This window comes from Limanda limanda, chromosome 1, assembly GCF_963576545.1.
Source record: "Limanda limanda chromosome 1, fLimLim1.1, whole genome shotgun sequence".
In the NCBI taxonomy this organism is placed as follows: domain Eukaryota; kingdom Metazoa; phylum Chordata; class Actinopteri; order Pleuronectiformes; family Pleuronectidae; genus Limanda; species Limanda limanda.
The window spans coordinates 13,410,583-13,526,360 of record NC_083636.1 but is presented as its reverse complement, the minus strand read 5'-3'; the positions used below and the strand labels follow the sequence as shown (position 1 = coordinate 13,526,360).

Sequence of the window (115,778 nt, the reverse complement as noted above, 5' to 3'; positions counted from 1 at the left end):
GGTTGTAAATCAAGCTGTCAGAGCAGCAGCCAGCCGGGTGAACGAGGGCGTCCGTGGGTCCCTCGCTGTGTGGGCTGGCTGGCTGGCAGGGACAATAAGCCATACTGTTTGACCTGCTGGATCTGTCCCACTGCCAGGTTCACGGACATTCAAACGGGCTCTCTCCCCTCCCCTGACTTCACAGCCCAGGCTGAAAATTCAATCCGAGCACTCTGCCCCACAAATCAGAGACTTGCCGCATTTTGAAACCTTATATTTCTGGACACAGATCCACGTCTGTGTCGAAAAGAGTTAAACATTTGACAGGCAAGAACGAAATAGCGGAATGGGTTAGGTGTTTGGTTCTTGTTTGTGCTGCCAGGGGGGGTCTTCTTTCAAACTATGACACCAACTTTGTGATAGGTCCTGATTTGGTCCTCAGATTGACTCTCATCTCTTCATCGTGATCATGCTTTTAACATGGAGCTCTATTACATTACACTGTGTTCAGACATTAAAAATGGGTACGGACCTTTTCTGGAATTCGCCTTCCACATATGAAGAATGCAGCAGGAGATTGTCCGGGTCACACTTGTTCACAACAGCAGGAACATTTCTGAAACATTCAGCCGAGGGGTGGCACTTGGACAGATCAAGCACAGGGCAGGACAAGTGTTATAAATTCCGATGTGAAAAGCACAGGGAGCAGACAGGCATCACCAAATGTTCTCGATTCTCATTCAGTTTCAGAATCTCCTTTCATTTCAGGCAACCATCTATATTGATGCTCTTACAGAATATGGTGAATTTGGTGAACATGACTCTTTAGCCTCTTCCTACTCCTCTTTAGGAAGCACAAAAAAATTGCTGTACTGTAAAAACACATATATTTTTATCAGCCACCAACAATAGTGGGTGGGGGAGTGAAGGGGTTAACATCAGTAGCTTGTTGTTGAAGATAAACCTCTGTCATTCTCTTTCAGAGAAAGCAGCAGGCGAGCGTCTGACACTCGCTCAATTGCACACTGATAAATGACCCATTGAGTCTGCGAGTAGAAAGGAAGCTGCTCTGGATTATTGAAATACTGGACATAGCTACACAGGTTCATGTGTCAGGCAGCGCTTGGAATAACACACGGTGCAGTAAATAACACCTTCACACATCCTGACCAAGTGTCAAGTTTGGAGTTTCAGCACGGACGCCACTGTGTGGGGTGCAAGCCTGCATCCACGCCACCAAGAGGAGCGTTCACCCACCACCTTCATAACCTTCATAAATCAGATGAAACGGACCATATAAAAACCCTTGTGTATAATCTATAAAGAAGAGGTGAACCCACAGGACCTTTATGGCATATAATTAATGTTGTATTTTGATGGGTGTCTCATTGGCACAGTCCCTGATGAGTTTACAGTCACTTTATTATACTGAATGGTATTTTTAACACAGAATCTGATGAGAGCACATATCTTTTGGACTAGTAGACCATATATTCTCGTCAGGGGTGGATCCAGAGGCAGGGCCATGGGGGGGGGGGGGGGCACTGGCCCCAGATAGAATCTTAATGGCCCCTGAAGTGCCCCTGCCCTGTCAGTAGTCACTTACAATACAAACTAAAGTAGGACAATTTGTTAATAATTCTTATATTTCCAATGCACTTAAACAAGGAGCTATTTTCAACTCAATTAAAGTAAAACATCGCTGATACGATGGAAATGTTCATCACAACCACAAAAATCATGTTGGCAATTATAAGATCATTCAACTTTCACTCTACTAACACTATGAAATGCTGTACACATACATAGAAAAAATAAACTAGACTGCAACACGTTAAAAAGGGCTTGTTCGCAATGGTTAATGGGATATTTAGTTCCTTCACTCATAAAATAAGTTTGTACACAGTTTTGTAACTTAGTCTTTTTTTGGTCGGCCTCATTCCATGGTTAGAGCTCCTTAATTAGGATTTTATGAAACGTCAATGGAGAAAAAATTATGGGACACTTACTTCTGGAACCAGAGACGTTCTTAAAGTGGGCGGCGACTGTTGCGCTCTGTAAAACTAACAGCAAATGACTTAAATGTGCACCTTACTGAATCAGGAATTGGACATGGATGTCGGATTCGGCCCTAAATTGTGGGCCCCTTTATGACCCCTGATTTAGAAAGATCCTAGATCAGCCACTGCTTTTTAGTCATGGCCCCATAAAACTCATGGGGTGGATGTATATAAAATTCACTGTAGTGAGCAGAGGGGGAGGCCTGTGTGTGTGTGTGTGTGTGTGTGTGTGTGTGTGTGTGTGTGTGTGTGTGTGTGTGTGTGTGTGTGTGTGTGTGTGTGTGTGCGCGTGTGCGTGTGTGTGTGTGTGTGTGTGTTTGTGTGTGTGTAGGGGAGGGAGGGAGTGAGGGGGGGCGACTTTGAGTTTCAGCCAATAGGCGCACAGCAGCGCTAATGTCATTTCTACGACGCTTTAACTTGGTGCCAGAGCTGCGCAGCGCTCAGCCCTGGTGTGAGTCTCTTCGCTGCGTGTGCGTGTGTGTGTCCGCGATCATGCACTGAAACCCCTCCTGTCCATCCAGTGAGGTGCGTGTTGTGTTTGCTGGATGTCTCTTCCTCCACCATCGCTACAGTCGTGATTACATTTTGGACAAACGGAATTATTCGAGTGTCCGACTCCTGGATCAAGTTGTGTCCTCTGAGAGGTGAGTGCTCCGGGTTTGGCACAGGAGGTGCTCCTCTTGTTTTCTGTAGAAATGTTCCAACCTTGCGCTTCAACTCCATGAAGCTGTTCGTGCGTTATACATTTGTGATTTAGAAAAAGAAAAACTTTGTGTAGAGAGGCTTGTTTGCCTGAATCCTTTTTGGAATATGCCTGCGTCAGAAAAGGGAAATAGTCTCTCCTCGAGTTTAAGAGCAGACACAGAGAAACAAGAAGGCGAGAGGTGGTTGAGACTCGATGACACGTTTTCCCTGAAGGAGAAGAGTGAAAAAAAGCGAATCTGTGGCTGCGTCCGGGGGGAATGTGTGTGCGCGCTCTTGTGCGTAAAGACGCACTTAATGGGGGGTTGCATTTTGGTCTCCAGATGTGTGGACTCAGCTGTTGCTTGTCACTCAGTGGTCCCCCCCCTCTTTCTCTCTCTCTCTCTCTCTCTCTCTCTCTCTTTGACGAGCTCCTCAGAATCATATCAGCGTTGACAGACCACAGCCCCAGATCCACAGAAAACATTACAGAGCGAAGCCACATCCCTTCAGCCGCACAGAACTAAAGCGTTTTCTCATATTCCAATCACACTGAAGATTTTATTCCACATCTAAAAACAGGTGCAACTTTTTGTTCTTCAGTTGCATGCTTTGTATTGGCCTCTTTGTGCACAAGTAGTTTGTAAATGTGTTTTTAAAAAAAGCCCAAGAAGAATGTTAGAGCACTGATCATGAGCCCTGTACATAATGACGTGTTTTACAGTGGGATCTGTACTGGAGCCAGTGGTGGCACCTAGTGGTTGGGGAGGTTGGTGGAGATGCTGCAGCCTTTGGGATCTTGTTGTGTTGTGGTTGTTTCTTCTTTTTGTGTGTAAATACTCAAAAGCTTCCTAGGTGAGAGTTATAACAAAATTACAAATCTTTAGCTTTGTTAACACATTTTATTCAATCTAAACTTAGCTCAAACTAAACATGTCTGGATGTATTAAAGGACCCGGTGCCAGCAATCAGAGACTGCCGGGCAGTTTTTGCTGATCCAGGATCAGTGCAGCCAAGGATCAGGTGACATGAGGTGTGTCCCCCCTCTGTGGGAGGCCAGACTGCTGGGGGTATACATGCTGCAATGCTAAGCCTTTGTTAATGAGTACGTATCTGTGTGTGTGTGTGTGTGTGTGTGTGTGTGTGTGTGTGTGTGTGTGTGTGTGTGTGTGTGTGTGTGTGTGTGTGTGTGTGTGTGTGTGTGTGTGTGTGTGTGTGTGTGTGTGTGTGGTACAGAGTGGAAGTGCTTATGTTACTTTGCGTACACACATGTGTGTTCTTTAGTGCATCTGCATTACCGACTCTGCTTGTGGTCATGCATTTGTGTGTGTGTGTGTGTGTGTGTGTGATAGGTGTTTGGGCTCAGGAGTTAAGCTGCTGTTAATTGGTCAGCCATTTGGACCACATGGGAGAATCAAGTCAGGCAGTAGCTGAGGTGATCGGTATGTTTGACGTCAACAGTAACACGTGTGCAAAAGTATTAAATTAAAGAAATAGTTCAACGTGGACTTTTATATAGAAGAAGATTCATGCCACTCTTGTGTCTTGCTTATTGTATATACCCCAGACATTTTCCCAAAATATTCCTTGAGGGCTGTATGTGAGAACGCAAATGTCCGACAAGCAGGTGCAGTGTAAAAATTAAGCAGACAGCCCTGCCAACATGACTGATAGCCAATTTTGTCCAAATTTGATTTCCACAGCAGAATTCATACATCATGTCCCGCATCCTGCATGTTCAGATTTTCCGGGGTTTACTGGCAGAACAAATGCGAACCAGGCTGTAAAGTTGATGACGCTGATCTTGAAGAGTCGTCCTTTCAGGTTTCTGGACTGGACATGTAGCGTCACAGAATTATGAGTCTGGCTTTGGTAGAAGAAGAGGATGATGGATCATTACTTTCCGCTTCATATCTTTCTTTCTTTCTTTCTTTGTTTATGGTTTATTTCTTAACCGACAGACACATTTCTCGCTATCTTTCGATTGCACTTCTTCGTGCTTTCTCATGTGCAGCCCAGATTCTCGTCCTCCAGCGGGGGTTTGAGTGCCAGAGAGGAAATCCAGCCCAGAGATTGTTTTGCTATTGTTGGACTCTCTCTTGGAAAACCTTTTTTCTGCTTCAGCGACCAACGGTGCTCTAGATTTAGAGCCTCTGGCCTCGCCACAAACACCTCATATGATCACTGCAGTGAATGTGTTGTTGAAAACTCAATCCAAAAAGGAGATTAACAGGATTTAAAATTGCACGAAGACTAATTTTGCAATTTTTTAGTGGGAAGCTTAAATCTGGTTTGGAAAATGTAATGGCGCTGTCCCTCTCAATAAGTAATACACAGCAGGGGCGTCTCTAGGGAAGGGGCCAGGGGGCACTGGCCCTAGCTGAAATCTGATTAACTCCTGAAGTGCCCCAGCCCTCTCTTTAATCTTTGAAGAAAAATGTCACTTACTAACAATTTGTTCGTAATTTTTGACGTTTAGATCTGTGGCTTTGAATCAAAGCTATAGAGGAATGTATTAATGTGAACCTCACTGAATCAAGAAGTGCGCATGGAAGTGGACATTTAATTGGGCCCTTTGTAAACTATGGCCCCTTTATGGCCCTTCATACAGAAAAATCCAAGACCTGCCACTGATTTACAGTGTTTTAGAGCATTTTCACAAATTTACAGTCCATAAAATCATAACCAGAAACTAATGGTGTATACATGTGGGATTGTTTGCTGCTGGCTGAGTCTGGATCAGTGGGGGTCCTTCAGTATTTGCAGATATCTTGTGTTTGAGTTGGAGCAAAGATTTGGCAGCAGAATAAATAAATTGAACTAATAAGAAACATAAACATTAATGTGACATTTGTGTGTGTGTGTGTGTGTAAAAACAGAGAGCGTGAGGCCTCCATCCAAGTCAACACTGTTATGTCTGTACGTCTCAGACCAGCCTGTGCACACACAGGCAAGTTTGTGCTGTCAAACTGGAATAAATCGAGTGTGGGGTTGCGCGAGTGGTTCCAAACCATAGGAACACACCCTCACACACACACACACATACTCACATTTGCTTGCCAAGCAGCCATCCCCTTTAGTTGTGTGTGTGTGTGTGTGTGTGTGTGTGTGTGTGTGTGTGTGTGTGTGAGGGGCCAAACAGTGAAGTCGCTGAACAGAAGAATCAGTGCACAATGAAAAACAGAACATTTCTTGGAAGAACAGAAATATAATAATTACAGTTTTGGACTGGAACCACCCGGTTCTACAGGCTATCAGGTGCATCATCCAAATCCCGAGTTTGTATAGTTTTGATAAAAACACTAGGTATATACAAAAATATAGGAGCAAACCTTTGTTCCCCCCCCCCCCCCCTTCAGTAAATCAGAATAAGTCAAACGTGCACACACACACATATACAGAAACTGTACACAATCAAATTGTGAAGTAATAAAATATAAAAAATCAAAAACAACGTTACAGACAAAATAAAAATAAACTTTAATTATATAGCACCTTTATGAACAGAGTAATGAATCAAGACGTTAATTAAAAATGAAAATAACCATTAGCTGCAGCCCTGCAGTGAAATAGTTTGGGCTTTTTCAATATGTGTCAAGGTGAAGTGAGTTTTTTGGTCATGCTATTTATTTCTGAAAGAAATATTGCTTTATAAATGGTGAAAGAGAAGCTTATATTGCTTATAAATGTGTGTCGGCTCACAGTAACCACAAACCATGGCTGTGCCGAGGGGGTGAAGGGTGCAGTGTGTGAATGTGTGTGTGTGTGTTGAGGGAACGGGGGGGCAGACCCTTGATGTGCGAACGCTAATCGTGATCCTTGAGCTCATTGAGTGGTTTCAGAGCGAAGCCTGCGGGCCGCACTGGCTCCACAAGCCTGGTATTATGGTCAGCTTGTGGGGAGGAAAAGTAATACAGGGCTTAGGCAGACTATCAGACACTGAGTAATGGACTCTGGGAGGGAGCTGCACTCCTGTTTCTGTGTCAAAACTTGCCGCTGAAATCAAGTCGCCCGCAGCACTCTGCTCGGCGATGCAAAGAGCGAGGTGTTGTTGAAAGTTCCCGACTCGTGCCTGCAAGTGAGAGTCAATTTGGCACCAACTTAATTACCCATACACACAGCTCTATTTGATGATGAATAAAGCCACACACATACACACACACATCTGCCCAGACACTGCCAGTCGCCAGCCACGGCAGCTATGGAGACATTAAAGGCGACGATTATTAGATGATAATAATTAAAAGGCTTTAAAGCTCAAGGAAAAGGTAAACAGTATAGATAGAAGCACGGCAGTCTCGTATAGGAAGACAGGAACAACCACATAATTACTCCCAGTCAAATGACCACCCTCAGGCGCAACACAAATGATAGCCTTCAGTTTTGTTTTTGATTGGGTAAAACATAAAAGGTCTCCATAACAGATTTGGGGTTTTTCTCGGGTTCGACATCACTCAGATTATTGCTGGAGTGATGTGAAAACCTCCGACGTCCACTTCTCGGGAATGTGTTTCACAGTTTAGCTGCTTTCAGATGTGCACTGAAGTCTGGAGGTTTTCCAGAATTTTTCCAGAGGGGTGGTATCTGAGGAAGTGAATGTCCGGATCAGCTGCTATGGGCATTTTATGGAACCTTTCCTCCCAAGTAAAATGTCCAGAAAATGTCAGAGTGAGAAAACAGCAGGAAGTTTTTGCGAGCGAGGTGGCTGGTATCTGTGTGCTGCAAACAAAAACGCAATTTCCTGCATGTTCCTGACATTTTCCAGATCTGAAAATGTATTTTACTGTTTGGTGGGTTCATGTTGTCTCTCCAACCCTTTTCTAAACCGACCAGAGAACATTAAAATGCAACCTCTGCCTCTGTTGATAGTGAAAAACTGACATTTTTATGGCATGCAATCGTGAGTGTGATCAAAACACAGCCTCCTTCCATGAAAGCAGTTTAACTTGCAGCTGTTTGTATCATATAAACATTTTTAAAAATGTCCCTTTTAAAATGTAAGCAACGTTTACTCATTTTGACAGAAAGCAGTTATCGAGCCATCACGGGGGGAAAATGTAACTTCATTTAAAGAGCGATAAAAATGCAATTGTTCATAAATAGTCCGAAGTGAATGTATATAGGGGGAACTTCTTTATGTGCGAGTCTGGGATCAGGATTTTTTATGCATGCCTCAGGAAAACATGACTTGGCTTCAGTCCTCCCGTCTTAAATTGGTCTCATGTGGTCTCATGTGTTGGACATTGTGTTCCGGGAGGCTGAGACCAACTCCTGAGCCCAACGTCTCAACTCTAATCAGAGACAGTCTTCTCCTTTTGCCTTCCTTTCCCTCCTTAGCCCGACTTTATCCCTTTTGGAAACTGAGATCCTGCTATGATGCCGTGAAGAAGACCTCTCGTTATTTCGGCTTTGCTTGTTCACACTGGAGTAAAGCTGGAATAATGCTGCTGATGTTAGATAGTGCGCCGGCTTTCTGGAATCAGAGGCGCGAAGTGTAACGCAACACGGTCGGCTTCTGATCTGCCATGCCAAGCTCTCTCTTTTACACCGACGTTGATTTGGGTCTGCCTCTACCTCCGCTGCCGGCATAGAGCTAGAACAATGCAACATCCATTCAGTGGTTGTACTTTTTGTACAGAGCGGCAAGGCAGAATAAAGGCCCAACATTACAGCCTTGAACAGGTTGTATAAAGGGTCTTCTTTTGCCGTTTCACCTCACATGGCACAGGATGTTTTCATAAATCTGTCTTTTCCATTGACTAATCACTGTCAGTCTGCTTATTAAAACAGAAGCAGATGAGACAGAGATTATTTTTTTTAGCTTTGTGAAAATATAGGTTGCACGATTTGAAAAGGAATATCTACACTGAAACGTATATTTAAACTTTCCCCCAAAACCTTGGCTGCTGGGTGGTCGTCTGTCTCTGCAGAGGTCTCTGAGGGACATGCCCTATCTGTCACTGTATCTGCGTGTTGTCCCAGAGGAACACCAGGCTCTTAATCCATCCAGGGGGGGAAATGGCTCCAGCCAATCTGATGCCAAACCGGAGTCAGGAAATTGCCTGTTATGATAAACACTGTATAAGTGAGGGTGGGGGGAATTACAGGATTCTCACCAAATTCGCTAAAAGTTGCACATTCACTCGTTCCTGAGAACTCACACGAGTCGTGTTCTCGGTACAAATTTGTCATTGAAGTTGCAATAATCACTATTTTTAGAGTAACAGTAGATGAAATTACTAATATCGTTCCAGCCGACTCAATCAGTGGTTATTATGTTCAAACCAGACGTTCGTGGACGGTAAACGTCTCCTCAAAGGGAAACCTGCACTTTCTTACAAGAGGTACACCATCTTTTAATAATCTTTTCCTCCTTAAACAAGCTTCCGACTTGTGGCGAGTAATCAAGCGGCGGCGTATCCCTCAGCAGGGACGACTTCATCTCCCTGAGAGGGAGGATGTAACAGATACGCACCACAGTGATTAGCTGATGAAAGCTCGGGGCTTCCCGGCTGCTCTTTGCAAAACCAATACAAACAGTGATTTGACTGTTGTATGGGTTTCAGGCCTGTGAGATTCATCCATTCCGTTTTTTTTCCCTGCCTGTGAAAGTGAGCTTAAATTGCCACTTGCATTAATGAGCTAGTAAATAAATGTCTTTTGTGTTTACTCTAATGACCTCGAAAGCCAGACAGTAAACCGGGGGGGCTTAAGCGTTCATTATCTCTAACCAGCCACCCGTGAAATCCAACATGTGCGGGGGTATGTTTGTGTGTTTTCATCGAATCACACATGTTTTTGTTTATTCAATACTGCATACATCTTTTTAGGAGTGTGTGAATGGGAGTGCGCTCCCATCAGAGAAGAGAAACTCTCAGGAATCCCCCTCAGGGATGCTCAGACATCTGGTTGTGGACGGGCTGCTTATATCAGCGAGTAATACGTCCAGTTAAGCCCCTCGAGAGCCGCCGCCATGCACATCATTACAACCCTCCTCCGGCTTCGCCTGGAACTTCACTGAAACCCTATCGTTTGGTACAGATGGGTATAAATATACCGTATATCCTTTTTTATACTACTTCCTCCCCGGGTCCGTCTCCCATCTGTTGCAGATTAGTGTCCAGTGTGTGTTTAGAGAGCTGAGCTTGTCGCCGAGCAGGACTGATAGTAAACCCAGAAGGTTTAGTCAGCACTGTCAGGTAGGTCTGAATTAACAGAGAGGCCAACTGAGGATACGGCTGAAAACAAAGGCGAGGGGACGGGAGACGGGAGACGGACAGCAGAGAGGGTGAGGCGGGCCCCTCGGGCAGCCCAGCAAACCAAACGGTTCGTCTGTTTACCCGTGAACCTCAGGCCCGCTACTCGAGGGTCAGTGTGGAATGCCAACAGCGGCTGCCCGGCCAAATTCAACCACAGGTCTGTGGGAGAGGAGGAGGACAAACACCCCGCAAACATGGCCACTTTCCCTGTGATAGGGGAGTTTATTTAAGTGCAGAACTCAAAGCGGCTTTCATATAACACATAGCCTCGATATCTGGCGCCCTCGTGGCATCCAAACCCGCCACCAGAATGCTTCTGCGGCCGTGCTGAGCTCAGCTGATATCACTCAGCTGTTTTCTTATCTGTCTTTACTCGAAATCTCTCTCAATCGCTGGCTCAGTTTCCCAATTGAAGCTAAACAAAAAAAAAAGCGCATTTGGAATGTGCTGTGGAGCTAAAGGATATATGGTTTCACACACGCACACACACACACACACCCTCCTATGACACTGTGCAGCCTTGAGAACTGTGATGGCCAATTGAGGCCAAGCCGCAGCCCGAGTGTGACAAGTGCTCGAGGCTGCAATCTTGGTCCGATGCTCTGTTCCCAGCTCTTGTTGTGTTTTCAGCGCTAAATTATGGGAAAGTGATGGAAAGTAAGGGTGCTGGTTGTGTAATACACACCATGTGTGTGTTTTTGTGTGAGTGCGCTTGTCTTGTCAGTTCCGCTTGACTGATGTGCCATCCCTCCAGGATCCTGTCATTAAGCCTCTGTGTACACAACCCCAATCCGTGGCCTACATTTATCTCCTATACAAAATTCATGAGGGGATTCACTCACACAAACACACACACACTCACACAATTTCCCAAGAATATTGTGATGCAACCTGCCTGCTCATCTTGCCTCATTATGTTGTCATATTTAGCTTTTTTTTTTCAATTTGCTTGTATGCTAAAATGTAGTTAGACTGGCACAGCCCTTCTGTTTTTCTTGGCCTGAGAAATGTGGCACACTGTAAATCAGCGACATTGACACATCGATTATCAGCCTGTTTATTTGGAATGGGAGCCGCCTCAGTGCCAACCTTTCATTTCCTGTTAACAAGAACAAGAGAAACTGGTTTCTCATATTTTATGTTGTCATTTGGGAACACGCATGCCCTCACAATTACAGCATGAGTTACTTTTTCATTAACAAGCATCTATGACATTTTACTTTTCGTCTATTTCACTTTATTGGCTTCACAGCAGTGCGCCAGTCGTAACCCTGATGAATATATTACCATTCAAGTGAAGCTGAAACTGCAGTGATGCATACATTTTCCTCAACAAGAACGAGACGGTCTGGTTCTTGATATTTTTCCTGTTTCACTCTTTCTCTTCTGTCGAGGATCATCTATAAGCACACACTGTGAGACAAGGTGATCACAGCAGGCCGGGTTCTTATTACGAGGCTTCAAACAAACACACACACACACACACACACAAAAACACACAGAGCTTTCACAGCGGTGGTTACAGTGACCTCTGGCTTTTATTAAAGAAGGAATGCATCACTTAACAATATCAAATTAATGTTGGATGGGATGCACAAGACTTTCTCTCTCTCTCTTTCTCTCTCACAAACACACACACACACACACACACACACACACACACACACACACACACACACACACACACACACACACACACACTAATGGCAAAGGGGTCCTATTGTTCCCTAATAGCTATTATAGTTTTACAGCAGTGTTTCTCACTTATATTCCAGTTCCTTGGTGAAGTGATTAGAGTTTGAGAATCCCTGCCGCTCCAAAGCACTGTGACACTGCTGAGAGTTGAGACGAATGTCAGTTCACTCATCATTGAAAGCAAAGACACTGGAGGCTCACCTATGTTGCCTGCGTATGCATGACTAAAAATAAAAATCATGAATAATTATGCACATCCGTGGTCTGTATGTGCTGGACAGAAGATCTCAAACACAGCAGGAAGAACAGTGTGCACAGTGAATGCCGCCCACAAGGTGTTGTGCTGTTTATTAACGCCACATTCCGGAGAAAGCCTGGTCTGAGGGAGAAAGTGAGACTTGACATGTCATCTGTTACAGTATAAATAATATATATAACTAGAATTGGCACTCAGACGAGCGAATAATTCAACCAAGGCCCATCCGTCCAGTTAAATTCAACCAAGCAGCATGAAATTGCATTTTAAATCAAGATCTGTGAATTATTCAATATGAAATCGGTCGAAAAACACTTTCACTCGATCTCCCTCTTTGTCCAGCGCTGCATCAACATTTTATAGTTTCTTTCTTGACCAACTTCCCATTTTGCCACCAAGTTTTATGGAAATGTATTTAGTGGTTCTTGCAAAACCTTGTTTCAAATAGACAAGAGTGAAAATATGAAATCTTCTTGGGGGAGGTAATAAATTAATCTCACCATAGGAGCAGTGCATGTTCTAACAAAACAAATAATCATACATGGCTTGAGAGTAGCTGTGTAGGCACTCAATAGTTTAATTAAACAGTTTGTATACAAGCAGACTTTGTCTTGGCAAAGCTTTGTAGCCTACGGGAACATTGAGGCCTTGTATGAAGTCAGATTCAGGTAATGACATGTAGTAAGCAGTTAAAGCACAGTCGACTGCCAGATCGTGAAAAGTAATGATGATAATAATAAGGAACTTAACTTCTAGGAAGTAGGAGGGAAGGATCTTCGATGTTTTTGACAACCCCATTTAGCCCTGAAACAGCATAATTCCTCAACAGACTCTAATCAGCCTGTGAGCGGTGAAGGGATTTATATCAAATCCACCTGAATGTCAGAATAATTGGCGACATGTGCAGGGATACAGTCAGGTAAAGAAGCGTAAATTAAGATTGACATATACATATGTACAGTTTAACAGTAGCTGCAGTGAAGCAGCTATTAACCTGAAAGAGAATGAGTAGAACATGAAAGTCTAGCTTTGATCTTCTGATCGAGCACAAACACCAACGACAAATACAAGCTCCATGTGTAAAAGGGCTACACTTCTCTCAAGAAAGAAAATAATAATGTGAAGAAAATTGTAGTTCAAACATTTATTCAAAACTGTAATTACCCTTTTTGAATTAAAAAAGCCCATCAGACCATGTGACTCGATCTAGCAGAGGGCACTCCCTGTCACCTTCACCAAACGCAGGACACAAATTGCAAATCTTGTCAAATTCTTTCTTTTTGAAAAATTGACAGTCCAATCTAGCAGATGTTGAGATATATACCTTTTGACCTTCTGGTGGCACTTGGTGAATAGGCGGCCCAAAGTCTGGACCAAAGTTATGGACCGGCTAGCTAGATTGCTCTCCTCAAAAGTCGTCATTAAATATTCACTTCCCACTCTTTATGTTACTTGAAAATGGTGGAAGTAGAGTACTGCACAAGAAGCTTCTCAAGCCAACCACTACTTAAACTCCAATCCCCAGGTACCTGACAATTTCCTGAATTTTATAGCGCTTTTATTGCCGGTCCTATTGTCCCAGAGGTGTGCAGGTAACACCCGGCGGTGGTTAACAAATCTCAGCCGAGGGTTTTATGACCAGAAACCTAAATCACACTCCACTTGGGAGTGTCAGGGACTATTAACAGTGAGCTGGTGAGGCCACAGAACGGGACCTCCACCGATCTGATATGCGGCAGCCAGTCGAACTGGTGGGCCTTGTTGGCGATGGCCAAAGATCCATTTCCTGCTGTGAATAGCTGCTGAGAGGCGTCTGTCTGTGTGAATGGGGCTGAATGGTGGAATCATAATGGATGTGAATTGAGACGCGGATCTAAGGACTTTTTGTTAAGCAACTGTGTCTGACATGGTTTGTCTGGCCTGTGTCAGTGGAACTTAGCTGATTGAAGACAAGTCATGACATGTATTTATCAAGGCTACTTAGCATAGAGGGTGTAGATACACTAACAACAAACCAGTTCCTATGACAAAAGGCCATGCAGAGAACTAAATTATAAAATATCTGCTGTAAAGTCTTCATTAGTTTCACTTCAAGAGTTTGAAATTTTGCATGGATGATTTATGAGCTCATCAGCTTTGGTTCCACAGTTTTACTGGTGATACAGAACTTTTTTCAGGATTATCCATTGAGTAGAAAGATGTCTTGCTTTTAAAGTATCACTGTCAACCAGTGTCTGACCCGGTTCCCTGAAACCTTCTTGATGGAAGAATTGTTGGGGTATGCATCCAACAACTTCAGTGACTTCCAAATGCAACTTGTCATTAGGTTTATGTGGACAACCAAGTGCAACACTGTGAAAGCTTAGTGTGCACTGATACCCCCATTTGCATAATTCGTGGCCTTTGAGTGGCTTTTTAGAAAAGTTAGGATAGGATAGTTATTTCCACAATATTCTATATCATTAGTTTGCACTTAGTGTTACTTCTACTTCTGTTTGAGTTTGACTTTTTAAGACAAACTGCCCGTTCAACAAGTTTGGACATGTCAGTGTCCTTGTTGATTTCCGTTTCAAACAACCAAAAAGATGTCTCCCCCTGATATTTGCATTCTAAGGGATCAGTCCCTTCTTGCCTCCTGGGGATGATACAGAGTCATGTCGGGTGTGAATGACTTTAAGAAATTAAAATAAAGCACATCCCTGGTGGATAAGAGCAGGTTTCCTCAGCACAATAAAGGTGAAGAAAAGGCCAACATAACAGTTGAGTTCTGTTCCAAGGAGAAGTGAGGAATTGTGCCGAGTGTGTATGTGTGTGTGTGTGTGTGTGTGTGTGTGTGTGTGTGACTGTGTATGCAGTATATAGTCTTTGGTATAGTACTAGATCTTGGCTGAAAATTAGTCCAAAGCTTTTTGCCTCCATTGAAAGAAAAGTCATGATCTAAAGGTTTCAGTCTAATTAACATTGGACTAGCATTTCTAGCTGTGAAATGAAACTGCGCATTTGTTCTATGAGCGCATCATGTGTTTGTATTTGTAAGGACGAGGGGATTAAAGGTCACTGCATAAACCTGCCATTAGTTAGTTCCTGCTCTTCAGCCTCAGACATTTGAATGAGACCAGAATATCATTCATTCAGAACATCTCTGATAGCTTGTCAGGGGTCTGATATATCACGTTTTTGCCGCATTTTCGCCACGATCCATTAAAGCCGATGCTTTTATTGTGAAATGAGGAAGCTGCAGGGTAATCACATCACAGCGTGATGTCATACAGAAATCAATATGATTGTTTTTTTCTGTGGCAGAAAGGTCAGGCATCATTATGTTCTTTTGCTTTAATTGATACTAACTGACACCTAATAACAAAACCCCAAAAGAATTTGCTCCGTGCGCACCCGCTCCCCTTTATTTCTGAGAGGAAGCAGAAGAGACAGCAAGGTCAGCCATTCTCTTGTGTTTTCCAACGAGCTGCGGGTCTTTGGCCACAGGCCCGGTCTGAAGGGCTGGTATCTGCCTATTGTCTGGGGGTAAAGCCACTCATCCTCGGACATGTCCCCTATTCACACAAGAGCATTCCTCACCCTCTCATTGTTATTTGAATTAAGTTCTTGTCTGTCGCTTGAAACCCGTCCTCCTAAAATAGGATCTCCAGAGCTTTTGAAATGTATATCGAGATAAATATCTCAGGAAACTCAATGCATGTCTTTCGGAGGGGTGAAACGCAAAGTGGCTTTTGCAGAGCAGCGCCAAGACCCCTGGAAAACTTGAGTGCTTTTCTGAAAGGTTTACCCGCCGACTGGACTGCCAATCTCGTCTCTCTCAATTTCAAATATGCGTCGGCTTGCCAGGAAAGGAAGGCCGCTTTGGCAGAGCACATAAGACTATCTCATCTATCTGCACACAGGGAATCTTTCACTCCATCTCACTCCTCTTCTCCATGCTAGTTAGCGGACTGAGTCGTGTCTCATTCGTAACAGGTAATTTGGCGTGTGACAAGCAGGACCCGTTGCCCCTCGCTGCAAGTCACTTTGTGGGGTTGTCAGGGGAGAGGGCGTCTTTGTCTGCCGGACAATTGAGCAAACTCATTTGTCATTTTAGACCCTTTTAAATGAAGCCGTTGCTGCTTTTCAGCCTTTCATAGTGACGGATGATGCACAACTTCTCCAAATCAATCACATCGAACTTCCTCTGAAATACCCAGTGGATTTGTTGTTTTCATGTCCATCTACTTTTTTTTATTAGTATAGTTTTATTTGCAAAACATTAACATTTTGTAATAAAAATTCAGGTGTCAGCTTTTTCCACATAGGGGATATGTGGGGGATAATTTTCAGTTTTGCTGCATTTTCGTGAGTTTTCTGAAGTGAAGTGCTCACAATAAACGCATGACAATGACCTGCACCACCCCCCCCCCTTCGGCTCATTCAGATCTCCCAAAATAGGAAGGGGTGGGGGGTGAGGTTTGGGGTGGGAGGGTTGTATGTCGGAATCAGTGAGAAAACATGTCTCCTGCGTGAGAAATTTCCTGAGATGGATGAGGTTGACTCAGGAAGAAGCACGGTCAATATTTAACCAGTAAGACACCCAGCGAGACACAAGAAGTTCAGTTTTACAAAGATAAATCATTAGCTGCTTTTAAATGATCTAATGCTTCCAACGCTGTGGATCCATTTTCGGAAGTTTTAATATTTCGGAAAAAACAAAGAGTTAAATCAGTATTTTTGTTGGATCACATGACAGAGGAAAGATCTTCAACCCCATACAATTCCTTAGCTCAGCTTTATAGAGCTTTATCGCTTCACAGCACGCAACTCTTTACAAAGAAAAAGGCCCCATAGAGCTAAAGTGTGCCACATGAAGTTAGTAACAATCCGATTAAGAAGCAGAGACAAAGAGACACTGGTGTGACACATTATGGACCAGGTTTAGATATGAGTTTCAAAATAAAACAGGAAATGAGGCAAGAAACATACAGAATAAAAAGATAACTTGACTAAAGTGAATTGAACTTGAATCTTTTTACATTTTGCACTTTACCAGAGGACTGGCATGAAAAGTTCTCATTCAGCCACCTGAATATTTTCAGGGAAATTACTGACTTCAGTGCATATTTGAAAGCAGCTATATCCATATCAGGATGGACAGACCTCCGGTTTTCAATTTGTTTTGTTGTTGAGATAATTGTGCTGCTGGGCTAAAAACATTTACATTATCCGGTACATGATCTAATTTGCAGCCGAGTACAAATTAATTTCGACCTCAGCTCAATTAGATGAGCTGCATGAGACCGGATGACCCCAGGATCCATTTAACGACAGAGAGAATGTGTTGGCGTGTGCTGTCTCTCGTTATATAAATAGAAAGACCGGAATAAAACTGCCTCTTTCTTTTTAACGCTGCCTAAAAAAAAAGGTGCAATGCCAACTCTACTTTTCTTTTTTTCTGCTGCAGGTAGAAAGCAAAGTGAATTGAATGTGGCGTGATAAAAACAGTGGTCTGGCTTCCAGTACAAAAAAAATCTGGAGGAAACGAAAGAATAACAAAGAGAAAAGAGCGTGAGAGACGAGTGGACATGTAATATGGCTTTCAGGGGTCTTGCAGCCAAGTTTGGGGGCGGAGGGTGGTGCTGGTAGAGGGGCTAGGTGTCACTCTGGTGGAGGAAGGGGGGTGAGATAGAGAGAGGAGGGGTGTGTGTGTGTGTGTGTGCCTGAAGTGCAGGGTGATTTTCTCTTGAGGGGGAGGAATGAGGGAGGGGCCGACAGCTTGGCTGCCCCGAGAGCTGCACACTGATCCACTCACTCTCCCACACACTCACAGGGATCAGAGACACTGCAGATAGAGACGTCACCTCGCTGCCCTCCCTCCTTGCTCTTTGGTCCCTCAAAGTTTTGGACGGCTAAATTAGTTGTTTAGGGAGGACACCCCCCACCCCCATCTTCACCACAGCTGACTTTCAGAAAGCCTGAGACATTAGTGGGGTGAGGGACACGTCCAGACTGAGCAGGACCTGGATCTGATTAGAGCTTGGACCGGCTGAGCTTGATGCTGCAGACATGTAAGCTCTGCGGGACCAGGACATTTTCGGAAGTGGATGAGAGCTTTATGTAGAGGTGGAAACAGAGATGCTGTACCTTGAGGTAAGAGGGACACGGATGTGAATACTTCTTGAAACCCAGAAAGGTTTTTGTTGAATGAGAAGCACGTTTGTGGCTCGACTATGGAAAATACTTGTGTGAGCTGTTCTTGAAATGAATTTGGAAGATTTTCTTGGTTGAATTTGTTGAGAAAGAGCTGAAGAGGCTTGAGCTTGGCTGAGAGTTGATCCTGTATTTGTGTATTGCTTTATTAGTGCAACATGCATCTTGTGATTTTGTGCATGGACAACAGTGAGGGGACTGTGTGTGTATGTGTGTGTGTGTGTGTGTGCAGGTGGTCCCATGCCAGCTGTGTTAAATCCCCCCGTGCAGCCCCTGACACCCATTTGGCCTTAAAATAACACTCCAGCAGTCAAGGAGCAATGACCTCGGCCTTTGAACTCCACAATTTAAAGGGTTTTCTAAAGTAAATCCCACAAAGTTGAAGAAAAATATACTTTTTAACCATTATTAGTTCCAATAAGCTCTCAGTATCTCCATATCTGTCAACATCTGGTAACTAAAGCTGTAATGCACCAGTTTTAATAAATATCTGCCTATAGAGAGAATATGATACACTTTGGCACAGTCAGTAAATTAGGAAGTATTCATTTAGTTTGCCTGAGGTTGTATTCATTTGAAAATAATATGTGCTGGACTAATCCCTCGGTGACTGAGAGCCGCTTAGAAAGTGTCAGTAAAGCAGGAAAGGACACACACGGTTGAATGTCTGTTTCCCCCAAAAAAGGTTTCTCTTTTTAACCCCTCCGGCCTCAACCTGTCACATCCCCGTCGTGTATGAAGTCTGGAGCAGGAATGGGTGGACATTTTGTTTTTGTTTTTCCACAAAGAACGCCTTTGTGTTATTGCCAGGAGGTGACATGGTGAAATGTGAGTTGCTGCGTGTGTTGGCTCAGGAATCTGTAGTCACCGTTTCCCCATTACTTGTTGGATGAGAGGCCGAAGATGTGAGGGAAGGGCGGACGGAAGGTGGCGGACAGAAATCCTCAAATGCACGACGCCAAACTGATTAGATTAGTCATTTAATCGATTAGCTGAGTGATGGTTTGGAGTATTTTTAGCTTCTCTAAAGGGAGGATTTGCTGCTTTTATTTTCTCACGCTCAGATGTAACCTGGATATCTTTGTGGTTTTGGAATGTTGCTTGGACAAAACAAGTCTTCAGAACATTTCTGACATTTCTAATTTGTTGATTGCTTGTGTAAATAATTGCCAGATTAATTAATAATGGAAAATAAGAATCTGTCTGAGTTATAACTCAGACAGAAAGTTCTGGCCATCTTGTCAAATGTGATGTGGGTAATTATATTCATGCTTTTGATGAAGCTGTGTGGCCCAATGCTTCAGACATCACATGTTGGAACCCTGGCACCAGCCCACGTTTGATTAACATATGTCATGCGTAAATTTAGCCGTAAAGCAAACCTGCAGCCATGTTGGCTAAAACATCAAAGGAAACATTAATGGCTGCCTACTCCTAAATGCCAAGCTCCGCAAAAAAATGTCTTATGATCAAACACTTTTATGTTATGAAAAAGAAAAGAGAAGTACAGCGGTAGATGGCGGTAATGCAACTTGACGCTGGTAGCCACCCGCCAATAAACAGAACGAAGAAAAGGAAAACAATAATATAGAGAAATCTATTAATTTCACCACTTACTGGTCTCGACTAGGTTAGTTGAGATAAAGCAGAGCAGGTAGAGAAAAGCCTCTGAGTGATAACATTATCTGTCCCACCATAAAACCTGATAGATTAGTCACGGAAGAACAAAGCAGCAGTCAAATACCCTTTTGTCCCATGATAAGAGCTTTGGTGTTTGAATCTTACAGATTAGAAATGCTGTTATAAGTCAGTGTTGTGAAGCCCTGGGCTCCTTTCAACTGTATGCTAATCCGAATGCTAATATTTCCCCCTTACTTGTTACTGCGGTTTGACTATGTGGTGAGGTGTCGGAACCCCGGAGGGCGAGCTGTGCAGACAGGAGTTGACATTTCTGAGAAGATGGGGTTTCACTCCCGCAGCGTTTGGGTTGCAATTTCAGTTGCGGCTGACCTTTGACCCCCCCCTTCCAGCAAGAAAACCACGACTTCAGGGTTTAGATACATCGTCAGTTTTTTTTTCAGAAAGGAAAAAGAATGACGAGCACAAAGTACAGTAAACTATGGCGCCGATTTATGACTATTTCTATATGTGTCAAAGTACTGATGAAGACATACCATGGACTTTTGTTTTTCATTGAGAGCTTATTTTATCTGATAACGACTGTTCAAAAATGAATAAAGGGAAGGTGGGGTCAGAAAAAAAAAAAAGGATTCTTACAGGCGAAGGATGCATTATGGGTCTTGACAGAACCTATCAAATTTTGGTGCGGTGCCGGATCAGTGGGAGGATCCTGGAATTCTTCCCCCCACTTTTTTACGCATTGCGAAATAAGGTGATTTCTCAGAGAATAACTCATGCATCATGACGGACAAAAACTTTAAAACCCTTTAAACCGATTATTAATAACCTTGGGAGGGTCTTGGTATTTAATAAAAAAGTTAAGCATATATGTCAGCCCCACTCCCCACTTCTGTCATTCTCGCATAGACCCCAAGTAACTGATTATCACCTAGAACAGGCAACATGTTATAAATACATTTAACTGACAGCTCTCGAGTCAAAGACATAATGATGAGTCAATGGACGTAATAAAGACCCTAATGTCCCTGATAGTTCTGCTTTTCAAGCCTACATGGTTTGCAATGACCCGTGTGGGAGGTTTCTGTCTGTTTTCACCCAAACATGTTCCATTCTGGTGCCAATTTACACGTCAAAAGACCCAGAGGCAAAACCCAAGTGGCTTTTTCAACGCCTTGAGACCAAAGCGCCGTTATCAGGCCAAGGGGGCTCAGAAGAACATGGCCACCGAGATAAGAGGGCTACTGCTGTAGGCGGAAGAGAAGCTCCGCAACGAGACGAGTTAATCCCTGTTCATGTAACAGTTCAAGTCTTATCAGCTTGTAAAAGTTTGAAGATTTTGACTTTCTGCATGTTGCCTCGATGTCACACACCCTGCTTTGTGGCTCAGTGGATCAGACCAACTGATATTTCTGCTGCATCCTGTTGAGTCAAACCAAGATTTTTAAAAGAACTGCCTAAATACACTAGATTTCATATGACCCAATTGTAGAAATGCAGACCTTTCAAGCGTCATCGTCTTATGTCATTCACAAAACGCGACATCAGTGCATTCAAGTCTGCCATAGCCCGGTGGTCCCCTGCATTAAGTATATCCTGCTGGAAAAAGCCTTGTATGATTTTCCAGTATATATATCATTCGAGTTTGTGTGACATCCCCTTTGAAGATGGACAAACATTGTTCTTGGGCTCTTTATCAAGTATGATAATGGATAAACAAAGAAAGTAAAACACAGAGCCATACATGGGATGGAAAATCATATTAGTTATTCTTGAATGTGACACAGTAGGCTAGGATTGTGAAAGGACTGGAGAGGTGGGACGAGTTTTTTTCATGATCCTTCAACCTCCAAGTCATTGCTGGGACAAAAACTATTATCTTGTTGAGAAATACAGGGATTAAAGTAAATGCAGAGGAATTTTCAGTAAGTGCAAGTTACCTAAGTAAGTAACCTCGAGCTTTGGGCACAATTATGAAAAGGAATCAAGCAAACAGAGGAGGAGGAGAAGAAGTTGGGCTCTGTAACCGTCTTTCCTAAATCCCCTTTCTTTTATATTTACAGTGCTCGAGTGTGATGAATCTGGAGCGCAGTGAGAGAGGGGAGCGTCCTCCTCCTCCTCGAGGCCTGGACATGGAGGCCCGTGCTGGTGGAAAGATGGGGAAGATATCTGTGGGCTTCAAGAGGAGCTCCACCTCCGACGACGACTCCGGGTGTGCACTGGAGGAGTATGCCTGGGTGCCACCGGGACTCCGCCCTGAGCAGGTCAGGACCTTGATGTGTTACACTTAAACTTTTCTGTATAGATAGAAATTATACCCTTCATCTCTCACATAATGAGGGTACACACCAGTATGCTACTAGCATGGGATTTTAAGTATGCAGACATTCTGTTGTTTAAGTAATTTTAGCAGTAGTGCTGAAGCTGGCTATGTTTTTTAAAGACATTCAAAGATGAACATGTTCAGCTGATCTTCGTTCGGACATAGAATTATCACTAAGCTGTAATACAAGCAGTCTAATTCAGGCCATTTTGTTAAATGTGGTGTAGGTAGTTATACTCATACTTTAGATGAGGCTGTGTGTGGCCTCGAACATCACATCTTTTCAGTTCAAACATCAAAAGGAAACACGAGAGACAGCTTCCCCCAATTCACCACATTTTAAAAGATTTGGTACACATGACAACAAATTCAATTTTATCCAAGTTTCTGTTTCCCGCTGTCAGGGGGAATCAGCCTTGGCAAATATTGACACTTCCAGTCTCGTGCCTGTCTCTTGTGTATGCAGAGATTTCACATTCAGGCGCCTCTGACTGAATGGAGATTGATATGTTTGGCCCAAAGTGTCACATGAGGACAGACTCTCCTCTCCTCTTTGGACTTTCCCCCTCCTCTGGCTTTTCTGACAACACTGTTGCAGACAACATGTCTCACTTAAGCCCCTTTTCCACCTGTCAAAAAAACCCACTTACACCTGCCAATATCTGGCTTTTGTCTGTAAACGGGGTCAAATGAGTCTACAGTACACACAGGTTTTTGAAATGCACCTTTTCCAGCATTTTACTTTTAAATGATCTAAATCATTGTCACAGGGCACCGAGGTGCTTTCCTCTGTGGTGTTTCAGGGTTAAAAAACCTGCGTATACTTGCTAATTTGGGTTTCTTGGGTCTAACTTAACATACGATATTACAAAATCAAATTCTACAGTTATATTAAAGAGAGTTGGGACAAATATTTCCCCATCGTCTGTAGCATGAGAAACGTCCTCTTGAGCATTCATTTCACATTATTATGGAAACTACTGATTTCACTGTCTGCTGGAGTTCATTCCTACTTTCTTCCGTCTGCAGGTCCAAATGTATTTTTCCTGTCTGCCGGAGGACAGGGTGCCGTACGTCAACAGCCCCGGAGAGAAGCACAGGATTCGACAGCTCCTCTACCAGCTGCCGCCGCACGACAATGAGGTAGAGATAATGAGGGCGAGGCGGTGACAGGGTGTCGGGAGACAGGGTTTGGTGGATAAAAAAAAAAACTATGTGAAAAAACTCTTTATTCAGGATTCCTTAGGTGGTTTGTTTCTTTCAAATTGCTCTGGTATTAAACCAAAATGTTCCCGTAGTCATAATAAATATTGCACACTATACTTAAAGTTGTTAGTGCATTAAATAAATGAGTTTTGGGATCAGCGTCGCATCATAATGGGAAGAATTTAACTTTAACGGTAATTAGCCCCAACTAAACTAAAGCCAGCAGCTGAGTAAAGCCTGGTCAATCTCCACCGCCTTTTCTAGTAAAACTAAAACAATGGCCGCATTCTCTCAACCGCTTGACAAAAAACTGAAAGAAAACCCTCCTATGACAGTAAGGCACATGCCTGCCTCTTCTGTATTATGGCTTTATGGTGTGTAAACCAGCACTGCTCCTTTCACATCTGTGTTAATAGAGTTTACATTAGGAGATACGGCGGAGGGGTTATCACCAGAGAAGAGGGTCAGTGGGAGGGGCTTCTGTCTGACGGAGGTGGTCTCAGAAAACACACAATGGACACACAGAGACACAAACACACACAATGTTTTTATGATGTTTGTCGGCAGGCCTGGTGGTTGAGGAAACAGTGCCGCAGGATTCCTTGCATAACAGTGGTTAGCAGGGATAATGTGTGTGTGTCTGTGTCTGTGTCATCGTTTACTGTTGTTTAGAGAACAACCAAGCTGGTTGCGAGGACAGTGTTGCCCTTAAACCCGAGGCTGTCATCACCCAACACAGATGAAGGGGTTGTGCCATCCGTTCCGACGCAGCCTCAAGCAAAATTAGCTTTAATGAACACCCTTCTTCAGCCATACATGCGTGATACACAAAGACGAAAAGCAAAAACCATCAGCAGTAATGGCTGCATGTTTTTAAGTCCCATATTGACCTCTTTCTTTTCTTTTTGTCAACCCTTTTCTTTGACCAGGTGCGTTATTGCCATACTCTGACAGAGGAGGAGAAAAGGGAACTCCACATGTTCAGTGCCCAGAGGAAGAGGGAGGCACTGGGGAGAGGAACACCCAAGATCCTGCCTCGAGCTCTGCAACACACCCGCTGTGAACATGTAAGTCCCACACATGGATCTCTGGGAGCGCACGTACACACAGACACACACACACGCACACACACAAACCCCACTTGCGTCATGTAGCTCTCATATAGCCATAAAGTAAGCAACCGGTGGGTCTGAAGTTATTTATATCACGAAGCGGCTTACACCCACCGCCCAATCCCAACGCGAGGAAGCCCGGGGCGCAACCCTGATTGGCTAATGCAATGGTTTTAATCACGGACATAAACGTCCTCATTAGGGCGAGAGAGGAAGCGGGGGAAATTGGGGAGGCTCATGCTCAAGCCGTGTAGAGAAGCCAGTTCCTCTTGAGGAATTCGGCCAATTTCCTTCCGCCAATTAATAGCACAGCGTGACGGAGAGTGAAAAAAAATAAATGCACAGGTTAATAAGTTATTCTTGCGTAGCGTTCTGAAATCCTGGCTTTTTCCAAACCAGTCACAGTATGTGGCAGATAAATCCTCATCTGCTGGTATGACTGCAGGCAGCTCAGCCCAGTACGTGCAGCTGGAAAGGAGTTGGGAGGTTTCTGTGGGCAGGGGACATTTTTTGGAGATGCATGTTATTTGTTTCTGGGATTTTTTACATCTTTGTACACCTGGCCTCCATTTTGACATCCTGCTTTAAGTCATAGCAGTTTACGAAACACAGAATCGGAAAAAATTCAAAAATTTCCTATCTTTCATTTGGTGATAGTGTTTCAAACAAAGCATGCAGTGCCATTCAAACTCCCCTTGATCTTTCTTTTGTTTGACAAACTTTCGACGCAACAAAATTAAATATTAGTGTTATGTGGGTTCCGGTAAATTCAACCGCGGCCAATGAGAAAACCACGTCCTCCGCCAGGAATCCAGCAAGAGCAGCGGCTTAGCCACGACGACACCACACACACACACACACAAACACACACTCAGAAACATGTTCATACACTCGTGCAAACATTGTGCACATGCTCAGGTCGTCTAAAAGATACATCACGGACACAAGGCCGTACGCACATATTTACATACATTCACACTCACTTTGTTAGGCTCCAGTTTCCTGCTGCTGTAAATCCCCGGGACATGCAACACCCCCCACGTCCAAGGCCCCACTCTGTGCATCCTGGTAATAATGCTTAACAGCTGGGCATTCTATAGCTCCCATAGCTGCACAGGGTTATATAAAGACTCATGATTGCACGTTCAGATGCGTTTTGTTTGGATAGTCTCTGTGGAGTCATACGATCTTAGGACTCAAGTCCAAGGCCAGTGTATTCTGCCTTGGATTATTCTTAGTGACCACAAATGTCACTTCCTCAGCAACATCCAATGAATAACTGACTTTCACACCGAAGTGAAACAGCCCCTGTTTGGAGACCATTTGTAACATAGTTATGCTCGTTGCCTTAAAAAGTAAAAATGTCTTTGTGTCTTTGTTATGAACTGTTGCTGTGTTTCATCACTGTGGGGATACTAATGTGTTAAGAATGGATCATGTTCCTCTGCAGCTTACAGTATGACCACCTGTTGTTTGGCCTTCATTGTTTTAGCACCACTGCAGATATATTCTGAATACTTATCGCCATAATCTCTCTTTTGTTTATGTTGCATTCCTCATGAGTCACCGGCATCAACTGTGTCGCCTCTATTTTAAAAAGTCACTCCCATCGGCGTTTGTCTCAAGGTAGCGTAAATTATCTGCTGACACTCAAGGTAACCCGAACCCTAACCCAGCTTTATAAAAAATGACATACGTAAGGAGATACACTTTGTGATGAACGTGCTCTGCCAATCTGGAATGTGGAATCCCCAATGTTCATTTTAGGCCACTGTATCTTGTGCTACAACATGCCTGAAGCATTAAACTCATGGATCATCTGTTGTTTGTGTTGGAATCGTAGTGCAGCGGAGGCATCAACGGAGGGGAGATGGCCATCTTTGCCTCCAGAGCAGGGCCGAGCCCCTGCTGGCACCCAGCGTGCTTTGTCTGTGCCACGTGTCAAGAGCTGCTGGTGGATCTGATCTATTTCTACCAAAATGGCAAGGCTCTCTGTGGAAGACACCACGCTGAACTTCTCAAACCAAGATGTTCTTCTTGTGATGAGGTGAGTGGCAATAATTGAAGCAGTACCGACGATCCTTTTGTGTTTTTACATTGAACCATGGCAATGACAAAGAGCTCAACATACCTAACAGCAGAGTGTGTGTTTCCCCTCAGATCATCTTCTCAGACGAGTGCACTGAAGCGGAGGGCCGTCACTGGCATATGAAGCACTTTGCCTGTTTCGAGTGCGAGATCATGCTCGGTGGGCAGCGCTACATCATGAAAGATGGCCGGCCCTACTGCTGTGGCTGCTTCGAGTCCCTGTATGCAGAGTACTGCGAGGCCTGTGGTGAAAACATTGGTAAGTTATATTTGTGAAGGTCAAGAAAGATCTATGCTAGCTATTGCCACTGCTATTATGCTCATCTCTTCATGTAATGACCCTTTAGGTGTCGATCACGCCCAGATGACCTACGAAGGTGTACATTGGCATGCCACCGACCAGTGCTTCTGTTGCGCACAGTGCAAAACATCCTTGCTTGGCTGTCCCTTCCTTCCAAAGCAAGGTCGCATCTATTGCTCAAAGGGATGTAGCCAGGGAGAAGATATTCATACCTCTGACTCATCAGATTCTGCCTTCCAGTCAGCCCGCTCACGTGAATCACGACGCAGCGTCCGCATGGGGAAGAGCAGCAGACCTGCCGAGCAGTGGAGGCAGTCGCAGCTGTTTAATCCCCCTCCGGCCATCCCCACGTTTGAGTATAAGATTGTGAATGGTGATGGTGACGGACATGCTGCGGGCGACGTTGATATCATGGGACGGAAGCTGGCCCATCTCAGCCTCGAGGAGAGGTTCTGGAGGGAGCGGGAGGAGCAGGATGCTTGTGGCGAGGAGGACCCAGAGGAGTGGGCGCAGCATGAGGACTACATGACTCAACTGCTGCTCAAGTTTGGGGACCGGGGGATGTTACACCAACTTCAGCAGCCACCCGTGAAATCCCCCACCCCCAGCTGCGACAGAATTGGGCACATAAGTGTCTCTGATCCCTGGCTAAAGCCTGATTCCACATCGATGGGGGTTGCCGCCTCCTCTCCCACCCCTGCCAGTCCCACCCAGAGCCAGACTTCCAGTCAATCCCGAGCCAACAGCCTTAGTCCTGGGCTGATAAGCAAGAAACACCTTCCTGAAATGTACTGGGCCCAGTCCCAGGACGGGTTGGGAGACTCTGCCTATGGGAGTCATCCGGGTCCTGCCAGTGCTAGAAAGATCCAAGAGTTGGAATTAGATCACGACCAATCCGGCCCAGGAAGACAGGCCTGCTGGCCAGACACCAGGCAGTGGTATGATGACTCCCTTGAGTGCATCGCTGACGAGCTGAGGAAGGTTGAGCAGGGGGTCGGAGACTCCATGGACTCCCTGGCACTCTCAAACATCACTGGTAAGGAGGCTACTGTTTGATGGATTCAGTCATATTGTACTTTCATTTTATTCTAAACATGATTTTAAAATGTGCTGTAAAATGTGCATGATTTTAAAAAGTAGTGTTTTTTTTTAAGGTGCATCAGTGGACGCCGATGGCAGGGAGAGACCGATACTCTACACTCTTGCTATGCAGGATCCCTCGATGGTAGATGACTGTGAAAAGATGAGCAACATGGGAACATTTAACTCATCTCATCATCACCATAGTAACAACTCATTGAACCTTATCCTGGACAAGGGAGACAATGAGGAAGTAGCATTGGCCTGGGGGGGTGCACCAGGAGGACATCATGCACTGTCCCCACATTCTGAAGGTCTCCCTGCCTCCTTTGTCCATGCCCCAGCTCTGAGGAGAAGCAAGTCCCAATCCAGGCCTCCTCAGATGGTTAAGTTCACAGAAGACACTGTGGACAATGGATATAACGATGGGTTTGATGTCAGTATTAGAAAGCATCCCATGAGTGAGAAGCCACAGCGGAGGGTGTACTGCCCAGAGGAGATGGGCCGAGAGAGAAGCCAATCTACAAGCCACCACGGGCGCACCAGGCAGCACCACCACCGGCCAGGCCGACACCATAGGAGCCGCAAAGCCCGCTCGGACAACGCCCTTCACATGGTTCCCTTGGACAAAGCCCAGAGGCCGTACGAGCCCCAGCAGCAGGGTCTGCTAAACCCCCCACGTGGTGCTATGATCTTACCGCACCCCTCACACAGGCTGCCCCTGGCCTACTCCCAAACTAGATCTGACTTTATGCTTCAGGGTGCGACACAAGGAGACCCACGGGTTGAACATTTAATGGGTCTCCACAGAGATGAGGAAGACTGGTGCTCTACTTGCTCTTCTTCGTCTTCAGACTCCGAGGAGGAGGGCTTTTTCCTGGGTCAGCCAATCCCTCAGCCTCGAGCAGTTGGGCGTTACTACGCTGAGGACTTCCCGACGAGGGTAACAGCGCTCTCTTCCCAGATTCATGGTTCACAGACTGGTCGCAGGAAGAGCCACCGCTCTAAAAATTGCATCATCTCTTAACAGTTCAGTTCATCACATTGTGACCTGCACTGTACTACAACGTAACAATATCAGACACTCTGATGGTTTACACAGGTCAAGGTTTTAGAAATGCCACCTCAAACAACACATGAGCACAAACTGTATATGTTCCGACATAAGGACATGTCAAGAGACATATCACTTTAGGTCAAAAATCTACTGAGAGAAGACATTTTTAATTGTAACTGTTGAGCAAATAAAAGACCAAATATGTGCAACATACCGTTAGATTTTGTTTGTGTGTGTATTTGCGATTTTGGCCTCGATACTGGGCTTATTTAAATTGTAGCACTAATTAGATGCATGGACTTTTGAAAGCCTTTCTCTAACTGACGGCAACTGTGGCAGAGTGGAGACATTTTTCTTTTATTTCAGTAATTGCCATTAAGTTGTTTTAAAACGTTCACGTATGTTTTGCAGCGATATCTTTGTGTGCATTAAAATGGCAACACTGTTGTACACAGAGGTTGATAAAAGTAGAAAATAGAGACTAACCAAATAATAATTTAATGCATAACAATACAAAATGATGTATATACTAAGTTAATATTTTAATACTGGTATTTTTATATCCGTGTTTCAAGAATTGTTTCTTTTGAAGTGAATGATATATAAAACAATAGCAGTTGTTACGGTAAACGAAGAGACCTCGATAATATTTTAGGAGAAACAACAAAGAAGGTGCCGCATCATGAGCTGTGTTCTTAACAGTAAAGTGCCATGTTACTCGGTAACAATGTCTATTTTAAACATATATTCCAAGATGCTCACTGTTGGTGTATAAAATATAAAGAGAATGGCAGTTACACCCGCATTGTTTCATACTCAGACCAAGTGTTCACTACCCTCGCTCAGACATAACCACCTGAATGATTTGTGCTGTAAAGATGCTTGTAATAAATATTTTTTGCTCCAAAGATTCAAATATACGTTTTGACTTTCTTTCTCAAATTTCATATACTGTTTGCCCCCTTTTGCCAAGGTGTTTTTAATGTGGAATAGCTTATGGGATTCTGTGGTGGATCATTTTAAAATCATGGATAAAAAGGTTTTTCTACACTCAATATTTCACAGCATTAATTAAGTATTAATTTGTTAACATACTTAACTTGTGGAAGCATAAAATCATTAAAGAACATGCATTTGAATTTACGCACGTCAGATGTTTACTGTAACGGAGACATGCAATGAACGTAAACTACTGCCCTAAATATTTAAACATTTGAAATTTGTTTTAATAGATGACAAACAAAACTGAAATCGTGTTTACTACAACCTTCAGAGACGTTTGTGCAAAGCTGTGTCTCAAGTAATCAAAATAATAACAATGAAACACAATGAAATGAACCTGACCAGGCTTTTTCACCAGTAAGAAATTTATACAATAACGTTCAACATTGTTGTTGTAAATTGTAGCAGCACCGAGTCAAATATCACATTGTAGAAAGTCACATGACTGAAAATACTCAATTCAAAATCTAGTCTGGTTTTACTTTCTGAAACAACAGGCCAAAAACACGGCAAAGAAAGGTTAAAGAATGAGAACCATTTTAACCATTTTCACTGGGATATGACAGAAGTGGCTTTTAAATAGACAACATTTTTTATTTTTGAACATTTGACATAAAAACAACTCAAGAACATTTCATAATCAACATCTTTTAACAGAGGAATTGAATGTAGAAAACCAAAAAAGCTCTGTTCACAACTAACACTGATCGTCCCCCAGGTGCATCACTGCATCGTCTCCATAATGACTTGTTCTTCATGTTGCTGTGCTGTCAAGTAGCTTCAGTCCAGCATCCACAGTTTATGTGAAGATATCCATCAATTCCAAGAGTCATTCCTATGTTTAGTCTCAATTAACGACATGTCAGTAAGAGGAGCTGTGATTCACTGCCGTCTTTGAGAGTTTATGGCCAGACGTGGACGGCGTGGTCGAGTCGCAGACCGAGGGCTCCGGCTGCCGCACGGCCTCGTCCAGCTCACCGATGAAGTGTTTGAGGTCCTCGAGGCAGCGCTCCCGGATCTCCCCGAGGTTCTCCCTGAGGGGAACCTGCAGCTGCTTCTCCAGGTTGGGGTCTTTGGCCACCAGCATCTTCACGACGATGCCGAACGTCTCGCAGTCCTGCCGGTACACCTGGACATGGACAAACAGTGTGAAGACCTGATCTCAGACACATTTACAACCATTTGCATGTAGCTCGAGTTCTACAAAGTGTCGACAGGCAGAGGGTTATGAGGGGATGAGGAGCTGCTTCCTTCCTGTTCCACCTGTCACCTTGGTGTAAACCCTCCAGAGCCTGAGCCGGTCACTCCGGTGTTAACACGCATCGTGTAGCGTCAAACGATAAACACCCATCCTCTCAAGTTTAATGAGGCCCTTCATATAGGAGAGGGCAGCTCAAGGTGCCATAAAAGCCACTTGAGTGGAGGCTCGGAGGCATATAATAGGTGTTTGAGGGACAATGAGGAAGAGGTGCTGGAGTCTTGTTAGGGAGCTGGGATTTCACACCCAGCCTCAAATATCACATAAAAACAATGGAGGCAGCCTGCTGCTTCCTCACAGAGTGGTTCGATTTGTCAAACTTCAAAACAGACTTGTTTGAAACTTGTGTTCCTTCACGTGAGCTCACAATGAAATAGACTTTTCAACTGATGGTAATACTTCTGCATCACATTCTGTGGATAAATCCCAGACCCAAGAAATGTAAATAAATCCTGCACCTTAATCCTGCTGAATAAAGTAGTAGTCATAACAAAGAAATTCCAAAGCACCACTTTATGGGAGATTATAAGGAATAAAGAACCCTCAACAATCTTATTGAAAAAATACTTAGTATGAAGAACTACCAAAAATCCATGACACAAGAATTAGACAACTAATTGGACACTGCGGTTTTCTGTAGGAATAAAAATATAAACTTCAGAGAGTCATACCTCCGTTTCTCCAAGGGACACTACTGCTTTTATCTCCATCACACCATTTCATGACACACATGTTTTTCCCTCTTGTCATTCTGTCCAAACTTCCATCTCTTAATCACCTGTCTTCTCTGACCCAGTGAAAGTGACTGAATTGACCAACGCTGCAGCTTGTTACATCGAGTTTCAGAGCCGCAGGCAGACGCACAAGGGCACTTCCAATGACAGGGGCTGTGCACGGATGTGTGCGTTTGTGAATGAGCCCGTGCGCTTGTGTGTGTAAAATTAGGCCAGGCAAGGGTGGGTTTCAGCCATTCACTGGATGCCAACAGTGGCTTCTGTGCTGCAGGGCGTTCTAACTCGCTGGCTTATTTATAGACTCCCACAATGTTCCTAGATTGGAGAGCGTGCTCGGAGCTGAGGGGAGATCTCAAATAAAGATCTGGTGGCCAACAGAGTTAATGTACGAGTGACAACAGTTGGCAGCTTTCCAAAATCGGATTAAACAGATACACCAAGGTTGTTTTCAGACATGAACTCCGTGGAGACTGTCCAGGTCAGACGCGCCAACAGGAAAATGTACCGAGCATTCAGGTGGGCGGTGGGTACTTGGTAGAGCAGCAGGAGGCAGGACGTGAGATGAGAAGTTGGCAGGAAGAGTTACAGAAAATATCCGGACATTTGCATTCTTGGATTCAGTCCCTCAAGAAATTTTCAGGAAAATGTGTTGAATTCAGTGCAAAAGAAGGAATTTCCTCCTGACGATGACTATTGGGTACTTCTGATAGCCAATCACTCCTTCTCATCAATTAAAGTCCCGTGGTCTAATTCAACAGTAGACAACACTACATCTATCTATTCATTAGCTCTTCTGAGGAAGTATCCATCAAGCATGCTTACAAAAACCTCTATGGATGCTGGGAAAAGCTTATCCCAATAACAATATGCTGATATGATACATCCTGTATTCGAAACACACTTCCTGAAATCCCTCCCTTGTTGTCCAATAGGGAAGGAAGGGACCGGTTCTTGACTTATGGGGTGGGGTCACTTAAGACGTTTCTAAAAATGTATTGTACTTCAAACTCAATTTATTCTATAGCCGGAAAAAACTGCATGTCCCAGGTGGGAGAATGGGAGTGAGCGAGTGAGGCTGCCTGGTTTCAGAATTGAGCGAAAGGGACAAATTAATGATTCCAGATTCACCATCCTCACTCATGAACCCTCACTGAGGCTGGAACTGTCTGACTCGTTTATGTTGCAGCCAAATATATGCAGATTCCTCACAAATGAAATAAAACTCCCTTTATATGAAAACTGAGGTTACGAGAAGTAAAATCTAATACCCTTTATTGCCTCTCATGCCCTGTCACTCAATATAACCGGTTGGTCGCAGCAGCAGCAGCCAAAGTTAACTTTGAAAGAAGTTGAATTTCTGTGGAGTGATTTCAGATTTGGATCTGAGACTTCTTGGAAAAGCTACTGGACAGGAGTGTGTTTGTGGTCGTGTGTGCGGATGAGATTGCGAGATCCAGATCGGGTGCACAGCCAAACATCTGGCCGACACTTTTCAAGTGGCTGAACCGCGAGCGCCTGCTGCCACGGAGACGCTGCGGTGACTTGGCAGAGCACGTGTGAAAGTGCGTGTTAAAAAGTGTGTTAAGAGTGATTAGCCGCATGTTCTGGGGCATGATGGGAGAATTAATAACAGCCACCAGACAAGTGCTCGTAAATTTTTTCGAGGGTCTATTTTGTGAGGCAACTTTGGCAGGTGACCAAGCACGATGTGAAGGAAAGTTCATCAGGTTTTGATTAAAGAGAGGAAATGTTTTGCTAACATTTTCCTGCAGATTTGTAGAGAGAATAAGCAAATAATTTTGATCTGATTACTTCTTTTCATGGGCCGGTTGTGTTCTCACTCACAGTCGTGACAACATTCCACTTACTTTCAATCCAATCACACCAAATTGTACACACTAATAGATTTCAGTTCACTAAATATGCTAGATTGTTCCCCCATCCAAAAGCACAGGCTATTCCCTGGGCAATTGGTGAAAATGTGAAAAATGTGATGTTAAAGTCAAAAAGAAGAACCTGGATCGGTGCCATAATTTAATGGGCTCTTTCTTGGCCCATGTCCCAACCTTCCATCAAGTTTTGTGGATATCCATTCTGTCGTTTTTGTGTAATCTCGCTGACAAGAAAGCTGCCGCTGTCGAAAACCTAACCTCTTCTGGTGGAGGTAGCAATCCAGGCTTGTCATGACAGCGTGAGGACAGCCAAGTCACACGCAACGGAGGAAACGCCGCTTTACTGAATCTCATAAAAGCCAAAGAGACGAACAAGAGGAGGAGGGAAAAACGCTGGAATAGTGCGTAGAAAATGATAGTCATCTAAGAATCTGAAATCCTGGAATGAAAACATGAAACTTCATATCCCTGTGAAAATGGAACATGCTGTTCCGACCACTTTAGGTCTTTCCAGAATTCAAGATTATACCGGAGGGGGGGGTGATGACAGCATTCAAACATTTCCTAATACCTGAGCATGTGAAATAAAGCTCATGCACCGCAGTTTAAATGTTACACGGTTTCGTCTTGTGCGAGGAGCGAGAGGAGTCACAGATGGTGGAGAAATAGACAGGCAGTAAAATGGGCCAGAGGCTGCAGCGTCAGCAGCAGTGTTAGAACAGCCTGTGGGCCCCCTGGTGCAGCTTGGCGTGAGAGCAGAGTGTGTACCCCAGGGCAGAGCTGGCTCAGGTTTAATGGTCCCAGTAAAGCGGTGGTGGCGCTCACTGGTGCAGGAATTGCCTTCATTAGATAACTGAGCAGAGCTGTAACCTGGAGCCTTGGGTGGTTTAGCTCTGTTAAATGCTTTACCCCCCAATTCAGTGTACGTGCAAACCTATATACCCGGACTAGACTGTACTTGTGTTCCTGGTTTCATTTATGTGTTCATGTATGTGTGTCCTCTCCAGATCACTGTGTGCAGGTCGGTGTGTGTGTGTGTGTATGTATTTGTAAAGAACCTGGACTTCACACATAAACACATGCGGGGGCTTCTCTTTACAGACACATCCACAACAGCAACAAATCCTGACGTATTAACTCTGCTGCGGATATCATGTGATTTTATTGACTCTCAGACACCGGCGTCAGCGCTTATCACCACAAACTCTCAACATCTTCGTCCGTGTCTTCTACACATATGGTGCCGCTTTTTCACCAGGAGATATTTGATTTATTTTGTTTTTTTTAATTTCTCCCTCTGTCGCGCATTAGAAGCGTCATCATTAACCCCCCCCCGACTGGTGGACAGAGAAGTTAATTTCCTGTAATAGGTGACTGTTCCAGTTCGGGCCTGTCCAGTAAAATAACCCATGTGTGAGTCAGAGAACCCAAGGTCACCATATGTATCGGATTATAAACTGGAGGTTGAGCGTGTCTCCTGCATGCACTATTGACATTTATTAAAAAGTCTTACAAATTACTAAGTTGTAATGGCAGGATTATAAAAACAGTAAATTTCCAAGAGCTGCTGAAGAAATAAATGATTTCATGAATTCTTTTACATGAATACTAATATGGAATTCAAACTGCTGTGTCCATCTAAACAGTTTTTATCAGCTCTGACAATAAATTACTGTTTTAAAAAGAGCTGAAATGTTTAAGAGACTATAATATAGCAGAAAACTCACAGAGTTCAAGACGTAATGTGCTATTTTAACTTTTTTCCAGTTGGGAGTTGCATTTCACACGTTATGTGCTGGAAACGTACCTTCTCTATCTCCTGGGCTTTAACTGCGATGGCCTGCGCTCGTTGCTCTTGAAAACTTTCAGCAGACATTTGGCTCTCCTCGACCAGGGGAGCTACCAGGGGGTCCTCTTTTTCTGGAGCTTCTAGAGGATGGTTTTCCTCCTGAAATGTCCAAGGAGAGAAAAGACTGAGTTAAAATTCTGTGGCGACAGCTTCTAAAAATGTTTTGAAGGGGAAACATTTTAAAAGAGGGGGGGATCTAGAAAATGCTTTGATAACACATAAAACCATAATACAGAGGAGACTGGTTCCATTAGTTCCCTTTGATAAGGCCAATTCAGAAAATCAATACACCAAGATGACAGAAATGTCACAGTGATATCTTTAAGATACTGCAGAGAAAGGGAAATGTTATAGAATGTAGGTCAGCAACTTATAGGCGCATCGCATATAGTCAGTACAATGCAATGACCTGAACTATACTGAATAACTTTGCAGGAAAAATGTGGTTGATGAAGCGAAGTATAAAAAGACGTAGATATCCTGAAGAAGCGCCTCTGGCTGGAAAGGCAGAGTCACATCTACAACAGGTCAAAGACTTCAATGGACTAAATATATGTGCTATATCAAATGACTTGCCCTTTATATCACGCTCTGTTATTACTTAGCAGATTATGACAAGAGCTTGGCTCCAACACCAAGCCTATTTCTCTGTGTAACTGACTCTTATATCTTAAGAGCATCAAAAGTCTAGCCAGATAAGCCATGGTGGGCCATCTAATGGGAAGACTGGAAACTTTAGTACCCACAAGTACGACTGTGAAAGCCAAAAGAAAAGCACAGGGGGTGAAACGAGGCCAACTTGAATCACTGCTCAATTTTTTTTTTCTTTACTCATTTCCTGATACTATTACTATTTGAAGGCAGGGGAGCAGAACTGCCCAGCCATGACTAAAGGTCCACTCATACATTAAGGGAAACAAGCCACAGGGTTCGTCATACGTCTAAGATGGTAGAGGGAGAAATTACAGGAGATGGTACATCACAAAGTCGAGTGTGGTCTAAAATAAAAAGGCACAGCTCATAAAAGCATCATCCAATTATTCCTCCCTCGGATCCTCCCCTGAAGCCAAGTCCTGTGTGTTCACTTGTGTGTGCATGTATCTAAAATTGTGTTTGTCAGTGAAAAAAGAACCCGGTCTTTCACTTCGGCTCAGTGGGTACAACCCAACCTGCGAGGGACGTTTTTGTTTCAACACAAAGCTTGGCTTGGATTTGTAGAATGTATATAAAAGATGGGACAGCATGATCGCTTAACAAAAGAGAAGCCAAAATGTCTCATTTGCTGCCACCTGGTGGCTGCTAGCATTGTAGGTAATTAACCCTGCCTCCCTTATGTTAATGGCTAATATATATATATTCTTTTTACTAAGACTGGATTTGCCAGCCATGTTCGTGCAAAGGTCAAACCTTCCAGACAAAATTAAAAAACATCATCGCGCACATAGTGTATGTACAAAAACACTGCTCAAGGAAAAGTTTGGGGATTATTATAAACATCAACATTTATTAACCAAGCTATTTGGTAGATGTTCCACAGGAAGAAAGCAAACTTTTTCCTATTATCGCGGTTTAATTGTCTTCTGGTGACCTTTGCAGTGCCCGGACAAACTCCACACCCATTAGACCACCCCGGGTCACAGCCAGAGCTGGTGCCGCTCTGTTGGTGCCCCCCTCTTTTTGTCTCTTCTGTCTGGGGTGGCTCCAGAGAGCCTGCGAGTGTTTGTTGAATCCCCGCAGCAGGCAGTGGCCGGGGCCATTAGTGCGAGCTTTACTGGGGGCACAGCACAGGCTCTTTCATCTAGGCCAAGGTTATGGGTTTGTGCCCCCCTAGAACAGAGGACAACAATGCACCCCGGGCTGGATCAAACACAGAAGCAGACGCTGCAGTGTGTATGTGTGTGGAGGGGTGGAGCACTTAGTAAAAAAACTTTGATCACAGCAGTTGATGGGGTGGTGGTGGGTGGTTCCTTAAAAAAAGGACACTAGAAGAAGAGGAAAGTTGTTTTCCTGTGCCCTTAAAAGAACTTATCCATTAAGAAGAAATAATGGCAACATTCAAATGACCTACAGAAGGAGCTTAAAAAGATCTAAAGATGCCTAATGAGATAAATAATGATGCTCCCTCAGCATTAAAGCAGAATTTAACGACCAAGTTTAACAGTCTTTTTGATCAAAGTGACTTTGTGACTTGTAAAAAATATTACAAGTTAAGCACATTATGAGGTCATTAGGTGGTTAACCAATGTCAATGACTCTCTTTTTCATTTTAGACATTTAGAGCAGCTGCTACAAAAGCAGTGCTGTTAAAAAAAGAAAATGGGTTTTAAAATGTATCATCAGCCAGAAAGGAAATGTTTATTCTCATGATCAGACAAGAAAACATTTCCTTTGAAAAAAATAAACTTTTAGTTTACCGTTATTTTTCTATTTTATATATGGCTGTGTCTTTTATCAATATAGTGTTTAGTGGGAACCATAGTAATTAACTAACTCTTGGAATGTTTGATAAAGATATTCAAGTGTTTCAAAGGTAATTTCAACAGATTTAAAAACTGTTAGAGCAGTAGACGACTAGAATTTGGTCATATTTGGAACTAACGCTCTTATTTCCCAGACACTTTGTCATGTCTCAGTCCTTGAGAGCAGAAAGCAAACACAAAATCAGAGTTTGTGTTCTCTCAGTTTAAAACATACAATTTAGCACTTAATTTAAGTGTCTGAAAATCAAGCAAACATGGATGTCTGGAGGTCCATCAGTCTACGTGGTTAAGACCAGATTTAGTGGATATATTGTAATTTTTTCAACGCACAGTAAAGTTAACCGTCACAAACTAAATGCTTCTTGAATGGTAACACTGAAGTCTTTACTTTCTTTGCCACCCATACCATATGTTGTGTGTGTAGACACAGGCTGTTGATATATACATTAAGACATTTCCTGTGAGTCCAACGATGCATAACTGTTCCTCACAACCCACGACCTGCGACAAGCACCAGAGAGTCCCAGCTAACAAACATATTCATTCATATTCTTCAGCAGAAAAAGGAAAACAGTCTAAAAACATCCCAATGAGATCCGCAGGGACTCGAAGCAAAGATGCCGTGATAACGTGGCGAGTGGGGATACCGAGTTAGCCTCTTCACTTCTGGGTGGCCACAACCAGACACATCGCGCCTAATCACATCTGATTCTATTTACACTCCCCTGCGTAGTTATCAGCAAAACAAGCTATTATTTTCAAAACAGGCAGCGGGGGGTATCCACCTTCAGCACTTACTGAAAACAGTAAAAGTATTTTCTTTTTAAAATGAGGGGATCTACTTATTCCTCGTCACTCGAGCTCCCCTAACTCCCATTAGTTCTGGTGATTGAGCTCTGCTTACACCACAGGTAAACAAAGCCCAGGCCTGGTGGCTTTCATGCTCTGTGTGAGTGCCACTTTAAAACCCATTAACACACTTCAATGGGACTCGATGTTTATTAGAAGGATGGAATTTAAGAAGTTCCAGGTGCATCCTGCTGTACAGTGACATGGTGGACAATAAGCGACCTTGGGTCTCTTGAAAGGCAATATATAAATTTAAGCTATTATTATTATAAATAGAGCGGTGCATCGTACATTTAGAACTGAATTTCTGTTTTTATCATTTTAAGACCAACCTGTTTATTTTCATGAAAATAAACATAAGTTTGTGATGTGTTCTTGCTCGTCCTATTGAACCAAAAAAGTCAAATTCAAGTGCAAAAGCACAAAATGTATCTTCATACATGACCTCAAGTTTGCATCTCACATATGAAGAATGAGAGTTGGATGTTCTAAGGTCAAACGCGTTCAGGAGAGGGGTTGTGGAGCATGCTGGAGGAAGGACATGACATAAATTCCACTGTAGAGATCACATGGTTCCGTTTACAGCTTTAACATCGGCACTCGTCTCCAAAAGCTCTCAAATCTCATTGTCTTTCCATTTTGACATTTTCTTTGTGTTCTACGCCTATTTTTTAAGTTTTGCATCCATCACTTTCTGAATACGTCATCATGTCCTCCTGCTTCAATCTCACATTAGCTTATTAGGACATTATCCGGAGTTTCTACTCAGGTGCTGCCAAGAAAACCTCTTGAGAATGTCAGGAGCAGCTGACTCGGACATTTGTGTTCCCCCATGCAGCCCCTCCAGATAATTTCAGTTGATTAACAGCATGCCTGCAAACAGCTTATTAAAGCAAGCAGTAGTCATCTGCCTCCGCTCACCTTGTTCGACGTTGCGCTGTGTGGAGAGCCTTCTCTCGACAGGCCGGGAATTTTGTCTGTAGAAATGAGAACAAGACCACAAGAAGGTTGGACCACATGAAACTTGAGCAAGGGACAAACTGGAAGTAAAGTAAAGAACAAGATACCAGAGAGGAAGAAAACAGCAAGAATTTAATGGAGGAAAGTGGACGATTAGTGAGTCCAGAAAGAGAGAGTGTTTGAGGACTTTAGGAAAGAGGTGATGAAGTTTAGTTTCAGGATCCAGACAGGTACCGAGGCTAGAACATCTGGAACAAACAACAAACAGGGCGGTTGTCTCCGAGCTCCAGACTCCAGTGAGAGGATTCACCGGCCATCTTGATAGTCACCTCCTATGAACAAATACGAGCTCTAAGCACTTAAATAAGAAGAAAAAAAACGTCCATGAGTGGAAACGTCGGCTTCAGGAATATCCATCAGACATCCTATCCCCTCTCCATCTTCATACCCCACACGACCCGGTGGCATCTTTATGAGGCCTGACAAAGTGGCAGACAGAGTGGGGAGGACGACTGCGGGACACATTAGAAACGCTCCCTCCACTTCACTCAGGTTACAAAGACTGGGAATAGGTTAAGTTTAACGATTGTAACCTTTGACTATTACTGAAAACAAATCCTCTGCGTGTCAACTCATTAATTAATATGGGGGGGGGGTTTACTTCTCTAAGCTATCTATGACAACTCTTCTGTACTTACCAGTCATCGTGCTCTGAGAATAAGTCTCGTCATAACCTGTAGGAAGACCAAACCGTAAGGTCACTGGCTGTGAACATAATTTATACGCTTATTTCTCCTACAGCAAACACGCAAGCATGCCAACTGCTCCGATGCACCACTAAAAACAGCTCTGCACTACTTTTAAATAAGTTGTAGTCATTTCACCCATTGTTTAATGCCATCAAGCAACTGTTTGGAATTTCCCCTTATTAGCATGACGATGATGTCACATGGTCTTGTGAGCTTTGTGAGTAAAAAAGCACGGATCAAATGGAAAAAGGAGAAAAGGCCCGGCTGAAGATGGTAGCAGATCTGAATAAACAGGGAGGTCAGAAGGTTTGACGCTTCAAATCCTACAAAGAACATGCAGAGAACGAGGAGATACTTCAGCACTTTTCTGTTCCACTTGATTCAGATTACTTTCAGTTAACCTTCAGTGAAGTTAGTTTCCGTGCATGTGCGCTGTCAGCAAGATGCTAGTTTAAGGATTGTGAGTTAGTCAGTCAATCTGGTCAGATTTATGCTGGACCATGGACTGTATATAAAGATGGACGACATATCTCCACTTCCTCCCACTATCAAGAATTTAAGCCAGAGAGCCAGCATTGTCCGGATGGTAGCGGGGTCACGTCAATGGAGACGCTTTGGCTTTGTAATGTCGGCCATCTTTATGTACAGTCTATCATCTGTTCAATCATTGAATAATGCTTCAGGCCAGAAAATTCAGATCAACATCAGATCAGTGTACTACAGTGTACAAGTGCTAAGGGAACTCCAAAACAGGAAGTAGAAATGTTTTTTATGAAAGACCAAATCACCAAAATCACCACTAAGTTCTAATTAAGAGACAAAACAGATGATGCAGTTTACTTCAGACCTGGGTGAAAGAATTTCAGTGTCATAAAGGTTTTCTGTAAATTTGATTCCTTAGGTTTTAATATAGGTGCTCTATAATATTCTGCAGGGTTGAACTTGAATTTATCAATGCTTATAACTATCTACAGGCCTTAAATTAATTACTTCCTCCATCCCTGCATCTTTCTCAAGATTTAGACATCTTAGAGAAAAGAAAGCCAACATTTGTCCGATATGACAAAGATGCATAGAGACATACGATGAACAACATCTGATCTTATTCTTCACCCAGGTCCAAGCTCAGTTGCACATGGCTCCATGTACAGACCCATAGTGTCATTTCCGCCCTGTTGAGGAAAGAGCGACCCCCAAAGGTGCTCAGTGACACCTGCGAGACCATCGGGACCGTCTGCACCTGTAAAGCCAGCCGGCCAGATTATCAGTTGTGGATTGACAGTGAGTAAAAACAACAAAATTGGTGAGAGAAAATAAAAAAGCAATAAATAATTTTCTGTGGGTGGTTGTTCTGATGTGAAAGAGCTCCACACGGCGTCAGCTGACGGGAAAACTAAGAACTCTGCATACTCTTGCCTTGCTGTGAAGGAAAAGGCATGTTCTTGGCCCTTTCTGGTGAGTAGCCTCTGCTGCTGACGCTGGAGCCGGAGCGACTGTGGGGGGAGCGTGCCACCTCACGGCGTACAGGAGAGCGCTCTCTGGGTGGGGGGAACGGGGCGGCCTTTCTCCTGTAAGGGTCTCTGTCCTCCCTGGAATAGAAGAGGAACGTGTGACCTTTTTATGATTGCAAGGCTTCAAACTTTTAGTGTCACAGTGAATGAAAAATCATCTCCTTCTAATCTTTTGATAAAAGACATTTCCAGTTCTGAACCAGTCTCCAATACAACTAGTATTGTTCTGTGGAAACAAGGCACAATGCTGCATTCTAGTGGTGCTTAAAGGCTACTGCACAGGACTCATGCACAGGACCAATGATACCAGTTGTAAAACCGTTCTCAATGTCAAAAATCAAAAAATTCTCTCATTGACTCTATCTCCATCTTCAAATCCAGTTTCAAAACCCATCTTTATGAAGTGGCATATTTAGTCAGATTGATTTCCATCTGGCCAACCTACATAATGTTTTAATCACTGTTAATTTAATTGATCTTTCTGATACATGTCTATTTCTTGTTCTGCCTTGTAAGGTGACCTTGAGTGCTGTGAAAGCCGCCTATAAATAAAATGTATTATCATCATTATTATTACCCTCTGTCCAGGTTGAGGATGGCCTGGACTAGTGTGTCCTCTCCGCTCTCTGGGAGCGACCTGGGCGCCGGGTACATTCCCTGGGTTCGCACGTTATGAGGAGGTGGAGCACGGGCACTAAGGCAACAAAAACACATGAGGTACAGTTAGAAGTAAATACACAAACAAATATGGTACAAGATGAAAGATGAGAAACATCTGGTACAACAGTGAAGTAATAATCATTTGGTTTAGTGTTTAAGCTTGTTTATTCCTCAATATGCAAAAATATCTCATAAAGAATCTGGAGAGTTATAAACCCAAAGTAATCACATATGGTTTTGACTTACACACAATATATTTCCACATATAAGGTGGAACTCATCCAGTAGCTGGATCATGTCTCTATTCTCTATCAGGATTTGACCTGACTTGAAACATTTAACCAGGCTGAACAGACAAGTTTGATTCAGAGTGGCTTAAACAAAGAGGATATTTGTGTTGTGTTATATAGTGTTCATGTTAAAGAATCAGAGGGTCAAAATATGCATGAGAGGCTGCTTCTATAGAGCTTTGTGCTATCTTCATGCTCCCTCTGTGACCCTTTCCCAAACTCCCCATAACCTCTCTACTGACCTCTGACCTTTACTTGGACCAAACTCACCAATCAACAGGCCGGAACTGACCTCGGCGACCCTTCACAACTCGCAATCACTGCTCAGAATGAAAGCCTTTGTATCCTTGTGTGTCTGCCAAGTGGCAATTCTACATGCTGTAGTTTCTTTTGTAAAATGTTGCCTCTGTGTAAAGTGTTGCTTTTTGCACACAGGCCGGGAGAGCTGCAGAACAACAAAGCACCATCTCAACACAGCCCTGCCTCCAAACACCCACCCACTATAAACACAACTTACACACTGAAGTCTGTTGTCTGTTGTGTAACAATATTGCTACAGCTACCTGGTAACACACAGTACAAAAAGACTTATCTTCTATTATACAAGTACAGTTTCCACATGCATCTGCACACTTGTTTGTAGCGAGCTATAGCTAGTCACAGGTCATCTACCGTTAGACTTGCTTGCCCTGATGGAAGCACAGGTCAAAAGACAGTCAATCTGTCAATTAAAATCTCCAGTCTGAATTCCTGCAATCCGATCTGCAGCTTAAGTACTGCCAATGCTCAGCAAACATTGCTTATCTTAACAGTTGTCTAATACTGTGGAGCCAGGCGAGACTTGAGGCTTGAAGAAATGTGAATAAGGTGTGACGGACAAATATGGGTCAAAGCCAACCATGATAAATGATTGTGGCTGTGTAAACACGCCTTTGAAAACAGGAATATTGCAAACAGAGGCCTAATGAAATCCAGCCCGAGCTGAAGCACAGGAATGAAACACAAAAGACTTGTGGCAAGCCTCAGAGGAGAAGTTTACCCAAACTCCATAGTCCGGCCTGGGTGAGGCTCCTCTCTGGGTACTCTGTAAGGAAAATCCTCCTGCAACACACATTTGAGAAAATGTAAAAATAAAAAATATGAGGGTGAATCTAAATGCCATTTCTTCGGCATGATTTGGATGTTTCCCAGTGTAACCCAACATTATTTTTGCTAGAGGTGCATTAAACTTCCATTCTTCTCCAATTACTTCCCTACAGTGTATGTAATTGTATCTAATGGATTCATGCCTGAAAATGTTTGCAAGAATGTCAGAAAATGCACAGTATTGACACAATGCCCCAGAGTTAGTTAATCAGCTATAAAGATAAATGCTTAGACAAAAAAATCAAAGCCATCATAATGTTATGTCACAATGAAACAAGGCAAATGTCTGACACACGCTGTGGCATGAAATATCTACAGTTAATCATTTACTGTAGCACCTTCAGCTGGCGGGTTATATGTGTGCATGATTAACTCATGTGGTATGCATCTGCCATTTGATTCCAGTTGTACCTCACTAATTTGTATCCACTGCCTTAGCTCATATGCATTTCACAAGTGATGCAGTCATGTGGAACACGTGGCTCTCACCCTTCTGGGAGGCGGAACGGCTCTGCGTTCGGCAGGGAAATGAAGGTTGTCGCCGTGATAGCTCCTCTGATCTTCATGGTAATTCCGGGGGGCGCCTCCATTCGGGAAAAAGCGGGGAGCTCCTTCGTACTCGTACCCACCCCGGGTGTAGTCCTCCTCAGGTCTGACAAAGGGGCCCCTCCTCTCCACTGGTCCACCTGCCCGTGGGTACGGACCCTGCAAAAGCACAGGTACATTTGATGGATTGGAAATTTTCATGTACTTTTAACCAGTGAATTTCCTTTTTAGCTTTATTACAGATTATTTTAACCAGTTGCCCTTAAAGGGACTCTTACCTTTGTTGCATTTGAGAATTACAGCACATTCAAATCATCCCGCCTTCCTCCAATGCCCCACCCCCTCGTTCCCATCCGCGGTGTTTTTTTGAAGAAACTTTATTTACAAGCAGACTTAGAACCTACTGCCTCCGCGCACGCACGTGAGTTTTTGTTTACCAAAGCAATGGATTCGGTAAGTTATATACACTTGCATTCACATGCCTTGATGACGCGGGCCCGAATGCGCCACAAGAAGCAGACGGAAAACCTGCATGTCCATGCAGCAAACAGACAGGTCTGTCGGCCAATAAGGTCCTACGGTCCGAAGAATTTTATTGGTTGAAGTTTTCACTAAATATTATGAGAGTGAAATAATTGTTTGTTTTTACTCCTGGTGGGTCTGTCTTGCATTTTAGAGTGTCATTACCTTATTAATACCAATTTAACCTTATCCAAAAAAAGTGTAAAAATGCAACAAAGGTAAGAGTCCCTTTAAAGCCCCTTCAGCTCATATGGAAAATAAATTCATGAAGACATTCTTCTCAGTTAACTAGGCTGTGATATTCTCTTTCCACATTGTCCAATAAATTACTTGTACCAGCTTCTCAAAAGACATAGTATTCTTCACTGTGTTTGTATTGAACGATGAAAAACAAAGCTTATTGTACGGAATATAAGGAAAACAAAACAGATCCTGAAGCTACTGGGTTCACACTCACTGGTCTCTCGTTTATAAAGCGTTCATCATACACCTCTCGTATGCTCCTGTCTCTCCTGTACGTCACTGCAAAAAGGCAGAGAGTGAAAGATGCTGAGTGCACTGAACATTTCATCCCACACAACCATAAATAAAAAAGTTACAAGTGACATTCAGATGCAAAACATAGCAATACATTTTGTCTGATGACTAGTTTTTGCAGCAGTACAGCCAGTCATGCGAAAACACTTTTAAAGACATACAATCTCTAAATATGAACCCAAACCTTGTATGTGCCACTTAAAATATCCTCTAATAAATGACCATGTTTTGTTTATTTGTAACAGTAGAGGCATTTTCTGGTTTGTTTCTAGACAACAGTTAAACTGATGCACTGTCAGAGTTGGTTAAAAACTTACTTTTGGACTCCTTGTTATATAAGATGATCAGCACAATCTGCAAAACAACAAACAGAAATTAACACCATATATTAGCAACAAGCTTTCGTGCCTGTATTTCTAACGAGGTCTTCACAGACAAGCTGAGGAGGGAGACCTCTGTCTGCAGGAAATGAGCAAAGATGAAGGAGCAGTGTTTGCATTTCAACACGAATCCAGTTACTGAGCTTGTTGAGGTTACTTTCTACACAACACACTGACCCACAACATCTATTTGACTAACAATCCCCGCACACAACGCGTAGACACACAACCGACCCACCCGCAAGACAACAACGTTACAAAAACAAACGCAACATCTCCTGTTCAGCGGTAATTCACTCGTAGCTTCTGTGTCTCCATGGAGAGCTAGCAGCTAGCATTGCTAATTAGCTAGCCTCCATGTATGCTGTAAACATCCTCACGTCACATTCCAGCCGGTGGATAGAGTAACGTCACCGCGACATGAAAAACAACGTATAAATGTGTGTATCGATAGACGTGTGTGTGGTAACCTACACTGAGAAGGTGGTTTATTCCACGCAAAATAGCAAAACACAATCCCACCCTCTTCGGTCGGATAGTAAGTGTAGCCTCTCCCGGTGGACAACAGGGTTTTCATTGGACGGGAGGCCAGGGTACGTCATCAACCGGCGACGTTGAAGTATGGCGTTTGTTGCCGTTTCCTAGCTATTAGCTTCCTGCATTGAAATATAACGATTTTAAGCGATTTCACAACATTCTAATGGTGGTGGTAAGTTGCTTGGTTCATAAAATGTATATATAAGTGGCAATCAATCGTTTGTAGTAACTTGATACGGTCAAACGTGACAATAATAAATGGTGGACTTAGTGAAGTGTAGCGTAAAGGCTAGCTAAGTAGCTAGTTGTTGATCGTTTATTCAGACATTTTGTGACAGTGCTTTTGTCTCTACAGTGTGCTGTGTGTGTCCAGGATGAGTGGAGGGTTGGCACCAAGTAAAAGCACAGTGTATGTGTCCAACCTGCCGTTCTCACTGACCAACAGTGATCTACACAAGGTAATTGTTATATTAATAATCATTTCTGTTAACCACAAATAAGAGTAAACTCCTATAGAGACGATGTTATTTGTGTCATTTCAGCTGCTCACTAAATATGGAAAAGTTGTCAAGTAAGTCCTAGTTCTGGCATGAATAAGTATTAATGAAAACCAAACTGTAGCTGCTGCAGATCACCCATAATTTTCCATAATATACTCCATTTGTTTCAGGGTCACAATTGTTAAAGATAAAGACACCCGGCTGAGTAAAGGGGTGGCGTTTGTTCTCTTCCTGGACAGAGATTCGGCTCACAACTGTGCAAGAGCAATAAACAACAAAGTGGTGAGTCTAAGATTAAGATTAAGATACATTTATTTGTCCCAAACACACGCAGACATGCCCAAGCACACTCATGCAAGGAGGGACATTTAACCTCTGCTTTTAACCCATCTGGTGCAGGACACACAGAGATGTTGTGTTTTCACATATTGTGTGCCACTGATTATGTTGTTATATTCTGAATAAGACAATTGTGATGTTTGCGTGAGTTGCTCGTAGAATAGTCCATTCATGTTCCTGTTAACATGTTACGGAGCATTACGTACTACTACTGGTATGTGTCGTTGCAAATGCTGTGTAAACTCCATAATGAGATTAAGACATATACATGTCTAAATAATGCTACTGAGGTTGAAATACTCCAGATCTCTTAATTATTGCTTATTCAGAATATGACCATATTCAAGTTAAGGTAACCAGAAAATATTCTCTTCTTAATATTGTTAATATTGAAATATTGGTGTCCTTGTATTGTAGCATAGGCGTTCAGTGTCCTTGCTATTGATGCTTCTTTAATTGATATTCACAAATGCTTTCATGTCCCAGTTGTTTGGCAGAACGGTGAAAGCGAGCATTGCAGTCGATAATGGACGAGCGACTGAGTTCATAAGGAGGCGGAATTACACCGACAAGACCAAATGTTATGAATGTGGGGTGAGTGAGGATCAAACTTTGTTGAATCACAATTGCAAGTTATCCATTTCCAGTCCTTTCTGAAAGGGGGAAACATAAAATGTGGTGTGTAGAAAATATCTCAGAAGTTTGTCTGATGTCTGACTGTCATTTTATTTGTGTTTTTGATTAAAATCACAGGACACAGGTCATCTGAGCTACGCGTGCCCCAAAAACATACTGGGAGAGAGGGAGCCCCCGAAGAAGAAGGAAAAGAAAAAGAAGAAAAAGGATCTACAGACTGAACATGTGTAAGTATTTACTAAAGCCAATATTGTGAGATATTGTAAAATTGACTGTTTTTCTAATTCTTACACCTTTTCTGCTAATAGCGAAGAGGAAGAAGAAGAAAGTGAAGAAGAGGGAGAGGACCCGGCTTTAGACAGTCTTAGCCAAGCTATAGCTGTTGAGGTAAGTGTGCACATATACTAAATAAAACAATTCAAAAATAGTGTTGACATCTGCGTCAGGTTTTTGCATATTATACTCTGAATTATATCTAGTAATATTTGTGTCCTTTTTTGTCCTTGTGACCTAAAATTCACTTCTAACATCCCTACAGAAATAAACATGTTTACTTATTGAAAAGAGGAGCTTAATATGTATCATTGTTTGAGATGGAAGTTATAGGAGTTTGAAAATTCAACAACCACCTTGTATCCCTCCATCCAGCAAGCCCATATTGAGGAAGAGGAGGAAAAGAGGAAGCAGACGCGTATGTCTCAAGAGGCGAACGCGTCAACATCATCGGATTCTAGGAAACCCAAGATTAAGAAGAGCGCATACTTCAGCGACGAGGAGGAGCTCAGCGACTAATAATAATGAACATTCAGTACATAGCCACCAAATAGTTTGGTCCATATGGATTCAGTTTTCTGAGTTTCTTTGTGTTACAGTGGGGGGGTATGTATAATAATAATAAGATGGTTCATTTTTTTCCCCCTCCAGAGCCAAGACATTTTTACGTTTTTATAAAAAAACGGTGGCATTTTTCTTTGGTTGCCTGTTGATTGTGTTTGGTCCTGTATGTTTTTATATGTCAGTCAATAAAGAATGTTTCTTAATGACAGACTAAATAAATGAATGGTTAGTCCAGCTTTCATACAAAATCAGATGAAGAATTTTGAAGAAAATAGAAATTCCATAATACAAGTTAAACGAAGGTTTGGCAGGCTGTCGTGTTGGCAGGACTTCAACCACCTATTCATTGCACAATATCTTACACTATGTAAACTTAAAAACAAAAACAAATATAAACAAAAAATAAAATATCCGCAGTGCACTTCTGCGCAGGAGGTAAATAAAATATATATTTTTAAATGAAATTACAAAAAAAAATAAGACAAGATAAATGAAATAAAATTAAAATATATTTTTGTTAATAATAGGGCCTCACTGTTTGTCAGTGCTTGGGCCCTAATAAATCAAATAGCAATAGGGTAATAAACAGATCTATTTATTGGTTTTATTTTTGTATATGAGTAATTTAGTACGTCAGATGAGTGTAAGATTGTATTCTTTGAATAACCTGCTGCCAAAGAAATATTTTATTTTAGTCGCTACATTCTCAAAAGTGAGGAAGATGATTATCACAAATGGCATCAGCACATGTGAGACTTTGCAAATCCTACAAACGTCTTAAATCACTGCTATCCGGGTGTCAGTACGGTAGAATCCCATCTACTGACGCTAGCGGTGGATCCACGCTGTTAATCCCTGGAATGAACCGGGTTTCTGGGACGATCTGTGGAGCTCGCTTGCGTCAGCAGGAACACAAAGCGAGGGATTCCCCGATGTTTTCACGCGTCTGTGCTCACGATGAACCTGTGCGGCGGGTCTGCGGCGTGAGAGCAGACGCAAAGATGGAGGGATGTGAGGGGACAGTGGGGGGGAGCGTGTTCACCCGCTGCTGCTGCAACATCAGCTACTGTCTATTGCTGCGTTTGGGTGCTGTCGGAAATGGGAAAACGTTGGCGTTTACGTCAGGAAGAAGGAGGTAACTACTGCTCTCTGCGATGATTAGAAGTCACAGATATTTGATAAATTTATAAATATGATATATTTTGAAGACCTTATATGTATAGATTAAGTAATGTTGCCTTTAACACAAACATGAGTAAGTTATTTATATCCAACCGTATGTGTTATATATATATATATATGGTCGATGGTCTTTTATTTTCCTACGTTTAGATTTTTGTCCCAATGACAGATTTGGATTTTTTTTTCTTCTGTATAATCTATTAGAAAGAAAATTTAAATCAAGTGGGGCTATAAGGTGATTATAATCATACGAAATTTAAGTTCTTATAAGAAAAGGTCCGTTTTTAGATAGATACAGTCGGCTTTGTTTTTTGTACTGAGCGTTTTTCACAGACTGTACACAATAGGTTAAACCATTCTTATAAATAATTTATAATATACATGTATATACAAGTTCAAGGCCTTCAGTGTTTTTTAATCTTTCCTGTCTAATCTGTAATCTATAATATTCAAATCAAATAGGTCTGATGTAGGTTGATGTAGGAAACAAACCTGTGGTGTTTTTAAAACCATCACACTCGCGCACATTCAATTAAACAACAACAACACCAACAACCACACATTTATAACCCTTGACGGATGGGGAAAAGTCCGAGCTGGCAGCGGGCACGCGAACGCCTCACCGACTCACCATGAGGAATGTCAGCCTCGGGACGCAGCTCGGCTCCTGATTGGCCGCGGCGCGTCACGTGACCCGTTTCCCAAAGCGGAGTTTCCGCGACAGCTGGAAGCGGAGCGGGCACGACGGCGCGTCGCTTCCGTTTTTTTTCTTCTCCTCCTTCCGCCGAGAGAAGAACCGTCGTCGGAGAGAAAGAGCCGGAGCCGTGCTCGTCTCAGCGCCTCCAGAGGAACCCCGGTCTGGCATGGGCGACAAGCGGAGTCCCACAAGGTAACCGCGGGTTCGAGTGCGACGACGAAGAGGGTTGAGCTGACATCGGTGGGGGGCTGGGGGGAAGAAAATGGGGTTTTCTTCTTCTTCTTCACGGTGTAGCGCACACTGTGTGTGTGTGTGTGTGTGTGTGTGTGTGTGTGTGTGTGTGTGTGTGTGTGTGTGTGTGTGTGTGTGTGTGTGTGTGTTTGTGTCTGTGTGTGTGTTTGTGTCTGTGTGTGTGTGTGTGTGTGTGTGTGTTTGTGTGTGTGTGTGTGTGTGTGTGTGTGTGTGTGTTTGTGTGTGTGTGTGTGTGTTTTAAAGAGCTCATCGCCAACATCGACATGATTTCCCCTTAAAGATCCCACAGGCTCTCCGTGATGTTTGCAGTCGCTAGTCTCACTCCTCCTCCTCCTCCTCCTCCTCCTCCTCCCCTTCCTCCCTCCTTCATGTGGGTTTTAATTTTCTCCTTATGATTGTTTTAAAGGCCGAAGCGTCAACCGAAGCCCTCCGACGAGGGGTTTTGGGACTGCAGCGTGTGCACGTACAAGAACACGGCCGAGGCTTTCAAGTGCATGATGTGTGATGTGAGGAAGGGGACTTCAACAAGGTAAGGATGGATGTGACCCTTTTGCACGAGTGTGTGTGTTTGTGCTGTGGGGGGGTCCTTTGGGACTATGATACATGGTCCTCGATTAACGATAATATCACGATTCTGCGATTATCGATAAATTGTAAGACAGTCATCTAGCAATGCATTGTGACATATGTGTAGCTGAGGAATAACACAAAAGGACCTGATCAGGGGAAGAGCAGGATTTGTGTATTTGTTCGCCGTGTACAAAATAAAGTGCCTGAAGTCTTGTCTTAGTGCCTCTTTAGTCTCTAACAAACACACTAACCTGTCAGTGTCCACACGTCATTATTCCAATGTAAAATAACCAATAAATGGCAAAAATCAAAAAACACAAAAAAGTGCGTAAATATTGATATTTGGTGCCAGCAAATCGATCATTTCACGAGTCAGTACAACCATATATTGTCATATTGATATTTTTGTCCACCATCTATTTGTGGCTGAGTAGATTCCCCACAGGGAAATTAGTTTGATCTCCCCGCCACCCTCCCCCCCTTTGTTTGCCCCCTGTACCACAATAACTATTTTTATTTAAGACTTATTATATTTAGATAAATATTCTCTCAGATTTTTACATTCAAACGTTTTGGCTCAGTGTCAGTTTGAATCCCTGTCCACACTAACACGCCTGAAAACACACAACACGACCACTCATGTACACTAATGTATGCGTCCTGCTCGGGTCCCACTGGACACAGGAATTGTTTTCAGATCGATAGAATAATAGCTCACCTCTCGCGCATGTAAGCAGTTTTATCATTGTAAAATAAAGAAGGCTACGTCCGGACCTTAAACATTCAGCGACCGTCAGCGTCATTCTATTCCAACATCTTTGTTTCTGCCTGTCCAGATTAAACGTTTTCAAATCAAAACAGGGTCAGCAAGGTTTCCAAACGTTTTTTATCGGCTCTAAAACTCTGGAGTAGTGTGGACGCCAGGGGAATCTGTAGCTGAGTTACTGTTTCAAATGAAAAACGTTGTAATGTGGATGTAGCCTTAGATTCTGACGCCCAGTGTTTCCCTTGGACAGACAAAATCAGTCTGTAAACACTGGTTTACTGCATATTTTCTCTTATCAAACCCAACATGTTTATTTGTCACTTCCTTCCTCGTCACACCTCCTCTACGCGCCGCATTAGTGTCCATGTTCCCTCGCTGACACTGACCTCAGTGAAATGAGGGACAGCCACGGTGCTCTCTTGAAAGCGCACACATCAATCTTGGGGGGGGGGGTGCTATACAGGTACTCAAGCATACAAATGCACAGCATGCACACACACAGTCCCCCTCTCTGCGCCTGTGGGTGATATTTTCTCCTGACATCAGTGATTTGAAGCAGGAAATGACTTACTCCTGAGTGGCAGTCATTATCCGGATGAAAACAGCAGAGACAAAAGGGTGAAGGAGAGGAGTTGTTGCCGTTTCCTCTCGGCCTATTAGAAGCAGTGTGTTGTTACGTGATCTCCTTTAACTCTTTGTTTATTATCCTCGTCTGCTTTAACGCAACTTTACTTTTCCACGGGTTTAACAAGTACAACAATGTGGTGCAGTTCTTCGTTCTGATATCTGTTCAGAGTTGTTTCTTTTGTTGGTGTATGCGAGTACACAATATACGCCTGTGTGTGTGAGTCTGTGTGTCCGTGTGTGTGTGAGTGGGAGGGCCAAGTTGTGAAAAGAGGTTGTCAGAGCAGCTGCCAGACAGACAGCCATAGCTCATTACTATGCAACAGCTTAATCAGCCCGCTGTCAGACGCACACACACACACACACACACACACACACACGCTGATGTTCAGATGCACTCAACATGCAAATTTTACACATGACTGCATACATATTCGCACACAAGTGCACGTTCCTGATGCACACACTGAACACACAGTTGCCGCTCACACAAACAAAGAGCCTGAGCAGCAGACATGCTGTTGTCATCTGGTCCAGCTTTAGTGCAATCGAGTTTTGATTGTTGAGGATGCTTCAGAGATCGTGGCGTGCTTCAGTAACAAACAAGCGGCCCACGGGGTTGCCAGGAATATCCACTGAAGCTTGGACATCCTTTGTCCTCCCCCATCTGGACATCATTTTGTTGTAGTTACGTAGGTTCTAAGGACGCAAAGGTCCTGGAGTTCTCCTTTACACCCTTGAAACCCAGCGCCAACGTCCGCGTGAAGGTCTTATTTAATGTTAATAATTCTTCTTCCCGTCTGCAGTGCTGCAGAAGCGTTTTAGCAGTATTAGTGTGTTCACGCTCTTGCACAAGGCCGCACGTAAGCACTCGAAACACGGGGGCGAACGCTGCAGCAAAATGGCCACACAGGTGGTCGCAGCTGTTAATGACCGATCACAGCAGACGAGTGCAGGTTTGCACCGCTGAGCAAGCCGTAGGCGCTGAAGGGCAAAACACCACGCGGAATATAAAATGCAGGACACGGCAAATTCTCTCACTGGTTACTAAACAAGCATGACTGAGCTATTACCGTGATGTAATGAATTCAGGTTTCGCACCGGCAGGAGCTGAGCGTCCGGTGGTGAGAGGAAGTGTCCCATATAGCCTGAAGGTCACGGGTTTGACAGCGAGAGTGGGTTCCGTGGATTAAAATCAATTTATCACTTGTCAGAGCTGGAGAGCCTTATCGTGATACATGAAATGTCACTTTTCTGACAGGATCAGAGTCTCTTCAGCAAGTGTAAGAAGTGATGACTTCTTAAAAAGGAAAGGGGGGTGAGGAGCATTTTAAGATGAGATAGAGAAGTATTTTCAGAGGAAGAGAGTTTGCATGCATAGGGTCTGGAGATTAAGATGAATGGGTTATGTATTTTAGGAGGAGTCTTGCCCCTAAACCTGTCTGACGATCCAAGTTGACGGGCAGATCGGCAGAGTTGAAATGGAAGAAAGAGCGACCTGGCTTCTGAAGCTCGGAAGTCAAATTCGAGGAGTGGATCAAGGCATAAAACCGAAATTGCGTGTTAAAACATTCTCTCTTTCCCCAAGTCATTTTTGCAGATTAATATGGAAAAATATGTTGCTCCTCTAGATCAAGCTGCAAGCTTAGGGTATTAAATTAAAGCTATCATAAAGGAGCTCAGATCACAACGCGGCCTCATTACCTCAAGACTTTGCAGAGGGGAGAATGGCTGTTTTATCTGCTGTGACTCTTTGGCCCCCAGTCCCAGCCTTTGAAAACCAGTGTGATAGATGAACGTCACAGTACAGTGGTGTGGTACATAAAAAGAGCTTGTTTGATAAGTGCAGGGTCACAGGTTGGATTCCTGCATCAGCTGAAATAACGAGATAGAAAAAAAACCTTTATAAAGCTTAGTACACACAACACTATTTAAGCCTGATATTCCAGTCACCAACGACTTTGAAGCTTGCTGACAAAAGCTCCTGCTCCAGGTCAAAGGCAAATGGGCTTTGATCGGCAGTGGCCACGATGTGTGAACTCTTCAAAAGGCACGATTCCAGAGGCGCAGACTCCGACTAGAGTCACTCAAACTCATTGCAGCTCATACGAACCGCATCAGGTTTTGAATACCAAAAAAATGAATGCCTTTCAGGTACGGGTCAGTCTCCGTTACTATACGTTCTGGCTCGGACACAAAAAAAGGCTAGACCCACTCTCTCTCTCTGTATTCGATACAACTGTGAGGTCCACCGAAGTGCTTCTGATCCTCCAGCTTGATCTGTCATTCTGTGAGCAGGATGTAACAGAATGGGAAGAGGATCATTCAAACTCACTATACTCAACATAATTTGGAGTATGAACACAAAAGACAGCACGTAGTGTAGTGTGAACTTGGCTTGAGCTAGATAGTAAAGGTCCCCGCCCAGTTCAACCATGAAGGTTTGTTCTGGATTAGGGCGTCATCTTGAGGTTTGAAATACAAAATGAAGGCTGAGACGCGGTTCATTTGTCTGGTGTTTTGAACAAAAGCTGAAAATGTCAGGTGTGTGTGTGTGAAGGTGCTGACAGAAAGCAGTTAAGCCTGAATCTAAACACCCTCCTTAGGCAAATACTGCGGGGTGTAATAGAGCAGTGTGTGTGCGTGTCTCACCTCAACTCTCTGAATCTGTTCGCTGAGCTCTGACTCGTCGAGCCCACCAGGGAAAACACTCAGTGTGTGCACGCTCTGCGCTGAAGAACTTGTTTGGCAGCATCATATTTCTACAGGTCAGGACAGTGAGCTTGATCATGTTTCTGGAGTATTACTTCTCCCTCTCGTTTGTGTTTGCTCTCTCGCTACCTTTTACTCTCCCGTCTCTCAGCAGCGTCTCCGTCCCACGCTCCTTTCAAAAGTTGATCTCAACCTTGGGCATCTCTCGGTGACAGATTGACTGATGTGAAGGTTTTTTGTCGGCTCCGCCTGAAATGAGCACAAGCGCCTGCTGGCTGGCTGGGAGCCTTTGGCTGCTCAGATGTTGTTTTATCATCCTCCGCACAAGCTCACCCTCACAGTTCATGTGCAGTGCCACACACTCACAATTGACCTGTTACTGTGCATTCGGCGCAGATCCAGTTCGTTCTCTTACCCCTAAATAATGCAGCTTTCAACATGACAGTCTGAATTATCCAGGATGTTTTATTGAAACATTAATATCAAAGAATACAACTGAGGAAGAACAGGGCAATGCATTAAGGGGAGTACTTAATAGCCAACACCAACATGGTAGGGCTCCAAATAGGTATTTTCCAGAGTCAAGGAGGTTATGTTTTCACCCCGGTCCATTTGTTGGTTTGATTGTTAGCACGATTGCACAAAACTACTTGATAATAACCACAAAACCTGGTGTAAGGATGCGGTTTGGGTCAGGGAGGAACTCATTAATTGTTGGTGCAGATCCAGAAACTTTTATCCACTTTCTTTTCCATTGTGAGATATAGTGTTTAAACATTTTCCTCAATTTCCGTGGCAAAATTGAGCACATACAGGGATATTATATGTATGTGTGAAATTAGGTTTGGAGGGGCAGCTTGATTGAATTTAAGGGAACTGTTTGGCCTTGGTGGTGGTATGCTTTGGACTGCTAAGTGCTAGTTTATCATAAATTCATCTGCTGAAAGGTGTTGTAGTCTCCCTAAATCCAGGACTAGTCAAACGTCTTGTTTGGTCTCTTTAACAGTCCTAAATTTCAAAGTCAAAGCAAAGAAAACTTGCAAATATTGGGCTTTTTCATCTGAAACACGATTGAAAAGATCAGCTGATTATCAGTCGAGCTGTACAGCAATTCACTGTCCCTCATCTAATAATTTCAGCTCAACATAAAAGTGTTACCAACAGCATATAAACGAGATAACTGAAATGAAATGTGATCACAAATCCCCCCAAAAAAGGGAGCACAGCAGAAGAATCACAATGTTCCGATGCTGATACCAACAATAAAACTGTTGCCGCTTCAAAGCCTTTTTCTCATGCAGCCAGCCAGTGATTGGTTTCAGCAGATATCCATCATAAACAAGAGATAATCATCAGCCCGTTGGAGTCGTCTAGATTCATGGGAAATGGAAACCGGGAGCCGAGGCAGAGAGAGCTGATTCTTAAAGTTGGGCTAGAATCAATTTGATTTGCAAAGAGTATAAGATTAATTATCTCTTTTTTTCTTTTCTCTCAGATTAGCTGCATTGGGAAAAATAAGTGCTTCTTCTGTGGAATAGTAATACACCATGTAATGCTGTATGTGCAATTGTGCATAGATTAAATGCTGCCCGGAGATAAATATGTGTCATTGAAATTCATAGTTTGAAGTGCAAGTTTTCTGTATTTCAATATTATTAAACTGCCTGTGTTCATGTTTATACTAAAACATGAACTTGAATGAAGATGTTAAATCAGTAACTCCATCTTCACAACTCTGTATATATTAGAAGGCCCTTTCTATGACATGTACTGAACTTTGGACATTTTCCTGAAAGTCTTCTGAGGGGCTGTATATGAGAAAGGAAGTAGCTATTGACTTTTAGTAGATGTTTTAGGTCCAGACAACATTTCTGCTGATCTCAATTACCAGCCATCTGAATATGAATGCAGAGATTGAATAGACGATGCCTTTCGGTCAACGTCTCTTTTACTCTCCACACAAAAACAGAAACCAGAAAGCTTTTTGCTCCAAAATCTTGTCCCTTGCTTTAAGATTTTGAATATGCAAATTCTCATGCAAAATCTGTTTATGGTGATGTGTGAGTCAGAATGCAAATGTCCAAGTCAGTTGCAGTCACATTTCCCTGAACTTAGTAATGAGCCCCTTAGTGACAAGTGGGCGTGCTGATGATATTTCTAACACACATTGCAAAACCCAAAAGTTTACAAATATATCATATCATATCATATCATATAGAAGACACAAAGGAAGACGTCCAACAGTAAAGGGGAAGAAATTCTAGACATTTTGGTGATAATGGCCGAGGCCAGTGTCAATGTGCTTCAAGCAAAAACAGTAGAATGTATGTCATGTCCTGCCTCCTGCATGATCTACCCAAGCCCCGCCCCTCACCTGAATGTTGTGGACATTTTCATCTTGTTGTGAACATGTCTGACGTGGACAATCTCCTGCTGCGTCCTTCACATTTGAAAGACAAAGTCAGGAAAATACCCAATTTTCTGTACATGTTTGAAAACAGCTTCATCTTCACGGTTAGGTTTGCCCTCCTTTACTCATGTTACAGCCTTTTTAAGGGAAAAAGCGTATTTACCGCATTCCACATTAACCGATCCCTATTTGGCTGCTGTGTTAATTTCCCCACAGAGAAACACATCGCTGGCAGAGATCAACACATTTGACTCCCACCTCATAGAGTCCGTGATGACAGACAGGAAGTGTGGGGAAAGAGAGTGTAGCAACGCTTTATGAGCCACATCAAGTCTGCAGCGAAGATAAACTGCCATTATAACGGCAACCAATTAAATAGAGGAAGTGAAATAACAACACAGATTGCATCTATAAACAGGTATAATGCATGTAAACCAAACCAATCAGTGTTTTATAAGCCCATCTGAATTATGACATCCTCTATAAGTCACACAGTGGGCTCAGTGGTGTGGGTTTACTGGTGCTGGCGCTCGCACAGGCTACAAAACCGAGCGTACACCAGGGACAATGAAGCTGGCTGTTATCACGTCACTGTGGCTCAAGATTATGGCTACACGATAAGCCTGTAATTACTATGGTGACACTGATTCATGACATACTGCTCTGTGTGGATGTGTGTGTGTGAGGAGAATGTGGTAGAGTGTGGCGAGCAGGCTGTAGATGGTGTCATAAACCACAGGACGTGGAGAGCCATCTGTCTCTCTCTCTCTCACACACACGTGCACGGTGATAGCAAGTACAGGCAGGGAGAGACATTAATCATCGGGTTGGAGGAGCTCCCAGGAGCAGCCTACAACCTGCTGATAGAAAACGTGACACACACTCACACTCCTCCACCTGAAACAAGGGTGTTCAACAGGGCATAAAATAAGCTGTTTCGCAATGATCTTACAATCATTATCCCGGAACTGAGGGATTTGTCTATAGCAGCACACAACCACACACATTTGTACATTCATCTTAGTGAAGACACTCTTTGGCATAATGCATTCCTTAGCTCATTACCCTAACCTTAACCATCAAAACTAAATGCCTCACCCTTACCCTAAATCTAATTCCAACCCTAAAACCAAGTCTTAATCCTCAAACAGCCAATTATAAGTGGGTCAGAAAAGGAGGACTGTCCAAAATGTCGTCACTCTGTACGTTGAAGGCTCAAAATGGTCCTCACAAAAGATATCTGTGCAGCCACACGCGCTTATCAGCTGTCGTGTGGGCTGTTTGCTCATCACCCACTGTACTCGACAAATGTCAGCGAGCCATCCAAACATCTGCAGTCCTGTGCTGCAGCCTTTTGGATGTAACCAGAGCTTTCTATAAGTGCCGACAAATCAGCCAACTCCTCATTTCAAGTCCAGCTGGCTTCTTTATGTGATTCATTTTGTATATTTGACTGCCTCTGCCATAAAACAGTGTGAGCATGATGATTGAGAAGTGTTCACATCTTTCTGTACCTGTCCCGCCCCCACACACTATGTGAAAGTGTGTGTGTGTGTGTGTGTGTGTGTGAGCATGCTGAGATGAGGTCATATTCTGCCGAGTAGACAGCAGATTGTCATCTTCGGTGTTTGACAGATATCAGCAGAATATTTGAATTTCAACATAAACAACACAGACGGGCTTAATGAATGAACAAATTAACATAATCCCTTTATTTACCTTGTGCTTTTTACAGTGGCACCATCTCAAAGAGATACTATATAATATACAGTACAATAAGACTGGACCTGGTATAATACATCAATATTGTATGAGCAAAGAACAGTACACCATACAATATTATAAAACAGGCAATGTTGTCCGATAGATGGACCCGATAAGTCTAGCCACCCAAACAAGGGCCCCCTTGAAGTCAGAGGTCAGTGGTTTGATCCCTGGCTCCTCCTCTCTACATTCCCAAGTGTCCTTGGGCAAGATACTGAGCCCCAAATTGCCCCCGACGGCTGCTGACAGTGTGTGAATGGTGGGTGATAGTAAAAGTCCTGTGTATAGAAACGCTGTGTTAATTTCTGCCTGAATGGGTGAAGGCGACTTGTCCTAAATAGGGCTTTTGGTGCCATATAAATACTTGTAAAGACATGCAAGGTTTCCTCTTAATACTGATTCAACCTTCAAAACAAGATGCTTGATTTGTACCTCTTCTGTAGGCCTTCATGTCCTTGTACAGACATTTCACCTTCTGATGAGGATTTATTACGCCACATGTGTTCAGGTTTATTATTACTGTTCAACCAGATATGTAGTAAAACTCAATAAAAAAGTCGGCAGATGTTCTTTGGCAATTGGATTAAATCTAATATACCAGGAGTTTGCAAAGTCATCTGTATTATAAAGTCTGTTATTACCACATTTGTATATTTGGAAAATCCTGGCTCACACACCGACACACCATCTGTTCCAATTGCTGATTCACAACAAGCAGTGGTGTTGATCCGTTTGTCCACTGTGGCAGAAGCATAACCGTCTCATAATGTGACCGCCCACTGAATCGGTCAGGTAGAGACATTTTCCAACTGTGACAGGATCCGAACCAAAGGCGTAAATTTCCTGTAGTGTTGGTTCATGAAGGACGTTAATAATTTATTAGGGCCCGAGCACCGAATGGTGAGAGGCCCAATTGAAATTGTAAGGATTTTTATTATTAGGGCCCGAGCACCGAATGGTGAGAGGCCCTATTGAAATTGTAAGGATTATTCTTATTATTATTATTATTATTATTATTATTATTATTGTGACTAAAGTGAATTGGCTTTTTGAGGGCTTTAACATGCTGAACTTCTTACCAAACTTTGCAGAAAATTAGAGAGTGGTGAAAATTTACGTATTCTGGTGTATTTGGAAATGGGCGTGGCAAAATGGCTCAACAGCGCCCCCTGGAACCCAGCCCCTAGGTTTCCACAAAACCGATTTTCAACAAAATCGGGCAAGAGGTGTATCGTGACTAATCATGAAAAAAAGTCACAAAGGGCATTATGAAAAACGCAACAGGAAGCCCGCCATTTTGGATTTAGTGGCCATTTTGGCCATTTTGGCGATTTTTACTTTAATGTACTTGTCCCAGGGCTTTCATCAGATCAACTTCAAATTCAGATGAGTGTCATCACAACAAGATGGAGAAAAAAGTTGACTTAAAAAATCAACTTTTCGCCACACCGTGTGACCTTGGTGTGGCATCAAAGTTTGATTAAACGCCATCAAAACACGAGGTTCTGTATCTCGGACAAACACGATCCAATCGAGTCCAAACTAGACACATAAGACAAGAGACCCGGCCTGATGACATCTGCACTGAAATCATGACTTAATATCACAGCGCCCCCTGGTGGCATCAGGAAATGTATGTTTTTTTGCATGTCTTACACTTGGATGTATTTCTCCTCATCCACTGACCTCAACCATGTCAAACTGTATCAAATGGGTCTCAAGACATTGATAATGAAGATATAAGATTACTGTGACTTTTCGTCAAACGCCATACTAATGGCGTGGCATCAAAGTTCATCAACTCGCCATGACACACGAAATTGCTGTAACTTCCGTGTTCATGGTTCCATCTCACTCAAACTACACGTCTGTGTTAACATCCCCCCCCTTAAGATATTCATATGGTTTTAAGAAATGGGCGTGGCAAAAAAACTGACTAGCGCCCCCTAAAGGGCAGCCCCGGCACTACGATTGGTTGACATGTACAAAAATTGATTATGGCATGTGTCTTTTCATAACAAACAAATAAGTCTCTTGGATCGATATGTTAGACCAAACAGGAAGTCCGCCATTTTGGATTTAGTGGCCATTTTGACCATATTCCACATTTTTACTTTGACATACTTGTCCCAGGGCTTTCATCAGTTCATCTTTAAATTCAGATGAGTGTCATCACAACAAGATGGAGATAAAAAATGATTTAGGGATTGTTTTTTCGTCACACCGTGTGACCGTGGCGTGGCGTCAAAGTTCATCAACTCGCCGTTAAACACGAAATGCTGTAACTTCAGTGTTCATGGTTCTATCTCACTCAAACTACATGTGTGTATCAACAGCCCCCCCCCCTGAAGATCTTCATATGGTTTTAAGGCCGTGTGACCGTGGCGTCGAAGTTTGATTAAACGCCATCAAAACACGAGGTTCCTTACTCGGACATATATTGTCCAATTGAGTCCAAACTAGACATGTAAGACTAGAGTCCCAGCCTGATGACATCTACACAGAAATCATGACTTTAAATCACAGCGCCCCCTGGTGGCAACAGGAAGTGAAGCGTTTATTGTCCAATTGAGTCCAAACTAGACATGTAAGACTAGAGTCCCAGCCTGATGACATCTACACAGAAATCATGACTTTAAATCACAGCGCCCCCTGGTGGCTACAGGAAGTGAAGCGTTTATTGTCCAATTGAGTCCAAACTAGACATGTAAGACTAGAGTCCCGGCCTGATGACATCTACACAGAAATCATGACTTTAAATCACAGCGCCCCCTGGTGGCTACAGGAAGTGAAGCCTTTATTGTCCAATTGAATCCAAACTAGACATGTAAGACTAGAGTCCCAGCCTGATGACATCTACACAGAAATCATGACTTTAAATCACAGCGCCCCCTGGTGGCTACAGGAAGTGAAGCGTTTATTGTCCAATTGAGTCCAAACTAGACATGTAAGACTAAAGTCCCAGCCTGATGACATCTACACAGAAATCATGACTTTAAATCACAGCGCCCCCTGGTGGCTACAGGAAGTGAAGCTTTTATCCTTGCCACAGAGAGGAAAACGCATCCAACGCGGAGACGTGCGCTTGGTCATCGACCGCTCTCTCCCCCGACCGCAACAGGCTTCAACGTGCAGGTGCTCGGGCCCGCAAGTGCTACAACGTAGCCCTAGTTATTTTTATTTCCCTTTCGGGGGCTTTTTGAGGGTCTAGACATGCTCAAAAAGTTGTGAAACTTGGCAGGAAATTCAAGGTCTGCGGATATTTTAGTATTCTGGAGTAATTTGAAATGGGCGTGGCAAAATGGCTCAAAAGCGCCCCCTGGAATCAGCCCCTAGGTTTCCACATAACCGATTTTCACCAAAATCGGGCAAGAGGTGTATCATGACTAATCATGAAAAAAAGTCTCAAGGGGCATTATGAAAAACGCAACAGGAAGCCCGCCATTTTGGATTTAGTGGCCATTTTGGCCATTTTGGCCATTTTTGGCGATTTTTACTTTAATGTACTTGTCCCAGGGCTTTCATCAGATCAACTTCAAATTCAGATGAGTGTCATCACAACAAGATGGAGAAAAAAGTTGACTTAAAAAATCAACTTTTCGTCACACCGTGTGACCGTGGCGTGGCGTCAAAGTTTGATTAAACGCCATCAAAACACGAGGTTCTGTATCTCAGACATATTTGGTCCAATCGATTCCAAACTACACACATAAGACAAGGGTTCCAGCTTGATGACATCTACATTGAAATCATGACTTAAAATCACAGCGCCCCCTGGTGGCAACAGGAAATGTCTTTTTTTTTGCATGTCTTACACTTGGATGTATTTCTCCTCATCCTCTGACCTCAACCATGTCAAACTCTATCAAATGGGTCTCAAGACATTGATAATGAAGATATAAGATTACTGTGACTTTTCGTCAAACACAGTATTAATGGCGTGGCATCAAAGTTCATCAACTCGCCATAACACACGAAATTGCTGTAACTTCCGTGTTCATGGTTCCATCTCACTCAAACTACATGTGTGTGTTAACATCCCCCCCCTGAAGATATTCATATGGTTTTAAGAAATGGGCGTGGCAAAAAAACTGACTAGCGCCCCCTAAAGGTCGGCCCCGGCACTACGATTGGCCGACATGTACAAAAATTGAGTATGGCATGTGTCTTTTCATAACAAACAAATAAGTCTCTTGGATCGATATGTTAGACCAAACAGGAAGTCCGCCATTTTGGATTTAGTGGCCATTTTGACCATATTCCACATTTTTACTTTGACATACTTGTCCCAGGGCTTTCATCAGTTTAACTTTAAATTCAGATGAGTTTCATCACAACAAGATGGAGATAAAAAATGATTTAGGGATTGTTTTTTCGTCACACCATGTGACCGTGGCGTTGCGTCAAAGTTCATCAACTCGCCATGAAACACGAAATGCTGTAACTTCAGTGTTCATGGTTCTATCTCACTCAAACTACATGTGTGTATCAACAGCCCCCCCCCCCCGAAGATATTCATATGGTTTTAAGGCCGTGTGACCGTGGCGTCGAAGTTTGATTAAACGCCATCAAAACACAAGGTTCTGTATCTCTGACATATATTGTCCAATCAAGTCCAAACTAGACATATAAGACTAGAGTCCCAGCCTGATGACATCTACACAGAAATCATGACTTTAAATCACAGCGCCCCTTGGTGGCTACAGGAAGTGAAGCGTTTATTGTCCAATTGAGTCCAAACTAGACATGTAAGACAAGAGTCCCGGCGTGATGACATCTACACAGAAATCATGACTTTAAATCATAGCGCCCCCTGGTGGCTACAGGAAGTGAAGCGTTTATTGTCCAATTGAGTCCAAACTAGACATGTAAGACTAGAGTCCCAGCCTGATGACATCTACACAGAAATCTTGACTTTAAATCACAGCGCCCCCTGGTGGCTACAGGAAGTGAAGCGTTTATTGTCCAATTGAGTCCAAAATAGACATGTAAGACTGGAGTCCCAGCCTGATGACATCTACACAGAAATCATGACTTTAAAACACAGCACCCCCTGGTGGCTACAGGAAGTGAATTTTTTATCCTTGCCACAGAGAGGAAAACGCATCCAACACGGAGACGTGCGCTTGGTCATCGACCGCTCTCTCCCCCGACCGCAACAGGCTTCAACGTGCAGGTGCTCGGGCCCGCAAGTGCTACAACGTAGCCCTAGTCTGTATTTGTTTCTCCCCTGTTCTCGAGCACAGGCCAGAAGTGAGGTCAGTGGGTGCATGTGGAGGAGGGAGAGGAGTGCTGAAGGACAGAGGCGAGGGAGATAGCGATAATGATAGATGACGTGTGGGTGCATGTGTGGATGACACATTTGAGAAGGGGGGCGGCCAGAGTTCCCCCCCAGGACCACGAAGCGCTGAGGGATCAGTGACAGCATGTGGCGGGACCAGTTCATCTTTACTAGGGCTGTAACACCATTCTCCATATCCACGGTTCAGTTTTAACCTGGTTTTTAAATCTTTTTTATTTTAGCATTTTTCAAAGAGAGTTGAGAGTTCAAACAGACATTTTTCAGGGCAGCCGTAAGTGAGAACGTAAATGTCTGTCTCAGTTGCTCTTGACATTTTCTAGAAAATATTAATTTTAAAATATTCGACCATGTGACAATGCACAGCGACGAAGTGGGCAAGTTGATGACTGATGCAAAACTGAAAACAAACTGAACACAAATATCTCAGGATGAACAGGAGGACTTTGAGAGCTTTTGGTGATGAGGGCAGATGCCGGTCTCGATGTAGTGTCAACAAAGACGCACGATTTATATGCAGTGGAATTTATACGTCACGTCCTGCAGGTTTCAGATATGTTCTTTTTGTTGTGAACACGTCTGGCCAGGAAAATCTCCTGCTGAATTATTAATATGTGGAAGACAAATTCTGGTCCTGAACATTGCATGTCTGAAAATGGCTTTGGAGTGTGAGAGTCATGCTTGGTTTTATGATTCCGACGATTATGATTATGACTTATTATCCTCTTTGATAGACTGTTTTCCTGATCACATTCTCTGAATTAAAAGCCTAAACCAAAGCAATTGTGACTTATGTCCACTGTTGTCTTCACCCTCCCCTCTTCAAGGAAATACAGTTGGGTTTGTGGGGTTAATCCCTCTCCCTACTGCCTAATTTCCCAGTGTGGGACTCCATTAGCTGCCGTGGAATAGCATGAGTAGAGCACGTATCGATTGGAACAACAGTTCCAACACGTATCATTAATGTCAGAAAGAATAGGCCGTTACATTAGGCACAGAAATTCTTGTTGCAATCAATAGACACTCACAAAAACGCGCACACATAGCCTCTGAGGCCTAAGTGCTAAGATAATAACCATTTGATTGGGTTAACAGAGGCAGCTCTGTTTAGAGCGGCTGCTTTGCCTCGCCGTGGTATTAGGTTGTCTCCTCTTTCACCTCCAGCTTATTGAGCTGGCTCTGTTGGTGAGAATCAATTTCATTGTAATGCATGAGGAAAATACGAAATAGAAAATATGTTTATAGCTAGAGCCTCATAGCTCTTGGGCACAGACAGTCTTTGAGTCTTAAAGAAAAGATCATTATTAGGCTTTCCCTTAATGACACATTAAGCAAACACCAAAGCTGCTTTCAGTCATGCACTGAAGTCCCCACGTTTTCCAGAAATTTTCTGGAAGGGCTGTATGTGAGAACACAGATATCTGAATTAGTTAGGCCAGACATTTTACATAACATTTCCTGGCAGCGACCAAGTTAAACGTCCGAGTGTACAGCAGGAAAGTGTCAGGAACATTCACCGCGAGCAAGTGGGCGTGTTAATTTTTCTGAGATACAAAAACAGGAAGCTGAAAACCAAAAGAAAATAAATATTTCAGGATGAAAAAGAGGTGTCATACACGTAGAAGACGCAGACAGATATTTCAACTTGGAAAGGTGGCTATATTGAAGAGATCTTTGCGGAAAGGGGCTGATGTGTTGTATACAAAAGCACTACCCCACTACAGTTCATACCCATAAACCGCTGTGCATTGCTCATTTGCTGCACTAATTGGCATCAGTGATTCAGTAAATCACACTGAATTCATCAAAAAAACACAAACCAAAAAGATGGTTTTGAATGAGGCAGATGCAGTCTTGTTTTCTTTAACATTTCGGGAAGCTGCCAACATTTGTCCCGGGTGCAGGACGCTCGATTGTGTTAGAGACAGCCGCTGCTTTGTTTGCAAGCTCCAGTAAATTCAAGAGCACCAGACACCGCCTTTGTTGCTGCCGGAGGAGTTAACGGATGTCAAGGAGAGAGCCGCGAATCGCTCGAGCTAGAAACAAGAGGACTTTGAGACGCTTCTGCCTTTTTTTATTAAAAAAAAAAAAAGAAGAGTTGTCAGCACTTCTGTAGCGTTGTGCTGACAAGACAGACATATTAGAGGATCTCTACATCTCCTCCCTATGAGACAGTTATGTTGGCCAAGAGACCCATTTGCATTTCCACTCAAGCCTCAGTAGCATCACTGCATGTTCTGTGAGGGCAGTAGTAAGTCAAGGGGAGAAAAAAAAAGGAAGACGAGTCTAGGAGAGACGCTTTGAAGCTGGGCCCCAATTTAGGTCATCCCAGAACTGCTAAACAACAGCTTTGCCCACAGAACAAGACGGCAGCCTCGGCTTATATTCACCATGTCCTCACGAAAATGAACTAAAAGCCTCAAAGGCTCGATTTCTTTCTGTGTCGCATATCTCTGCAACTGCTTGTCTCGGTGCACTTATTCCATGGATGGATTCTGTTTTAAGTCCAGTGCGTTTAGTTCACCCTGTACTTTTGCTGTGTTGCAGCATTATAATTGCATTAGGCAATTGCAAAAAGGACATTTCTTCTCACGGAGCACCTTGAAGCATTTTTGTCATTTCAATACGTTTTCAAAAGGGTTCACACACAGGTTAGTACAATCCACTGAAGCCGTTTTCCTTTTCGGGACTGTGGGAGTTTTAATGCTTTAAATTCTGACTAAGATATTTTATGTACTCTGAGCAGTAGGTTTATTTTCAAATATCACAGCATATGGGGATTTGGGTAAATATATCAGTTATCTTATTAAACACAAACTGGCTTGTGAAATATGAAATTGGTTCCAACAGCTGCTGTTTCAAGTACAACTGCTCGACAGAGCTCAGAAAACAGACATGCTGTGCTCCTCTGCTCTTCTCATCATGCCCCGATCCTTCATCTGCTCACTGCTGCGTGTGTGTGTTTGTGTGCATGCATTCATGTGTACAGAAATGGGTCTAAATGTGTTGCCTGTTAATTGCATGTCTTTCATTTATTTCGATTTGTACATAGATGTGGCTTTAGGTGAAGTATCTGCAGGCTGTGATATGCATAAGTGCCTATTTGTGTGTGGATGCCGAGATGTGGAGACTCTCAACAGAGCATTTTCAACACTCACGGACTCAGAACACTCGACAAACACAAAAAGAAGTGTGATCAGTCCTCATGCGTGCAAACTGTTACAAGACCAATTGCATAATGCATCAATTTTTAGACCGCTGATACTCAGAGGATAAGAATGTGACTGAAGAGGAACATTTGGCGAAGCACGTTACACAGTGTGATTATTTCACATCGGATCCATGTTCAACATTTTGTAGAGCCGACAAGAAAGTATTATACTTGGACAAAAGCCCCTCACACAACTGATTGTGGAGGAAGTGGGAAGCTGGTGAGGGATTGTGGGGTTCTAGCGACAGTAAAGACTGGTGCTTATGGAGAAGAATTGACAGGAGACTCCACTTGATTCCCACTGAATAATATCAAACTGTGGCAGTAGCTGCACAGGGTCTTAGAGTGTCCACATGGAGAGACTGAGTGACAAGTTAGACTGCAGTTTCCCCGCCTGCTGAGAACCGCATAACCCTCACGAGAATACACACATACACACACACAGCTATGATGAAGACTGCTTGCAAGGACTTTTAAAACCTGACTGTTTTGACGACACACAGACACAGGATTTCTACTGGTGCAGCCGATGGAGCGAGAGAGAGAGAGAGAGAGCGCAGAACAAAGTGTGATATGAAAAGACGGCACAAAACACAAAGTGTGATATGTCATGTTTATTATGAGAAGTGTAAAAAAATTGTTGCATTATGAAACTATGGCAGGCTGCCACAGTCTAAGTAATTAATGTGAAACCCTGCACTGTCTACACCCACCCCTGGAGTTATGAGACAAGAACCGTAGTGTAGGAGATGTTAATGTTTTTCATTTGGAAAGAAAGGGGTGAAAACACGTTGGGTGTGACCTTCAATGAAAACGTGGCATTGTACTTCCAGTAATGGCTGAGCTCCTTTTCGTGACAGCATCGCATCATTCGTAGTTTTAAGTTTCCTCCTGAAAAACCATACATTCGTATCTGAAAACTGTGTCCTTTTCACACTTAAAATTCCTGTCACATCTTTTGTTTTCAGCAAAACGCATCTCATCTTGTCAGTGTGTATCCCTGTGGGTGGGTGCCAACACAAGCCTGTGCAGGTATTCTGCATATCTCACAGATGGCTGAATCCTGGGTTTTATTCTGAATGCACGCTGAGAGAGAGAGAGTGTGTGTGTGGCCACTTGCTGCCAGTGTTAAGAACACTTCAGCGGCTCCATTCCTAACCAGCACTGGCAGCGATCATTGGCTCTTGATTATGGTGGTACGTTAGATGGAGCCAGGTGTTCACTGTGATTTTCCCTCTCATTAATCTGCCACATTGTCTCCCCCCTCTCCTCCCTTCTTTATGTCTCTCTCTTTACCTCCCCCTCTTGCCCCTGGATCAGGAAGCCTCGTCCCGTCTCTCAGCTCGTCTCACAGCAGCAGGTAACGCAGCAGTTTGTGTTACCCTCGCAGCCCAAAAAGGAAAAGAAGGAGAAGGTAGAGAAGGAGAAGAGCGACAGGGAGCCGGCGCTCAAGAAGAACAGTCACAAGAAGATGAGGTAAACAAACTCACACCAGGTAGCAGGAATCTGATATTAATGATAGGGATGCATTCATGAACACTAGAATTCATAGATGCTTCGTTTTCTATCTCTTACTCTAATCCTTCTCTCCCCCATCAGGCCTAGATTGAAAAACATCGACAGGAGCAGCGCCCAGCACCTGGAGGTGACAGTTGGGGACCTGACGGTCATCATTACAGACTTTAAGGAAAAGGTCAAGCCCTCGCCCACCTCAGCCACGTCCTCCAGCGCCGCGTCATCGGTGGTCGACCACCACAGCCAGAACGGCTCCAGCTCAGAAAACACAGAGAAGGGGCTTTCTCGCTCCTCCTCACCCAGGGGAGAGGGGAGCTCAGTCAACGGAGAGTCTCATTGAGTCCCACCACCCCAACCCCCCAAAATCCTCATCCACCTCCAGCCACATCTCATCTGCAAGTCACTGGAAGGGAATCCTACTTTTACTTTAGAGCTGCACACTTTATCGTTTACTTTTTGCTGGAATTGCAACTCCCAGTATTTGTCAGAGCAAGGAGCCAACCCATCAGATTTGGCAAATTCTCCACGTTTAGAAAGTGACCTAGAAACCCTTAGTGCATCTTGGATGATGCAGTAGTCTACATCAAAAAAATGTTTGGACAGTGTGCTGGACCGTTGCATTTTTCATCCTCTGTGGTTCCCTTCAGATGCACCGGCCGCTCAAGATTTCCAATATTTTTACTGAACAAAATGTGCAGCCTCAACCTCGGTGTTGTGCTCAGTGGCCGGCAGAGTGACCTATTCTTCCCCCATGTGGAATTCTCAGCCACTGCCTGGATCTCTTCCTACCTTGTCATAAACCTGAACCGTCTCGTTCCCCAGTGTCCTCACACTGAACTCTCAATGTGACAGCGAACATTTGCTCCTGATCTTGACACTCCAAGCTTTGACTTCAGGACTGCGTCTGCTGAAGAGTGACTTCTGACACAGCCTAGTGGCCACACTGGTGGAACTCTTTGTTGATTTCCATAATGTTCGGAGCAAGGTTGTTTCGTTCAGTGATGCTCAACATGTCCTCATAATGGCACCTGGCAGAGAATGTACAGCACATGATTTCAAAAGGGTAATACCGGTGTTAAGTTTGTTTTTTAAATTTGTGCCCGAACCAATTTGAGACAAATTTTTCTTTTATCTTAGCGGCCTTTAATTTTATTCAGTTTGTAAACACCCACTAACAAACCTGCATTAAACATACAGTGCAAAAGTTTTATCTCCCCCTTCTGGCAGTGAAAGTAATGACATAAACATCGTCGACGCTAACATAACGTCCTAGGCACACCAATAGTTTCTTTCTTTCGTTTCTGTTTTTAACCAAAGTATCAGAAACTCAATAGGTTTACGCTATAGTTGTTAAAGCCAACTCCCGCCTTTTAGGCTCGAGCCAACCCAATCATTGCTAGCATTCTCTGATGTACAATGAAATACAGTGAGATTTACCTGGCACTGGTAGACTTAATCAGCTCATAGTTTACTTGTTTCACAAGGGCTTGAATGTAAAAGACAGCTTTTTCTATACGCAAGTCCAGTGCTCCAGCTTTAAGTGATAATTTTTTATATAAAACAGTTCGAAAATACTTGTAATTTTGTAAGAAATTTGAAAAGTTGATTATAGAGAACTCTCTGGTGATGTAGCCTTTCAATCATTGTCTTGGTTTTCTGCTTTTCTCACAGATCAACCACTGATCCTCCCTGTCAAGCAAAACAGTTCAGAATGAGAGATCATGCAGCAGTAGAAGTTCTAACCAGGCAGCTACTAGATAACTAACAGCTCTAAACATAGTTCAAAAAAGCTATGCTACCTAGCAAGCATGAAACAGAAGTTTGCAATTAGCAAGTTGCTGGTCGATGAAGTCTTTAACAGCAACTAGATAAACAATTACTCCAAACATATTTAAGAAGCTGTTGTACTACCTAGATAGAATTAAACTGTATAAGTTTAAAGTTAGCTAGAAGCTTGTAAAGAAATTTACTAACCCGCTACATAAAAACTAAGAGTCAGGTGAAAATAGGACTCAAGTTGGTCAAATAGGCAGAAACATCCATCTTAAGTGTTACTAATGTAAACAGCTGCCTGCTAGACAGATGAGAGCAGGCGGAAGAAGAAAAAACATTAGCTATAACAGCTTAAGTCCATAATATCTCAGGACTGTGTTCCATGAAGTGATGTTTTTCATTTTCTGCCCACTAGCTGTCAAACACCAAACTCACTGCAGCTTTAACAATGATCCAAGTTTTGTAACTCATCACTGTCGGCGTGAAACTTCTGCAGAGATGTACAGGAGAGAAACCAACAAACCATTTAAAAGAATCCAGAATAGAAAGTCTTTAACGGCAAAGATGGCAGTCGAAAATACATAAAAAGCCAGTCGTCTGCTTTCTTACACTGTTAACACATTAACCAATCGTGTTGCACTGACCTCAGCCCACAGTTTGGGTTTGCAACTGTGTAAACTGCTGTTGCGGCAGGAGCAGTCGGTCATAGTAAGAATAAAAGTGGAATATAAGGCACTGGGGATTGACTCGTAATAGAAGTTGGTGCATGAAACCTTACACTTGCGTCACAGAACTGTAACCTGAAGGGGGAAAAGTGTTCTAAACTTTTTTTATTTTCAGGCCAAGTCAGTATATTCTCAAAATGCAGGTTTTTATGCCCCATGGTCCATTGAAAGTGCAGTTATGGCCGTCTTTTATCATTTAGATAGGGGACCTGGTCTTGTTAGCCTGAAATAATTACCCTTGGGCATTGCCAGATGGCTTCTGTGTGAGACTTTTTGGTCATACTTTTCTCTTGTGACATTGAAAATACATAATTTGCTAAACTGGTTACCAATCCTTAATTTTTAAATGGTACACCGTGGTTACTGTCAATTACATGACAGTCTAAAAGTCATATCTCAAGGTAGTTACGACGACAATTTTTGTATCTCATTTGTGCTTTTATTTTCTTCAACAAGAGCCAGTTCAAACCAGGTTTATGAGAGTAAAGCTTGTTTCAGAGACATGAAAGAAACAGTTGTCAGAAAACTGGAAGATGACAAAAAGGCACTTTGGCCGAACATGACGCCGGTATTCTCCTTTTAATCTCTGCTGCACCTGTTCAGGGTCCGAGTGGACAACCAGTGGGTGCTCACACGGGACCCAGCTTGGACAAGGCAGGACTGAAACTGGGGATTTTGGACTTCTGGACACATTTATGAGCCGGATTCAGGGACATCCTGCGGTGTGATGGGACTCAAGAAGCCGTTTGAATCCTCCATTTTGACGAAGGACAAAGTGAAGAAACTTTATAGAGTATACTAAACTCCCAGCAGAACAATTATAGATCAAGCTAACTACACATTAACTTATAAAAACCTGTAGAATAAGTACACAGATAAAAGTGGATATTTCTAAAAAAAATATTGTACTACAATGTCTTGACGTGGCTTTATTATCCATCATATCAGTGTTATTGTCAATATTTTTACTTTTAAACATTTTAGCACACATTCTGAGAACTGTCACAGCATGATAATATTACGGTCTCGGTATATTGTGGGACGGGTTATGTCTCTTATTTCGTTAGTATCGTTTTGATTGTCGGAGATGTGCTCTCGCAGGTTCACTGCACTAGCTGGGACTAGGTGGGTGGACTCGTGGGAATTTGTTCGGACAGACGTTTGTTATTTGGTTGTTACAAAAGTGGAAGACACTTAAAAATGTGTTGGTGTCACTTGTTGATATTGTTTCTGTTTGTTTTGCTTTGTCATGCTCAGTGTGTGAACTTGTTTATTACATGTCTGAATAAGAAAATAAGAAAAGTGGAAACAAAGATGTCCTCTTCTGATGCACACATTTTTATAATTTTCTCTCACACACACAAGCTGTTTTCATACATTAACTCATTATGGTCTGCCCGACATGATGAGCCTGCAATTTGATCATTTGTTTAACGTTTACAATAAATTAGAGTAGCACAAAAAAGATTGTGAATTTACTTCTCTAAAGCAGTGTTTAGACATGAACTCGGGGACCGAATATTGTCCTTTCACAGCTGAAGAATGCAGAAGGACATGTCCACAACAACAGGAAAATGTCCAAAGCATTCAGGCATGCAGGCGGCAGGGCATTACGTTTAAATTCAACTGTTTTTGTTAACAGCCAATTGACACAGACGTGGGCCCTCGCCGCCAGAAGCTCTCGATTCTTTCCATTTTTCCAGTTCTCTCCTGCAGAAACACTTGTATAACAGATCTTGTTCATGCAGGTTCAGAGTTTACATAACAGAGTGCTCATCATGCAAAACTATTGATTCAAAGTTTGTTTTTAACCATGCAGTAGTTAGATCAGAACTCTGGATGCCATACTTGTATATAAGCATAGGAGTAGTCAGGGTATGGTTATCACACTAATTAATCAACCACTGCATCAGTCAATAACCTCATCTTCCCCAAATGCAATTGATGTGCAGCCCTGTTTGTCCAACGCAGCCACCTCAATAAAGACTAGTCACTTAAAGCCAGGCTGAATGGGTCTTTTCAGGAGGTGAAACCAATTCAAAGATGCAGCAGACACAGACTGGAGGCTGGGGGGGTTAGTGTTTGGGGGGAGGGGGAGAGGGTCAACACCGCTTATCGCTCCCACCCTTCCCCCCACGTGAGGGTCTCAACCTCCTGCCTCTGCTGCATGAAGAGAGTCAAGTGAAGCGGTTTGAATTAGAGAGAGAGGAGGAGCCGGAAGTCTGCGGGGGCCTCCAGAATAAAAGCACGGAAAGTGGTGCTTAGAGATACAAAATGTAATTTTGGACCAAGTATTTTAATGAGTAAATTAGTATTATTATTAATTTTTTCACTTCTAGCAAAACAGGGGGCAAATCTGAATCTATACATTCAAATATATATATATATTTTCAATGTTAGTTTAAATTTGTTAAGAATCAAGAATGAATTAATTTCAATGTTGAATTTAGTCGTGGCTGCAATTTAATATTTTTTCCCCCAATTCCAATGCTGGTTTTGGAACAGAAATGCCCAAAAGCATACATCCCAAAAAGGTGATATCTCTTGAGTCACTGACTCATGGCACTAATATGTAGCTTTAAAAGTGTTAAGAATCAAAACCATAATAAACTGCAAGTTCACATACAATAAAAATCTGATGTGAGTAAAATATTGTGTTGTTTATACTGCATTTTCATACCACCCCATTAATATATATAATTGTGTTTAGATTGTTTACTGTATATTGTAACAAGTTAGCATTGTAGCACAGCATACTGCAGAAGAAGTTAGACTACAAACAGATAAATGAAAGCTTCAAAATATTTTTTTATTCAAGCACTTAAAGAAAATATGGTTAAAGAGATAGTTCCCCCAAAAATGTATGTCTGCCGTCATGATCCTCCGGAGTCGCAGACATTTAGTTAAAAAAACCACCTAGTTTTGAGTCGAATTAGAAAGCCGGGGTGTACGGACACTTGGGTGACACCACAGAAGCAGTAGGCACCCCATCACAGAGAGAGGCCAGACAATGGCTCTTCTTCCTCTGCAGGTTACGGAGGCTCAACATGAATTCTAGGATTCTCTGCAATAGGTGCACCATAGAGAGTATCCTGACTGGCTGCATCACCGCCTGGTATTGCAGCTGCATCGCAAGGTGGGAGCTGCCATCCATGGAGGACCTCTACACCCAGCGGTGTAGGAAGAAGGCCAACTACATATTTTTACCTGTGAAAAGGGTTTTTAGTAGTTTTTCCTTACTCTTGTTGAGGGTTAAGGACAGAGGATGTCACACAATGTTAAAGCCCCATGAGACGAATTGTTATTTGTGAATGTGGGCTATACAAATAAAACTTGATTGATTGATTGAACAGGATCATTAAAGACCCCCATCACCCCATCAATAAACTGTTCTGCCTGCTACCATATGGCCGACGGTACTGCAGCATCCGGGCCCGCTCCACCAGGCTCAGAGACCGCTTCATCCCCCAGGCCATAAGACTGTTAAACTCTTCCAATCTGCCATAAGACTCTCGTTCCTTTAAACTTTGCACCTAGTAATATTTGCACTAAGTATTACTTACATTCGTTTTACTTAGTAAGATACTTTTTTAGGTAATATTTTAGTTCTTATATTAAATGTCTTTGCTTGTGTGGTTTTTTAAATATTTTGGAGCATGGCTAGAAGGGAACCTGTGACACGAATATTGCATTGCCAGCAACTGCCTCCATTTATTAATTAAAATAAATCAATGGAGGCATTCTATGTTTTTTTAAGTGGTCTCCAATTTCTTCAGTTGTTTTGGATTTGTATGCGACGCTGTTTATCCCTGAAACTCCAGAAGGGTTTTGTGGACTCAAACACTTTCACCCACCCCTCCATCTGCATAGTGGTGAGGGGACCAGGGGCAGAAAATTACGGAAATCAGACTGGAAGGTCTCTGGTTCGACTCCACGGAGTGACAAAAAAACCTGGATGGACAACACCTTGATCTGTTCCAAAAAGTCCAAGAGGACTCTCCCTACCCCACTGTAAAAGTGTCCCTGAGCAAGGCACCTTACTCCCCCAACATCTGCTCCCCGGGCGCCGTGCATGGCTGCCCACTGCTCTGTGTGTCCTGCTGTGTTCACCAGATGGGCAAAAGCAGAGGACAAATTTCCTCCATTTGCTTGAGTGTGTCTGTGCATGTGTGTGGGACCAATACATGTATCTTGTATATCAAGTATAATGAGTGAATTGTCCCTTTTGGGTGAACTGTCGCTTTAAAAAAAAAGACGTGCACGACCACCAGAGGGTGTAGTTTCTCCAACTGATAATCCTGAGCACGACCTTTATTTGCTAAACTGCAACCGGAAGTGCCTCACCGTTTCTCACGTTTATTATGAGAGGCTGAGTTTCAGTGTGATGACTGTCTTCCCGAGTCTTCAGACTCCATCATGCGGCGCTACGGTCGCGCACTGACGCTGTGCACGGTGTTCGCCGTCGTCTCGGGCCTGTACGTGTACAACAAGCTGCTGGACACCGACCCGTCCGGAGGAGGAACCGGGCCGAGGAGCCGCCTCGTCCCGGTGCCTGGACCCCGACGAGGGGCCGCGGATCAGACCGGGCCCCGGAACCTCCACTGGTACAGTTTGTGTGTGTGCGTGTGAAAAAGTGTTTCCAGTGGAAATCTAGACAACTAATTCTATACAAGTGCATTTCACTTTGTAATACTGCACTCGAGTGATTGTATAGACCGTGCACGGTGCTGGGTATGTGCAGGAATGTGACGCTGCTGCACTGAAGCTCACGTCAATCAGCCTCGACTTCTCTGTTGCTGCAGACCAGTCGCGTTTTAAAATCATCTCTCCAAACTTACTTTTGTTTTTTTACTCTTGTTTTGAGCGATCGTTGTGTTTCCTTTTCTAAAATGATGTGTTATGTGTTGCCTCTGATCTGATGTTATTGTGTTGATCTGCTGGTTGCATTTGATGTTTTGTTTTCTTATTTGTGAAGCACTTTTTAAAGGCCATTATAAAAAATAACAATGACAAGTAGGTGATTGGTGGGAGGCAGGAAGAAGAAGATATAGTAGATGCACCTTGAAGTTGGTGTTCACACCTCACTGTTTGTGTATCTAAGGCTTTGAAGAGAGGGCCGGGTGGGAGGAGCTAATTAAGTTTCCATTAATTGTTTGATTGGCCACCAGCTCAGGACCAAAAGAGATTAGATAGAGGAAAGAAACAATTGGTCAAAAATGGGACCAGAGTACGATGGTATTTGTTTTCTTAAATGACACGTTGGTGCTTTTCAGTCAAACAATACTTTGAGTCATTTAAGGCAGAAGAAAAAGGATCTGAAAACTAACTTCACAATAAAAAAAGTCACACTTCTCTAGATTGCTAAGTTTTGGTACTTAACAGAATCAAGGTCACATCCTTTTATTTCTCTGGAGGGTTTATTAAAATGTCATCCAGTAGCTTGACATTTGGCTCATGTCATGTCCCCCCCAAAAAAGATATTTAGAGTGCAAGTTTTGTGTTATACAACCTTTTATTATTTTTTAAATTGTGTTTTCTTTTGCTTCAAGGGACATAAAAATAGACAGATACCCTGATGAAGCCTTCACTTAGACTGTGCTTGGATATTCACAATGCAGGATTTCAAGTCAGGACTTAGATTACCTTACAAAAAAGTGTTAGTCAGGAAACTTGATGACTTCAACTATTAGAGGAGGTGGAAGAGCCTTGTGCTAGAAATATCTCTAAAGCAATGGATAAACTAATGGACGTGTTTGTTTTTCCCGAAATTTTTAAAACATCCGTTTGTACGGCTCTCACTTACTCAGGTACGTCATGCGTCAGCGGGGTCAGGCGGAGGCTGGCGGCAGCGTCCAGAGCCGACCCAAACCCCCCATGCACCTGGCTGTGGTGGCCTGTGGGGAGAGGCTGGAGGAGACCCTCACCATGATCAAGTCCGCTGTGCTTTTCAGCATCAGACAACTCGAGCTGCACATCTTTGCTGAAGATCAGCTCCACACCAGCTTCATGGAGGCTGTGAGTAGGAAACATTTGGAATCTTTAGATTAGATAACAGTGTTAGTGACCCGGAGTTTGTGTTGACCATTTCCGTTATTGAACACCCCCGTCTTTGTCACAGTTGGCGTCGTGGCCTGGATTTATCCGCTCCAGGTTCAAGTACACGGTTTACTCCATCAGCTTCCCCAGTGACAACGCAGCCGAGTGGAAGAAACTCTTCAAACCCTGCGCTTCTCAGAGGCTCTTCTTACCCGTGAGTTTCAGACAGACCCCAGTTTAACTCTGACCTGGTTCAATTATTCATTCAGTTTTTTTGTAAATATCTGACACGGAGGCTGCAAAAATACTAATTTGAATTTTGACATGAAATAATACTTGTTATATATGCTAAATAAATGAAAAGCTACATTTAGCCTAATATATTCAAGGACACTTTAGTGGAATGTAGTGTCATGTAATGTAAAATTCCCCTGAGCGGCACATATCAATTTGATGCACCAATCACAACACTGCAGAGCCTCCACACTGTCTCCATATTCTGAGTGACTAACGTCTGTGTCCCTCTCCATCTGTGCAGCTGATCCTCAAGGACATCGACTCGGTCGTGTACGTGGACTCTGACATCCTCTTCCTGCAGCCCGTGGACCGACTGTGGGCGTTCCTGCCCCGCTTCAACTCCTCCCAGTTGGCGGCCATGGCCCCCGAGCACGAGGAGCCCCGCATCGCCTGGTACAACCGCTTCGCCCGCCACCCTTACTACGGCAGGACGGGCATCAACTCGGGGGTCATGCTCATGAACATGACCAGGATGAGGAACACGTTCTTTAAGGTAGGGGCTGAGAGAGGGGCAGGCTTTGCCAAGAATTTATCAGTGTACCACCATTATTGGCCACTAGATGTCCTCCTCCTACTGCAGTTGTCCACCACGGATTCATTCGATGCTGTTGCAAACTGAAGCTCTGCACTAATACCTACAAAAGTTTTGACTGTTGTCGATTCTCGTGTGTGTCGACAGAACGACATGACGTCTGTGGGGCTGCGCTGGGAGGAGCTGCTGATGCCTCTGCTCCAGAAATACAAACTGAACATAACCTGGGGGGACCAGGACCTTCTCAATATCATTTTCCACCACAACCCTGGTGAGGAGCATGAACAAGCCCCAAGTTAAAAGGGGGAATTACTATGATATTACTATATCGTCAACATGTACACATTAATGTTAGACATCTGCATACCATATCTGTTACTTTACGATGTTTGTGTTTCGCTTCCATTCGCAGAGACGTTGCTGGAGTTCCCGTGCAAGTGGAATTACCGTCCCGATCATTGCATCTATGGCAGCAACTGTGCGTCGGCCGAGGAGGACGGCGTCTACGTGCTGCACGGAAACCGAGGGGTGTACCACGACCACAAGCAGCCCGCCTTCCGAGCCGTGTACGAGGCCATACGAAAAGTAAGCATCCCCCTTGTGTTTGTGTAACTGAGGTTGAAGTCCATACCCAAGCCCTGTGAGTTCAATATCCATCACAGGTTGCTTCTCATTTCCCTCAGCCAGGGCACAGATTAGACACGGTTGTATTTATGTGCTGGAAGTTAGAAGTAAAACACAGAACTCATGAAAGGGGAAAAAAGAGCAGATCCATCTCCCTTAATGTTATTTGACGTTGTAAAATTAACTACCCTTCCATTAATTCGTTAATAACTAAATTTGGTCCACACCTCGTGAAAGATGGCTCTTGCACCTCCGCTTGGCCTTGGTGATCAATTTCTTTTTATTACTGAGACGAAATGAAGACATAAAGAAACTCGCAGTGTGCGTCTGATCTAATTTAATAACCCAAAATGTCAATAATCTAAAATATTAACTGGGGGAAAAAAAGTCCGGTTTTATTGTCTGTTCCTCTGTATTTATGGCTTTTAAAGGCTTTGTCTCAGAGTTTTATGTTTTCACAGCCTGCAGCAGTTCTACAGGCAGATATTGATGGTTGAAGAGGTAGAGCTAAGGAAGTTTGATATCGTTTGATTAGAGGATCTGACTCTTTTGACTGAAAATACTTTGTAACCTCTGCCAAGGTCAGTGTTTTAGTTGTCAGTAAGTTAGCAGGTTTACGCAAGAACTACCTGACAGATTTCCATGATACTTTATGGAAGGATGCACTTTGGTTTTTTTGGGGTTGGACATAATGTACAATGGGAAAAACACATAAAGAGAAACTCCTCTACTGGCAAAGGAAAAGTAGTTAGTCTGGAACTTTAGCAAGTTTACCTGCAGGTTAAAAAAAAAACTACAAACACCTGCTAATTTTGTTGCTAAAGAGATACATTTCTCTCCGAGCATCTATTTGCCTTTCCTCAGGATTAAAGTTCATACGCCTCCTTCATATTTTCCCTGCAGACCTTCATTAAATACCAACTAAAAACAGTGACTGCAAGAAACTCTGTCAGCCTGTTACTGGCTCTCAGGTACATAAAGGTGAAATAAGACGTGTTGAGCCTTTTCAAAGTGCCTCATGTGTAATTTAGAGCAACATCTGATGGGAGACGACCTCTTCTGACCCCCGGTGACCCCCCTGCCCTCCTCCACTGCTCCGTGTCCTTCCCCGACGAGGGATGAGATGAGATTTTGGATTGGGTGCAGACCCTGAACAACTTTAAAGAGAGACTCATTATTCTTGTTTTTGGGGGTTCATCATTTTAATTTGGGTCACTTCTTTAAAAGGCGTTACAGGCTCCAGTGTTCAGAAACATTTAGTTTCTTTATTCTTTTCATTGCTGCAGCAGAAGGAGACTCGCAGCCAGATTCAGCTCCTCCTTCAGTCCGTCTGCTGCAGACTTTGGGATTTTGAGCCATGCACAACGTATACACAAAACACATATACAACCCACTACAGGGTCTGGGAAAGACTGAAAAAGCATAATGGGTCTCCTTTAAAGTGCTGGTGACATCATAGAGTCTAGTAGACTGTAATAATACCGGCAGACTATTGAGCGAGCACTAATTTCCCCTGTGAGGATGTTTATGTGTTGTTTACCAGCAGCGTAATGATATCGACGACAGGAGTGGCATTTGCTTAATGAAGCCATCACCGTTCGCCATCTCAGTCCTGTCCTATTAACTAACTATTGGACATAGATCAAGGCGAAGGCTGATCCATACCTTATCTATGGCCTGCAGTTAAGACTTTATACGATCGGGATCAATTATGCCAGTCGACACACATGCACCTGTCCTGATACACTGGCTCGATGAGCGTGGAACCCCAACACAAGGACCGTAGCGTGCATTAAAACTGTTTTTCCCCTAATAGCCTGGGTAGGTGTTGATACTTTGATAGATAGGTTATTAAGTCTGGTTTGCCAGGAGGATGGAGGAGTATGGATTGATTCTGTGCGTGTTTAATCTCACGGGTCGGACAATTTCATCCGTTTCAGCTTTTGCGTGCGCAGCAGAACCTCAGGGAATATGCAGACTGAATAACGAACAGGATAGGACGACTCTGGCAGCTCAGTAGAAGAGGGAAAGTTCAGAAACTGGCTTCAAATGCCCAGCAGAAGTAAAAGAGTAATGTATACTCTTTATTTCTCAATTTTCTTAAATGGCTGCTAATCAATGTCAAAGTTTAAGAAGTACAAGACTTCAACGAAAACCAGTCATAAAGAGAGGGGGTTATGCTTAAATCAGGCACTTGTGAAAAGCAAAGACTGAATCTGGCAAACGGTTGAGCACTTCCTGGAAAGCTGAGGCCTCGGAGGTGGGAATCACTCTTCACATGTAGAGCACAGGTTAGGATGGACCGGTCGTTTTTGTCGGCCTGGGAACAGCACAGTGTTGCTATTGACAGTTATTGCGATGACACTAAGACGCAATATTTGATGTACAACTTTTCACTTCAACGCTAGAAGGATATCTGTGTATTTAGTTTGTCAATTCCTCATCCTGAAGCAACCTTTTCCAGAACTTTTCCCGCTAGTCCCTTGTTTAAAATATCCAGAAAATGTGTGATTGAGCCCACGTGAGAGTACAGTTGGAAATGTCCGCAAAACTAAAAAAACCTCAACTAACTCAGAATGAAAAAGACGAGCCAAACACAAAGAAGACAGAAGAAGATACAGACTTTAGACATTATCTGGAGTTCTTGTCTGAAAATCTTTGGAGAAATCAATTCACAGGCTGTTTTTGTGTCACATTTATGTATAGTTAAAAGTAGTTGCTTTAAAATGAGGCTAATTTGAGTAGACTGTCGTCAATTAGGTGTTGACGAATGTAAAATCATTGTCCACGCTCTTCATCCTCACACAAAGGAAAGGGAACAGAAGCAGCGGTGCTCCTCCCTGTCTGTCTGCCCGCCCTCTCTTGAACAGACCACAGCAGTCTGTCCGTCATAAAAGCTCCTTCTCCTCCCTCCACTGCCAAACGCAGAGCCCGGGAAGAGGCAGTTAAATTTTACAGCCGATGGTACATCCAGAGTCGGGAGTCTGCACATCAACAGCCCCCCCATCAGCCGCACAAAATCAATACACCAACTGTAAATGCAACTTTATGACCGGCGGGTGCACGCGTGTGTGTGTGTCCACTCTCGTAAAAACATTCTCTTTGTGACCCAATATCAGGGACCAAACCGCAAGCAAATGAGACGGCATAAAAAAAAAATGGTAATTCCTCTTTGATTTCCTCGGAGCATTGTAAAGGCTCCTTCGTTATTGGGAAGACATCAAATTTCGCCCGTAATCCCCGGTTATCACTGGACGTTAAGCCCATAGCATAAAACCGACTGCAACAACAATGTGGACGCCTTTTTTTTATGTTTTACCCGGCTGACCGATCAGATTAGATGTGGAGCTCCGGCCAAGGTCCAGTGGGCCTCACAGGTTTGATTTTTTAATTTATCCACGGGAAGACATCTTCCGAGGCCAAATGCTGCCCAGAGCTGCACTTAGCTGAGTTACAGAGGGAATCTGATCGATTCCGCCGGAACAGCAGGGGGTCAAGAGGCATCCTCGGGGGAGTTTTGACACTGGTTGGGATCTTCAGATGCTCATTGTAGGTTTCCAAGAATACTACTACTACCTTAAGGCTACCACCACTCATTGTCCAGCTTTCCTAAGAAACAGGAAGTGGATAGGGGAGGAACATCTTACCTGGAGTCACAAGATCAGATGGATGCACACAAATCTTCCTCATACCTTTGTTTAATTCAGATCAGTACAACTGTGTTTTACCATGTCAAAAACTGTACATCGTCTCCTTTTCAAGATTTTGTTTTGCATTATTATGGAATGTCCAGTGTTTTTTAGTAAAAGTAATATGTAGTTGTTTAGAATGACAGCACTTGCACGTTCAGTTTATGAAATAGTTTTCCGTTGCATCGTGTTTGCTTTACTTGTCCTTGAGGGATGTTAAAAAGTGTGGCAATTTGAACTGATACATGTCGGTACAAAAACCAATCAAGGGACGGGCAGGAAGTCTCTGTAGACCTTAACAATATAGATCAGGGTAAGGATATAAAACCATATCTTATATTTCTCAAGTTTTTAGTGTTCCCAGGAGCAGACTAGCCTCAATAATTGTGAAATGGAAGAAGCGTGAAACCACCAGCATCCTCCCAAGAGTCGGCTGAGGCCAAAACACTGGAGGCTGTGCAGACACTTGAGGACAGCTGACAATCCAAAAAGAAAAAGGTCTTGAAAACAGCACAGCCTTAAAAATGAAAGAAGCCTTTTGTGAAGGAAGTGGGCGATCAGCTCCAGAAAGAGAAGGACTGGGATAGAGCAGCAAACTGAAGGCTGCTCACATTAATGAGGAACTTTTCCAAAGAGTAGAGGTTAGGTTGGGCAAAAACGGCAAAAAATGAAGGGCACTTAGAATGTGGAGGTTTTCAAAAGAGAACCGATGAAGAAGTAGCTCCTCTGCCAGGATGAAGACTTCACATCTCCACTTTCTCCCACTTTACAAAAATGTATCCATCTTGCACTAGTGATGTAATTTGGTGGATCTGTCGCGGGTCAGTGACAGCTTTAAATCATGAGGTTTCACCCCATTAACGTGCAGTTTCACTTTTGTTTTGGTCCTTGTCCCATCTACTAACATGAAGGAGGTGGGGCTTATGATCTATACTGTAACCATTTAGATGTTTGGCTTCACTTTTGTGGACCCGTCATGTCATCCATTGTTTAAAACAGCCTATAGTCTGCACGTTCCTTCATGAAATCAATCATCTGTATATTTTGAGTATTTGTGAAAGTTCAGTCATGTGACTTTTAACAACTCCGATGCTTTAACCAAGCTGCAGCGATCTGAAAACACCACACAAGGTCAAATCTCTAACCACCGACTTGTTTTTGTCGTCACAGTTTCCGTTTGGTGCCGACCCGGTGACGTCTTTGCTGGATCCTCTAGAAGAGGAGCTGTTGAAGACGACCCACACGTACTGTGGTAAATCCTATGCACTCTTCACAAAGACACTGGCACAAAGCCTGGCAAATATCAACAGAAAGGCTCCGCGTGGACGGTGACAGAAAAATGAAAGACAAGACGGGACAGCGGCCAATAGGATTTTTTAACAAGCCCAGCCACCAAGATAAGGAAAATGTCTTTTTGTGGCTGAACATCCTTCCTTACGCCCTTGTGGAGGAAATTGAACTCCCCCCAAATCGATTGAAGCTCTCCTGCTTTGAACAGCACGGCGTCTGACTGATGTGCAAAAACCCAGCCACTAAAGCTTGAACTGGCACTGGTTCCAAAAAATCATGGATGTACTTCTCTACCTTGATTCTGTGGAATGAGTAGAGTTTCTTTATAGCTAAATGTCCAACATATGCAAATATTAGAAGTTGGTTAATTCATATCAACACTGAGGGGCGCTAATTCTCCAGTCATTTCTTTCATCAATGAATTGGAGGAACGTTGTCTACTTAAATATTTGATGTTCCTGTTCGCCGGCACTTTGTCTCATCAGTGCAGCAGAAACTCTATTGAACGTTTAAGCTACATACTCAATGTATGTCTTGATTTAATTTAGTTTCAAATGGACTTTGTCCCATTTCCTTTTTAGCGATACACTTCCCGATATTTCAAGAATTTTCTTTTTCCACTCAGGATTGTTTTTATGCTCAAATCTAAATTTTTCATAAAAACAAGTGGATGGAAACCAACTAAAGCGGCAGCTGAAGTTGTCTGAGACTGTTGCTCTGGATAAGAGCGTGATGTAAATGCCTGAAATCTACTGTAAATGTAGTGTAGGCCAGTTTGTAGCTAAATACTCAATTTAGCAGTCGCTCTAAACTCTACTGCAAATCTGTGCATGTTTTTATATGTTACTGACCACTGGAGATCTTCTCAGTGCCTTTGCCTCTCGACTGAAGGTGCGACAGTAGCTCTTGACTTTCCATATTGGAGAATTTATGAAACATTGTGAAGCACTCTTATTAAAAAGAGACAAACCGTGTGAGAGAACAGAAGACAGAAGATGCACTGGACCACTTTCAGCCTTCATAAACCACTCCTCCTGGGATTGTTCTGCATTTATTGAAACCTTCATCGTAGTACTGTTTGCTCAAGAAAACTCATGGTCTATTCTTTGTTATTTTATGTTACAGAAGTTGCCTTAACCTGGGAGGCAAAGATATAAGTTGTCAATTTTGTTATGTCGCGTCACATGACATCACATAAGTTTGTCGTTTGCTGTTTTGAAATGAACTTTTCATCATGTTTTAAACAAGAATGTTTAAATAACATTGCTGCTGAATAAGTAGTCACCTCAGACAATTGTTGTGTCAACCAGACGCTCATATGATGGAAATTCTGCAACACAGTGACCACTTTAACATGGACGCCAATATTCAGACTGTTGACCTTATCCTGACGTTTTTTTCAATTATTGCGTTAATAGAATATTCTATTCATATAATTCCAATTTACATGTTGACTCACATTACGTCCACTTTGCAATACACGTCCGTTATTCTAACCTGAAATCATACGATGTTAGTTTACCATTTTCAGGGATTTTTATTATTATTTTTATTATTTTTCCTTCTTGATTACACCCAGGTCGTATGTTGATGTAGCAAAATATTAGGACCTCATAATGTGATAAAGATGCTACATGTCTAAATAACTAAAGTTGCAATATTCTACCTGTCTTAATTTGATTGTTTATTAGAGTGTGACCTTTTTTGAGGTGAAGGTAATGATAAAAAAGGGCTATCCATGTTAACTTGTTCACTGTTTAGCTGCCATACACTAGCGTTTACAATGCAGAAAAACTACTATTGAACATGTGAATAAGCTACAAGTTCTCTCCTGATGCCAAAGTATTTTTATTTCTATTATTCTGTTATTTTTTGCACCGGTGAATGTATTTTGTACACTAAGGGATGAAATGTTGCAAATATCTGTGACTGACTATCCGACAGTGTGTTGGATACAGTGAAGATATCCTTGTGACTTAACATTGTTTACTTGTTTATTTGTCACTACTAAAATTGAGATGTCTTTTTTTACATTAAAGATCTGTGTTGTTTTTCTACAGCATTGTGTTATATTTCACCACCAGGGGGTAGCATTTTTTTCAAATGTCCATATGAATGAAATATGTGTATTTGTTTTGAGGAAGGAAAAGCATTTTTCATCCAGAAGGAAAACATCAAGAGAAAACTAATTCAGATTTACAATAATAATGCCTTTAATGATATAGCACCTTTCAAAACAGCCTTCGCAAAGTGCTTCACAAAGAACAAATAAAAACAAATGAGAAGCAAATGAATAAAACATCATTTAAACTTAAGACAGCAAATGATTTAATTAATCATATAAACAACTAAATCTTTGGAAAGTTAATTCAGTTTAGAAAAATGGAATTCTAATTGAAATAAATACATTTTGGTTGGATTCATAATACAAATTATACTCTAATATTAATATAATATTACTGCTATAATTTGTTTACCTTTAAGACAGTTATGGGAAAAATAACATGAATTCAGGTGATGTTCTGTGATATAAAGCATCTTTGATAATTTGAATCTCAAGGACCTAACTTAAAGAAGATTGATGCCATGTTCCATCAGCTCTCGGCCGGATCAATGGACTTGCCAATAATCTATGACCAGGCCGCCCGAGATGCTGCACCATCCCTGCTCCAGCTCTAGGTGCTCATAAAGTGTAAGTGATGGACCAATAACGCTGGCGTATAGATGTCCGCCTGTGACACTGCATGGCATTGACTACGGGGAATGAGTTTATGCTTATCCCCATTAGGTGGGGGATACAACCATCTGTTTATGGTTCCGGAGCGAGTTTGATTTATCGCGGCAGAAATGTCCGTCATTCATCACTATATATCGTTATGAGAGCTTATCAATTACCTTTATTGACCCGTGTGCTTAAATGCAACCCGCAACAGAGCAGGTCCCCGGGGACACAGGGGGAGACAATGGCTTGAATTGAGCACCACGTTGAAAAATTCAATACCGTCCGTCCTTCCATGGTTTCATTTTCCTGAAACTACATGTTTTATGTTGTAATAAATAACCCGGGTTTTATTTCTTTTGTGCTATCACTGTTGCAAAGAGAAACTATTTAAAATAAATATGTGACCTCCAGCATTTACAGCGGGGTCAGGGTGAGTGAAAGTAGGGGACATTGAAGAAATAATTAAATGTGCTTCAGCGCGAGTGACAATATTTTTGACGGACAACGGGAGGAATAAAAAATAATCCAGGTGAGGTCGGCCCTTCTCCTTCCCCCATTGTACTGGGACAGGATGGTGAAGAGGAGAGATGAGTGCAAGGACAGAGATGTGATGAAAGAAAAGAACTTGGCTGTCATAGCCAATGTAGCAATTAGGGCACTTTGCCGCTGCAGAGCTCCATCTTTTTCAATATTGCTCGTCTGAAAACAGAGTTGGACCTCAAATTGTGCTGAAGGAAAACAGTAATGTTTCCAAACACACGAGCTTATTCCAGGTATATGCACCATATCAAGTACAGTGCATCAGGGGATGAGAAGTGGACTATTGTACATAATAATCTGAAAGGGCTGAATGCAACAAAACACTCACAGGCAGCAGAGAAGCTTTGGAAGAACCTAATGGGCTAAAGTGCAGCAAGAAAAGTCTATAGTGTAAAAATCTACTGTATATAAAGATGGACAACATGACTGCTCACCAAAAGGGGAGCCAAAGTTTCCTGATTGCCCCCTGTTGGCTGGTTTCTCTATAAACCTACAGCAGAATCCTACTCCAATGAGACTTCACAGCACAAACTAAATTTCCAGAATAATCATGCATCATTCACATTATCGTCAATAAACCTTTATACACATCTTAATGGCGGTTTGGTCCTTTCGAGTAAAAACAGACAAAAAAGGTCATAAATACAAACAAACCCGGTTAATGGATTGACTTTCTTGCATTCGTCTTCCCCATCAAAACCTGGTACTTAGGTTACCCACAATACAGATAGAATGGTGAGGGATTACAGTGTGTTGTTACTTGTTCTATAGTAACATTAGCCTTGAGCTCATATCCTCAAGCAGCGATGAGGAGCCACTAAAGGCCTTGTACTCGAAGACCTGTTAGCAGACCTTGATGTGTGGAGTGTTCCACTTTAACCTGCATGATTTGGTGGTGGTGCAACAAGCCGTGAACACATCCACATATTTAAACAAGGAGCAACATTTGAGATCATGCGTTTGGCCACCGGAGGAGTTTTGGACCAGTGCTCTCCTTATAGCCCTGTTTGGTTCTTGTATCTTGTTTATTCCCATAGGTCCTATATCTGGCTCTTCTCTCAACCCATTTACAAGCATTGTGGGCCGTTTGCCTCTGAACTGGGACATTAACATCGACCTGCTGTGGCTGTAAATGAGGCTGATATGAGCCGTGAGAGGAAACCAAAACAGCAAAGTTGCGCTCCATAAAAACCAAAACATTATAAGCTTAAGGACCCTTAAAACTATCCACGAATTCTGACTGAAACTGCAGACTCAGGTTATAACACTTGTGTTCATATAAATATATTGATAAGTGCAGCTTTAAAAATGGACTGTGCTCCTGATGCTCTATAACTCATCAAACTGTCCAATCAACTCATCCTTGAGTCCAACTGAATATTTGTGCCAATCTTGAGAGATCTTTTTCACAAGAAGGGGACAGACGGACGTACCAACATACAGACACACAACTCAAAAAAAAAAGCTTTCAGCTATTGGTTGTCGTTGGCTCTGAGGTGTAAAAACGCTTTATAAGGACACCTTAGCATGCTCTTAAAAAAATAGAGTCTGGTTCGAGTCTGTGCTTGTGTATATTTTTCATTTACACTGAGTACACTTTGATCATATCGTCCATTTATCCATGAGGTTTTCATCTGTTTAGACAAGGCAGCATCTAATTTTGACAGCTTCAATCTATCACACGTACACGGATGTGAACGCATAATGAAAACACGCATCCACAGCCAGCAGAGGAAGTATGAGGAGTGTCACCACACACACACTCTTAATACCATATATATGACTTCTGCTCTGCACATTTCAGCACGTATGTCATATCATAGTCACAGCGGGGGGTCATTTACATGTTGTAATAGGGTCTACATATCACTGCTGGAGGAGATGAGAGAGAGAGAGAGAGGCATACAGGCCTGAATGTTCCCCACAAACAGAATGTCATGTCAGGCACCTCTTATTTACATGTGTGCGACTCCGGGGTACGTTTGACGCCCAGTGAGATGGATTATGACATCTTTGCTCAGGCCGACACCGAACTTGCCAATATGATTCACTCGGTTGGCCGCATAAAAATACAGACAGGGAGACAGAGTTTGATATTAAATTTGAGCAGATTGGTTTATTTACTTCACGGCTTATTTTTCTGTGTTTGTCAGATTCGACATGGCAAACGCCACAAAGCCAAAGGATGTCTGTCCAACTCTGTGAAATCTCGCTGCTTCCGCCGGAGCCAGCGCTCAGGAATGTGAAACCACCGCTATCAGGCCGTCTGCCAAATGTGGTCCTCGTCCTTGATTTTGTCCTCATCGCATGCTTCCTCTCCCTCTTCCTTAACATCTTCTATTTTACCCTCTAATACCTTTTTACTCCTCTTCCTAAATTCCTATTTTGTCACATTATTTCAACAGGAATAACAACTTTGAAATCCACCTCAGTGCGTGACCCACTTTCTCCTGATACGTTTTGTGTTTTCTTCCTGCACCCGTCAGAGGGCAGGCAACTTCCAAAGACAAGCCCCCACTGCGAAAACAAAAATACCCGACGTGCTCGTCAAATGTTCTCGTCCCTTTATTTCCACTGTAAAAGAAATGGCAACAGACGGTTTTCAAAGACGGATTGTGCAGCAGAAGTTCTCACCTCCAAACATTTCAAGAACGCCCGTGTGAGCCTGTGCGTACTTAGAAATGCTATAGCCTTGGGGATAGGAGCCGCTTCCCTTTGTACGAGACTGCAGGCGCACACGAGAGCAACAACAAGGCTGCAACAGGAAGATGAACACAACCAAGGACAATAAGCAGATGCTGTCTGTTCAAGCATGTGAGGTCGTCAACAAAATGGGACGTACAATGGGGGGTTTATAATGGTTTGAGTACCTGGTTTTGATAAATATAAAAGCATGCAGCTGCTCTATGAATCTCTACAGAGGATTAGTCGCTTCTATTTCTAACAAAATAAGACACTGTTGGAGATATTTGCGCTTTCTGGCTGGGAATCATGAAGTTACTGGTAGTTACTTCGTTTATAAACATAAAACCAAATTGTTAAACTTAACCTTTTTTAATTGGTCACTAGTTCTTGCTACAGGAGCTGGTAGGTTCATGCATTTACATTTTTACATTAGAATTCTTCTGAAACAATACCATTCATATCTATCAGGAAATTACAGTATAAGGCTACAGCTAGCATCCAGGTAGCATGCAACTTTAACACTGATAGTTGACAAATGGTGTTAGTGAACTTAAGAAGAAGAGGTGCTAATAAAATGTTTATAAAGATGGCTGACATAACAGTTCACCAAAAGTGAAGCCTCAGGCTGCTGTGCAGGTCATAAATCCCACCTCCTCCATGTTAGTGGATGGAACATGGGCCCCAAAAAAGTCAAAGTACGTTATTTCATTATGTTCCATAATATTTATATATATTTTCCACTTTTTAATACCATAGGTTAATATCATGAGAACTGTAGCAACTCATTGCACAGACGGTCACAAACATATAATTATTTTAAATAAAAATATTACTGGTACATTTCTGCAGAGAATGTTGGATGGGAACACAATAACTGCACAATACGTATTCACATAGCAAATGCGCGCACACACAAACACGCGCCCTCCATCTGCTCTCTTCTATCTACAGATCCCGAGTGAAAACTTCAAGCTGAAGCAGAGAGGGCTGTGACATCTGGAATGAGAGTGACCCTGCTGCTTTTATATCCCAACATCCTCTGACCCTCCTTTTCTCTGTGTTGTACAACAATAGATTTCCCATTACTGCTCCCTCCATCTTTCAACCTCAGCTCAACAATATTTGCCACCAGAGGGATCTGATTCAGAGAATAAACACTTAACGTGCGCTTGTGTGTGTGTGTGTGGTATATTGAAGCACATGCATGTGTGTGCGTATGAATGTGAGCACAGTCATGTTTGACTGGTGTTTAGTGTAGATTTACCACATTACAAGCGCCTGGAGCTTATCGTTTCCTTTCAGCTCACTCTCCAAACTCTTTCCCCTGTGAGCTTTTCACTTAGATAATTACGATGGCAGTGAATAGAGGCTGCCTGGACACTGCGTGCGCTCCATTGTAGAAGCACCTGTCCCCCCACAGACAGCAATTACCTGACAGGCTTCAGGGGAGTTGCTGGGTATTGTATGTGTCTGTGTGTTAGAGAGAGAGAGAATCAGTGACTGTATGCATCTGCTTAGCCTGTGCACGTGATGCATGTGCACACCCATTTCCAGTCGGTGTGTATGAGAAATTGTGAGTAAACATTCTGCACTTAATCTTATTCAGTGACAGCAGTGGAGGGAGTTTTGTAAAGTCCATTTATATTTGAATTCATGTTTACCATTATAATATCAACCCGTTTGTCATTGTCAGCGAGTGGATTGTGTATATTTAATGACGGAGCAGAGCTTTGTGAATTCCATTATGAAGGGTAGAGCCGCTGAGACACTGTTGCCGTCTACAAGCTGCGCACGACACCGCCTTGTAAAGCACTTCAGGCCTAGCCTTGGTTTTCTGTAAGCAGCGTTTTTGTGGGAAACAGCAAATCATAGAAAATTTAGATTGATCGCTTAATGCTTTGAGCAGGACACAGGCGTGGTTGGGATTTGCATGTAAACAGTATCTGCTGCGCTCAGCATGAATATTAACACGATGGGTTGATAAAGAAGATTTAACCAACTTCACGCAACAGCTCACACACTGTGGCATCGAATCAAATTACTAAGACAAGCGGTTTACCACAGTGGATAAATAATGGTGTTTAACAAAAAGAAACAACTAGTAATGTAAAGTTTTTAATCTATAAAATTGGGACAGACCAAATGAACACATTGCACCTTTTGGGCATTTGCCTTTAATAAATTGAAGAAGTAGAGGCTACATGTAAGCTTATAATCATAGAGGACAAATGTAGGATATAATAATATGTCAGTAAGTTAACATAATTAGGTGAAGGTAGCTTTCTGATGCTCTCTCTCTTTAGCTGCTTTCAGATACGCTGAACTCCAGACATTTTCCGTCAGGGCCTGTATGTTTCCGTCATAAAACACCACATTTGTTTAATATATTGAAAACCTATAAATGAATGTATTTATATATAAAAGATCAATACAAGAAAGAGACAGTAGCTGCACTCCCTTTACACATTGAACCCAATGACAATGCAGTGCATTCTTTGGACAACACATTCAAATTTCTGTCTTACATATGAAAATAGGAAACCACCACAGTCAACACACAACTTTCACCCAGGCAGGAGACGTGTGCATTTGTTCAAATTACAGCCTGGACGATCGTGTGCCGGCGTCTCGTTCCAGCAGCTCCCTGGTGGGTTAATTTACGCCCGGGTCCGTTTTTTATAGTGAGCACCTATTGATCTGCCCGGACACACATCTGAGGCTCTACAGGTCTGTTAAGACATGGCAAAATGTCTGCTGCAAACTGCTGCATGTGCATGTATGTGTGTGTGTCTTCATGTTGTTGTTCACACCATATTATTCTCGAACCTCTCACGGTGGCAAAACACGTCAGTAACACCCCGTCACATCTGTTCCCATGATGATAAAGATCTACTCCGTTAATTAAAGCCCTTTAACGTCCTTGTTTTGTTATGTGATGGTCTTGTTAAACTGTGAATGTCCCCATTGGGGCTCACACATGTACAAAAAAACCACACTAAAAACACAAACGGATTTTGTAATGTGTCTAAAGTATCTCACAACATCAATGTTATTTCCTCAGGTACCAACTGTGACCCATGACGATGATTTACAGTCTTCCACGTTCCATCAACTTTGCTGCTTTTGCTTCCTAGACGATGTCAGAGTAAAAACGCCCGGCGGCTGATGGTTCGCCATCTTGGCAGAGTTCAGAGTCTCTGTAATCAAAACCCATTCAGACTTTTATCGGTGACGTTTATCAGGCGTAGTGCTCCTGATGATCCAGGCGGAGGATGTGAGACAGGATACGAGGCCGATGGTCGTGATCAATCACTGATAACATCGCTCGGCACTAACGAAGGCTCCTAACGAACATGGAGGAAGGATGTAATTGGGGAAAACTCATGATTATCTTCCTCAATAGATGGATTCAAGCTGTCAGGGGAAACATGGGACAGCGGGAGAGAGAGAAGAGGAATAGAAGGTTGACACCAAAACAGTTCCTGAAAAGACTTCAGCTTTACCTCTTTAAGCTTCTGATGATTCTCTTCAAAATATTCTTTCTTTTTTAAAAAAGGCACATAGGAGCAGGATTTACCCATTCACCGGTCCTTCCGAGACTGGTTTTTTTTACCCCAAGTCACCAATCACCAGACAGAACCAGCCACTGGATCCTGCTGCTCAGATGAATTCATATTAAGGGCACTTGAGCTGCTCAGACAGGCCTCACTTTGATCTGGAAGTACACGCGACTCACGACTGACAGCTTATGTAAGCCTGTCGCTCAGATCACCGCCACTCGTGCCGTGGAGGGCAGACACAGAGACACACAGGGGGGAGAGAGACAGGGGGTGACAAAGCTAAATTTAAAAAAGACACACAATGCGTGGTTTTGAAACTGGAAGGATTTAACTGACGGAGACGCCGTCACACTGGAGTCAAGGTCATGCCTGGGGTGATGGATTTCTTCTCTTGCGCCGCTCTGCTGGTGAAATACAAGTGACACCATGAACACCCCGACAGTCCAGCAGAATGACTCCACTTTCTAAGGGCTCATTCATTAAGGGGTTAATGACACGAAATGGCGAATTAATTTAACGTCCGACGGAACATTCACTGCGCGTGAGCGTCGAGAGCGATGGCGTAGCGCTCAGCCGCCAGCCTAATGTTCTCCAAAGTCAAGATGAATGGACCCCTCCCTTCTTCAGTGAACTCCATTTCTTCCATACCAATCAAACCGTAGATATGGGCCGTTGCTCTTTTCACCGCCACATTCAATTTATGGCGTAATTAACATTTTGGTGGCAAAAAAAGACAGTCGGGCCTCCAGCAGAGCAGCTGGTCCAGGATGTGTTGATGGAAATGATGAATCGAAAATGAAAAAGCACAGAGTCATTGAATTAAGAGATTATTGAATTATCAGATTAAGCCACAGCTGCCGGAGGATTTAGTCACAGTCATTGTTACTGTTGGTTAAAAACATGCCTCCGTTTCTACGTCAACAGGGGAGTAATAAAACAGATGGAAACTAAAATGATGCATGTATGCAGTGTGATGACGATCTCTGGTCGTAATTTACTCCCGAGCTCATCGCCGTTCTGTTGTGTTTGCAAAGTGGTTAATTTCTTTTTGATTCAGTGACGCCGTAAAAAGATAGTCTCTCCGCGGAAGTGAACAGTATTTCAGTTGTCAGGGAAGCTACAGCCGTATGTACTTTCAGCGTTATAGTGGCCGGCGGTGATTAAAGCTTTAAATTTAAGTCACTGGTGATTCAGGTTCTCATTATTGTTCAACGTTTATGAAGCTGCCGCAGTGGGGGCAAGGTCATTTCCACTTCCTGGTAACAATAGAGACGTTTAAATTGGCTAATGTCAATAACATGGGTAAAAGAGAAATAAAAATGTACCATAGCTGCTGTCTGCTGATATTGTACTTCATGTTTGCAAGAGAACAGTTCTTTATTTCATTGTCATTTCACGTTCCATATAAGAAAAAGAGAAAATTATTAAGGACACCATTAAGTCCCCTCATCAACATTTCTTTGTTACTGATCAGAGGGAGCATGTGACATATGAGGCGCTGGAACAGGAGCCTTTGCTCAATATTGTCCCTGTGCAATTTGGCCATGGTAAGGTTGTGAAATGCCAACAATGTAATATCAAAATATGAGGGCAATCAATATAAAACACAGGCTCTTTTTTTTAATGTTCCACTCAATCAATAGTGTCCTTTTAGCTAGTGCCTATATACGCTCTAGGGACAAACCCAGTCTATTGTTCTGTCAATCTGTCTGTCCACCACTTTGGTGAAAGGATTAACGTTCAGATGGTGATCCAGACATGGGCGCACGACAGCAGTAAGCATTGTAAAGTTTACTTAAATAAGTATGTAAACAATGTGTTCGTCAGCATATTTGCATGATTTTTACACTGATTTTGTAAAAACTAGTTCCAATCACAAGGCCGTCTCAGCTATCAATCATGAATTTTCACCTTGTTTTATTGTTTTAGCATCAAATAACTAATCAAAGCCAAACTTAGCTGAAATATGCTAAGCACTAGCTTAAATGAAAAATCATCTTTGAGAAATAAATTAATTGATGTTTGGTCTAGGACGTATCCACTAACATGGAGCTGGAGTTTCTGACCTTTACTGTAGCCAGCCACAAGGGGGCAATCAAGGCGCTTTGGCTTCACTTTCGGGGAGCTTTCATGTCGTCCATCTTTATATACAGTTCATGGTAATGATCCATCCTGTTGTTGTATGTCTAAATTGACAAATGTTTAGTATTTTATGTCTCTTGTTTCCTTTATGAGCTGACAAACTAAAGCCAATGAGTTTCCTTAGAGGATATCTCAGGAATGTTCTCATACAAATCGGACACAGATGACTTTTTATTCCCCTTGTTTCTGGCCTGCTCGGCAGTAATACCCGGGTCAGCTATGGTCACAAGGACTCTTGGGAAAATAAAAGTGACAGATAGATACGTTTATTTTTCCATTTTATGGCACATCACATTCTACGAGGTTGTGATGCTTTGCCAGTTCAATAAGACATTAAACATTATGGAAGATGCCAAAATCTGACCTTCACCTTACCCAAGACAAACACACTGTAAGGCAGCGTCTGACACAATCACTCAAGATCACTCATTCCGAGTTTAACCTGCTGGTGAAAGGCTTCTTATTGCGAGTGCACCACACAGTGAGGGACCAGGTTTCCTCATTTATCCCAAAACAAAGAGTGAAATATTATTGTTGTACATCAAAAAAACTATTTTGATTGTGAAACATTGGCATTACTTATATACTAACGTTTTATATGTGCACTCTTATAGTCAAGGGTCCCTTTTTTCAAGAAGTTAAGAAAGATTTTTGAATTTCGAGTCATTACACGTTCAAATGAATGTTCCTATTTCAGCATTAATGGACACTTAGGAAAGAAGACAATAATGAGAATCCAAAATATGAAATAACTTGCAAAAATTAGTTTGGGGACATAACAGTCAATCCTTTCAGCCGTTTCTTCCTCTACTGCCACTGACAATTTGTGTGAAATGCATTCTGGGATACCTTGACCACACAAGTCCTGATGCATGCCGGATAAAACCAGCAAACTAACATCTTCCTCTGCCACATTCAAAAGTATGCACCTTTGTGGTGTGTTTAATTGTGATGTACATGAACACAACATTGTACAGTGATGAAGTGACACTCGTGCTTGAAGCTTATTGAAGACAGAGGAAGGATATAGATTGTTTAGATTTACAGCCCTGCACAGGAATAATTACATCTTCTAATTGCGCCAAGTCTGAGCCCTCGAGGGAGCAGCCCTGCTCCACACTGAAGAAAGATTAATAAGGAAATGATGAGACACGGACGATCACAGGATAACACACTGGGAGGGGAAGCTGTGATTTAAAGATCGGGACAAGCCAAGACTTAATCACTTCATCCGATTGGTATTTGAAGCCATGAATCACAATTAGCAAGAATTAGGATCATTTTTAGGGAGCTATGTCTCCGTGATTGGATGCTGCCTCTGCGCCAGCCAGAGTTAATTTACTGGAGTGATGATAATATTTTGAAAATCCATAAAGCTAATATGAGCCATCGTATATTTCATTGAGGCTGTGAAATATCTCTAAAATAAAGCATTTTTACAAAGATCAATTTCACTCATGTAAAAAAAACCTTTTCCTTTATTTGACCAGAAAGATCTCCAGGGATACAATGTCTCATCTACACAGGCACATTCTGCAATAAGAGTAAAAACATAAATAGAGACACCCAGGAAACGGTATATTCTTTTTGAAAGGGATTTAGATGCATCCATATAAATTGCATCACCATCATCTAATACTGACAAAAGATACGTTAGACTCATCTTTTTCTAGCAGTAAAGGAAAAGCATTTCTTTAAATAACAAGGGGCAAACAACAAATTCTAAGAATAAGCAAAACCAACACTACAAACTCAGAGAACCAACTGAAGGTGTTGACCCTCTGACAGAAAACAACCAAATGCACCAGGGAACCAAACCTCCTTATAAAGCCTCCTAGCCTCAGCCGATTGCCTCCAGCTGAGGGAGATCCCAGATGCATCTCCTTGCTCCAGATGAGATGGGGAACCCATGACCTGGATTCTGAGCTCCATGTGATCTCCATGGCCACAGCAGTTGATAGACTCAAACATCACAATTGCAATATTTTTCAAAAAGTCTGCCGGACTCTGTTCTGTCACATGTAAACAGGAATACGGAGATTTACCCGGAATCTGCAGATCTACCGGCTGAATTGAATTTAAAGCCCTTGTGTTCTCTCCATGTTTTCTTCTTAGCTGCTGCTGTTGTTGCCTTTTTGTCTTGTGTAATTAATGATTCCCTATCTTTTGCGGTATTGTCCACATCCCTTTGTCTGCCCATACTTGCCACTGTGTACTGCATCCGCTCGCCATTGTCTGCCTTAATTATGGCTGAATGGGAGACAATGGGTCCTTTAATTGATGGGCCTTTCTCTCAGCGTACAGGTTCTCTATCATCCCCCGCCACAGGTCCTCAAAACGTCCACCATTGTACCTGTCTCCTCCGTATCTCAATTATTAGCAGACCAAACGGTCGTCCTGGTTACCTGCAGATAAGCCGATCGTCTAATTCAGTTAGCTTGTTATCTCATTGGCGGAACGGTAAAATGAAAGACGCGGGGAAATCACCTAATTAGGCACTTTGATGTATTGTCCCTTTGTTAGTATTTGATCAGTGAAGAGATTTGCTCGGCTATGTGGCTGCTGAAATACAGGTTTAACAATATGCTCGTGTTTTTTTACCCTCCATCTTTGTAACAATTTCTTTTTTAATTATTCAGATTCTGATCTCCCTTTTTTTGCTCTCGAGGTTCAGAAATACTCAGTCACCCTTTCCACAGAGCCTCTTTACCATCACCTGGGGTAATGTTGCAGGAATGCTAATCTAGGATTCAGTTTGATAATATGTATATGAAATATTCACACTTCTCTCTTGCATCCTACAGTACGCTGCAAGCTTCCTCTTTGTGGAAGCATGCGTCTGATACTGGTGGAGGCTCTCGGGGAGATGCATCTCTGTGTGTGTGTGTGAATGACATCGGGGGATTCGCTCAGACGAGCATCCTACTTGACAGTTGCTCGCCGCCATCCGAGGCAGAGGCACCAACGTCCTTCAAAACCATCTGCCTGTCTTTCGCTGCTAATTGATTTGTCCTTGGAACGGAGGTGTCTGGGAAAACGCTCCAGGGGAGAATGTGCCTTCTGACAGATGCTCCGCACGAGAATGCGCACCGCAAACCGAGAAAGGGCGGGGCCTCGAGCGGGAGACGCTTCCTTTCGCCTTGAGGCTAAAGAGTCATCTTTGTAATTCGTTGAGTTGTTTAAACAGAGCGGCGGGGAGCTTAATGGCGAAGCATCGCAGCGGTTTTTACAGCACCAATCTGGTTTGTTTTTCCTTTTTTTGACTTTAAAGTACTTAGAACTTCTCTGCGCTTCTCTCGTGCCCTCTGGTAGCTCCTTAACTAAGCCAGCACTTTCACAGTCTGCAGGGATTCGTGCCAGAATGCAAGAAAACACTATCACAGGAGGGAGTGGCCTCCCTGTGTTATTTGATACGGCCTCAAAAACAGTTTGCCATCAAATGCCCAAAGCATTGAAATCAATACACAGATTTTTTTTTTTTGCCACGATAATTAATGCAGGAAGTTGGTAATTCAACTCCAAAAGAAAAAGTGCAAGTCAAATGTCTTAAGTTTGAGTTTAGTGCTCCGCGACAGATTTTTGTTTCCACACAATTGCACATTAAAGCTCCTACTTCAAAAAGAACACATCACCATTAAACTGGAAAATTATCTGTAGAAATTTAGGTTATCATTTTTATGACATGCACTTAACAAAAACACAACTTTATGGGCCAAGGCTGCTGAAGGACAAGCAGACGTGCCACAGAAGGCAGTGATATTACTCACAGATTTCAGAGAGGAAGCACATAAGGAATAATTCAGTTGTTCCTCTCGACACAGGCCAGGGTAAACCATAACGTGTGATCCGTCGTTATTATCAAAACACATCCAAAATACGGAAGCTATAAAATATTCATAAACATTCGGGTTCAGTCCGGTGTGACAGAAAATACTTTTAATGAGCTTAAAGTCGAGGGTGTTTGGGGTTATGCAGGAAGACGATTTTACTTCTAACACCAGATTCATGTCTTGATTCGAAACCCACTGAAAGGCAGCTTCTGCTGTGGCGCCCCCCCCACCCCCACTCCTCTGAATTACCATGTAAGCTCCAGCATGAGGGACCTACTCGTCTCCCACAGACGTAAAAATGCCCAACAATAATTGCTCCGGCTCCAAGGATGTATTCCCCGGTGCTTGTATTGAACAAGGAGAGAAGCTAATGTATTGGTAATTGCTGTCAGAAAAAAAAATGAAATGCCCACACAGGTATTAAAATGTAATTAAGCTTTTCTCCCCACCATGAAGAGTAAAAGTGAAATGTAAATGTATTTTGTGCGTTAAATGCAAAACTGAATTGCTGCCCTGGTGTTGTATCCCTCCACCAACCAGTGCAATCTACATTTTCCCAGATTCATATGAGGTCAGCGCGACCTTTAACCTTTGACCACTGAGAACGGAGTTGAGTCAAAGTGATCAAAATTTGAAGAAATAAACTAAAGTCAGTCTTGAGATACAATTATCGAGAGGCTAAAAACACATTTTGTGAGGCCACTGTGAACCTGACCTTTGACTGCCCAAATCGAACTAAATGTGTGTCAAACTTGAACATTCTTAAGATAATGCATTCACAAAGTAAAACATGTTTCTGACCTTTTGACCACCGAAAGCTAAGCACTTCACACTTGAGCCAAGCTGAACATTTGTACCAAATTTGAAGAAAATGCACTCGAGGTTTTCTTGAGAATCCGTCATCACCATTTCACAAGAATGGGACAAATGGATGGACAACCGGTAAACCTAACGCCTCCTGCCGCCGGGTGTTGCAGAGCCATAAAAACATTGATACCCTTTTAAATAAACATCCTTGAATTACTACAGCCCACCAAAAGGCCAAGGTTAACACAGAAATGCAGCTACGGCGTCCCATGGCCATTTTTCATGTTGTTGGGTGGTGTGGCGATGTAGGGTTTTAAAAATGCAGGTCTAATTATTTGATATTGCTTGTGATCGCTTCCCCACTAACCTGATAAAGGCTCGAACGCCTCTGTTGGGGCTTTGCGTCGAGTCCTCGGAGGCTGTGGGCTACAGAGGAGCCGATTGACCATTTGCATTTAGATTGTGTGTTGACACACAATACAGACATGTGGCCCCGTGATTCAGATATAAGAAGGCAGACAGAGAGAGCCCGAGAGATAGAGGTTGTCTATGGGGGCCCTTGGTGTGTGTGTGTGTGTGTGTGTGTGTGTGTGTGTGTGTGTGTGTGTGTGTTGTGTGTATGCACATATGGATGCTTGTACGTGCTCTTGGTGGAGGTGGTCCAGCGTTAATAGCCGTGTCTATCTCTCTCCCCCTGTGGCTTTCCTCGGGCCTTCTACCTATCAGTGATGAAGGATTGGAGGATTCATAGTATTCGCTCCACTGTAGCTTATTGCTTATTAAGGGGCCTGGGCACCCTGAGGAGAACATGGAGGTACATATAAGGGGAATTTAAAGAGGTTCCATCCAGTGAATGGGTGGATTACATGATTATGAAGAGCCCTGCAGGGAGGTTCTGAGGCCTATGAAGGCAACCAGCTGGGAGAAAGGTAAAACGTGAAAATACAAGTAAACAGAGCAGGAGAGACGGATATACATAACATTTGCAATAACGTTTGAGCGATTTAGTGTTTAAACAGCATAAAAACACATGTTAACAGGTAGATTAGCTAAACCTCAGCATGTCACGCTCAGGCTTAGTAAGAGCTTGTCTTTCACAGTCTTGGCTGAAAATCACGTGGATTAAAGCAGGTGAGGAAAAAACAACCAAGTGCTTCATAGAGCTGAGGAGTTGGATGAGAGCCTCCTGTTGGTTTCTCAGTACAAGCATCTGCTTTCACATGGTCATTTGATCAATTATTAATCCTACCAATAAATTCAGAAATCTGACAGTTCTCCAAACTAGTCATCCGATTGGCAGGTTTATTTCTAAAGGAACCCAGAAGTGCAGTCGTTTGTGTTGTAGTTCTCAAGACCCCAACCCAAACTCCTTCATTCATTTCAAAAAGCACTCTGGTCATTTTTTCTGACAATTGCACAAACCTACATGAACAGTTTGAATTATTTGTTAGTTTGATTATTTGTTAGTTTGCAGGATTACGCAAAATCGACAGGATGGATTGTTGCAAAACATTTGGGAGGAATGCGGTATCAGTCAGTATAGGGGACTGATATTTATGAGTGTATGGACTTTGGTGCAGATCCCAATAAAAATAAAAATAAATGAATTTAGAGGGTGTTTTAAAGCAATTCATTAATTCGATTTTATCTAGAATTTTGCAATAAGCTTCCATATACGTCCATTTACTTATGTCTTGTAACATTTGAGTCTAATGATGTGTCCAAGAACTAGAGAAGCCATGTATCATCTGGAAACGCAGCACATGTACACATACGTTGCTCACAGCCTTTTCTGCAACTCGTGCATCTGTGGAAACTTATTCTCACTTTGTCAAACGGCTTAATTACTTATGCAACTATTACTGCATGAGAAAATGAGGAGGCGCAGTCCAGAAATTACAGAAACGCGTCGATGCAGCTGACGGGCGATGACTTACATGACAAATCTCTTCATAAAACCGCTCGATCGAATAGCGTGTGCAGCAAATGTAAGTTTGTTAAGTCTGCGCCGAGGAGACAAATTCAACACGCAGATTGTATGTGAAGTTTGTCTTTATGAACTGGTGGATATTGACTGATATTTACAGAGCTCCGCAGTGTGAAACTGTTCATTATCCTAATCGATCCCGCGCCTTGCACTTCTGTCATGCTGTCAAATAAGCCGTTTTGGTCGAGAGCTGTTTTTTTTTTTTTATTTGCGCTAACTTACTTTCCTCGCTCAGATGAATCTTTTATTGATTCCGACCTTCACAACACTCGCTGCCAAAGTCCAGCGGTGCAGAGGTGTGCGGGGGGTTTGAAAAGTTCAAGTTGAATTCAGTTCCTGCTTTCGACCTTTATTACTAAATAAGTCATATTCGCTCAGAAGACAGAGTCAGCAGCGTTGTCAGTGTTACAACTTATTTACAGGATCTATAGAACATGTAGGTCTCAGGTTTCCCGAGGGCAGTTTGATAGCAGAGATGGATATGTTCTTTCTTTTGAGATGATTTGATAAATTAATAATTAAATAAACAATAGAAGGGAACCTTCAAAGACGAAATGTTCTGCTTTCATCAAATGTGAAAGATCTGTGGGCACCATAGATTCTCTCTTTTCAATTCCAATTCAAGAAGCTTTTGTGTCAGATTGTGTTGTTCAAATTGATTGTTTGCTATTATACTCATAGTTTGGATTTAACAAGATGTCAAGATGTCAATTTTTGAAAATGTTGATGCTTGAAATTTCCAGTTGGGACAGTGATGTATGTTTGGGGCTTATTTTTCGTATCAGGCTTCAACTTAACTAAACAAAACTATAAAACTGGGCTTTAACACTTTGTTTAATACATCTTCAGCTCTGTTGCTAGGCGACAGCAGTGACGCAGATCACAGAAATCCTCCGTAGACAACGAACAATTCCTTTGGGATCGGTCTTTGTGATCGACTACATCTGCCCACTGCTCCCCTGTTACTTAACTAAAACATCACAGTGCAGCTTCTCTTGAAGCCGATCAATCATTGAATCAATCACTTTTTTTTTGGTCTCATTCCCCGTGTTCATTCTTCACGGCTTCACAGGGACCGTGTTAAGCAGGGGAGGCACCATCTGCGCACCTTCGCCCGAAACAGATAAACACGCCGTCTCCGTGTTTAAAGATAAGGTCGTGGAGCCACTTGTTCTGGAAATCCTCTTGCCACCGAAATCAATTTTCTTTCATCAGGTCTAATGACACTTGGTTTAGGGCTTCGTTTCCAAGCAGGCCATTCGCGGAGCCATTCACCAAGGATGAAGTAACTTGGTGAAAACACTTCACTCTCCAATGATCCATATGGTCAATAGACTTTTGCTGAAAGGGATCTAACGAAGAGGACACTCTAATTGTATCTCTGCTGGGCTTAAAATGTGAACAATATATTTCTAATGATGTGGTATTGATTCATTCATTTGTTTATTTACCTGCGCCTTCATTCTCTTATTAGACTTGAATATGTTTTTAAAACTGTTGTGTATATTTGCTGAAATAAAGCAGCGACAACTGGCACATTAGCTGCTGATAATTATTTGTAAGGATGATAATAAAAAGAAGGCCGGAAACGCTGAATGAAAAACGATGGTAACACAGCTGTGATGATTTTGGACAGACTGGCCCTCAAAGGCAATATGACTCAACGCTTGCGTCTTGAAGTCGTTCGGCAATTTGATATTAGCAAACTAAAGTTTTTATAACATCAGACGTTGCATTAACTTTTAGACAAACCAAGCAAAATCCCACTCATAATAGGTTTCTGTGTTGATTGTGTTAGTATATACAGAGGTGGACTGCACATCAGGAGCAAAGGGACATTTCCCAGGTTAGGGTAACTAGGGCTGATATACACCTGGAAGCAGTTCTGTCATTGAAGCAGATATTTAGCAGATATTTTGTTTTTCACCTCACAAAAAATGTCCCCTCTTGTCGGGCATACTTCTGTTTCAGTGAGGCAGCATTTGGTGAATAAACCAAGCCTCCACCTTGTGGCACCTGCTGAGTGTGTTGCCTTTTTAATGTCTGCAGGGCGTCTGCATGGGCGAGGAGAACAGATGAGTTGCTTTCAGCTTTTTAATGAGCATGAGCACTAAAAAGGGGAAAAAAAACTCTTCTTATGTATGTTTTCATTAGAATATTTGAGAAAACTACTTTGTGGAAACGCTGTGTTTCTTTTTTAAACTTCTGTTCTCTGCTGGAGGGATCTTTTGATTCCCTCGGAGCTGAGCAGAGAACGTATTCCCAGTACAACCCCCCTAAACCATTGAGCCCACCGGGACGCCCGCAGTAAACCAGTAATAACTGAGCGAGATAAGGAACCGTCAGTCAGATCAATAGCCCTGCACAGCGCAGCCTAATCAAAGGCTTCACCCCCGCAGGAGAGAGTGAAACAGAATATGTTTGTCTCTCAGGATGAACCAGGTGTCAGATCGGCCGGATTATGAAACCAGCTGCAACCATTGTATTGTCACCACTGAGACAGGAGAGAAAGCTATTTGAAAAAGGTCTATTTCAAAGCATTATTCTGATGTTTTATACATAACGTGTCTCCGAAATATTTTTTGAAACGTGAAATCAACCATTTTGTAGGAGGTTTTATCATGATGTGGAGCATTTGTGGAATGCCCCCGGATAAAATGTTCGGAAAACATGGAGAAGACAACTCGGAAAGACAAAGAGCACCACCCAGACGCCGCCCCTCTCAAAGTTCTGAGTATTTCCCTCTTGTTGTGAGTGAGTCTGACCCGGACTGTGCCACACTCATTATCCTAGACAGAGATCGTTGCCACCTCAAATTCACAGGACATCTTCTTCTACCTCCACCAGGACCAGTCCCCCCATATATTTTTGTTCGTCGTTCCAATTACCTTGAGTGTAGATCTGCATCGGGGGCCAAGGCTCTGAATATTTCATAACGCTCATTAAGGCACCTATACTGTTGTTACTTGTTGTGCAATAGGAGTAGACTTGACGTTGGCTAATTATTAATAATCATGAAATATGATTATTAAAATAATAAAAATTATCTATCAAAAATAATTAAATTATTAATTGAAGATGATCAGTAATCAAATAACAATAAAACCACTAATGAGAAAATAGGAATTATCAATTAGAAAGTACAAGCTATCAATTAACAATGATAAGGTTATCAACCAAGAATAATGAAAATAATTAGTCAAAAACAATAAAATTATCAATTTAAGAATAATACTATCTATATTAATAATTGAGAAAGGGGGGGCACCACCCTGGTTTCCAGGGACCAACGATGTCAAGCTATAATTATCAGTCTCATAATGATAAATGTCAAATTAATTAATGTCAATATTTTAATATTAACGATTACTTAATAAACAGTGAAGGCTTCTAAGTTCGAGCACAGGCAATCATAATCCAGCTGCAATCACACACTTATGCACAAATAATCACAGACTACAGATACTTTAATTACAAAAGTATTTATTAAAAAGGGGAAATAAAGTTATAATGTTATTCAATGATTTATCATTTTAACAAGCTCCGATATTTCAAAGATAAACACAGCAGCAGCACTTATCACAATTCAGAAAATACATGTAAAACCTGCGGTCTACCTATGTATGTCTGTCTCTGTGTGTGTGTGTCTGTGTCAAAGTGTCTCTCTGTGTGTGTGTGTGTCTGTGTGTGTATGTGAAATAAAGTTAGTGTTATTTAATGATTTATCATTTTAACAAACTCCCATATTTCAAAGATAACAACAGCAGCTTATCACAATTTAGAACACGCATGTAACCTCTGGTCCATCTATGTGTCTCTGTGTGTGTGTATCTGTCTGTGTCTATCAATGTGTGTGTGTGTGTATGTGTGTGTGTGTGTGTGTGTGTGCGAGAGAGAGAGAGAAAAAGAAGGGGCGTGGCGATGACGCAGTCACGTAGTGACATCACATCTAAGATGGAGGCCGATCATGATTCGTGGAATCAAGGCCTAAAAACTCTCAAAATGGCGGATTGACTACAAAACAAGATGGCGGAGCCGTTATGAATTTAGAGCCAGAATAGGAGGAGAGAGGGAGAGAAGGCGTGGCAATAATAGACTCAAGATGGTGGTTTAACTTAACGTTATCCAAAATGGAGAATATGTTAATGACACCATGTGGCCGGAGCGCACACTGGTGGTCGTCACATGAATTACACAAAGGAAATTTTAGACAAAGAGAATTCTTATCTCTGCTTGGCTTTGGGGGCCGAATGGTTTCCAGATGTGTTCAGCCTCTCTAAGCATAGATTTAACTATGTGACATGACCTGTATTATAAATACAGGTCAGAAGTGTGTATAGGTCGGTTTAGAAGGAGAGAGAGAGAGAGAGAGAGAGAAAACATGTAAGGAGAGTTCAAAGAAGCTCTTAAAAAAATACGCCTGAGATGAGTTAACAGTGATTCACCCCTCAGCCCCAAGCGGACGTTGTGGGCTGAGGTTCTGATCGGTAAACTCACTGCAGACTCACACAGACGTTAACAGTGCGGGCGGAGGCTTTCCTCGCGGCGCTCAAACACTAAACAAAACCCGGAAATGAACCGGAAGTAGCGGCTCGTAGTAGCCGGTTAAACAATGAGACTCAGCGGTCTCGCAACAAATACAATCAAATATTAAACAATATGCTACGTATTAAAACTAACATCTGCCCAGACAACATAAGTCTCTTACTGTACCACCCTCGCGGTGTGTCTGCGCCTCGGCGCGAATGTGTCGGGGGCCAGTGAATCACGTGGTCTCTCTCACGAGCGGAGCTCCGGAGCTCAGCCGCTGGACCGGACAAGGAGCGGATTTTCTCGTGCTCCGTGACGGGATGAACGTCGTCTTCTTCTGTAACAGCGGAGAACGTGCTGTTTTACAGGAACGGAGTGGATTGCCTCTTACTCCTCAGCGGGATGAACGTCGCGCTTCTGCAGGGGACGGCTGGTTTGAAGCCGTTTGTAGATCGTTGGAAAAACAAAAGTAAAGTCCGTGGGGAAAATGAAACAGTTTGAGATCGTCCAGCGAGCAATTTCCTGTTTGATCTTTCCAAGTTAAAACAGGAAAGGTCCTTTTCAAAATAAAAACGTCGACTAAGATAAAAGAATAAATGAATGAAATGAATTGAAACAAACAAACATCTTATTGCCTCCTTAAGCAACGGGAACCTCTGGTCAGACCTGAGGAGGCCTAACTGGAACGTCAGTGCTGGAGGGAAAAAGAGGACAAAGAGAAAAGTAGTTCCCTCCTTAAGTTGCTGGGTTAACTGGTGAGACCCCGGGGGGGGGTCTCGTTGTCACATCAGCATCGGAGGAAAAGAAGAGAAGAGAGAGGTTTCTGGAAGCACAGCCTTTTTAAGTCATGTTCCAGGTGACTCCCCCCTGGGAGGAGGGGTCAGGGGTCAGTGTGGCCCTCCAGCCAATTGAGTTGTCAGGATTTGGCCCCCAGGGGCGGGCTTACAGTGGGGACCCAGGAAGTGACCTGCTGCCACATGGGGATAAGGGCCCCATGCTGGATTTTTTATCTGAGGGGTTACCCGAGCCTGGCCTAAGGTTTTACGACTCTTTGTTCTAAGTCAGATCACTGGGCCTTGCCCAACATACTATACAGCACAGCATGAGTTTTCAATATGATGTATCAGCCTGGTCAGTGGATGCAGGCATTTACCACATAAAGGAGCATGAAATGGGGATTTCCTGTCGTCAATGTGGTTCTGTTCAACATATTGTTTCATTTTAAACATACTTCATGTTAAGATAGTATATGTTAATGAGAAATGGAAGAAATCATGTGTGAAGGCCAATTTATGCCTCTCCGTTTTTTCTATTACGGACAGATAAGACCGCCCTATCCGTCGTGAAACGCCCTCTCCGAGTGCTTCGGACAGCTTTTCGTACACGTCTGATTTTTCTAACTATCCGTCTTCATGTTGGAGACCCGACGGACCGCTCTTGGCTGTGATTGGTCCGCGAACGACATCATTTCCGTATGACGTCATTTCCGTATTTCCGGACCTCAAACTTCCTGTTTACTTGTAGCAACAAACACGAACACAACTATGATTCTACGATTAATGTGACGTGTGTGTTAAGCCAGCGGAGTTGTCCGGCTGACGGTGTGTGCACGGTCACATACGGTTATAACGAGCTTTCAAAACGGCGCTAGCAGGCTAGGCTAGCCACCATGCTAACTGCGGTGGTAACAGTGCAAGAACCCGCCGTCACGACTTTAATTCCACTTCTATCATGACACTGTTTCTATAATACCGTCAGGTTAGAAGCAAACACTGGATAGTAGTTGTTAATGCCGGGAGTCCCTGCTGACTGTGTGTGGAAGCTGGGGGGGAGCTAGCTCCGGGTAGCTTCTAGCTACATGTAGCCTCAAGCAGATTCAAGCTGTGGAATCAGCAACACAGTTCGGAAACAAGACCGGGGAACCGCTGCGCTAAGAAACGATTACATCAGCATCTTGACCCGCTGGGTGTCACTTTATTTAGTTCTGTTAGTTGCCATGGTTCAGTGTGTGGGAGGCAGGCTAACATGTAAACAGAGACACGTGGACTTCTTCTTCCCAAATGGGGTAGGCTTCTCTGAGCTCGTCTTCCGTTGCGCCACCTATGGGTTTGGCGGGGAATTGTTTTTAGACGGATAGTCGTCGGAGAAGTAAAAATCAAAAAGACTCTTTGCCCCCTGCTGAGACCTCTCAGAGAAACGGATACGTAGAAGTATATAAGAGCCTTGAGACATGTGTGCTGTTGCCACGGTAGAAAGGTCCCGCTGATACAGCACTCAACCAGTCGTGAGAGTCGATCTTAGCTGTCAATAATGACGTTTCAGCATATTTTTATAGAATCAAGTTAGCAAAATAGCATCTTTGAGAAAAAATCTATTTGACCTCTAGTTTGAATTTCAGGTTTCGTCCAGGGGCAGGGTTTATTACCTATATTGCAGCCTGCCACCAGGTGGCAATGGAGAGGTTTGGCTTAACTTTTGGGGAGTGGTCACGTCGTCCATCTTTATGTACAGACTTTGGTGCTAAATCTCTACGTCAGTATGACAGAATATAGCACTAGGTGAAGAGTAAATTGAATTGTGAATCAAAGCCAATGTTCGAAAAACAAACAGAGTAGTGATAGTGGTGAAAAGTCACTGTTTGAAACTGACATTAGTTCCACAGCATTACATTTAGTTGTCCTTCAAGGGGAATAACACAGTGAAAAGAAATATCCATTCTGTTAAATAGAAGTCTGAATGAGCCTTCAGTGCATAATTGAGTCCATGAATAGAAGTTTAATGAATGGAAAATCATCAGTCATTACTCCACCTTAATAAGTCATTTAATCCATAATGAAACACCGGTCTTCATTCTGCTGCAAAACCGTAATGTGTGATGGCACGACAAACAACGCTGATTAATAAAATCTGCACCTGCACAACGTTCATTGTATAAAAAAACAGAGCACGACATAAAGGGAGTTTCCACATTATTTTGCAGTTTTCTGTACACACCACCCTTCCTCACATTAATATACGTGGGAGCAGCCCAGAGAAACCACAAGTTTACTTCACTGGAGCAATTGGGGGTTAATAGCCGTGCTCAAAGGCTCCCTGAGTGGTAGCTGCTGAGTGGGAGCGACCATTACTCATTTAACACCGAGGATTCCCCACGAGGTGGAAAGATTCCAACTGGCAATTTTCCACACACACTTCACCAACCTCTGGGCTACATTCACTTTTACAGGGTGTATGAATTAAATACACGCAGAACCCCACCCATACCCTCATTTTCTCCGGCAAGATTTTAAAATTATGCAGCACATTAAAGCTCTGTGTTATTCACAGGGATTTGGAGGCTTGTATATTTTTAACTGCCTTTTCAAAACCACCAAATTATTGTAAAATTGTACAGAGTTAATTAAAAGTGCATTTTATACCTTTAGCCTTAAAAATCACTGCTGTGTAAAAGCGGGTTAAATCACCGTGTGATCATTTTGATTATTTCTTTATTTTGTTTAACAATTTAGACACAGACAGACATGCAGCACAGACACTGATCTCCGTCACGGCAACACTATACACAGACTCAGCGGTTTCCTGTTTTGCAGTTTGTCAACATTTGTTTTGTCGCTGCAATGCTTTATGCTACGCGGAATTCCAGAGCTTTTATCTTGAAAAGTTGCAAACTTTACTCTGAAATGGCCAACATACTATATATATATATATATATAAAAAATATAATCATTCAAACATACATATAAGCCACATATTTGAACAGCTATAAGGCATATTCAGTTACAAGGTTACTCAGCACCATTGACTGTTTATACAAATCTCAGCACACAAACAATAGAAAGTGACAGCGTATTGTGGAACTGTTTGAGGACTCACTAATGACAAGGAATAATTCTGAAGCATCAACACAGGACATGAGAAGAGCCCATTCCAAACAGGCAGGTTTAGAACCGCCGCCGATCCAGATAATATTAAAGCAGTATAAATAATCAGAGTGAGATCCTGCTTTTTCAATCAATTAGGGCGCTACCTGAAGTGTGTTTTTAATAGTGGCACACTGTATATTGACACAAGGACGCACAACATCCACAGTCAGTGTCACGTATTTCCCATCACATCCTCTAAAGCAGCGTCTCGGTGAAAAACACCTGACTTTGTTCTCGTTTCGCTCTCACTTGCTGCTGCTTCAAAGGCATCATCAGATTAAAGAGAGGCAGGATACCTTTGCTTTTTCATCGCCACGGCGCCCGGGCCCGCTCTGCTTACATCAGCTGTTTGAATTTGAATGAGACATAGATGTGAAGAACAGTTGAAAAGGAGTCAGGATATATTGAATTCACACGTTCGCGTTTATGTTTTTGGGACACGTCCTGCTGTGTGGACGGATGCAGATTTGAGGAAATAAACGGCTGTAAAGAATTCTCCCCCATGTCTTCCTCCTGCACCTTGGCACTGACTACTTTCATTTTTTTTCTTTTTATCAGGAATGTTACCTGGATTGAACTTGTTTATTTTTTGTATGTTAAGTATTTTTCATGCTTCTTCAATACAAAACACGTTTTAAAGTTTTCAAGACAGTTTTTCTATAGATATTATTTTTCAAAATTCTATCCATCAAATAGTTTCACATTTTGAGAAACACTAACTTTTCTGCTGAGTTAGCTAAACAGAATCAGACCACTTTAATATGTACCTGTCTAATGAGTACAAAACTACACTAGTAGGCAGTTATCTTCACAAATACCACAACAATGTTTAAATTTCATTTTTTATCCCTCTCTCAGGTTTTCCATCCATCTGCCCATCTCACTTTTGTGAACAGGATATCTTAAGAACTCCTTGAGGGATTTTCCTCAAGCTTGGTCCAAACATTTTCAAATTTGGTGCAAATGCTCACTTGGATTCAAAGATGAACTGAAGTTATTATTCAAATTTAAGGACATGAGCTTTGCAAATGGAAGAGGAAATATACAAATATTCCCTTGGAGATATTAGAACAGATAAGATTTTAGTTCTCAAAGGTCAAAGGTCATGGTCACCTCACATTAGTCTGTAAAACAAAGGTATGGACTGAAACTGCACTGGTTGGTGGAGGCATACAACCGCAGGGTGATCATTCTAGTTTCCTGTAGTTAGGTTTTGAGATGCTGTTTGACAAATTTAATTTAAAAGCTTCTCCCCTGTTTCCAGTGTTTATTATTAATCTAATGAGCTGCTAGCTGTAGCTTTTTATTGAAGAAATTATACTGAGCATGTGCTACATGTTTTATTCCATTTTGACAAAGAAATGTATTTTCTGCATTCACATTATATCAAACATTCAAACCAAGATAGCTTATTCCATAGTCTATGTATTTATTATGTTGATATTCTCTTTTTATATTATGTCGAAAGCAGCTCCACGCCTTAGCATTAAGTCAGGTGTTCCTGTCCAACCTTTGTGTATGGAAATGAGGAGCCTGCTCCAGGGTCAGGCTTCCCCATGATACCACTGGTGTGTCACAGATCAACAATTAAATACATTCAATTATCTTTGCCGTGCTCATTGGGATTAATCATTCATAATTGTGGGTTCACAGCAACAAATGATCCCTTGGTTCCCTGAGCTGCTTCTGTCACACACACACAGAGCTGTATGGATTTTATACAGGGGAGATGGTAGCTTTGAGAAATGTGGGTGCGGAGCTTATACCTGATTTAATGTTATGCATAAAGGCCGCGGTGATGCCGATGCCAATCTGATGTCTCATTAATTCTTCAGTTCACTGGGCTGTGGACAGACACAGCAGATTGACGGGAGATGAGGAGACTTCACCGGCATCTCCTCAGCGCTTTGAGTAGAGTTAAGCTTTGATGCTTCCTATCGCTAAATGGACAGGCACCCCCCACCTTCCGCACATGTACCCTCCCTGCACCCATAACCAACCCCCCACAAATACACTGTCAGTCAGTCCTCCAGTCAGTGTGACTGCATGAATACTGTAAACTGTAGCGACAGGGTAAATTACCGCGTGTGCTATCAAGCCACGCAACATCAAAAATGCTTTATGACTTCCTGCGAGCATGCATGTGGAGGTTCGGTGCGGCCTGGAGGCAGGTGGGATGTTTTCTCCAGGTGCGGCGATCATTGCAGTTTCCATTTGATTCTCCCATGTGCTCGATTAACAGTAATCTGCTGTAGCTGCAGCAGATTGCACCCTATTGAACAGCGGCAGCACTGAGCACAAGACTCTTCCCACATTGTGCACAGTCTCTAACTCTGACGTCATGTATTGCTGGCCTGACACCACCCACACACACACAAAGGATCAAATTTGTTGTACTCTGCAGGAAACAATAAATTTTCCTCATTAAGATTGCCTTCTTATTTTAGATGAGGCAGACGCAACAGTAGTTCCTGTGCGTCTCAAATTCCAACATGAGAACCTCTGGCCCCAGCATGCATAATACATGCTGTAACAGAGACACAACCGTCTGCCACTGCTGACTGAGCCACCTTCAAAATGAATCGCTGATAACTTTGGAGACGCTGCAGTTTGTCTCATGGCCAACGTGTCGGGACATTACATTACATTACATTACATTTCATTTAGCTGACGCTTTTATCCAAAGCGACTTACAATAAGTGCATTCAACCCTGAGGGTACAAACCAAGAACAACAAGAATCAAGACAGTAAAATTTCTTCGAAATAAAGCAAAACTACAGAGTGCTATAAGTAAGTGCCATTTTAGTGCTACCAAAGTGTTAGTTTTCAAACGGGACGGAAACGTTCTGCCACCTTCCCTGTCCTAACTGCCTTCATCCCTGAGGACACACCATGGCTAAGTGCAGCGGTGGATGACCCCAAGGAGGAGAAGGAAAGCAAAACAATGAGAGAGAAGAAAATAAAATAAAGAGGCTGAGCTTCTTCAGATAAAAGACGACATGCTGAGAGGAAGAGGAGTGCTGCAGAGCAGAGAAAGGATGGACAGGCGGTCATGTAAAAATAAACACATTCCAGTCACTAAAAGAAAAATCTTTCTTTTCATTGTTATTTTATTACAAATGTCACCATCAACAAACACTGAAGTCAAGGCCTCTCCAATGAACTTGACATTGAGAAGCAGCAGGTTCAGGTTGAAAGGCTGCAGTCGGACACATCCACTTGACAGTGCCTTGAAAGTTTTTAGGTCTTTCAGGGCGATAGCAACTTAATGTGAAACATTTATCAGATAGACCTTCAAAATTAATTTACAATAAATAGAAATAACAGTAAACGATATAAATATATTTCACATATTTAACATAATTCACAAACATATTAATGGCTGACGGTTGACTCAAAGGCTTCTAACATGAAAGACTCGGATGCTCAAAGTTGTATTCAAAGTTTTGAGTGTAATTTGAGGTAAAGCTGTTTGAGATGATATGATATTTTCGTTGCTTTAAATTGAGTGCTCCAAAAAAAGACCCAGAGTGATATTATCAACACTACGAAAGGATTGTTTTAAGATGAGAGAATTTCCATTTCTCTCTGTCATAGACTGTGAAAAAAGGGAGCTACAGTAGAGTCCTGCACCGGGTCGGGAGCATGGACATTTAAATGATTGTTTACTTTTTAATATCTATATCAGTTTATATGAAACCTAGTCAGCTGCAAGGGGTTGTTTTATTGCGATACCCAGTGACACCACCTTTGACCCCTTCACTTCTGCTCAAATAACTAAGTAAAAAACTGGTAATATCAGACTACGTGTTGGGTCTGGTACGGAGCTTTGTGGGTGCAGGTTTGCAAAATGGGAACCGTGCAGGACTCTAAGCTAGAGTACAATCAAATAGTGTCAACTCTGACGATACAACCATAAATAAGAAATTAGCCATACAT

The 115,778-nt window shown here is 42.7% G+C and overlaps 5 protein-coding genes across 6 annotated transcripts; 4 read left to right on the top strand and 1 right to left on the bottom strand.

Annotated features, from left to right (window-relative positions):
• Positions 1-2,636: 2,636 nt before the first annotated feature.
• prickle1b (prickle homolog 1b) lies at positions 2,637-29,846 on the top strand. Its single transcript, XM_061075195.1, has 8 exons — positions 2,637-2,683; positions 21,827-22,027; positions 23,116-23,229; positions 24,222-24,359; positions 26,248-26,451; positions 26,565-26,751; positions 26,840-27,829; positions 27,948-29,846. The coding sequence occupies exons 2-8, from the start codon at positions 21,839-21,841 to the stop codon at positions 28,898-28,900; spliced, it is 2,775 nt and encodes a 924-aa protein (XP_060931178.1). The 5' UTR covers positions 2,637-2,683; positions 21,827-21,838; the 3' UTR covers positions 28,901-29,846.
• Positions 29,847-30,132: 286 nt separating this feature from the next.
• pphln1 (periphilin 1) lies at positions 30,133-46,847 on the bottom strand. 2 transcript variants are annotated; one of them, XM_061077406.1, is made up of 12 exons: positions 46,770-46,847; positions 46,233-46,269; positions 45,836-45,900; positions 44,800-45,015; positions 44,204-44,265; positions 42,792-42,908; positions 42,120-42,292; positions 41,857-41,943; positions 40,653-40,688; positions 39,916-39,971; positions 35,624-35,764; positions 30,133-31,061 (listed from the first exon to the last, which is right to left on the bottom strand). In XM_061077406.1, coding segments are annotated over exons 2-12 (1,221 nt in total). In that variant the 5' UTR covers positions 46,234-46,269; positions 46,770-46,847; the 3' UTR covers positions 30,133-30,794. The 2 variants fall into 2 exon arrangements, with proteins under 2 accessions (XP_060933389.1, XP_060933390.1); XM_061077407.1 differs by lacking the exon at positions 40,653-40,688.
• A 53-nt stretch (positions 46,848-46,900) lies between these two features.
• Positions 46,901-49,347, top strand: zcrb1 (zinc finger CCHC-type and RNA binding motif 1). The gene is made up of 8 exons (XM_061077409.1): positions 46,901-47,004; positions 47,188-47,290; positions 47,375-47,403; positions 47,503-47,614; positions 48,158-48,265; positions 48,425-48,534; positions 48,616-48,694; positions 48,956-49,347. The coding sequence occupies exons 2-8, from the start codon at positions 47,207-47,209 to the stop codon at positions 49,097-49,099; spliced, it is 666 nt and encodes a 221-aa protein (XP_060933392.1). The 5' UTR covers positions 46,901-47,004; positions 47,188-47,206; the 3' UTR covers positions 49,100-49,347.
• A 1,723-nt stretch (positions 49,348-51,070) lies between these two features.
• Positions 51,071-74,643, top strand: yaf2 (YY1 associated factor 2). Its single transcript, XM_061077859.1, has 4 exons — positions 51,071-51,215; positions 51,682-51,804; positions 69,952-70,107; positions 70,231-74,643. Exons 1-4 carry the CDS (start codon positions 51,190-51,192, stop codon positions 70,484-70,486), a joined length of 561 nt encoding a protein of 186 aa, XP_060933842.1. The 5' UTR covers positions 51,071-51,189; the 3' UTR covers positions 70,487-74,643.
• A 2,417-nt stretch (positions 74,644-77,060) lies between these two features.
• On the top strand, positions 77,061-85,386 carry gxylt1b (glucoside xylosyltransferase 1b). The gene is made up of 7 exons (XM_061078587.1): positions 77,061-77,257; positions 78,452-78,659; positions 78,763-78,894; positions 79,219-79,470; positions 79,657-79,780; positions 79,922-80,094; positions 84,993-85,386. The coding sequence occupies exons 1-7, from the start codon at positions 77,061-77,063 to the stop codon at positions 85,152-85,154; spliced, it is 1,248 nt and encodes a 415-aa protein (XP_060934570.1). The 3' UTR covers positions 85,155-85,386.
• The last annotated feature ends 30,392 nt before the right edge of the window (positions 85,387-115,778 follow it).

What these genes read in the sequence shown, in the direction of transcription:
- pphln1 (XM_061077406.1), bottom strand. An exon ending in GCTTTATAAACGAGAGACCA is followed by an intron (nt 45,016 to 45,835) that starts GTGAGTGTGAAC and finishes GTGCTTTTGCAG; the next exon opens with GGTCCGTACCCACGGGCAGG. An exon ending in GGCCGGACTATGGAGTTTGG is followed by an intron (nt 42,909 to 44,203) that starts GTAAACTTCTCC and finishes TTGTTGCCTTAG; the next exon opens with TGCCCGTGCTCCACCTCCTC.
- yaf2 (XM_061077859.1), top strand. Translation starts at nt 51,190, where the DNA reads ATGGGCGACAAGCGGAGTCCCACAAG. An exon ending in GACAAGCGGAGTCCCACAAG is followed by an intron (nt 51,216 to 51,681) that starts GTAACCGCGGGT and finishes ATTGTTTTAAAG; the next exon opens with GCCGAAGCGTCAACCGAAGC. An exon ending in AACAGTCACAAGAAGATGAG is followed by an intron (nt 70,108 to 70,230) that starts GTAAACAAACTC and finishes CTCCCCCATCAG; the next exon opens with GCCTAGATTGAAAAACATCG.
- prickle1b (XM_061075195.1), top strand. Translation starts at nt 21,839, where the DNA reads ATGAATCTGGAGCGCAGTGAGAGAGGGGAGCGTCCTCCTCCTCCTCGA. An exon ending in CGGGACTCCGCCCTGAGCAG is followed by an intron (nt 22,028 to 23,115) that starts GTCAGGACCTTG and finishes TTCCGTCTGCAG; the next exon opens with GTCCAAATGTATTTTTCCTG. An exon ending in GGCCTGTGGTGAAAACATTG is followed by an intron (nt 26,752 to 26,839) that starts GTAAGTTATATT and finishes ATGACCCTTTAG; the next exon opens with GTGTCGATCACGCCCAGATG.
- zcrb1 (XM_061077409.1), top strand. Translation starts at nt 47,207, where the DNA reads ATGAGTGGAGGGTTGGCACCAAGTAAAAGCACAGTGTATGTGTCCAAC. An exon ending in CCAAATGTTATGAATGTGGG is followed by an intron (nt 48,266 to 48,424) that starts GTGAGTGAGGAT and finishes TTAAAATCACAG; the next exon opens with GACACAGGTCATCTGAGCTA. An exon ending in GCCAAGCTATAGCTGTTGAG is followed by an intron (nt 48,695 to 48,955) that starts GTAAGTGTGCAC and finishes CCCTCCATCCAG; the next exon opens with CAAGCCCATATTGAGGAAGA.
- gxylt1b (XM_061078587.1), top strand. Translation starts at nt 77,061, where the DNA reads ATGCGGCGCTACGGTCGCGCACTGACGCTGTGCACGGTGTTCGCCGTC. An exon ending in CTCAGAGGCTCTTCTTACCC is followed by an intron (nt 78,895 to 79,218) that starts GTGAGTTTCAGA and finishes CCATCTGTGCAG; the next exon opens with CTGATCCTCAAGGACATCGA. An exon ending in TGAGGAACACGTTCTTTAAG is followed by an intron (nt 79,471 to 79,656) that starts GTAGGGGCTGAG and finishes GTGTGTCGACAG; the next exon opens with AACGACATGACGTCTGTGGG.